General features: G+C 44.5%; 1 protein-coding gene across 1 annotated transcript; it reads right to left on the bottom strand.

Annotated features, from left to right (window-relative positions):
• Positions 1-33,966: 33,966 nt before the first annotated feature.
• On the bottom strand, positions 33,967-106,352 carry LOC144751984 (vomeronasal type-2 receptor 26-like). Its single transcript, XM_078639943.1, has 3 exons — positions 106,305-106,352; positions 83,667-83,790; positions 33,967-34,868 (listed from the first exon to the last, which is right to left on the bottom strand). The coding sequence occupies exons 1-3, from the start codon at positions 106,350-106,352 to the stop codon at positions 33,967-33,969; spliced, it is 1,074 nt and encodes a 357-aa protein (XP_078496069.1).
• Between the last annotated feature and the right edge of the window lie 37,827 nt (positions 106,353-144,179).

Here is a 144,179-nt window from a genome sequence, read left to right as displayed (position 1 = left end):
TATACAGCAAAAATTGGTCACTATAATTAGCAGCATTTAAAAAGTTTAGTGCAAAACATGCCAAATGGAATAGTGCAAATCAGAAAAAGGCCTATGCTGGGCATAAAGTGCAATGGTATGTGCAAATATGCGAGGATATAACTAAAGTGCAATATCTATATAGTCTCTTACGTGTTTTAGCAGCAGTTTATATACAGACAATTTAAAAGGACGTTAGTGCAAGAAGGTTCAAAGCCGGAGGACAATCATTACCAGGATACACAACAAGTATAAAATACAGAATAACCAAAATCATATATAAGAGAAATGCCTGTTGTTTAACAGTAGCTCTCAATTAGTCATAGGATGTCTTTACCAACGGGGGGAAGGACAACGGGGATCATATAATGATAGATTTCCTGTGCCCGATACATTTGAGAACATAGATGGCTACACGGTAACACATATTCTGAGAGGGCAAGTCAAACAACAGTTGCATTGCAGCTCTTATATTGCACGCACTGTATTCTAAAAATAGTTGCTTCAGATAAAACTTTCTAAAACCAGTATAAAAATTGCAAAATAATAAAAAGTGGCAGATGCTCTGTTTAGATTTCCCATTTCACAATTCAGTAACCTGATCCCTGACTTAGCAGCTGACTTGAGTGTCATTTCAAAGGAAAGCTAGTAAGAATAGCATGCAGATATGTCACACTAATAAAACAGTCTTTTCAAAGTCATCATTAAACTGAACTAGCAATTAATTCATAGTATTGAATATTATTTTTTAAATGTATAAGCAAAACATTTTGAAAGTGTTACTATAAACAGCTTCGTCCAGTTTCCAATTCTGTCAAAAACGTATAGAAATACTATTTCAAATTCCAAAGCACTGTAAACATTGCATTGGACACAGAGACTGCTTACCGCTCCAGTCCTGAAGGGGCTTTTAAGAGCAGGTAGCAAGTAATGTTTTATGCATAAGAACAGCTACCACTGCTGGAAGATTGTGTCAGTGCATTAAAAGAAATGTCAAACTGGTTGACACATACAATTCTCAGGCCCAGATTTTTTAATATGTCTCACACTGCAGCACTGCACTCAAAGTTACTGTGCTCCATTGCTTAAGATGGACAGAGTAGGACAGCATCATATCTGCAAAGATATTCCACTGTCCTGCTCCTTCTAGCACTGGCGCACAATGAGTCTTCTGAACGCCTCATGCACACCTTTACACCGTAGTACAACCCTGTCTACGCCATGCCTAGTGTAGGGTTTGTGCTGGAAGGGTACGCTTCCAGTTCAAAACAATATTGCATGACCAACTTAAAAACTTTTTACACTTTGGTAGTGTGCTGGACAGTGCAGCTCATGTGCAAAGTAAAAAACATTTGGATAAATAAAGGGATTTATATCTTTAATGTCCCTCTCAAAGAGGCTTTATTTTTGGGTGCAAAACTCTGTCTACTATTGTTAATAGATAAGGTTTGCATAAAAAAATATGGGTGGTTGAATGGGATTAGGAACGCTTGTGTACCACCCATGGAATGCCCCCTTCACGCAAAGAAATACAAAGCAGCAGATTATTCTGCTTTGTGCTATTTTAAGGCAACTTTCCAGAACTGAAAAAACACGGGTAAGCAGTTGCTTTTGAGAGGGAGGAGGAGAGAAGGGTGGGGGTTTGCCTCTTTAGGAGCAAGGGCTCCCACACACCCCAAGGGGTGTCATGCTTCATCATCAGGCAGCTCCTTGTTGGGCCGGCGCTGCGGTGCCCAACGGGCCCCGCCGGGGGGTGGGGGGGCTCTTAGCCAGAGGTCTTTTCTTTTGGCTGGGCGAGATAGATGAGTTTCGGGTGTGTGGTTCAAGGAAGTATGAATAGAAGTGGAGGAAATGTGTGTGCAAGATAAAAATAAACACAGGAATCCTAAAAGGTTCTTTTTTAGCTGGGTTCCATGCTGTAGTTAAAAGACTGAATAGTCAAGGCAAGAGCTGGTGATGATGGACGTCTCAAGCTCTAATTAGTGTATGTGAAGTAAGAACATGTTTGGAGCCTTTCATAGTCCAAAGAATCTTGGCATTTCATCAGGACCAGGAGAACCTTGTCTACTCATGGAGGGACGGTGAAGGTGTGTGTCTATGTGATGCCCTAAGATACTAGATTCGTAGTGTTGTAACATATAGTGTACCTTCTGGATGGCCCTGGAGGGGTAAACAGACCACAGCACAGTTAGAATGTCATGGCTCATTGAGTATTGCATCCAGGATGCACAACAAACAACCAGCCTCTAGTCAGAGGGTGAGGGACATGACAGCTGCAGATTACAAGTACAATTAAAGATTAGAAATGAAGAATTAAAAAACACAGAGACACGCCAGACCAGCGCCCATTCAATTGTTGTGATAGGCATGGATTTGATAGTGATGATGCCAGAGCTTTAGTATTTCTGGGGAGGCAGGTGTACCTGCGAGGGTGGTGATGGAGTACTCTGGCAGGAGTACCCCAGCAGGGTACCCCAGCACATGCTCTCCTGACATCACGCTGCCTTAGTAGCCAGAAAAATACCCTGTTCTTCTAGTGATGCCTTACCTAATGGGGTGGGCTAATCACCCCTGTTGCTATAGCTAAATCAGCTTCACACTGGTGACCCAAGAAGCCTGCAAAAGTGAAACATATCGTCAGCCAAAATATGAGTGAGCGGTCGGTGATCACAGGTGATACAGTCAGGGAACATACTCAAGTATTGCAGCGGGATGGAGTGCCAGTCAGTAGGCTGTGACTACTGATTCTGAGCTATACTTTCTGAAAATAATGCAGTAACTGAGAGGAATCTGGAGTGTTCACCCCTCCCTGCAGACCCACAGAAGCAGGTGCTCTGCTCTATGGTGTGCCAGAAAAGCTTGTTTCAGACCTATGCTAAACTCTACAGAAAATAAAAGTACATATCAACACTTGATGGGACAAAATGTTCTCCTGTTGTATTCTGCAATCCCAAATGCAACTTTAAATTGAGCGTAGCCTGTGTTTACACTGTTGTGCATATGGGAGCATCTCGTTCATTAAGAAACAGGCCAGGTAGAATATAGGAGAAAGATCAGAGGAAGGAAAGGAATGCAAGGGCTTGGTAGAATATATGAGAAAGTTGAAAGATCAGAGGAAGACAATTAATTGAAGGGTTAACATGGAATATAAGAGAAGGGAGAAAGATCAGACGAAGGAAGGGAATGCAAGGGCTCTGGTAGAATATAGGAGAAAGGAGAATGTTCACAGGAAGGAAAGAATGGAGGGCTCCGGTGGAGTATAGGTAAAGGGGGAAAGGTCAGAGGAAGTAAAGGAATGGAAGGGCTAGGGTGAAAAATAGGAAAAAGGGGGCTAATTAGTGAAGCTCCTATTTTTATTGCACCTGTCTGCACACAATTAGGATGAACACTGATGTGGAATAGCACTACACAGTGTATCAATAGGGATCCATTAGAAGTCCATATTGCATCGATGCCAATGAATTTTAGCTGATCTGTACCAAGTCTGACTATGCTTTTGCATAAAAGAAATACACACAGGACTAAAAATGGTTTTCATAAGGCAGGGCTAATTTATGATTTATATTAAACCCATCTAAAGGTGTGTTCAGAATATTTGTAACTTTGTCACACAGTGAAATGTTTCAATTGACTTGCTTTTGTCACACAGTTGTCATGCCATTTCTAAAACATTGAAATTAGATACATAGGGCTCAAATCCAAGTACCCCAGATAATTCATATATATGCAGTAACTTCTTTTTTAGACAAATTAGAATTATGAAGTTTGCTGTATACACAGCACCCCCACAATTTTCCCTGCATACATTTTGGGATTTCAACCCTGTCATACATACTGGGGCAAACATTTCCAGCAATTACCGAGCAATGTGAAATGTGTTGCATTAAGGCTTTCTTCATCATCCTTCAGCATTTTTCAAACCTGCCAGTCAACCAGAGAAGGGATGTTTCCTTTATTACCTATGACACCACCTTTAGCATCACCAAAGTACACTACAATATTGGCCACTAAAATTGTATGGCATAAGTGCATCACAATATGTGGCAGGATTGACTTAATTATGCAGCAAGAAAAGCTTAATTAGGTGGCATAATGCTTCATATTTTATGATAGGATTGCAAAATTATTTTACCACAGGCTTAATCTAATTAGTACAAGTTTAACTCACAAATATAGTAATGCCTACTGAGAGATAACCAGTCAGCCTCTGTGAAGATCCTTTCATTGGGCAGCAACATTTGTCTCTGCTTTTTATATCAGTTTAAAGTGGAAAAGACTTTTGTTAAAATCTTTTTGTAAGTTATGCAGAAGATAATGGATTATGTTACAAATACAGCAAATGCATAATTATGTAGAAATGGTTGTGGCCACAGAGGCGCATAGTTGCAGAGTATAGTGCGGCACTAATCTCTTTCACTGCCTACCTATTAAGGTGTGAAGTACAAGGGTTAAGTACATTTTGGCTATGGGTATATTGCCATATGGCTTGTTGTTAATAGGAGAAATTGTCTCTGTGTAGTAACCATAATTAGGTGAGCTATTCAGCATTGCCTGTGCCTTACTGGTTGGCCTGCCACATTGGCAAAACATGGGTTACTAAAAAAACCACCGAGCAACGGGCACTAAGTGACCTTACCCTGCAATGGGTTATCAAACACGTGTTTATACAAAAAGAACAATTGATGGACAGAATGAAGAACAATGTCATATATTCACCCCAGTACAGAGATCTGGGCCTAAATCCATAATTGTGTTGCTCACCATGCCATTCCAGTTTGAACCCAGCCATATCAAAATCAGCCTTGACCCTGTGCGCAGTGAGAACAGTCCAGCCCGAACTGCCAAGCCAGGTCCCCCCTGGAATGGAATCAAGCATCCTAGGACCGGTTTCATGCTTTCAGCCCTCATCAGCCAGGATAGCTTGACTCCAGTGGCATGGAGAGCATGGGACTCACGTCTGAGCATACCCGTCCCACTCGGGGTGACAAATGCAAAAAGAACTATTGATGAACAGAATGCAGAACATTGTTATACATTCACTCCAGTACAGAGATATGGCCTAAATCCAACGTTTTTTTGCTCACCATGCTATTTTATTTTGAACGCAGCCATATGCAAATTAGGCTTGACCCTGTGCCCAACAGGACGAGTTCAGCCCGAACTGCCAGGCCAGGTCCTCCCTGGACTGGAAACAAACATCCTAGGGACAGTTTCAGAGTTTCACCCCTCATCAGCCAGTATAGCTTGACTCCAGTGGCATAGAGAGCAAGAGATAGCACAATTATAGATCCATTGGGTTCTGGTCTGAACCTGAACACATGCCAAGGGACTTTCATATATTGCGGGGGGAGGAGTTTGACTTTAACGCTGTGTCGATTCACTAGCAATCTTGTATGCGGATTGTTGGAGACTGATTCACCTGATCTCTTGCACTTCCATCACAGTCCATGTGGCTCCCCTCTAACCACTCATCTGTTAAACTATAATCTGTTGCTTATTATCGATTTGTCTGGGGAAGCCACTGACAGACAAGTCTCATTTACAGGCAGAGATCCTTGAAGTCTAATGGGTTTTATGGCTGTGCCAATGGTGATAGGAGAGAAAATTGTAAATGATGCTATTTTATCTTGTAACAAGAACAAACACATTCTTAAAACTGGGATTAACACCTAGTGCACCTGTGCGATCCTAGTGCAGCCTACTCTTAAAATCAGGGACTCAGATGTAAGTGGGTGGAGCTAGATACTAAGGGAGCTTCTGAGACATTTGCCAGGGAGCTGTGATTGTAAAATAGAAATCTCTTTGCATTGCAATGCCACTCCCTCGAATGTTAAGCCTACTCAGGATTATGTAGGTGACTCTCTGAGTTGCTAACAGTTACTGCACCTCACAGCCCCAACAAAAGGCTATCAATTTGTTTGATAGCCCCTGTATGAGAGCACATAAACAACTTAAGAAAGCTCTTAAAGTGTCTCCAAGGGGCCTAGAGACGATATTCTTGTATAGACATACTTGCAAGGTTATGCTTAAGACTAGAAAGCAAAATTAAGGAAGGAAGCATTTGTAGAGGGGTTCTGTGGAAAAAGACTTACACTCATTTCGGAAAGTTGTTAATTCCCCAAACTTTTCATGTGGCCACAAAAGCAGCACAGATATACACATTCAATCTTCAATCGGTTTGACACATTTTCCCCAGGTATTTCATGAAACCTGTTATCCAAATCAAGATCAATTGACAGCTAATTTAATTTTGGATTGAGGGACAGTCCCTTATCACTTGGACATCACATTAGATGAAGTCATCTTAGCAATAACTAGATGCCCAAATAATAAAGCACCTTTGCCCGATAGGGTGCCAATTCATTTTTTAAAGAATATAACTGAGCTGTAGGCACCTTTACTGGTCAACATCGTAAAAAGTGCAATCAGTCTTGGGCTGCCCAGGACCTGGTCAAATGCCATTATAGTATCTATTTTCAAAAAGGGTGATAGTGGGGACCCCCAAACACTACAGCCCAATCTCGCGCATTGATAGTACAGCAAAAGGGCTGGGTAGGTTAATATTGGAGCACCTGGAGACTTGGGCAATTGATAACGATATCTTAACTCCTGCCCAGTATGGTTTTAGGAGGAGTTTAGGTATGATTGACCAATATCTAAATCTTTCTCTCATTCACCGTAAGTATGTGCGGGACAAGAAAGGACAACTATAGCTCACCTTCATGGACCTAGGTTCAGCATTTGATAATGTCAAAAGAGTTAAACTCTAGATCAAATTGCTTCACTTGGTAGTGGGCACACAATCACAATCTGTGCTGAAAGGGGCCTGCAGTACAGATGCATGACCAGCAGAGAGGAAAGATCAGCATTAAGTTCATAAATCGGAAGACTGGTCCTGTCTAGCATGCATGATAAATCAGCAAATTATGAGCGCCTGACTCAGGACAAATCAAATATCACCATGCGGTACTCACCTACGAATTTGCTCCTCAAGTACGCTGATAGACTACACTTTTGTATCACTATCATTCTTCAGCAGGATCACAGGCTTCTGGATAGGGGCCCAAGATCAAAGCGATCTTCTCCCACAAGAAATTTCTACAAGAATATTTAGGCCAACACTAGATGAGCAAGTCGAGAAACCTGAGTCCATTCATACGGATAACTTCAGGCAGATTAAAAACTACAACTAATCAGCCAGTTGAACTACTAGCCTCAGCTAAGTCATTATGGGAGCAACAGGAAGAGAATGGTGTGAATGTGATAGCACATTGGGAACACCTAACTAAATCACTAAGAGCAGCAAATACAGTAAATGCTCGCCCAGCCTCTATGACAACCTGTTCATTAGAACATCGGAAGAATCATATCTCCAATTTCAAAGCTCCAAACCTCTGCATGCTCAAGAAAGCAATAAATAAAACAATAGAAATCTTCGCCACCAAGGGCAGGATCCTAATTTACAAAGGGAGCTATTACAACTAAAATCAAAAAAGCAAAAAGAAATCTGGCAGGCAAAAAGGGAATCAGACGAACACATGTGGGCAAAGCTATTGCACGACTCAAAGTCAAACAACAGCGCAAGATTTTGGAACACAATAAATAGCCTAGCCAACCAGAATATTCAAAGAATAAATTCCCACCTGGCAGAGGAAGCCTGGGCCTCGCATCTGCACCAACACTTTAATGCATCACAGAGGCAGACCTCCCGAAAGATACCTGAGGCAACCCCTCTCTATTTAAATGTCTGATCAGGAAAGGCCCATCTTTCATTTACAACTCCTCAGATTAAGAACAGGATTGCCAAAGGCAAGAGGGAGGGCACCTTGGGCCCCGACGGGATCCCACCAAATCTATTCAAAATGGACCTGGAGTATTGGGCTTTTATACCATTACCACTGTAATGCCAAAGAACAATCAATTATACCGATCAACCAAACAGGGCCCAACTAACAAAGCGACCTCTATTCATGTGTTTAATTGACTACTCATCAGCCTTTGATAAAATTGACAGGAGCTAGCTCTGTCACAAACTTAAGGAAAAGAAAATAGCATTGGCTCTCCTAAACCAGTTAACATTGCTTCATACCAACACATGGGTCCAAGTCAAGCTAGGAGATGAAAAGTGCCTGTCCAGGAAAATCCCAACAATCATGGGGCTTAACAGGGGTGCATCCTGGCACCTACGCTCTTCAACCTGTTTATGTCTGACCTTTCATCATGCAGACAACCATGTATTGGTCAATCGGACCCCTATCGGCCTCCAACACTTACTAGATACATCTAGTCGAAATTCAGCATTCAAAGGATTAACCATCAATAAATATAAAACAAAGGTTATGAGGATACATCCATTGAAGGGGACCTCCAAATACCGCTGGCACATGGCAGACTCATCAATTGAAGAAGTTGACCAATACAAGTACTTAGGTGTGATGGTGGATAATAAAGGGACTTTCAACTCACAAAAAGAGGCAATTTGTCAGAACTGGGTGCCAAAATCCAAACCTTCCACAGGAGCTGAACGGCTGAAGACCCTCGATTAATATTTCCCAACTCCCCAATGCCTCTAAACCAGAATCTCTCCGACATCAGAAACAGGGGGGACAGGGGAATGGGATAGAATGAGAGACTGCCACACTGGTATCTTCACTGGACTTCTTCCTAGTGGGCACCTGTCTGCACCTCTAAAAGCAAGCACAATTACCACAGACTTGAAAACTCTAAATTCCTCAGTAATTAAGTTATATGTAATCTAGTATCTCTTTTAAGCATTGTACCTGGGCATGTGTGTAAATGTGCCTCTCTCTTATAATGTTCTTGATTGCTTAAATGAAAAGATTTTTAACTTAATAGTCAACCTTGCATTCAGGAATACATTATTAAAAAATGTCTTTCTTCTTTTCTTCAGAAATGAAATTTCAAATGATGCTGTAATAGATTCAGGGAATGAAGTTAAGTACAAATATATATATATATATTCAATCAAATAAACATGTGTTTGAATTACTAAGGTGAGCGTGATGTGCTTCTGTGCTAATGTCCATGAGGAAGGGGCGTTCTTGGCCCCGAAAAGCGTCGGACTTTAATAAAAAAAAAATATATTTTTTGGAGAAAGGCTTTACAGTTGCTCAGGAGCCATATCCAGCCGGAGGGCTTTGGAGTGCCGTGGTGAGCCCTTCTGTCAGCGCAGGGGCGCTTTGGTGATTCATTGTTTGCACGGTTGACCCGAACCGTGCAAAGGAGCTCCACTTCACAAGGCGTTGAGGATGCAGCGTTAGGATCACTGTCTCCTGCCTGTCAGCGCGACACTCCTATGAAAATTACAACTTTGAAGCCTGCCCCCATTACCTACTGAAGGTTTTAAAAATGACTAAAGCGCACAGAGGCACCAATACCTACTGAAGCAAAACAATAACTCACCTGTGGGACTACATTCACCAGAATCCCAGGCGATATCATCCTGAGAGCCACACCCACTTAGGGTGGACAAATTCAATCAAATAAACATGTGTTTGAATTACTATGGTGAGCGTGATGTGCTTCTGTGCTAATGTCCATGAGGAAGGGGCGTTCTTGGCCCCGAAACGCGTCGGACTTTACTAAAAATGTTTGGAGAAAGGCCTTACAGTTGCTCCGGAGCCATATACAGCCGGAGGGCTTTGGAGTGCCGTGGTGAGCCCTTCTGTCAGCGCAGGGGCGCTTTGGTGATTCATATATATATATATATATATATATATATATATATATATATTACCTACTGGCGGTCGCCAGTAGGTATATATAGTTAGGATTTTTTCTCTATGGGTTTTTTGAAAATTCTATGTCTAATAACTTTGGCGTTTGTGGACGGAATTGGCTGAAATTTTCAGGAAAATGGCACATTTTGTTTCTGAGCAGCCCTTGAAAATTTGGGGGGGGTTCGTCCAGTGGGGGCCGAGAAAAAAGGGGGGTCCCAAAACGTGTTTTTAACATTGAGTTTTCCATAGGGCGGTTGGCCTCACTTTTAGCCCGAACGGCTGAATGGATTTGCACGAAACTTGGCAAAATTGTAGGGACTGGTAGCCCGATGTGCCTTTTGTAGGTCTCAATATATGTGCTCCAGTGGATTTTGAGAAATTAACGTTTAAAAAAAGATATATATCTGTAAGCGCGGACCAGGCAGCGCTCTGGTTCGCGGACTTTTCGCGCAACGGAGCTTTGTGAAGCGAAGCTGATTGGTTCTCCGGCGTCTGTCAACATTCCAAACAGTCCGTAGCGGCCGCCATCTTGTCTCTCGGTAGGATCGAGAGACAAGAGGAGGTCAAAACAAAGGGGGAAATAACTATAAGGGGGAATAGTAGATCCTCGCTGACCCCCTAGGTTTGATGTGGAGGTTTTAAAAGGGCCCCGCGGGGCAAAAAAAAATAATAAAAATAATAATTGAACGGCTGAATGGATTTGCACGAAACTTGGCAAAATATTAGGGACTGGTAGCCCGATGTGCCTTTGCTAGGTCTCAATATATGTGCTCCAGTGGATTTTGAGAAATTAACGTTCAAAAAAAGATATATATCTGTAACAGCGCTCCGCTTCGCGTACTTTTCGCGTTACGGAGCTTTGCGAAGCTGATTGGTTCTCCGGCGTCTGTCAACATTCCAAACAGTCCGTAGCGGCCGCCATCTTGTCTCTCGGTAGGATTGAGAGACAAGAGGAGGCCAAAGCGAAGGGGGAAATGACCATAAGGGGGCATAGTAGATCCTTCCTGACCTCTTAGGTTTGATGTACCATTTTGCCAAGTTTGGTGTAATTCCGTTCAGCCATTCAGGCTGTAGACGTATGTAAATGTCCTATGGAAAATTGCATGGGGAAAACACATTTGAAAGTGTTGAAATTTAGAACCAATTAAAATGTTACTTTGGTTTTGTATTTGTGTGTGATGAAAGTTAATTGGTTATGTATATATGTCAAATGAGAGGAAACCACAGCCATTTTGTGATACTACTGTCTGAGGTACATTTGTGAGGAATTTTTGGTGGTGAATTTCTGGTGTTTGATTTACACAGTACTAACACTTCTGCTACTTTTAAAAAGGTGAGTTGTTAATTTGTAAGGGGAACTATGTTGTACACTTGAAGATAATTTGAAAAATGTTTTCTGTTATTTATTTGCAGTCCTTCTGTTATACTAAATACTTGATGAAGTTAGTTTTATATTATGTATTACTAAAAACGATAAATGAAAGTGATTATTTTTTTCTGCAATTTACAGCAAGCAATTTCAAAATAAAATGGCTCACAATGAAGAGACCGTGGCAATTTCTTTTGAATTGTCCACTACATTGATTGAAATTGAGAGCACCAATAATGAAATATTGTCACAAGGAGGACATGACTTGTATGATTCCATTAGATTGATTGAAATGGACAGCACCAAGAATGAAATATTGTCACAAGGAGATGACTTGAATGATTCCACTACATTGATTGAAATTGAGAGCACCAATAATGAAATATTGTCACAAGGAGGAGATGGCTTGTATGATTCCATTAGATTGATTGAAATGGACAGGACCAATAATGAAATATTGTCACAAGGAGGAGATGACTTGAATGATTCCACTACATTGATTGAAATTGAGAGCACCAATAATGAAATATTGTCACGAGGAGATGACTTGAATGATTCCACTACATTGATTGAAATGGACAGCACCAATAATGAAATATTGTCAGAAGGAGGAGATGACTTGAATGATTTTTTTGATCAATCTCTTGATGGCGAATTTATCGAGTGTTTGGAGACCATAGAGTTACAAGAATCATCATTGCAGACTTTTAATGAGGAGATTCCAGATGAGATGATTGAAGAGGAAATTACTGATGAGGACATGTTACTAGTTGTTTCAAATTTAGAAAATTCTGAAGAATAAATTTATATTTAGAAATCAAAAATTGTTTGAGACATTATTTATTTTTATTTTTAATTTATGAGGTTGTAGCGAAGTGATTGTAGTATAAAATGAGACTTATAGTATAGAGTGCAACATTTTTATGTTACATGGTAAGTTTACTCATATTTACTTCCCTTCTGCCACTATATTATCTCCAATGTGTATTTGACATGTCTTCTTCATCTCCGGCCTCCTTTCTCTCACTGTGTGTCTCCGATGCATCTTATCGCTGGTATTTTGTGTAATTACAGAAGAGAGTAAAATAAAATAGTTCGGAACGTGAAAAGGGGGCAAAGTAGAGTACTCCTCACCCCCTAGGCCTTTTTAGGCGGTCCCAAAAGGATCAGTTTCTGCTTTCCTGAGAGATTATGGTATGAGTTCCATATACCACAATAACTTGCATTACAACATGCAAGATATCTATCTCCTATTACCAACTTTTGGAGATATTCGCGCTAAGCGCGAATATCTCCAAAAAGTAACACCTGCCCTGAGCAGTTCTTAGCCATGTTATCCAATGGGAGGTGGATAACATGGCTAAGAGTATTAGCTCGGTAATGCATGAATATCGCTGAGTTTTTAGCGATATTCATGCATTGCGGCCGTTTATTATCGCATTTGCGATAAACCTTGATAATAGTAAGGTTTATCTTCGATAATTTCTGACGATGCTTAGTGGTAAAAAATTGGTTGGTAAGCATCGTTAGCGATAAATATCGCTTAACTTTGGTAATATGCCCCAACGTCTGTTAACGTTCGATTCGAAGGAAATGAGGAAGTGTTGAAAAACATTGTCTGCGCCATCTTGCCTTTTTTGAAATGCCACACTTTTGTCGTGCACGGCAGCCATTTTAGATGTCTTGACCAGACCCACTCTCTGCACGCTGTCGATTCGTAGCATGGCTCCTCACCCTCGTAAGCATCTCCCCCAGGCACTGGTCACCACCGCTCTCTGTCTTATGCATGGGCAATAAACCTCCCCCCATCTGCGCTGCTCTTCCCTGAGAATCACACTGTGCCCGCCCGACACCTCCCTTTCGCCCTATTCACTACCGCACCCTGTGACACTCCTCTTCCTCTGTGTCCGATTGTCCAGGCTATCAGCTAGCCCTGCAGATGTAGTTTATGGCCCCAGCTGTAAAGAATCACCCCTCTTCAAAGGAGTTATAGTAGATCAAGGCCCACACCCGATGAGATCCGTCACACCACACGTGTTCCTACTATCTGAAAACTATCCTGTATTGTGATTGGGGAGGGGACCGAGCCTGAAGCGGAAGATTCCAGGAATGACTCTTTGTACATCAAAGTTTTTACAATTATGTGTCACATAAAAAATATATAGCACTCCAACAAAGTAGTAGGAATATAAAACTTTAATAACATATAAATATATACAACAAAACAAAAACAGTAAAAACATTTAAACAACGAAGAGACCGTGGCAATTTCTTTTGAATTATCCAATAGATTTATTGAAATTGACAGCACCAATAATCAAATATTCTTGTCAGTAGCGGTCTGTTGTGCGAATAGTTCCAAGGCAGCAGAACGCGCTGAAATCTGGATGTCACGAAGGTGATGTCTAGCAAGTTGCCGCCCAGCAAATAACGGCGTGGGGCGCCGCGGGGGTGAGTGAGTCCAGTAGGCACCACAGCTATTCTTACCGGCATTGCAGAATTACTGCTGGGGACAATGCCTGTGCTGGAGCAGGGTCACAGCAGAAACAAAAAGGATTCTGTTGAAGATGTTGTTGGTTTTCAATTTGAAAACAGTTCTGGTGTCAACTGCTATGCTAATGTAGTGGTTAATGTTTTGTTTTCTCTAGAAAATGTAAAAGAGGGGGAGGCAGTCCAAAGTTCCGTTAAAAGGGCAAAGGAAAGGATCGGTGGTTTGAACTATCAGTCAAAAAGGGGAGGGGGTGCAACAATTTTTCCTACCGGGTCACACTGTGCTTTCACCGGAAGTGAGGTCTGCAGGATTCTAGTAATTCAAAGTGAGGCTGGCGCCGACGTCCCGCGGATACAGTTTCGTCACTCCACGGGTGATCATGGCAGTCATTCCCCATCGGGGGTGGGAGACTCCCGCGGCTCCTCTAGAATCTTCAAGGTCGTGGAGGACTACGGTGGTGGAGTCAACCAGTGACCGGGCCATTTCTTTATGCTGGGCCCGCTCTTGCCAGGTCGACCGCCATTTTGAGAGTTCGGTAGCTACTGGCGATCGCGGGGTCAAATGAGCGGACGGGCTCCACCCTGCCGGGCGAGACGTTGCAGCATGGCCACAGTGGAAGAACTCTTTTCCGGGCGCCTGGACCGCTGAGGGTGCAGCTGGGAAGCCTCCACTGGGGAGGCGGGAGAGGCCTGTTCGCACCGTCTCTCCCTCCCAGTGCACCGCACGGCGTCTCGCTTGAGATTTGTTATGGTCGGACCAGGCGATGAGGACGAGGGGGGGGTCGGAGGCATGTGCAAGACATCCCCCCCCAGTGTTGTCGCAGCCATTATAAAAGAAAGAAGTGTCCCGTCCGTCTTCGGGCCGGGCTTCCGGTGGATGTCGGCCGGACGCCCCTGGCTCTGGCTCCATGAACGGGTTTCTTGGTTTATCGGCTGCAGCCGGATTCCGTCGGCCTCGGCCCCCCGACCGTTGGTGGCCGGACCGGAAGAGCATGTGGCGGGACTACCTGCAACTCTCAAGGGCCACCGCGGCCGGACTGGGAGAGAGAGGGGAGGGTCGAGGAGACATTCCCCCCCCCTGCAACTGTTCAGCGTTGTAAAGGCAATCCCCTGGCCGGGTCCCGCTGGTCTCGGCCTCTCCTCCGGCTACACCCTACGTTAGGATCTCCTGGCCGAGGCGTGGCAGCAGGACCTGCCTTATATGGGCTGCTCCCGGCTGGGCGTAGCCGGAACCCTGCCCCACCTTGGAAGTTTCCAGAGTGGGGGCGGATGTTCTACTGACTTGCATTTTCCCTAGTCTATCGATTTTTTTGGCGTGGCAGGCGGTGGGACAGCGAGGGGTGATTTGGTTTCTGTTACTGTTTTTCTGGTCTCTCACCACTGGCATATTTTAACGTTTTCTTGTTTCTAGGACATTAATAGGTTTTATCATTACGTTATGTTATCGTTTCTTTGTTCGTTGTTTAATAAAAGTTCATGTTCATCAGTGGCCTACTGATTTTCGTTTTCCTATTCTTTTCTTTCCAGGTTGTTTCATGCTAAAGTTTCTGTTAACAGGATACAGTGATCACTTCGTTATTATTGCATATGTCCTTTTCACTAGGGGTGCTCTCTGGTCGGGCCAGATGACGTATGTCTAGTAAATGGTCCGGGTGAAACAGGTGCATCAATCAGTGGGGAGTAGATAGGCATGACAGATTACAACGGGGGAGAAAGGTCCGCATTACGTACCCTTTCACTACTTGCAAAGATTTTCCTACGTTTATTTGCAAACAGGGAATACCTCCAAAAAGAACTAATTCCCAAACAGTCAATGTTCGGACAATCAATCAATCAATGAGGAATGAAATAGGTACGACGTGTTAAAGGCTTGCGTTACCTACCCTTCACTATCTGCAAAGGGAGAGAGAATATTCCTATTCTTCCTCGTTTGCAGGCAGAGAAGATCCTTAAGAGAATTAACATCGAACAATTCAATGCTCGATTGAAACAATCAACAAGGGGTACTGTGAACACAAATGAACGCCGCTTATGTACATACGCATTGCTATTTTCAACAGGTTGTTCCTAATGTTTCTATTTTAGCGAGGTCAAAAAGAGATCCCATTAGTGGCCTACTGATTTTGCTCGATTCCTTTTGTTTTTTTACACGATTTTTCGCTATCTGCAAAGACTAAACAGAGTATTGCGACTCTGTGCTTGTTTGTAAATAGAGAATGAACCAAAGAGAACAATCAATCAAATGGAGAGAGAAGCAGGCACGACGGATTACAAAGGGGGAAAGGGCTGCGTTAACTACCCTTCACTATCTGCAAAGAGAGAGTACTCCTAATAGAAATGAGGGGTGGGGGGCAGCAATCAAAGCAGATCAGTGTGCATAAACACGAAAAAAAAAATTCTTACCACGTACTTGACATTCGACAGCTTATGATATTTGCTATTAAAAAACCATTGAAATTCACTGAAAAAACCATAGGTTATAGACCATATATAGTTAGGAATTAGCATTTACAAAACCTTGAAAATTCACTGAAAAAACCATAGGTTATAGACCATATATAGTTAGGAATTAGCATTTAAAAAACCTTATTTTACTCACACAAAACCATTGAAATTCCATATATAGTTAGTTGCACTAACTATATATTGCGCACCCGCAATCCACTGCTGATGATGTCACATATTACATCATTCATGACATGGTCAGTGACATCACTGATGACATCACTGATGACATCTCAAATGACATCACTGATGACATCTCATTTGACATCAATGACCACATCACTGATGATATCATTCATGTGACAATACAATGCATCTCCTCACATTTTAATATAACCTCTGTTTCACCCAGTGTTAAAAACAGAGTATAATTTTTGAAACCATTGACACACCAATACTAGTTACTACATACGTACTCACTGATTCCTACGTCTACACACACATTCACTCATTCACCCATACAATCATTCATACATACAATCACTCATGTTTACAACACAATCATATGCACTCATACACCTATACAGACACTCACACTCTGCCACTCATCCATGGAGTTACTCACACACCTAGTCAGTCCTGTAAAGAATCAATCACACTTCCATTTTCTACTCTATACAGTTAAACATAGAGCACCTTACGTTTTCAACCATATACTAACACATACTTACTCTCTTATACAATCATTGATACAAGTACACATTGATCTGTACAGAGTCACACACCTCCCATCCAGCCACACACACACTCAGTCTCCCATGCAAATACTTGGGCAATCAATCAATAACCCATATAGTTACTCATATAGCTACTGATCAACACATGCAGCAGTTTACAGAACAACAGACATAATGATGCACAAATTAAGACAGTTTAGTCACTAACCCATGCACTCAGTGAGACACATTTAATCACTCACTCATACATTCAGTCATGCACCTACTAAATCCTTCGTCCAGACACTTATACATCCACTCATTCTTCAATATGTAAGACATATTTTAACTTGACAGAAACATAGTCACTGGATGTTGTCATCAGTGATGTCACTGACCATGTCATGAATGATGTAATATGTGACATCATCAGCAGTGGATTGCGGGTGCGCAATATATAGTTAGTGCAACTAACTATATATGGAATTTCAATGGTTTTGTGTGAGTAAAATAAGGTTTTTTAAATGCTAATTCCTAACTATATATGGTCTATAACCTATGGTTTTTTCAGTGAATATATATATATGTATATATATCTGCTTACTTGTTGACCATAGAAGAATGTAATATGTACCCAAGAACTAAGTTGTACAAGAAACGATAATATTCTGAGTACTTTCAAAAAATGCCTCAGAGAAATGAATATTGTTTGAAAGTTTCTTTCTATCCTTAGAGCAAGGGTAGTTCAATAGTTCAAAAAACAAACAAATAGTCTTTAGGAAAATCCAATGCCTAAACACAATGCATGACTCTAAGAGTTCATAAAAAATAGCACAGATAAGATAAAAAACAATTGTTTTAGAAGTGAACTTGCCAATTCACTTTGGGCTGCAAAACGAATGCGCAATTACACACTGGATACGTAGTCGCGCTGAGGCTCTCTGACAGACTGCTCTCTCAGAGAAATACCAAACACTTCACCGAGAAGATGGAGCAGAAATATTGCGAACGAACTCTTCGCTGTGACGGGGAAAATAGGTCTCTGATGCCAAATGTGCTGACTTCACAGGATACAAGCGGGAAAATATTTCTCTTTCGCTGTCAACCTGCGAGAAACTTCAGTTGAAGTGCTCCATTAATCAGGAGCTGTCAAATAGGGGAAAAGAACTAGAGCGCTAACAAACCAGGAAACAGCCATGTTGGATGAGGGAAAGAATGAGAAGCATGCACTAACTGTGAGTCAGCATTGCCTGCACCACAAATTGACTCCACTTAATGGGAGAATGTAACAAAGTGTAACCCTGATTCAATTTGAAAGTGGGACCCCAACTCTTAAACTGGTGGGGCATTTGACCAATCCTGGCTCGATTAAAAGAAGAGGTAACTCCATTGCGGTAGCTATTAAATTGATCAAACATAATACTGCTGGCCTCAGCCTTATCCCACTGCTGCAAGTTTGACAAGCAGAACTTATCCCGGCAATCACTTACGGAAGTGAGTGCCTGAGGGGAAGAGACGCATTTACTTTAGACAGTACTGCCTCAAGAGCAGCCAGGGTGATATTTCACTTACCAAAGTTTGTGTTGTCAGCTCAAATAAGGTTAGAATTTAGTCTGCAAAGCCAAGAAATAGTCCGCAAAGGAGCCTATGCCAATTGGAGTCACAAGCTAATAAAACTGTCAGTGTCTGCTTCTCTTAGCTAAGAATGCTGCGGCAGAGTCTCCCGCTGCTGCTTAATGATGCTAGACCTCTCGTAGTGAGGCGCATTATACTGAGCAGACTGGATTATTGCAACTCCCTATATTTGGGAGCACCACAATTCATACTGCAGGGGTTGCAAAGAGTCCGGTCTATAGCAGCTACTCTGGCGTTAAACAGGCAGCGTAGATCCTCCACGACACGGGCTCTGACAGATCTTCATTGGCGGCCCATCAAGGAAAGAGTCTGTTTTAAGTCTCTATGTATTGTGTATAGAGCAGTACATGACATGGGCCCAATACCCTTGCAGGAGAAATGTAATTGGTACAAGCCCGTGAGACATCTCCGCTCCCCTGGTACAAATCTGGTAATGAATACCAGTTTCAAGGAATCCAGGATGTGCGATAGGTCATTCGTGATTGCGGCCTCACGTCTATGGAATGAGTTGCCCCAGAGCATTAGACAAGCTAACTCCCTGTTATGCTTCAGAAAAAGCCGGAAAATCTGGCTGTTTCCAAGGGGTGAGCATAATCCTTTCCACTGATAATGAGGTCTATTGTGTTTCATGTCATCTGTTTAAGTCACAGCGCCAGGATACCCGTAGGGGGACAGTCTGCGCTATATAAGATTATATATAATACTATATAATACAAGAGTTGGTACAGGATAAAAAAAGCTGAAGCAGGTACACTGAACTCCCATTTATGGATCGAAATACATCTAAAGAGGGAGTGCCCAGCTAGGAGCTACTTGACAACAGCATTAGATCATTTGGGACTTGAGGAACTCTGGGCGGCCTTAGGGACCTCCCAATGTTTTAAATAAACTGTAAACAAGACAGTGAAAAGACTATCTCTAGTAGAAGATAAGGCGACACTCACAAAAAGAGCCCAAGGATGGTTTGTTGTCCACAACTATGATAAGTGCTCTCCACAAGTATACGTAGCCACTTTTTACATGGAAATCGTAAAGGTTTTAATTAACTTAACAATAAACTATTACCTTGTCTTACCTACCGTACTCTGAGGTGGAGGTTTGGTTGGTGCACCTCCTAAGCAACCTGCATGAGAATGTTGTGGGATGTGTCAGGTATGGCCCTAATGGAGAATGTACGCCTTCAATCAACATCCGGAAGGGAGTGCATCAGGGCTGTGTCCTTGCTCTGTTTCTGTTTAGCATTTACATCAATAACCTGAAGAAACATCTACGAGAGATTGTGTCCGAACCACTAAGGGCAGGGTCAACAACTATTCCCGTACTAATGTCCACAGATGACTGCGTCCTTATGTCGAGAACAGGCGTGGGTCTCCAGAGACTGCTAGAGGGGTTTGTGGTGTTTATGGGATCCCTAGGGCTGAAAACCAATAAAAAAAAGTTCTTTACTATGATCTGTGGCTGCACAAGGAGAAGAAGATGGGACCATTGTTATCAAAGGCTGTGAACACGTTTACATATTTGGGGTTACTCTTTGATAGAGATGCAACTGGAAACATCTTGGCCAAGTTAGGTAACTTTAATATCAAAAAAACGTGGCCCCTATTCACAAGTTTGGGTGCACTGCTTAATATGTATAAGGCTAGAAGTGTTTCAGAAGCTACCTATGAAGCAGGGATCTGGGTAACACAGGAGCCAACACATTTGAAAGTTGATGAAAACAAATTTGCACGCAAGCGGTTGCAATTACCAAGGCCTGGACTAGCATCCATTTGTCATGAAGAATTGGGTCTAAGCCTTGTGAGAGACACTGTCCTGTTAGTCCCACTTATGCTATGGGTCTCAATCTGGAATCGTCTGGAAGCAGCAGTGACCAAGGCAGTAATTAATTAATGATTGTTTGAAGCTAGGTAAGGCAGGTAATATCAAGTAGTTGGAATATGTTGGAACCCAATTCAACTGATAGGTAGACAAGACGTTTTTAATAACCTCACGAGTATCACAAAGCACACAAAAGCCATGGTTAAAAAAGGGATGGATTGATTGCACAATGAGAAATAGTGAGGAGGGGGAGCTGGGCAAAGGATCAGTCAGATTATACGGTATGCTGGCAATAACCAGACATATTGAACCATATTTGCTCAATATCCTTAGTTCAGACTGGTATTACTTAGTGTGATTTCATCTCAAAATGAAAAACTTTCTGGTCGCTTATCCCTGAACAGCCAGCTGTGATCAGGACCTCATAGCGTGCCCATGCAATTCGCTTTCTGTCAAGTCACAGTTGCATTTTTTATTTTTCTATGGCTCATATGATAGCAATAGGAAGGCTTTACTTGCTCCCCTGCTCAGGAGTCTAAACATCAAACAATGCAGACCTGTTACATGTACAATTACTGTAAACAGATATGTTCTGCCACATAGTCAAAAGGTATGTTGCTTCTTTCTATAAGTTATGGAATATAAGGGTAAATAACTATTCTTATGTTTATAAGGCTGTATGTTGCCTCACAATCGTGTATTCTGACTTGCACATGCACTTTCAAGCAGACATTTCATAAACACCAGTTGCATAGGTCCAAAACTAGCATTACAAATGAGATGTGGAGGAATAACTAGAATATAGGCACAATGCAGTGTCTCTTTATGCCCAGTACATACGTTGGGATTTGTTAGCATAATATAGTTTTACATGAATGGAATATTGATTTTATTTTATAATCCTATTAAAACTCGTTAACTCGTGAGGCACCATTATTGCATATTCAATTTATTAGATCATGTTTTGTATTTACACATTTGAATGAATTATAAAACATAATTTTACTAGACTTCGGGATGGAGGCGGGGTTGGTGCAGGTCCTAATCAAACAGCGACCCTTGTCCCCGGTTCAGTGTAGACCGCTCCCCACACTGCTCGCTACCCCTCGTACTGGTGCCACTGTTGCCACTGCCTTTTTCTCTCCCCTGCCTAATTGCTGTGTTTTGACTTGCATGACTGTTTCTTCTTCCCCCGCTGTTTACCACTGCTCATATTGTGCCCTTCTCTCTCCCCTGTTTAACTGCTGTATTTTGACTTGCTTAACTGTTTCTTTTTCCCCCACTGTTTACTACTGCTCACTTGTTTGTTGATTATTACTGCCTTCTCTCCCCTGCTAATTGTTGTACCGTTGCTCTGATTTGTTCCATTTTACCCCTTGCCCCGCTGTGTCTCTGCCGTGCCCACTCCCGCCACTTCTTTTCCCACCGATGTCTCCCCTGTGGCCACGCCTCCTCAGTGCCCATTTGCCGCCCCGCTCCCCCCTTCCAGATTCTCATCCCTCCCTACTGCCCTGATATGGAGGCCGCGCAGCGGATGGGCGCAGTGGGTGCGCCGCTGGCGTGCCAAAGGCGCCCCAAAGGCGCGCCTAAGGCACGCCCGTCTGTGCCTGGACCACACCCAGCGCCATGACCCCTGGCCCCTGCGAATGCCAGGATGCCTGCCTCTGCTACAACTCCAGAACCCTCCTCGCACTCAACACCAGAGTATCACGCACCTGCTGCCTGGCCACCCCGAAGTGCACCCAAGAACCCTTCTCCTGCCGAAACTGCAGCTTCACCAGTATCCGGCCCACCAACCCACCTACCGAAGAACCCAACTCCCTCAGATGCGTCCTGCTCAACACCCATTCCACCCACAAACACACCATCAAACTCTGGGACCTACTCAACACCATCGCCCCAGACGTCGCCTTAGTGACGGAGACCTGGTTGAATCCCTCCTTGGCACCCGACATAGCCATAGCCATCCCGGAAGGCTACAAGATCACCCGTAAGAACCGCACCAATGGAGTAGGAGGAGGAATCGCCATCGTCCACAGAATCATTCTCAAAATCTCGACAGACACTGACGACACCCTCAGCACCACCGAACACCTGCATTTCCAGATCCACACCAACACCACCCTGAGACGTACCCTCATCTACAGACCCCCCCGACCCCTATTGCAGTTCAGTGACTCCATAGCCGACTTCATCAGCACACACGCCCTCCCCTCCATGGACTACATCCTCCTCGGGGACCTGAACTTCCACCTCAAGACCACAACGATACCAACTCGTCCACCCTGATCGACAACCTCGCCAATCTCGGACTCAGACAACTCATCATAACATCCACCCACTCCACCAGCCACACGCTTGACCCCATCTTCTCAGCTAGCCCCCACGTCTTCTTCAACTGCACCACCGAGCTCCACTGGACCAACCACCAGTGCATCCACTTCACCTTTCGGAAACCCACCACTCACCACCGCACCCAGCAGATGCCTCAATGCCGCTGGAGCAAAGTCACCGAGGACCAGCTAATGACCGCCCTGGCCCAGAGCCTACCCGCAGACCCAACCGACCCCAACGCCGCAGCCCATAGCCTCAGACAGTGGATCGACGACTGCACCAACACCCTCGCCTCACTCAAGAGGCCCTCCAACACCCACACCAGCAAGAGAGCCAGCTTGTTCACCAAAGACCTCCAGGCCTTCAAGCAACCTGCAGAAAACTCGAAAAAAACTGGATCCATGAACGAACACCGGAAAGCTACACAGCCCACAAGAACACCACAAGAACCCCACCCGCAGACACCACCACCTCATCAGAACCGCCAAAAGGACCTCCTTCAAAGACAGACTAGGCAACAACGCACACAACAGCAAAGAGCTCTTCAACATCGTGAAGGAACTCTAGTTCAAGTTCAAGTTCAGAGATTTATATAGCGCACTACTCACCCAGAGGGTCTCAAGGCGCTTGGGGGAGGGGGGTGCATTTACTTATCGAATATCCAAGTTTTTAGTTGTTTTCTGAAGGAGAGGTGGTTTTGAGTAAGGCGGAGGTGGGTGGGGAGAGAATTCCAGGTCTTGGCCGCTAGGTAGGTGAAGGATCTGCCTCCCATGGTGGATTTACGGATGCGTGGGATAGCGGCGAGGGCTTGATTGGATGATCATAGTTGGCGGGTGGGGGTGTAGAAGGTTAGTCGTGTGTTGAGGCATTCGGGTCCAAGGTCGTAGAGGGCTTTGTGTGCGTGGGTGAGGAGATGAAACGTTATTCTCTTGTTGACGGGGAGCCAGTGGAGGTCTTTCAGGTGACCGGAAATGTGAGCCTGACGAGGAATGTCCAGTATGAGTCTGGCTGAGGCATTTTGGATGCGTTGGAGTTTTTTCTGTAGTTTGGCTGTAGTTCCGGCGTAAAGGGTGTTTCCGTAATCTAGACGGCTGGTGACCAGGGCGTGGGTGACCGTCTTTCTTGTTTCGGTGGGGATCCATCGGAAGACTTTTTTGAGCATGCGTAGGATGTTGAAGCAGGATGATGAAACAGCGTTGACTTGTCTGGACATCGAGAGAGAGGAGTCTAGGATGAAGCCCAGGTTGCGTGCGTGATCCGTAGGTGTGGGTGCGGTTCCCAGGGCAGGTGGCCACCAAGAGTTGTCCCAGGCAGAGGGGGATGAACCTAAGATGAGGACTTCCGTTTTGTCCGAGTTTAGTTTTAAACAGCTGTTCTTCATCCACTCGGCTACATCTTTCATTCCTTCATGTAGGTTGGTTTTGGCGGTGTTTGGGTCTTTGGTGAGGGAGAGGATTAGCTGGGTGTCGTCTGCGTAGGAGATGATGTTGAGGTTGTGTTGGCATGCGATGGATGCGAGGGGGCTCATGTATACATTGAAGAGGGTGGGGCTGAGTGATGATCCTTGTGGTACGCCGCAGATGACTTCGGTGGCCTCTGATCTGAAAGGGGGAAGGCGGACTCTCTGGGTTCTTCCAGCGAGGAACGAGATGATCCATTCCAGTGCTTTTCCTTGTATTACGACATTGATGAGACGTTGTATGAGGGTGCTGTGACAGACTGTGCCGAAGGCTACGGAGAGGTCAAGTAGGATGAGGGCAACCGTTTCTCCGTTGTCCAGTAGTGTTCTAATGTCGTCTGTTGCTGCGATGAGGGCTGTTTCGGTGCTGTGTTTGGCTCGGAAGCCGGATTGTGAGGGGTCAAGGGATTTGTTGGATTCAAGGAAGGCGGCGAGTTGACTGTTGACGGCTTTCTCTATGACTTTGGCGGGCAATGGGAGGAGCAAGATGGGGCGGTAGTTCTTAAGTTCAGTGGGGTCTGCTGTGGGTTTCTTTAGAAGGGCGCTGAGTTCGGCGTGTTTCCAGCTTTCCGGGAAGGTAGCGGAGTTGAGGGAGCAGTTGATGACATCGCGGAGATGGGGTGCTATGATAGAGTCTGTTTTGTTGAAAATGTGGTGGGGGCAAGGGTCGGTTGGCGATCCTGAGTGGATGGAGTTCATCAGGCGGATGGTGTCTTCGGTGGTGATTGTGTTCCAGGCGTAGAGGTTGTTAGAGTGAGGTTTTGGTTCGGGGGTGGGTGAAGTGGGTTGGTCTTTGGATTGGTTTTTGAAGCTGTTATGTATGTCGGCGATTTTATTGTAGAAAAATGAGGATAGAGAGTCGCAGAGGTCTTGGGAGGTGGTGATGTCGTTGGAGCCGGCGTTGGGGTTGGTAAATTCTTTGACGATGTTGAATAGTTCCTTGCTGTTTTGGGCGTTGTTGTCAAGTCGATCCTTGAATGCTGATTTCTTGGTGGATCGGATGAGTTGGTGGTGTTTGCGGGTGGCGTTCTTGAAGGAGGCCAGGTTGTCGATGGTTGGGTTTTTTCTCCAGGCTTTCTCGAGGGTACGACAGAGCTTCTTGGATTTCTTAAGGTCGTCGTTGAACCACGGTGCTTTTTTATTGCCTTGCTTGATTTGATGGTTTTTCAGGGGTGCTAGTTCGTCAGCGCTGTGGGTGATCCATTGTGTGAGGTTGGTGGCTGCTTGGTTTGGGTCCGATGATTTGGCAGGGGGGTTTTGGTGAAGCGATATGAGGAGTTGGTCGGTGGTAATTTTGTTCCAGTTTCTTCGGGGAATAGGTTGTGGGGGGTTGTGGGTCAAGGTCTTTTTGTAGTTGAAGTGAACGCAGCTATGGTCCGTCCAATGGAGAGTAGTGGTGTGATCGAAGGAGATGTGCTTGCTGGAGGTGAAGATTGGGTCGAGCGTGTGTCCGGCAAGGTGGGTGGGGGTGTCAACAAGTTGTTTGAGTCCGAGATTGGCCAGGTTATCTAGAAGGTTGGTGGTATTGCTGTCGTTCTTCTTTTCCAGGTGGAAGTTCAGGTCTCCCAGTAGGATGTAGTTTTTGGAGGGGAGGGCATGTGGGCTGATAAAGTCAGTGATATCTTCGCTAAATTGTGTGCGTGGTCCTGGTGGTCTGTAGATGAGGGTGCCTCTGAGTGTGGTCTTGGGGTCGGTGTGGATCTGGAAGTGAAGGTGTTCGGTGGCTGCGAGGTGATCGTCGGAACTGGTCGTGATGCGGAGGGTGTTTTTATGGACGATGGCGATGCCTCCTCCTGTTTGGTTGGTGCGGTCCTTCCGGATGATCTTGTAGCTGTCCGGGATGGCTATGGCGATGTCGGGGGCTGAAGAGGCGTTCATCCATGTTTCTGTGAGGAAGGCGACGTCCGGAGATGTGGTGTCAAGGAGATTCCAGAGTTCAATGGAGTGTTTGTGGATCGAGCGGGTGTTGAGGAGGATGCACTTCAGGTAGTTGTTGTCGGGGCACTGTTTGGAGATAGTGGGTTTGGTGTGGGTCCTGATGCAGTCGAATTTGCAGGAGTGGCAGGTGAAGGGTCCATGGGTGTGTCCCGGGGCAGCCTGGTAGCATTGTGGTGAGCGGCCGGGGTTCGGAGCTGAGAGGGTTGCTGCGTCGTATGTAATGCTAGCGGGGTGGGTCTTGCGGGGTCCAGGGTGTCTGGCGCTGGGCACGGTCCAGGCGCGGACGGGCGTAGACGGGATTACCTTTGGCGCACCTTCGGCACGCATGGGGCGCTTCCGCTGTGCGTGAACGCTGCGCGTAAAAGCATCTGTCATAAGTGGAGGGGGAGGGGCGAGGGAGGATCAGCTGGGAGGCGGGGGTGGGGTGTAGAGGGCGGACTCCGAGTCACAACAACAACAAAATGGCAGCAAAAGTGAAACTACAAACAGGCTGGGGCTCAAAGACTAATTAAAGAACTTAAAAAATCTGTGATGAAAGCGCTACAAATATCGATGCACACAACAAGCAATGCAATTTCCAGTTAAAGCAACACAGCGAGCGCTACAACTGGGACAGCGCAAATGAATAAAACAGTGTTTAAGTCAGCTAAAGCGCTATAATTATTTCTAATTCTCGACAATGCTTATCGCACTACAGCGCTATGATAGACAGCAGGCAGCAGTTTTTAAATGTGCAGATCAGAGCAAATAGCGCAGCCCAACGATACCAAAGGAGAGCAGGGAGCGTGGGGGAGCGACCGCTACTGAGAGCGTCAGGACGGTCAACTCTGCAACCCCAGCTCCAACACCAATGACATCCCACCATCACAAGACCTGTGCTAGCCACCTTCTTCCATTGCAAGATCGCAGACATCCACAACAGCTTCATCGGTGTCACCATCTCGGCAACCGATGAGACCCCCGCTCCCACTACCACTACCCACACCAACCGCCTGCTTGCCTGGACCAAGATCAATGATGACAACACCATCAAATTCATGAACACCATCCACTCCGGATCCCCAGAAGACCCCCGCCCACATCACATCTTCAACAAAGCCAGCAGCTCCATCGCACCCCATTTCCAGAAAATCATCAACATCTCCTTCCAGAGAGCGTCCTTCCCAGACAGCTGGAAGCAAGCAGAGATCAATGCCTTACTCACAAAACCCAAGGCAGACCCCAAGGACCTCAAGAACTTCCGACCCATCTCCCTGCTCCCGTTCCCGGTGAAGGCCATCGAAAAGGCCGTCAACCAACAGCTGACCAGCTTCCTCGAGGGGAACAGCATCCTGGACCCGTCCCAGTCCGGGTTCAACAGCAACCACAGCACTAAAACTACCCTCATCGCGGCCACTGACAACATCAAGACCCTGCTTGACAACGGAGAAACCACAGCACCCATCCTCCTGGACTTGTCAGCCTCTTTTGACACGGTCTGCCACCGCGTACTTTGAACATGCCTCCACAACGCCAGAATCCAAGAGGAGACCCTGGACTGGACCACCTCCTTCCTCTCCGGCAGAACACAGAGCATCCGCCTCCCCCCCATTCTACTCTGAAGCCACCAAGATCATCTGCGGCGTACCCCAAGGCTCATCCCTCAGCCTAACGTTGTTCAACATCTACATGGCACCGCTCACCCACGTCGCATGGCGGTATGACTTCAACATCATCTCCTACGCTGACAACATCCAGCTGATTCTCTCCCTCACCAAAGACCCCCACACCGCCAAAACGAACCTCCACGAAGGAATGAAGGCCGTCGCCGACTGGATGAGGAACATCTGACTGAAGCTGAACTTGGACAAGATGGAGGTCCTCATCCTCAGATCCATCCCCGAGGCCTGGGATGACTTCTGTCGGCCGACAGCAATAGGAGCACCCTACACACCCACCGACCATGCACGCAACCTTGGGGTCATCATCGACTCCACCCTGTCCATGACAAAGCAGGTCAACACTGCTTCCTCCTCCTGCTTTAACACCCTCCGCATGCCTCGCAGGATCTTCAAGTGGATCCCCACCAAAACTAGAAGGATGTTCACGCAGGCGCTCATCAGCAGCAGACTGGACTACGGAAATGCACTCTACGCAGGAGCACCGGCCAAACTCCTGAAACGGCTCCATATCATCCAGAACAACACCGCACACCTGATCCTTGACATCCCTCTCCACAGCCACATCACACCCCACGTGAGAGACCTGCACTGGCTCCCCATCAACAAGAGGATAACCTTCAAACTCCTCACCCACAAGGTACTCCACAGCACCGGACCAGCATACCTTAACAGCCGACTCAGCCTCTACACACCCACCCACCCGCCAGCTCCGCTCCGTGGATTGCGCATTCGCTACCATCCTCCGCATCCGAAGAGTGACCGCCAGCCGCAGATCATTCTCCCACCTCACCGCCAAGACATGGAACACCCTCCCCATCCGCCTGAGGCAGACCGAGGACCTCGTAACCTTCAGAGGACTTCTCAAGACCTGGCTCTTTAAACAGTAGCAGACTCCCCCCCCCTAGTGCCTTGAGACCCTCACAGGGATGTAGTGCGCTTTATAAATGCTATGATTGGTTGATTGATTATGGTTTTAAATATGATTTCATGGCAAACATTATTGTTTAGAACAGTGTGCCAATTTTAACATATAGGGGTGCTGAGCTGTACATTCAACCTATTGACATCAGATGGATATAAATTGGGTGATTTTATATTTTGCATTTTTCTAACCTAATAAACAATACAACCTACCTAAATATGATGGAAACCTATAGGAAACTCACAATGAGGTGAATGCCCATCCATTATTAGACTGGATACTGCATTATCAGATGTTAGTTCTAAGGTCGTCTGAAATGAGGGTATTAGTTTTCCGAGTCAAATGTGCACTGCCATCCAAAGAGTCTAAAACACAATCTGAAACACACACTATTACATTATAGAGATAAGTAAAGGCATCTCTTGATTCACCTGACTGGTAAAGATTCAAACTTTGTTTAGTGCTTCTACACCTGCAAAAACAGATTTTATCCTGCACGGCAGTTACCCTGTCTAGCTATCCCATCTCCCAATTACCCTGCAGAGTGTAAGCCCTTACACATGCAAACCCTTGAAATTATCAGTGTAGTTGACATAGCCTATGAATACTTCATTGCACAGTAGTTGGAACCAGCAGAAAACAAAACAATACAGTGACAAATGGTTGTGGCTGAAACAGTTAATCAAATTTCAATGGACATATCCGCTAATTGCAACACCTGGCCTCTTCAGTGTGTCAATCAAAACTAAGATGCAGATAATCTGAGCCCCACGAAAAGGCACCAATTTATACTTTCACTAGAATTTCTTTGTTTTACTTTGATAGTCTACCTGGCACCAAAGACTCAGTCCATGTACCAAACCGAGTCATAAAACCAGTTGGATTGCAACCAATACACAACCCTCATGTTGTAATTTGGCAGCGATTAGGTTAGAATTAGCGGAAGCCATCTTGCATTTAGAGACTATCTTGTCTGTTTCATGGAATGCATTTTGTATTTCTGTCAGCCATTTTGTTTGCCATGTGCTACCATGTGCTCGCCATGTGCTGTGTCCTACCTTTCTGTTAACTGCTCTTAAAATCTGCCTAGAAACTGACTATATTTAGTATCTTCTAACTTCGCACATGCTTGAGCTTGCAGCTGTCCTTGCAGCTGTCCCCAGTCTGTAACTGTCAGGATGTGTTCACCAGAATTAGCAACTGTTAGCTCCTCCTGCTTGTTGACTGTGCATTTTCTGTATGACATTATATGTACCTAAAACCAGCATTTTGTACTTCTACCGCCTTCATTTGAGCCCCTGTGTGGGTATAAAAGGACCAAGATCCTTGCATTCAGTGTGCTACTTCATACATTACCGAAGGGTGTTGTGTGAATGTAGTTCCACCTCATGAGGTTTAATAAACTCTGTATTTTTTATTCCAGTTTCTGTGCCAACTTCTTCCTATTGGTCTGAGGACTCTGTGCAGAGCAGGGCGAATCCCTTGCACTGGTAGGCCTTGCTGAGGCTCACCACCACACTCAGAGCAATGTTTGCATAATACATATTTCAGGGAAAAATGAGCATGAGACATAATAGGGGCAGTTAGTGGAACACAAATCCTCTATTATAAATAAATAACACACTCAAGGCCCACTAGAAAATAGATTATCCTTTTTTAAATATTTATTTTAAAATCCTAATTTAGTGCACATTCTATTCTATTCTTCAGGTCTTCTAAGGTGCTTAGCAAAACAGAGGCCTCCAAGCGCTAGAACAAGACCTCACAAAGCCAGCTACCAACCAGGCTGAGAAGAGACAAGCCAGGTTTCCGGCTTTACGAAAGGAGAACTCATTGTACAGCTGGGGGCACCTCTGGGGAAGGGAAATCCAGAGTTTGGGGTCCTGATAGTAAACAGAGCAGCCTCCCCTTTGACCTCTTCTCAATTTGGGAACCTGAAGCTACTGGGCAGAGGTCGATCTAAGTGACCTTCCAGGAATGTATGGGTAAGTTAGCGATCCTAGCAGGGAAGGACCTCTCCTATGACAAGCACTATGCAGGGAGCCAGTGAAGAACTGTCAATGCTTTCCTAGCAGATCGGTGCCTAGGAATATTCATAAGAAGCCGAGCAGCGTCGTTCTGTGCAATCTGAAGCCTTTTCGTCACATAGCAAGCGGAGCCAAGATAAGGAACATTTCCATAGTCCAAACGAGAGACAATGAGTCTTCTGGCCAAGAAGGGTTGCAGATATAAGACCTTTGTAAAAAGTCTAAGAACTCCAGAGCATCTTGCTGCCAATCTGTTTGCAGGTGCTCCTTAGAGACCAGAATCCATCCACACACCAAGACTCGTATCGCTTCTTTAGGAGCAGCAGCCAGGCAGGGGAGCTGGAACATTCCAACTAAGATTTTCACCCATGATATGAATAGTAAGTACAAATAAGACCAACATAAAGGCAGCAAACACGTTCACATATATTGTGTAAACAGCAAATAGTTTTCTAAACTGTGCTATGTACCTTTAACAGATAAAACTCCCTTTCTGAGTTTCAAAGGTGGCTCAAAATTGAATCAACTGAATCACAACAATAATGAAATCCTGCTATTAAGGCCCAGAGGAGCTGCTATGTGTTAAGAACACCGACTATCCAGACAGACAACCAGCAAAGACTGATTGCCTCCCAGCGGTCTTCAGCTAGAATTGATGCTGTGAATGTGTCTGTCTTGTTCCCCCAGCTGTGAAGGTCTACACAAATCATTAGCTCTTTGTGCACAGTTTCCATGAAATATTTCAGAACCTGTATCAAAGAATTTCATAATGAACAAAGGAAAGAGACCGGGGAAAGGCCCATTCAGCTATTTTTATTCAATTAGACACACAACCATAAAAATGTGATCTTTCATAATAATGATTTTAAAACTGAATGTTTATCTCTAATAAAACACCACTAACACACTTACACAAGCGTATTACAGTTGTAGAAAAGGGCAAGAAGAAAAAAGTGTGCACGTGTTATATTCATTGTCACTTGATTGCAATTGAGTAGCACATGTTGTTCGCACAAAGAAAAGCTGCTTAAAATTGCAATATATCATAGTTAAGGCACTGTGATTTGGCTCTGATGGCTACTTTCAAAATTGTTAAATTTCCTGTGCTTCCTTATTTGTTTAACCAATCTTTAATAATCTACATAAACCCATCAAACTACATAAATTCATGTATATAAGGGACACATTTAAATGTTCTCATTATCTTATACAAAGTACTTTCTTTTGTGAAACATTACCTCATATTTCTTCAGATAGCTCTGAAATAAAATATTATTTACACAGCATGTAACATAGCAGGTGAATTTGTAAATGTCACCTCACACATAAGGGCATCTTGGAGCTGAATATCAGATAATTATTGTCACCCAACTCATTTTACCAACTTTAGAATGATGACATTCCTGAGTAAAGTTGGCATTTGTTACCATGAGGGTGAACACCATTTCATTCAGTGAATGCATTTGTTAGAAATTGTTGTTTGACTGGAGTATGAGTCCTGGTCAAGCAGCAACCACAGTCCTAGTCAAGGTAAGGCTCAAGCAATCCCCAAAACAACCTGTGCTCCCCTCTCGCTCTTGACACAGAGCAGTCAGGTTTAACCTGAAGGCAAGGTGCAAAGCACTAGTGAAGCAATTCGAACCGTAAAAACAGTGAAGGCTCCACACAGAGATCACTCACCAGGTTTAGGAAAATACAATAAATTTGATTTTAATAAATAAAACAAGAACAAAATGACAAAAATCAAATAAGGAGAAATGGAAATATTGAATTTAAATGTTTAGGTAACAGTAACAAGGGATATCTAGACACTCGGGACCAGGACAAAGTCACAATTTCAGATCATCCTCAATAGAGCTGCCACTTGGGACTAGGTTAGGCCTGCTGAACAAAGTACCTTAAATCATAGTTGTGGAGAGTTGAGTGGGACTGAGGCAGGAAGCATTGCGTAGTCAAAGTGATGTGTCAGTTCTGAGATGTGGCGATGCAGAGATGCCCTATCCTGTTAGCACTGGCTCCAAACTAATTACAGGAGATAGGCAGCCCTTTGTAAGGGAAGAGGATATAGCTTATTCATGTGTAAGCGAAGCTAGGCCCAGCTCCTTCCTCCCATCCTGTTATGATAGCGATCTCAGGCACACCTAAGGTCCAATTGTGGGGGGCTGTCTAGGTGGAATTCACAAAGCCCAGCTGCCAACTAAACACAGTCATGTAATGAGAGACAGGCTACAGGTATCAAATGGCTAAGTCACAAACGAGCTAAATATCTAAAAGTAACATTTTCAGAATTGTAATTAAAATCCAACATCACCATAAGTTAGGATTTTGAATTAGGATTACAGAGGCAACAAACAGGAACAAGATAAATACCCTCACTTGGAAATTTAACTCATAACATGTAATAAGGTCATCCCAATGTTATCCCAAGTGAAACATAGTGAAATACTAATATACAAGTTTTTCACTACCAGGATATGTAGAATTTAAAAGTGCATGTACCTTTGTCTAAATACATTGGACCCTGCACTCTGGGCTTTCAGGGACCAGCCGTAGGGGTGACTTATAAGTATCAAAAAGGAAGGTTTGGATTGCAAGAGTTTTAACTTTGCAAACACCTGCTTGCTGTGCCTCTGGATTCAAGTTAGCCTGGCTGATGAGTGCTGTCACCCCAAAACCACTACCAGGAAGCTTGTTTCCGGTCCAGAAAACTTGGCTTGGCAGTTCAGGTTGGACTGTTCCCACGAGGCACAGGGTCAAGACTGATTTACAAATGGTTGGGTCTGAACTGGGGTGGTGAAGTGAGCTAAAGAACAATAATGAATTCAACTCAGATCTAGTAGTGACTGGGGGTGAGTTCCTGAAAAGTTTCAGTGCTCCCTCCATCATCAAATTGTGTTTTCTTAGAGATTTTACTTGCCAGGTCTACATGATAGTTTACAACTGCACACTCAGGGTCTGCAGTGGCAGGCCTGAGACATGTTTAAAGGGTACTTAATTGTGGGGCACAAGCAGTGCTGTACGCCCACTAGTAACATTTAATTTAAAGGATGTGGGCACAGGCAGTGCCTATTACTAGGGACTTATAGGTAAAATAAATATTCCATATGTGGGTATGCCAATTTTACCAAGTAAGGAGACAGCACAAGCAATGTAGCACTGTTTAGAAGAAAAGTAAAGTGCAGAGTCCTAAAACGAACAAATATGAATTCAACAAAAAGGGGAAGAAGAAGGCACAACGTTTGCAGGCGACCCTGCAGAAAAGCCATGCCCAACAGTCTTAGTCCACTGAGCCACCAGACTAAACTGCCATGTTGATCTTATCTGCTGCAGACATGCCAACAAGAGAGGTTGTACGAATAGAATATTTTATACATCAATTGAAGATTTATTTTTGTCATTTGGTAATATGCCTTTGCATTAGGTACTGTTTTGTATTCATATCCGGCTTCCAAATGATGATGTAACATTTAGTAATGAAGATACAACCTAATAGTCCTGCACTTGAAGACAAGATGGCGAAGATCTCCACGGCCACCAAATACTTTCCCTGCGTGCTGAGATATGCTGGTATGAAACAGATCCAGACGGCCAAAAACACAAGCATACTGAAGGTGAGGAACTTGGCCTCATTGAAACTCTGAGGCAAATTACGGGCATAAAATGCAACCACAAAGCTGACAGTGGCCAACAAGCCTAGATATCCCAACATCAGATAGAAGAAGAGAACAGAGCCCTCGTCACACTGGATGATGGTGGTGTCCTGTATCTGTATCTTCACTGGGAACGGAGGGTCAATGAGTAGCCAGACTGTGCATATCAGGACTGGAGCAAATGAACACAGAAGGACGACTCCACTGGGCAGTCTAGTCCCAAGCCACCTTGAAGAGCGGCTGGTGGGATCGCGAGCATTGAACGCTATAATCACAGTGATGGTCTTGGCCAGAATGGTGGAAATGCTGATGGAAAAGATAATTCCAAATGAGTTTTGGCGGATCATGCAGGTGGCCCTCATGGGATGGCCAATGAAGGTTAAGGGAGAGAGGAAGCAGAGCATGAGGGCAATGAGAAGCACGTAGCTGAGCTCTCGATTGTTTGCTTTGACAATTGGCGTGTCCTGGTACTTCTTGAAGATACGGAGAACAAGAAGAGTGAGTAGGAAGAGGAGGCTGGTGACGCATAAAAGTGTGATTCCCAAAGGCTCCTCAAGGGAGAGGAACTCAACAGTTGTTAGATCACATCGGGTTCTCTCCTCATTGGGCCAGTGGTCTTCAGGACAAGGCCAGCAGTCACGGGAATCTGAAAAAAAAGAAGGGAGTTGGTTAATGATTACAATCTCTGTACTTTGGAATTCTCAAATGGATTTTAGCAGCCTTTGTGACACAGAAAATCGCCCCTTAGTTGCCTTTGCTGTGTCCTCTTGGGGGTCAAAGAAAGCCTGGAGAGTCACAGCCCTACAAGACATGCTATTAGGGTGATTTCTATGTATAACGGTTGCTGGCCAAAACTGAGTCATTGACTACAACAATATGTTATGTTATGTTATGTTATGTTATTTAATCTTTTGTATAGCGCACGGCGACTCAAAAAGAGTATCCCGGCGCTTTTGGTAAAGGAATGCTGCATCATAATAACATAACACGTTTAAAAGAGGGGGACAGAGCAGTGAAGACCTAAAAAGCAGACAAAATAACGTCTACTGAGTGAACAGCCACGTCTTAAGATCCTTTCTAAAAGCCAGTAAGCTGGTTGCTCCCCGCAGCGAAAGCGGCAGGGAGTTCCACAGCTGTGGTGCAAGTAAACCGAAGGAGCGGCCACCCAAGCGGGCTTTCTTCACTCGCGGGACAACCGCCAGGAGCAGAGACTCAGACCTCAAGGAGCGAGTTGGATAATAAAAAGTCATTCTCTTTTGAAGATATTTTGCTCCCACCGCATGAAGGGCCTTATAAGCCAAGGTCAGAGCCTTAAAGGCAATCCGTTTCCGAACTGGAAGCCAGTGCAATGTCTTCAACAGCCCCGTTGCACTAGCCCGCCTATTTAAGCCAAAAATAGCTCTTGCGGCCGCGTTCTGCACCACTTGGAGCCGCTGCAACAAGTATTCTGGTAGGCCCAAGTAGAGAATGTTAGAGTAATCCAACCTGGACCCAATCAGAGCCTGTACCGTCAGCCTCCTGTGCTCCTCAGACAACAGGGGGAGAAACCTCCGCAGCATCCTGAGGAGGCCGAAACAGGTGCCTGACACCCCCAAAATCTGAGATTTTAAAGAAAGCCCATTGTCCATCTTGACCCCCAAGTTCTTGGCCGTCTTGGAGGAGCAAGTCGGAGGAAACATGTCAATGGGCCACCAGTCCTGCCAATTGGGCTCGGTATCACACCCAAAGAAGAGTACCTCAGATTTCTCGGAATTGCACTTGAGGCTGTTCAGTTGGAACCAATGAAAAACAGCCCCAAGGCAATCCCGGATACTCTCCCCGTCAAAGTCTCCTCCTCTCTTACATGAGAAGAGGAGCTGGGTGTCGTCCGCGTAGGATACGATCCGAGCCCCAAACGACTCCGCCAACGCCGCCAAAGGGGTCATAAAGATATTAAATAGGGTCGGGCTCAAAATCGAGCCCTGAGGGACCCCGACTCCCAGAGGCGGCATCACGGCGGAATCTGGCGAGGCCCAGACCGTTTGCCGGCGGCCAGCTAGAAAGGAGGAAAACCAGCTGAACACCGTCCCCCGCACACCTATCTCATAAAGTCTCTCGAGAAGGCGATCATGGGGGACGGTGTCGAAAGCCGCCGACAAGTCCAACATCACCAGCATGGCTTGACAATATATACCCACAAATCAATGAAATATGTTAACTCTATAATATTTTTTTAACAGTAAAGAGCACAGTAATAATGAAAGTGTTAGTATGAACATGCATTAGTAAGGTGAAAAAGATTCCTAATCTGTAAAAACTTACCCCACCTAATGAAAATGCCCTTTGATGCTCTGCTGTGATGAATGGATGTACCCAGGTTCCCCTTACACATTTCCCTGAACACCTTCTCTGGGCTAAACAAAGCCTGTTACTTTGAAGCCTGTCCAGATCTATGGGTATTGCTTGCTTGCCTTCAGAATGCTTTCTGACACAGTGACTCACACCTCCTGTTTGCTTTCAGGAAGCCATTTTCTTACTTTAGGTTTGAGCCTATCAGACAATGCTAGCTATCTAGTTGCGAAACATACATTGTGAACTTAACAAGAACAGACTTGGGTTTACAGCCCAAACAGTCCTTGCCATTAATTTGCTTTTCTATCAAACTCTTTTGACTTCTTCTTATTTGTGTTCCTATTTCTCAATCTTGCAGTTGTTCCTTCCATGGAGACTAGCCTTATTACCGCTCTTTAATTGGGTCACTTTCGTGGGAGCGCATGGCGTGGCGATTCAAGATGGCCGCCTCTTGAGGAGCTCTGCTCGGACGAGCTGTGCTGGCACTTGAAGGGATAGCTACCTGGCAGCTTTTTCAAAGGAAAGTGAAGGATTTGGCTGTCGGAAATGGCCGGGCATCATCGGGCAAGTTTCTGACCTGAAATACAGACTCATGAGCACTTTTTTTGCCAATTTTGCTTTCTCTCACGAGCGGCCACAATTTAGTTTTTTTCTTTCATGCAGTGTTTTTTCCCCTCTTCTCTCTTGCTGCAAATTGGTGCCCTGTTGTGCCTGCTTACCTAACTCACTGCTCTAGAGATTTGGATTACTTTTGCCTGCCATCCTGGATTGGTGACTCCTTCTACTTATCTCTGTTATGGCATTTTCAGCTTATCTCAGCACTGTTTTTATCACAATGATTATTTAAACCAATTCCGCAACAAAACAAAAAGGAGTGTAAGTGCATTTTCTACACAGCGCTCTCTGTCTGCGTAAGCCAATTGTTTTAACAGTTAGCTTCATTGGTATTTGGCTGTGCTTTTAATCTGCTCCTCCGATGCTCCACATTTCAACGCCTTTGTTGCTGCATGGTGCAGATTGCCTTTTGTTCTCTGGTGGTCAAACAGGGTGCTGTCTTGCTTTGAACAGTTTCTTCACTCCTCCTCTTCAAAATCATCCATTACTTTTGCCTCCTGCTGCATATTTTCAATATGAAGGCTTTTCATTCATCCAAGTCCCATGACACCTCTTCTGGCGGACGCAAATTACCTACTACATCTTCTGGTAAATGCATCAAGAAGGATCCATCTTCTCCGTCAACATCATCGCTTCCCCTCAAACTAGAGGACGTCGTGAAGGAATTGTGCCTCGTTCGACCTTTTATGACTGATACAGTCACTACTCTTCAGAGGTTGGACGATAAATGGTCCAGCCTCAATATGAGACTTACTGATGTGGAACAAAAGGTTATTGATGCTCAGGATGTTATCGCTAAAGTTGATAGCCTTACCAAGGAAGTCAGCCAGCTCAAAAAGACCACAGAAGGCTTGGAAAAACACATTAGGTGCAATATCATGTGCAAATATGGTATTCCAGAAGATTCGGAAGGGTCTGACATAATTATTTTCTTCAAAACTCAAGTTCTTCAAATTGTTGGACTCCCAAAGCACACAGATGTCAATATTCAAAGAGCTCATCCTCTGGGTCCAAAGAATGCTTCTTCTACTTCTAAACCTAGAGGCATTATTGCTTATTTCCTCCTATATTCAGACCTTATGATGATTCTTAATGCAGCTAAACAACATAAGCAGATGCTCTGGTCTGGTCATAAAGTTTTCTTCACCCAAGACGGTTCTTAACCTGCTGCGGCTCGACGGAAAGAATTCCTATATCTTTTTCCTGCATTGAAAACAATGAATGCACGCTACGGCCTGATCCATCCTTGTTTTTTTAAAGTAACTTATAAAGAAAGAACTTAGGGGCATAATATCAAGAACGGTGTTAAAATTTATTGCTAGTTTAGCTGCAGAAAACTGCTGCTAAAGCGGCGATAATGGGCTTGATAATATGAAATTGAGAATTCGAATAGAAGTCCATGTTCTGGTGTGAACATAGGCTTCTATTGGAATTCTCCAGGACATATTATCAAGCCCATTATCGCCGCCTTAGCGGCAGTTGTTTGCCTGTAAACCAGGGCTAATTTTAACACCGCCCTTGATAATATGCCCCTTATAGCATTGAAGATCCTGCTGACCTACGACCGTTCATTCATACTCACAAAGGAGAACTTGAGCAAGCCCTAATAGTTTGATAAATGACTCAATGTGTTTTTCTGTTAGTCTTATTTTAGTAAGCAATCCATGAGTTATAATGTTTTCCTTGTTTACCCTCTCCCATGTCTCACAGGTCTCTCTGTTGCAGCTTCAATGTGCATTGCTTTCCTCTATGTTGTTCTGTCATCTATAATGTGTGATCCAATACTGCTGCTGTTTTCCTTAAATCTTCTTTGGTGACTTGTTTTTCATGGCTAAAGCCATCTGGGCTTTTTGTCATCTTCTTTGCGATGTATTTTTTGGGGGTATTATATTCCCCCTCCTCATTATTATTCTTTCTTCTCTCTCACTTTTTCTTCCTTCTCCCCCTCTTTTCTCCTCTTATTTTTATTGCTTTCTTCTTTCCTGTCCCTTTCCCTTCCCTCTCTTTGGTACCATTACTATTATTTCCTTTGTTCTTTATCTTCCTTTTCTTCATAGCAGTATATGATTTTCCACGGCTCTCTTAACTTGCTCTGGTAATGCTCTTATGATGTTCATATGGTTCAATATTTTCCCTTTTCGTTTCTCATTACTCTTTATAGCTTTATACCGTCTGTCTTTCCTTACTTTTGCTCCTTTCTATGTTACCTTTTTTTCTTTTCTCTTTATGGCAACATGTTTCTTACTTATTCCTTTCTACATTCGCTTTTTTTATCTCAGCCTATTAGTTTTTCTAGTTCTCTCTATCTGCTCTGGTTTCTTGTTCTGTGGTGGTCATATGAATCAGTTTATTTTCCTTATACTCTTCTTTGTCTTCAACTTTCTTTTAACAATTTTTCAACCTTTTTCTCTTTTATCCTATTCTTTTCTGAATGCTTTACTTTTTCTTGCCTATCCTTATCTACCTTCCAAGAATGAGTGGACTTCGCATTCTCTCTTGAAATGTTAAAGGTATTCACAATCCTATTAAAAAGCAACGTGTCTTATCTTATTTCGCGAGACGGAAATGTCAAGTTGCTCTCTTGCAAGAAACGCACCTTACTTTACAAGATCTGTCTTCATTGCGTAAACAATGGGTAGGAGAATCTTTCTGCTCTCCAGCAATTAACAACAAAAATGGTGTTATAATTTTGTTTCATAAATCGCTGACTGTTGAGTTACAAAATTAATTTCATGACACTAATGGTAGATGGTTGTTTTTAGATACTATTGTTAATAATGTACAACTTTCCTTTTCTAATGTTTACGACCCTAATGGCACTGACTTAACCTTTTGGAATGATTTTTCCACACTCCTTTCCTCACATGCAACGGATGATTTAATTGTGGGTGGCGATTGCAACCAACTCATGGATCCCTTTTTAGGCCGGAAATCACAAACAAGATATGTTCCCAATAAGATGCAAAAATCCTTTTACAAAACCATCTCTTCCAGAATCCTCATTGATTCCTGGAGAATATCCCATCCTGACTCTATAGAATTCTCTAGTACATGCATCACACTCTTGTATTGATTATATTTTCCTCATTCAACATGCTTTCCAATTCATGACTAACTCAGAAATTGGTTCCATTTTTATATCAGACTTTGCCACCGTTATTTTAGACATGGAGTACCCCTCACCCATTCCCACCACTCGGCACTGGCGTTTTAACAACTCTCTCCTCTTAGACTACCAGTTCATTGATCACTTTGAGCTTTTCATGGAAGAATTCTACCATGATAATCTTAACTCTACCTCAGACTTAGACTTTATTTGGGATGCCTTCAAGGCCGCCACTAGAGGTTGTATTAATGACTTTGTATCCCGAAAGAAGAAAGAAGCCCTCACATATTAATCTCATATCCTTAAACAAATTAAAGAACTTGAACATCTTTACTTTAGAACTAACTCTGCTGACATGCTCTCCTCTCTTATCAAAGCGAAAATTCAATACAACAAACATTCCTGGGACTCTGCTTCCAATAACCTTCTCAAATGTAATGCTAAAATGTACAGAGAGCATAACAATGCAGGCAAATCTCTTACAAATTAATTTAAAATTAAAAAACAAAAATCTAAGATTATAGCTGTCACTGATTTTCACAGAGTTTGTCAGTTCCCTGATGACAAAATCATTGACTGTTTTGTCCAATACTGCTCTTCCCTCTACACTCCAGAATCCACTCCTTCCTCTTCACAAATTGTGTCCTTCTTTCAATCTATGCCCAAACCCCTTGACATTCTTATCTCATAAAAGGAAATAGTCAATGTGATTACTCTTCTGCCCAAGGATAAAACACCCAGTCCAAATGGCTTTACTGTCGTTTTGATCTTCACTTTAAGAATGTTTTAATACCACAGTTACTTTCCCCCATCAACCACTTTCTAGCTAAAGGAGAATCTAAGGGTTCCTTCACACAAGCAATGCTTTGCCTAATTCCTAAAAAAGATAAAGATCACTCCTTTGCAAAAATTATTGGCCCATTTCCTTAATAAACACGGACTGTAAAATGTATGCCAAATCTTAGCCACCCGTTTTAATAAAGTCATCCCTGATCCAGTTAATATCTATCAGTCAGGATTTGTCAAGGGTAGATCTGTCACCGATAATTCAAGAACTCTCCTTACTATCATTCACCTCGCTTCTAAGATGGTCTTCCCTGTCGCAGCCATCACCTTAGGTGCTGAAAAATCCTTTGATAGGGTCAGCTGGTTTTTTATGTTTGGAGCACTGAAATGGCATGGTGTTAGCCCCACCATTATATGGTATATACAACTGTTGTATTCTGAGCCTTCTACTTTTATTTGGGTCAATGACTCTCAATCTCTATTTTCCCCTTCATAGAGGTACCAGACAAGGATGTCCCCTCTCTCCTCTTCTTTTTACCCTCACGTTAGAACCTTTCCTGGAAAAAATACGCTGTTCAAGATCCTATACTGGCTTTACATATAAGAATGTTGACATCTAGTTTACTGCTTATGCAGATGATATTTTGCTCTACACCTGTAACCCAGCAACCTTCTTACATGAACTATTCTCTTTACTACATGATTACTCCTCAGTCTCTAGATACAAATTGAATGTAGATAACTCTGAAGTCCTACCTCAAAACAAATTCTGTCTCTCTCATATGTTCCAAGGATCTGACTATTAAAATTATGCTTCTTCCCATTGTTAATTTTTTCCCCCATTGCTTCCTACTTCTCTCCCGCATTTCTTCTTCAAAACCATAAACAGTCTTCTATCCAAATTCCTATAATAATAAGCGCAAAGCTAGGATTTCTCTCGCTCGTCTCCAACAACCCAAAGAATTAGGTGGGGTTAATGTCCCCAACATTGCTAGTTTTCACTCAGCCTTTCCTAAAAGATTTGTCTTCCTCTTCCCTAAGGGTGATGCTATACATTACCTAGTTTTATTGTTTATGTATGTGCAAAATACAATTGGAAATTAAGTTTAAATGGTGATTATATGATATTTATGTCACTCCAGTTGGATCCACTGTATGAAGTTACTTATTGCCTTCTTGGAATCTGTCACAGTTGCTATGCAACGTTGTTAATGGATATTGAAATCAGTGAGCTTGTTTCCTTCGGAATATCCCTCTGGTGGCTTTCTAGTGTGACGTAACGAAGTCAGGAGACAGCTGGGTTTAGTTGACTTTTATTCAATCTTCAGCTGAACACCCAAGCAGAGACACAGATACCACCCCAGTGAGATCTCTCAATAACTGTCGCTCGTGGAACATTCATGAGCCAGCTAGTCCCATAGAACACCAGGGATCTAGAACTCTAAATAGACGCTTAACAAAGCAGAGGCAAATACAACTGAGAATACTACATAGGTTTTCCTTTTTGAAAGAAAAAGAACAAAACGAAAGGGAAAAGACAAGAAGGAAAAGAGAATATAGAAGAGAAGGGGACAAGCTATAAGAAAAAAGAAAGAAGGAAAAATTAGGGAGAATGGAAAAGGCTACAGGAAAAAACAATAAACTCTAAATCAACATTAGACTCTATATCCATAAGGAATTTGTTTTACACGTGAACTACGCCTTAGGACCAATTCTCCCGTACAATCTTCACTACCTTCACCTACTGAGCTGTTGGATGAGTTGTCAGACAAAGAACTTTTCACTAAGCGATTCTTATTCCACCAATGACCATTAATGAATTTTACAGCATTTTCTCTAACCTCACTTGCTTCAACTGGAGAACTGAATTTAGAAAGAGCTTTTTTTAACATGAAAAGGTTTCTTGATAGAAACAAAATCTCCAGGACGTATATCAACAACTTTAACATTTTTGCTTTTGTCAAAATATGTTTTTTGTTTTCTCTGCACAGATTCTACTTGAGATCTAACATCTTTATCATTCCACTTTTTCCCTTTTATCCATTTACTCATCCACCCAGGACAAGAAAGAGTGGAAGCTCTTCGGCCACGCAACAATTCAAAAGGTGAAACACACGTGGTAGAATGGGGTGTAGTCCGATAGAACCAAAGCATGCTCCTAACAGAACTGCTAACTACACATTTATTCTTGAGAGCCCATTGAATACATTCCCCCAAGACCCTGTTCATCGGCTCAACAAGACCATTTGTTTGCGGATGATACAAAGAACTTTTCAAATGTTTAATACTGCATTTATTCAAATAATCCTCAAGCTCAGAGGAAACAAATTGTGTCCCATTGTCCGTGACCAAAAACTCAGGGAACCCTTCCTTTAAGAACACATCACACAGGAAATCAACCACAGTTTTTGAACTAACCTCTCTTACAAATTTTATTTCTGGCCATTTAGAATAATAATCCACAAGGACCAGGGAAAATCTAGAGGCAGAATCAAGTGCATAAAAGGGCCCAACAATGTCCAACCCTATCTTAACCCAAGGAGCAGAAGGCAATTCAATGGGTGACAAAGGTGGAGTACGCACCTTGACAATTTTATCACAACTTGAGCAAATAACACAATTCTTAACAAAATCATCAATCTCTTTGTCCATATTGGGCCACCAAAATGTGAGGCGCACCCTTTTTTTTGTTAAAGTGGCACCTAAATGTCCTTCATGTGCACATTTTACTAACCTCTCTCTTAACGCAAGCGGAGGGACCAACTTATCACTTCTTAACACCAACCCACTCATTTGTGTGAGCCTGACGCCGCCGTGTGTAAGCCTGACGCCGCCGTGAGGGAAACGGCTCCAGGCGATTGCTTCAGCCCACCTGCTCACCGTCCAGCGCCCGTAGCGGTCCCGGACAGCGGACCACCACTACCAGCAGCCCTAGTGAGGGCGTGTCGCTTGACCACGCGCCCGGAGGCGCCATAAGTACATCGAGCGCCGAGCGCTCCTGGGGGTCATTTGTGTGAGCCTGACGCCGCCGTGAGGGAAACGGCTCCAGGCGATTGCTTCTGCCCACCTGCTCACCGTCCAGCGCCCGTAGCGGTCCCGGACAGCGGACCACCACTACCAGCAGCCCTAGTGAGGGCGTGTCGCTTGACCACGTGCCCGGAGGCGCCATAAGTACATCGAGCGCCGAGCGCTCCTGGGGGTCATTTGTGTGAGCCTGACGCCGCCGTGAGGGAAACGGCTCCAGGCGATTGCTTCTGCCCACCTGCTCACTGTCCAGCACCCGTAGCGGTCCCGGACAGCGGACCATCACTACCAGCAGCCCTAGTGAGGGCGTGTCACTTGACCACGCGCCCTGAGGCGCCATAAGTACATCAAGCGCCGAGCGCTCCTGTGGGTCATTTGTGTGAGCCTGACGCCGCCGTGAGGGAAACGGCTCCAGGCGATTGCTTCTGCCCACCTGCTCACCGTCCAGCGCCCGTAGCGGTCCCGGACAGTGGACCACTACTACCAGCTTGACCACGCGCCCGGAGGCGCCATAAGTACATCGTACGCCTCCGGCCCCGCGGGACGCGCGCGGGCTAAGCCTGGGCAAAGGGCGGGCCCTCTGAGGCCCTCAGAGGACTGAGGAGGACGGGACGGGCCACCCCCTTTGGCTCAAAAATCGAAGGTAAACCCCTTGTTTGGAAATTCCCCAACCAAGCCATGTCTAAGCCCCAAACAGAGGTTACGTTCAATATAACCCCTGTGTATACAACTAGCCAACTGTTTCCCTTGTTTAGAGATGTGGGTAAAAATGCACCTTGCCATTCTACGATTAGTTCACCCTGTGAAGATCCAATCCAACATCTACCATCGAGTTTCTCATGGTTGGAAGAATTAAATAGCCTGTGTAAGGCAAACTATGCTTCAGCAGAGTCTTCCCCCACGTTAAAAAGCAGTAACCTACCACTTTGTCCAAGGGAGCTGGAACCCTTCCCTGAAACATATAAAGTTAACACCCATAGCGCTACACCTCACAGGGCTACCCCTGTCAAAAGGAAACACGATGGGGATGATCAAAATGGGAGCTTAGCCAAAACTCAAACATTAGATAAACCATCATTAAGTCCCACAGCAGTCGTAAACAAGTCTCCTTTTACCCCAGCAATTGTCGAAAATTTGGACGACTTATTACCATCATCCCGGCAGGCCCTACTGCCCATGATCGAACATCTGATCAAATCCCTACTACATCCTTTGATTGACAAAATTACCATGTTGGGGGATAGGCTGACGGGGTTGGAGAATTCAATCAAATCTCACCTGAAATCTTCCACACATGCTGTAATACCTCACTGCCCTCCGATAACTGCTTCCTCAAATCCGCCCAAACTGTTTACATCTCATGAAGCGGTGCTTACCCAATTATCAGTCCCCACCTCCATGCCTCCAATCATTCCTAAAGTCCCTCCCAACCCAACGACAGCGCGTCACATTCCTCCCAAACTTGAGCGCACCACTCACATACATTTACCACCAGAGGCAGCCCCTTTTGTAACTGTTCTCTCTGGAGTCCCTGAACTAACACAAGGTAAAGCTGAGAGACAATATGAGCTGATGAATAAGGTCAAGTTCTGGTTAGCTAAAAACAGACCTCTGCCCCATCACTTTGATGGTAGAATAATAAGCGTCCGGAGGGTGGGCTGGCCTTGGTCCCCTCAAAAAAGACATCTCGGGCGAACTGATCCTGATACGATTTAGGAGCAGACACATCGTGCCATATTTGCAAACTTGGTTACCTCAAAAAGGTGATGGACTTATTTGCACCTGGAACCTACATGACTTCTACCCAAATACGTCCTACATGCTTTCCCCCAGACCCCAGGCTATGGATTACAACTTAGTGGGTAGAGGAAGTCATGTAATTAACGGCGGTAGTTTTCCTGTGGTTTTTACCCGCCTTAAACCGTCATCCAACAGTTTTATGTACCGTAACTATTACATTTTTTGTTATGCTCAAAGGGAGGGCTATAGTCTTTTTAACCTTTTAACTGTGTAACTTAAAATCAATTTGTGGTTCATGTATGCACGTTTCCTTTTATAATGCAATGTTTTTTTTCATCTGTATGCTTTTATGATTTTAACTTAAAATCGAATAAAGCTTTCTTGATTTGATTTGATTTGATTTGATAAAAGAAATAACTTTCTGCAAGGACGCATCGACAAGTAAAGCTTGCTGCCACTCATTTTCAGACACAGCACACAACTGGGGAAGATCTACGGCGGCTACAAGATATTCATCCTTATCTTCTTCATCCACATCAGTACACTTATCAATCACGTCCGAAGAACGAGAAAGAAAGTCAGCACACCCATTTTTGCTGCCTGGAATGTATTCAGCAACAAAATCAAATTGTAGCAACTTGGAAGATAATCGTGCAATTCTGGGCATAAACCCCCTCACATTCTTCCCACTAAGGATAAATAACAACGGCTTGTGATCAGTTTTAAGACAAAATTTCCTTCCCCAAAGAAAATTCCTAAATTTCATTATAGCCCACCAGCAAGCCAGCAATTCCTTTTCGATGACTGAATATTTCATCTCAGTAGATGACAACACTCTTGAGGCAAATCCTATTGTGTTTAACTGTCCATCATTATTTTGGGAGAGAACAGCTCCCAACCCAACATTACTTGCGTCTACTGTAAGAGTGCACATTAGTGTAGGATCAAAATGTTTTAAAACAGGAGAACTAAGTTGCAGTTTCACCCACTCAAAGACGTCTTGACACTCCTTGTTCCATTCAAATGCAATACCTCTTATCAACATTCGTGTCAGTGGTCTGAGTCTGGTTGCAAAGTCTAAACCTCGAGTAGAATTCACATAATCCTAAAAAAAGATTTCAAACTACTCTTATCTGAAGGAGCTTTGACAATAGATTCTACCAAACTTGTTTTAGGAAGAATCCCTTTTTGGTTGACTAAGTGACCTAAATAGTCAACTTCATTCGTTGCAAATACACACTTGTCTCTGCGTAACACAACCCCCATGTTTTGGAACCTAGATAGAACTTCTTTAAGAATTATATCATGAGAGCTTCTGTCAGGGGCATGTATAAGTACATCGTCTTGAAAAATAGACAGACCATCGATGCCCTTCAACATGTTCGTCATCACTCGTTGGAAAACGGATGCCGCCCCAGTCAGATCTCTAAATAACTGTTGCTTGTGGAACATTCATGAGCCAGCTAGTCCCAGAGAACACCAGGGATCTAGAACTCTAAATAGACGCTTAACAAAGCAGAGGCAAATACAACTGAGAATACTACATAGTGGTCTTGGGATGTAGGTCTTTTACGACCTTGTCAGTAGTGAGTTTAACACACGGTGACTTGCAGATCGTGTTGTATGATTAATATTCACGTTATTAGTCATCTATGACCATAAACATGTTTTTCCCTCATGTGATAACGCATTTGTGATGTGAGAAATTGAAAAAAAAGCTTGCATGGAAGTCACTTAATGATCATCCTTTTGAGAACTTGGGTGATTGGTGAAGGCGACTTCATTTTGGTAGAATTGTGAAAAATAGTGATATGTATTCTTTTATATCTATCTAGAGCCTTGAGGAAGTCAGAGAGGCAGAGGCATCGCTAAACTGACGAAACACGTGTTGGCTAGGAAGTATCAGAAGAGAGTAACATGTATTGACGCTGAAGATTTTATAACTCTGCAAAAATAAAATCTACGTGAAAAGAAGAGTTACATGAGGAGTGGTGCTCAGGACAATACCCCCTTTTTTGTGTATACGATCAGATTTCTGGTCCATATTGTAGGGACAAGAGTGGCTGTCCTTGTCCTTTGGAGCACACTATACTGTTTGTTTTGACTGAATTTGGGATTACTATAGTTTTACTGTGCGCAGAAAAGCCTTGCCACTTGTCTGTGTTTTTTCTCCCTTAACTGCCTGGAGCTCGATAGAACTTGAGCAACTCTCTCCTTTTTCTTTCCTTACTGCTACTCGCCTATCTCAACCTCCGAAGAGATTTTTTTCTCCCATATTTAAACACTCTAAAGCATTAGCTCTTTCACTGTTTAATTCCTTTTTTTCACAAGTTCACCCTCACTTATTAACTCTAATTTGGTATAATAAATCTCTAAAGATTAATAAAAGAGTGATTTTTTGGCAAGGATGGATTAACAAAGGCATTGTTACATATGATCATTTACTTATTGATAACTCCGTAAGAACTTTCCCAGATATCTGTGATAACTTTCATTTCTCTAACACATAATGTTCCTAATACCCCTTGCTTACCAATGCCCTAACCTCTATCATCTCTCAGAATAGATCCCTGACCACCACCGTCCCAACTCTCAGCAGATGTTTCTATTCCTCTTAGGGCGGCCGCCATTTATAAATTACTTTCCTTTACCACTACTGAGAGGCTAAATCTCCTTTTTGAGTTTTTATGGGAAAGAGACCTTGTTGAAGAATGTTCCCTCCAGGTTTGGGATACTTTATTGTCTAAAATACATACTGCCAGCACCACACTGACGTTATACTTTTTTTACAACAGACTTTTTTGCACTCCTTCTGATCTACACAAAATCAAGTTACTTGACTCCAAAAAATGTTGTTCCTGTTCCTCTGCACATAGTGATGTGTTTTTTACACATGTTTTTTCATTGCCCCGTGGTTAAAAGCCTTTGGTCTCATATCTGGTCAAAATTGAATGACATTTTAGCTACAGACTATCCTTTTGAGATTGTACATATTTTCGTGGGCGGTTCTTCTCCTATATGGAATATTCAAAGTAATGTATGTACATTTAAAGATCTATATATAACTATCGCTTTTGAAATGGATTGGAATTTGTTATGTCATCACCATCGGCTTGACCGTGCGTTTGCCACCACTATACCTTTATTAATCAAAAAAGACTTGTCATGGTTGCCTTTAACTGATTTCCTCTCTAGACATGTTACTTAATTTTTACCTGCTATTTCTCTACTTTTTCACTGATGTTTTTTATGTGCACCTCACTTTCACTTTCTTATATCATTTTAAGGTATTGAATTTATTTATTAGTTGTCCTCCTTTTCTTCCCATCTTTTCCTCTCTCTCTCTTTCCTTTCTCTTTCTTTTTCCTTCCCACAATATAAAATGCCTTTAAAAGCTTTGTTCCTTAGGATAGTTCTATAGACCTCTTGGGGATTGTTTTGCATACTGTTATATTGTATTATTCCTCTATCTCTTTTCAATGCCACTTGTTTTTGTAATGATTAGGTCACTTTCACTTTTTTTAATTTTTTAATTTAAAAAAAATTCTACAATTAACAACAAAAATGGTGTTATAATTTTGTTTCATAAATCGCTGACTGTTGAGTTACAAAATTAATTTCATGACACTAATGGTAGATGGTTGTTTTTAGATACTATTGTTAATAATGTACAACTTTCCTTTTCTAATGTTTATGACCCTAATGGCACTGACTTAACCTTTTGGAATGATTTTTCCACACTCCTTTCCTCACATGCAACGGATGATTTAATTGTGGGTGGCGATTGCAACCAACTCATGGATCCCTTTTTAGGCCGGAAATCACAAACAAGATATGTTCCCAATAAGATGCAAAAATCCTTTTACAAAACCATCTCTTCCAGAATCCTCATTGATTCCTGGAGAATATCCCATCCTGACTCTATAGAATTCTCTAGTACATGCATCACACTCTTGTATTGATTATATTTTCCTCATTCAACATGCTTTCCAATTCATGACTAACTCAGAAATTGGTTCCATTTTTATATCAGACTTTGCCACCGTTATTTTAGACATGGAGTACCCCTCACCCATTCCCACCACTCGGCACTGGCGTTTTAACAACTCTCTCCTCTTAGACTACCAGTTCATTGATCACTTTGAGCTTTTCATGGAAGAATTCTACCATGATAATCTTAACTCTACCTCAGACTTAGACTTTATTTGGGATGCCTTCAAGGCCGCCACTAGAGGTTGTATTAATGACTTTGTATCCCGAAAGAAGAAAGAAGCCCTCACATATTAATCTCATATCCTTAAACAAATTAAAGAACTTGAACATCTTTACTTTAGAACTAACTCTGCTGACATGCTCTCCTCTCTTATCAAAGCGAAAATTCAATACAACAAACATTCCTGGGACTCTGCTTCCAATAACCTTCTCAAATGTAATGCTAAAATGTACAGAGGGCATAACAATGCAGGCAAATCTCTTACAAATTATCTTAAAATTAAAAAACAAAAATCTAAGATTATAGCTGTCACTGATTTTCACAGAGTTTGTCAGTTCCCTGATGACAAAATCATTGACTGTTTTGTCCAATACTGCTCTTCCCTCTACACTCCAGAATCCACTCCTTCCTCTTCACAAATTGTGTCCTTCTTTCAATCTATGCCCAAACCCCTTGACATTCTTATCTCATAAAAGGAAATAGTCAATGTGATTACTCTTCTGCCCAAGGATAAAACACCCAGTCCAAATGGCTTTACTGTCGTTTTGATCTTCACTTTAAGAATGTTTTAATACCACAGTTACTTTCCCCCATCAACCACTTTCTAGCTAAAGGAGAATCTAAGGGTTCCTTCACACAAGCAATGCTTTGCCTAATTCCTAAAAAAGATAAAGATCACTCCTTTGCAAAAATTATTGGCCCATTTCCTTAATAAACACGGACTGTAAAATGTATGCCAAATCTTAGCCACCCGTTTTAATAAAGTCATCCCTGATCCAGTTAATATCTATCAGTCAGGATTTGTCAAGGGTAGATCTGTCACCGATAATTCGAGAACTCTCCTTACTATCATTCACCTCGCTTCTAAGATGGTCTTCCCTGTCGCAGCCATCACCTTAGGTGCTGAAAAATCCTTTGATAGGGTCAGCTGGTTTTTTATGTTTGGAGCACTGAAATGGCATGGTGTTAGCCCCACCATTATATGGTATATACAACTGTTGTATTCTGAGCCTTCTACTTTTATTTGGGTCAATGACTCTCAATCTCTATTTTCCCCTTCATAGAGGTACCAGACAAGGATGTCCCCTCTCTCCTCTTCTTTTTACCCTCACGTTAGAACCTTTCCTGGAAAAAATACGCTGTTCAAGATCCTATACTGGCTTTACATATAAGAATGTTGACATCTAGTTTACTGCTTATGCAGATGATATTTTGCTCTACACCTGTAACCCAGCAACCTTCTTACATGAACTATTCTCTTTACTACATGATTACTCCTCAGTCTCTAGATACAAATTGAATGTAGATAACTCTGAAGTCCTACCTCAAAACAAATTCTGTCTCTCTCATATGTTCCAAGGATCTGACTATTAAAATTATGCTTCTTCCCATTGTTAATTTTTTCCCCCATTGCTTCCTACTTCTCTCCCGCATTTCTTCTTCAAAACCATAAACAGTCTTCTATCCAAATTCCTATAATAATAAGCGCAAAGCTAGGATTTCTCTCGCTCGTCTCCAACAACCCAAAGAATTAGGTGGGGTTAATGTCCCCAACATTGCTAGTTTTCACTCAGCCTTTCCTAAAAGATTTGTCTTCCTCTTCCCTAAGGGTGATGCTATACATTACCTAGTTTTATTGTTTATGTATGTGCAAAATACAATTGGAAATTAAGTTTAAATGGTGATTATATGATATTTATGTCACTCCAGTTGGATCCACTGTATGAAGTTACTTATTGCCTTCTTGGAATCTGTCACAGTTGCTATGCAACGTTGTTAATGGATATTGAAATCAGTGAGCTTGTTTCCTTCGGAATATCCCTCTGGTGGCTTTCTAGTGTGACGTAACGAAGTCAGGAGACAGCTGGGTTTAGTTGACTTTTATTCAATCTTCAGCTGAACACCCAAGCAGAGACACAGATACCACCCCAGTGAGATCTCTCAATAACTGTCGCTCGTGGAACATTCATGAGCCAGCTAGTCCCATAGAACACCAGGGATCTAGAACTCTAAATAGACGCTTAACAAAGCAGAGGCAAATACAACTGAGAATACTACATAGGTTTTCCTTTTTGAAAGAAAAAGAACAAAACGAATGGGAAAAGACAAGAAGGAAAAGAGAATATAGAAGAGAAGGGGACAAGCTATAAGAAAAAAGAAAGAAGGAAAAATTAGGGAGAATGGAAAAGGCTACAGGAAAAAACAATAAACTCTAAATCAACATTAGACTCTATATCCATAAGGAATTTGTTTTACACGTGAACTACGCCTTAGGACCAATTCTCCCGTACAATCTTCACTACCTTCACCTACTGAGCTGTTGGATGAGTTGTCAGACAAAGAACTTTTCACTAAGCGATTCTTATTCCACCAATGACCATTAATGAATTTTACAGCATTTTCTCTAACCTCACTTGCTTCAACTGGAGAACTGAATTTAGAAAGAGCTTTTTTTAACATGAAAAGGTTTCTTGATAGAAACAAAATCTCCAGGACGTATATCAACAACTTTAACATTTTTGCTTTTGTCAAAATATGTTTTTTGTTTTCTCTGCACAGATTCTACTTGAGATCTAACATCTTTATCATTCCACTTTTTCCCTTTTATCCATTTACTCATCCACCCAGGACAAGAAAGAGTGGAAGCTCTTCGGCCACGCAACAATTCAAAAGGTGAAACACACGTGGTAGAATGGGGTGTAGTCCGATAGAACCAAAGCATGCTCCTAACAGAACTGCTAACTACACATTTATTCTTGAGAGCCCATTGAATACATTCCCCCAAGACCCTGTTCATCGGCTCAACAAGACCATTTGTTTGCGGATGATACAAAGAACTTTTCAAATGTTTAATACTGCATTTATTCAAATAATCCTCAAGCTCAGAGGAAACAAATTGTGTCCCATTGTCCGTGACCAAAAACTCAGGGAACCCTTCCTTTAAGAACACATCACACAGGAAATCAACCACAGTTTTTGAACTAACCTCTCTTACAAATTTTATTTCTGGCCATTTAGAATAATAATCCACAAGGACCAGGGAAAATCTAGAGGCAGAATCAAGTGCATAAAAGGGCCCAACAATGTCCAACCCTATCTTAACCCAAGGAGCAGAAGGCAATTCAATGGGTGACAAAGGTGGAGTACGCACCTTGACAATTGTATCACAACTTGAGCAAATAACACAATTCTTAACAAAATCATCAATCTCTTTGTCCATATTGGGCCACCAAAATGTGAGGCGCACCCTTTTTTTTGTTAAAGTGGCACCTAAATGTCCTTCATGTGCACATTTTACTAACCTCTCTCTTAACGCAAGCGGAGGGACCAACTTATCACTTCTTAACACCAACCCACTCATTTGTGTGAGCCTGACGCCGCCGTGTGTAAGCCTGACGCCGCCGTGAGGGAAACGGCTCCAGGCGATTGCTTCAGCCCACCTGCTCACCGTCCAGCGCCCGTAGCGGTCCCGGACAGCGGACCACCACTACCAGCAGCCCTAGTGAGGGCGTGTCGCTTGACCACGCGCCCGGAGGCGCCATAAGTACATCGAGCGCCGAGCGCTCCTGGGGGTCATTTGTGTGAGCCTGACGCCGCCGTGAGGGAAACGGCTCCAGGCGATTGCTTCTGCCCACCTGCTCACCGTCCAGCGCCCGTAGCGGTCCCGGACAGCGGACCACCACCACCAGCAGCCCTAGTGAGGGCGTGTCGCTTGACCACGCGCCCGGAGGCGCCATAAGTACATCGAGCGCCGAGCGCTCCTGGGGGTCATTTGTGTGAGCCTGACGCCGCCGTGAGGGAAACGGCTCCAGGCGATTGCTTCTGCCCACCTGCTCACTGTCCAGCACCCGTAGCGGTCCCGGACAGCGGACCACCACTACCAGCAGCCCTAGTGAGGGCGTGTCACTTGACCACGCGCCCTGAGGCGCCATAAGTACATCAAGCGCCGAGCGCTCCTGTGGGTCATTTGTGTGAGCCTGACGCCGCCGTGAGGGAAACGGCTCCAGGCGATTGCTTCTGCCCACCTGCTCACCGTCCAGCGCCCGTAGCGGTCCCGGACAGTGGACCACTACTACCAGCTTGACCACGCGCCCGGAGGCGCCATAAGTACATCGTACGCCTCCGGCCCCGCGGGACGCGCGCGGGCTAAGCCTGGGCAAAGGGCGGGCCCTCTGAGGCCCTCAGAGGACTGAGGAGGACGGGACGGGCCACCCCCTTTGGCTCAAAAATCGAAGGTAAACCCCTTGTTTGGAAATTCCCCAACCAAGCCATGTCTAAGCCCCAAACAGAGGTTACGTTCAATATAACCCCTGTGTATACAACTAGCCAACTGTTTCCCTTGTTTAGAGATGTGGGTAAAAATGCACCTTGCCATTCTACGATTAGTTCACCCTGTGAAGATCCAATCCAACATCTACCATCGAGTTTCTCATGGTTGGAAGAATTAAATAGCCTGTGTAAGGCAAACTATGCTTCAGCAGAGTCTTCCCCCACGTTAAAAAGCAGTAACCTACCACTTTGTCCAAGGGAGCTGGAACCCTTCCCTGAAACATATAAAGTTAACACCCATAGCGCTACACCTCACAGGGCTACCCCTGTCAAAAGGAAACACGATGGGGATGATCAAAATGGGAGCTTAGCCAAAACTCAAACATTAGATAAACCATCATTAAGTCCCACAGCAGTCGTAAACAAGTCTCCTTTTACCCCAGCAATTGTCGAAAATTTGGACGACTTATTACCATCATCCCGGCAGGCCCTACTGCCCATGATCGAACATCTGATCAAATCCCTACTACATCCTTTGATTGACAAAATTACCATGTTGGGGGATAGGCTGACGGGGTTGGAGAATTCAATCAAATCTCACCTGAAATCTTCCACACATGCTGTAATACCTCACTGCCCTCCGATAACTGCTTCCTCAAATCCGCCCAAACTGATTACATCTCATGAAGCGGTGCTTACCCAATTATCAGTCCCCACCTCCATGCCTCCAATCATTCCTAAAGTCCCTCCCAACCCAACGACAGCGCGTCACATTCCTCCCAAACTTGAGCGCACCACTCACATACATTTACCACCAGAGGCAGCCCCTTTTGTAACTGTTCTCTCTGGAGTCCCTGAACTAACACAAGGTAAAGCTGAGAGACAATATGAGCTGATGAATAAGGTCAAGTTCTGGTTAGCTAAAAACAGACCTCTGCCCCATCACTTTGATGGTAGAATAATAAGCGTCCGGAGGGTGGGCTGGCCTTGGTCCCCTCAAAAAAGACATCTCGGGCGAACTGATCCTGATACGATTTAGGAGCAGACACATCGTGCCATATTTGCAAACTTGGTTACCTCAAAAAGGTGATGGACTTATTTGCACCTGGAACCTACATGACTTCTACCCAAATACGTCCTACATGCTTTCCCCCAGACCCCAGGCTATGGATTACAACTTAGTGGGTAGAGGAAGTCATGTAATTAACGGCGGTAGTTTTCCTGTGGTTTTTACCCGCCTTAAACCGTCATCCAACAGTTTTATGTACCGTAACTATTACATTTTTTGTTATGCTCAAAGGGAGGGCTATAGTCTTTTTAACCTTTTAACTGTGTAACTTAAAATCAATTTGTGGTTCATGTATGCACGTTTCCTTTTATAATGCAATGTTTTTTTTCATCTGTATGCTTTTATGATTTTAACTTAAAATCGAATAAAGCTTTCTTGATTTGATTTGATTTGATTTGATAAAAGAAATAACTTTCTGCAAGGACGCATCGACAAGTAAAGCTTGCTGCCACTCATTTTCAGACACAGCACACAACTGGGGAAGATCTACGGCGGCTACAAGATATTCATCCTTATCTTCTTCATCCACATCAGTACACTTATCAATCACGTCCGAAGAACGAGAAAGAAAGTCAGCACACCCATTTTTGCTGCCTGGAATGTATTCAGCAACAAAATCAAATTGTAGCAACTTGGAAGATAATCGTGCAATTCTGGGCATAAACCCCCTCACATTCTTCCCACTAAGGATAAATAACAACGGCTTGTGATCAGTTTTAAGACAAAATTTCCTTCCCCAAAGAAAATTCCTAAATTTCATTATAGCCCACCAGCAAGCCAGCAATTCCTTTTCGATGACTGAATATTTCATCTCAGTAGATGACAACACTCTTGAGGCAAATCCTATTGTGTTTAACTGTCCATCATTATTTTGGGAGAGAACAGCTCCCAACCCAACATTACTTGCGTCTACTGTAAGAGTGCACATTAGTGTAGGATCAAAATGTTTTAAAACAGGAGAACTAAGTTGCAGTTTCACCCACTCAAAGACGTCTTGACACTCCTTGTTCCATTCAAATGCAATACCTCTTATCAACATTCGTGTCAGTGGTCTGAGTCTGGTTGCAAAGTCTAAACCTCGAGTAGAATTCACATAATCCTAAAAAAAGATTTCAAACTACTCTTATCTGAAGGAGCTTTGACAATAGATTCTACCAAACTTGTTTTAGGAAGAATCCCTTTTTGGTTGACTAAGTGACCTAAATAGTCAACTTCATTCGTTGCAAATACACACTTGTCTCTGCGTAACACAACCCCCATGTTTTGGAACCTAGATAGAACTTCTTTAAGAATTATATCATGAGAGCTTCTGTCAGGGGCATGTATAAGTACATCGTCTTGAAAAATAGACAGACCATCGATGCCCTTCAACATGTTCGTCATCACTCGTTGGAAAACGGATGCCGCCCCAGTCAGATCTCTAAATAACTGTTGCTTGTGGAACATTCATGAGCCAGCTAGTCCCAGAGAACACCAGGGATCTAGAACTCTAAATAGACGCTTAACAAAGCAGAGGCAAATACAACTGAGAATACTACATATTGGTCTTGGGATGTAGGTCTTTTACGACCTTGTCAGTAGTGAGTTTAACACACGGTGACTTGCAGATCGTGTTGTATGATTAATATTCACGTTATTAGTCATCTATGACCATAAACATGTTTTTCCCTCATGTGATAACGCATTTGTGATGTGAGAAATTGAAAAAAAAGCTTGCATGGAAGTCACTTAATGATCATCCTTTTGAGAACTTGGGTGATTGGTGAAGGCGACTTCATTTTGGTAGAATTGTGAAAAATAGTGATATGTATTCTTTTATATCTATCTAGAGCCTTGAGGAAGTCAGAGAGGCAGAGGCATCGCTAAACTGACGAAACACGTGTTGGCTAGGAAGTATCAGAAGAGAGTAACATGTATTGACGCTGAAGATTTTATAACTCTGCAAAAATAAAATCTACGTGAAAAGAAGAGTTACATGAGGAGTGGTGCTCAGGACAATACCCCCTTTTTTGTGTATACGATCAGATTTCTGGTCCATATTGTAGGGACAAGAGTGGCTGTCCTTGTCCTTTGGAGCACACTATACTGTTTGTTTTGACTGAATTTGGGATTACTATAGTTTTACTGTGCGCAGAAAAGCCTTGCCACTTGTCTGTGTTTTTTCTCCCTTAACTGCCTGGAGCTCGATAGAACTTGAGCAACTCTCTCCTTTTTCTTTCCTTACTGCTACTCGCCTATCTCAACCTCCGAAGAGATTTTTTTCTCCCATATTTAAACACTCTAAAGCATTAGCTCTTTCACTGTTTAATTCCTTTTTTTCACAAGTTCACCCTCACTTATTAACTCTAATTTGGTATAATAAATCTCTAAAGATTAATAAAAGAGTGATTTTTTGGCAAGGATGGATTAACAAAGGCATTGTTACATATGATCATTTACTTATTGATAACTCCGTAAGAACTTTCCCAGATATCTGTGATAACTTTCATTTCTCTAACACATAATGTTCCTAATACCCCTTGCTTACCAATGCCCTAACCTCTATCATCTCTCAGAATAGATCCCTGACCACCACCGTCCCAACTCTCAGCAGATGTTTCTATTCCTCTTAGGGCGGCCGCCATTTATAAATTACTTTCCTTTACCACTACTGAGAGGCTAAATCTCCTTTTTGAGTTTTTATGGGAAAGAGACCTTGTTGAAGAATGTTCCCTCCAGGTTTGGGATACTTTATTGTCTAAAATACATACTGCCAGCACCACACTGACGTTATACTTTTTTTACAACAGACTTTTTTGCACTCCTTCTGATCTACACAAAATCAAGTTACTTGACTCCAAAAAATGTTGTTCCTGTTCCTCTGCACATAGTGATGTGTTTTTTACACATGTTTTTTCATTGCCCCGTGGTTAAAAGCCTTTGGTCTCATATCTGGTCAAAATTGAATGACATTTTAGCTACAGACTATCCTTTTGAGATTGTACATATTTTCGTGGGCGGTTCTTCTCCTATATGGAATATTCAAAGTAATGTATGTACATTTAAAGATCTATATATAACTATCGCTTTTGAAATGGATTGGAATTTGTTATGTCATCACCATCGGCTTGACCGTGCCTTTGCCACCACTATACCTTTATTAATCAAAAAAGACTTGTCATGGTTGCCTTTAACTGATTTCCTCTCTAGACATGTTACTTAATTTTTACCTGCTATTTCTCTACTTTTTCACTGATGTTTTTTATGTGCACCTCACTTTCACTTTCTTATATCATTTTAAGGTATTGAATTTATTTATTAGTTGTCCTCCTTTTCTTCCCATCTTTTCCTCTCTCTCTCTTTCCTTTCTCTTTCTTTTTCCTTCCCACAATATAAAATGCCTTTAAAAGCTTTGTTCCTTAGGATAGTTCTATAGACCTCTTGGGGATTGTTTTGCATACTGTTATATTGTATTATTCCTCTATCTCTTTTCAATGCCACTTGTTTTTGTAATGATTAGGTCACTTTCACTCCTTGAGTTTAGGAGACTACTTTTTTCCATTTTGGTTTAGGACTAATTGAAAGTCCATGTGTTTTCCAGATATCTCCCATGCCTGCTTTTCTCCTGCACCTCCATGGTATTTTTGCTCACCAATGGGTTTCTCTCCCCCACAAGAACGTCTCATGTGACCCTTGACAGTCATTATGACCTCTGTGGTCCATGCATCTGTCTTTCTTTTTTGTCTATTCTCCTCCCTCCCAAATTTTACTTGTCTCCCAACCCACTTCCACAACCTGGCCATCATTTTTACTTATTTACGAATAGCCAAAACATTTTTGGCTGAACCACTTGTCCTACAAGGTGAGCCCTATTGGCTTTGGCAATGCTTTTTCATTTTGGCACATGGCAGGTTTTCCTGGGGGTAAATGGTTAAGAGTGAAAAGGGAAAGTGAGTATTATGACCTGTGTCTTACTGAACATGTGGCAAGGCAAAGCTTCCACTGTTTGATTTGACAAGGACAGGACTTCAGGTGAAGACTTGACAGTTGTCTGTGAGTAGAGGTAGAGCCTGTTGCTCCTGGTAGTAACGCCAAACTCAGGTGATCTCCAAGAGTGTAACAACGTTTTGAAAGGGATGGAAGGGTAGGATGGTATTTTGTAAAACAAATATACTTGTCAGGTACTATTTAGGCCATAATATTCTGAAATGTTGGCTAGGTTAAAGGGTCTGGAGCAAGCACACAGACAATGGAGGGTGAGAAGGATGAGTTGGAGGCAAGCATTTGGACAGCAGAGGGTGGTTGGGAGTGGCTGGGTCCAGCTCCCTTACAACATAGAGGAGGCTATGGGGGCTGGGTCAAGCACACGGGCAAAAGAGGTTGGGAGTGTGTTATACTTGTCCCTGCTGCCCTGCTTAGAATGTGTGATGCAAGAGCCTGCTAGAATGTTCTGTGTGGATGTCTGGCAGTTGAATGTGGGCTGAATGGCAGGAGGCCACTCCTGGTGGGGTTTCCCCTTTATATATCTTACCTAACATCATACCTGAATAAAGGAGGATCAAGAAAGTATATGGACTACGCAGCTTTCATTTATAACATTTTGGCGACGTTTGGAGAACTTGGAGCGTGCAAGAAACTACCTACAAGCAAACTAAGGTACCAACAAGGAGTAAAGAATCTCAACCTTGTGAGAAATAATTTAACGAACCTACAGCGAGCGTAAAGGGGATTTAAGGAAGAAAACTGAATCAAGGTAAATGACTTTATGAATTGTAAACATATGTTTAAGCTAACTGGCACTACAAAACCCCACCAGTGACCCAGAAATCGGTCGCCCTAAGCTGAGAAGAGTGCCAGAATAAGCTTTCATGTTCAGGATCGATAGACAGTGTTAAAACCACCGAGTGAAGTAATTTACCACTGACGTTACGTGATGAAAGAATTTTATTTTAACATTTAAGTGAATTTTGGACGGTAATTACGTGAAACTCATCATAATCCGTTATTTGGGGAAAGCTTTCATCGCTATCCGTCACTGTGAAGAGTAGCCCTGTGCCTGGATTTACATTTTTCAGCTGTCCACCCACTGTAACTGGGTTCTGTGTCATTGTCAAGGTATTACAAGCAAGAAGTGTTTGTTTTGTGGGAACTGGCTGGAACTTAATTTCTACTGTTTGGCGCTTCTGAGGTGATTTTATATTTATAGACTTTAACATTTCACCTCTGTGCCTATTGGAACTGTTAAAAACGTTTACTTACCGGCTCAACCGCCGATTCCAGTGATGTCAGCGCGAGCCTTGTCTTCGGCAGCTGGTGGTATGTGTTGTAGATTGCTGTGCAGCATAGACGTGCGTGGAGCCACCCGGCTCTACGTCATGCTGCGTGCCGCCATTTCGAGTTTATCTTCATCTACGTTTCCAGATTTCAGCCGTTCCAGCTCTTCCTTCATCACTGTCAGCGGAATTTCCTGATGTGCTGTTTTCAAAGGATTTTCACACGTCGTGGTTGTATTCGGAGTAGGGAGTAGTCCTATATTGCCATCTAGTGGTTATTATTGCTCCTTGACAAGAACAACAGAGGCTTACTCGCAAATGTCTTGCTTTGTGGAGTTTGCATGATCTGCTGAAAAGTGACTGTGATGGACGTGTTGACTTCAAGGAGAAGGAAATTTAAAGGAGACAAGTGAAATTTGTTCCGAATTCATCTTGGGAGGGAAAGGAAGTCATAGCACTCTCAGTGAGCAGTGTCAGCAGATGTGGAGTGAGAACTTTTAAGCGTAAAATGCATCGTAATACACTACAGCAAAAGGTACTGAAAATGAGATTACCAATGGAGGGTGTGTATATCAGCAGGCTTGTCGGAAAATTCTTTGGAATTCTGTGGATTTATACCAATACTAGCAGGCTACGGACGGAGATTGAAGACCTCGGGTGAGAGATCGCTCATCAGACCACGAGACTGTTTATAACATTGTTTTTGCTGGTCATTGTAATGTTATTTTATGTGTGGGTTTAAGTTTAAATTGGAGTGTAAGGTCTGGACTCTTGTATGTTACGTTGAGTGCTCATCCTTGGGGAGGTCACATTGTTGGTGTATTTTGTCCTGTGGTGAGAGTTAATTCATGGTTTGGTTGGAGTTTCACTTTTAAATATTTTCATGGAGTTTGAGGGAGCTTGGAGTTCCACTTTTAAATATTTTCATGTTGTTTGAGGGAGCTTGGAGTTCCACTTTTAGATATTTACATGGAGTTTTAGGGAGCTTGGAGTTCCACTTTTAAGTATTTACATGGAGTTTGAGGGAGCTTGGAGTTCCACTTCTGGATGTTTTCACTTATACGTGGAATATGTGGGAGCTTGGAGCTCCATTTTTGTGTTATACTGTTACGCCGTGAGTTGGGACCTTTTTGCCTCTTACTGACCTGGCCAGTCGGTTTGTTTGGTTTCTGGGTTGAGTATGTGATGCGTGGGCGTGATAGTGTGTTGGTTATTTCATTATGCGAGTAATGTTTGTTTAAGGAAGAGAGAAGGTGGTGTGAATGTTATTTATTAGTTTGCGTGATTGGTTTGTGAAGATGTTAAATTGCTAATATTATCTTGTTTTACATATATGTGGAAATTGCGTGATGTGACTTGCTATCTCATTTACTCTCCGCAATTTCTATTCATCTCTCATTCATCAAATCAAAGAAGGGAGATGTGTTATACTTGTCCCTGCTGCCCTGCTTAGAATGTGTGATGCAAGAGCCTGCTAGAATGTTCTGTGTGGATGTCTGGCAGTTGAATGTGGGCTGAGTGGCAGGAGGCCACTCCTGGTGGGGTTTCCCCTTTATATATCTTACCTAACATCATACCTGAATAAAGGAGGATCAAGAAAGTATATGGACTACGCAGCTTTCATTTATAACAGAGTTGCATGAGGCAAGCACATAGACAAGGGAGCTTTAGGCAGGGAGTTGGGGCAAGCACATGGACAATGGACGTAGGGTAGTCATAAGGAGCAGGGAGGAGGTAAACAGAGGGGGTGAAGCATACATAGGAGGTAGCTGAAAAACTCAAACACTTATGTAAAGTCTGTTAACAAAAGATACAAGTAGCTCCTGCAAAATGAGTAGCTGAATAACACAAGAAACGCGTCCATTTTCTAGGGAAAGGACAAACATACGAAGAGGAAGGAAGCCTACAGACGCTGATGAATAAGAGTAACATTGTATCTAACCAATGGTAATTGAAGGGTTTCCTCTATGCACCCCAAGTAAGGAAATAAACGATTTAGTAAGAGGCAGTAAATGCTCTGTTTAGAAAATGCCTAAAAAAGAACAGATTAGAACAACCGTTCATATGGCTCTAATAACTGAATTCCACTTAAGCAAAGTAGCACCAGCCAGTTTACTAGTCAAAACTTCATACAATACAACAGTCATCTGTAATAAATAAAAAGTATTGGAACTTGCAATAGGTTTGACTTTAACATGTTAGTGCAAGCAAACACAGGTGTTCACAAACACAACACAGCCATTTATGGAAAAAAACATGTCAAATGACTATGTCTTATAATTGCAATAGACAAACAATGTGGCTAACCACGGTTAAGCACTTCAGTTTCTTGAATGGGTTTGTCAGTGTTGGGTTTGTGCACAGAACATCCGGAGCTAGCCACACGGAGGCTCCACTGTTGCGACAGATTACCAAATTGTTGAAGTTAAGGATGGCGCACCAAAATTAGACGTCCAAAGATTTGCCGTATTGTGAAAAATAAATCCTTTATTAGTTCAATCTTTAAAAAGCCTCAGCCAAAGCATTTCATTCCTTGTGGAACTTCATCAGGGCTGAAAAAGCACAAATAAAAAACAACACTATGTACACAGACATACAGCACATAAATATACATATATACAATAATAACAAGATGATACAAAAAATCTTAAAAACGGGGCCGTATCTCCCCCAACAGAAATTGTTATTCAAAATGATCTCAATCATGGAGATGATCATCTCATTATAATCATACAATCCCGCAACATCTAAGTCAAGGAAGGACCGTACGGCTCTGATACCGTGGTCCTTGTCGATGCAGGTGTAGAGACTCTCTACATCTAGAGTCACGAACATCAAATCTTCAGACCAATCAAAATCTCTCAGTTTGGTTAAGATGTTCTTGCTGTCCCTTAAATAAGATGGTAAGTTAGGGACATAGTTCTAGAGTTTGAAGTCTACAGGAAAACAGATGGAATGTGAATTGTACATACTATAATGTAACTACTGCTTTGTAAATATGGTATATCTGTCTGGATAAAAACTACATTTCCTTCTAATCAGTGACCAAGCACAATGTGCCACGATATAATTGAAACAATATTTTTGCTTCTTTGAGACCAAGTCCTGTTTATGTATATATATCCTTTTATATAACAGTTTCCGCTTGCCCTTTATATCCTTCTCTCATTTTTCTTCCCTCCTTGCCACTCCTTGGCTAGTCTTTTTGGAATCATTTATTACTCATGTTTTAGTTTTCCACCTTTTGGTAGACTGTTGGGGGAGATACGGCCCCGTTTTCAAGATTTTTTGTTTCATGATGTACTGTCTCATCTTTTGAATGTTCTTATTGTATATATGTATATGTATGTGCTGTATGTCTGTGTACTTAGTGCTGTTTTTTATTTGTGCTTTTTTAGCCCTGATGAAGTTCCGCAAGGAACGAAACGCGTTGGCTGAGGCCTTTTAAAGATTGAACTAATAAAGGATTTATTTTTCACAATACTGCAAATCTTTGGACTTCTAATTTTGGTGCACCATCCTTATCTTCAACAATGACTATGTCTTATACACTTACAACAGAGAGGAGGCTATGGAGGCGGGACCAAGCATACAGGAAACCGAGGGTGGGAGTTGCTGAAGGCAAGCACACAACCAATGGAGGTAGGGTAGGCATAATGAGCAGGGAGGAAGTAAACAGAGGGGGTGAGACATACATGGGAGGCAGCTGAAAAGCACATTCACGTATGTAGAGTGCATTAACAAAAGATACAAGTAACACCTTAAAAATGAGCAGTGGAAGGACACAAGTAATACGTCCATGTTCCAGAGAAGGGAAAAACACACAGAGTAGTGCCATTGGCAGCTGGTTTGACTTTAACATGCTAACGCAAGAAAACACAGGTATGCACAAACACAATACAGCCATTAATGAAAGACCACATCAAATGACCATATCGTGCATGGCTGGACAGTCTTACATATAGAACAATCTGTGTATTTCTGAAATGCAGATATCAAAAAGATATTGAAGGTATACAAACCATTACTGACAAACAGACCCATTTAAGTTCCTTCATAGTCAACGTAAAAGAAACCTTGACAGATATTTAGACCCCTATTGTCTTTTCTGGGTGGTCAGGGAGTAAAACTTACACTCTTGTACCTCCTTCTCATGATTCTCTTGTTGGTTTTCTCTGATTAACTCCACCAGGGCTGTATTTTATAAAACATAATTTTAGCAGATGATACTTATGCCACAATATTTTGAAACCACTTCTCTACATCACACGTATCGTCTATTTGGTTGATTTAGTGCCGGCATGGCACTGGGTGATTGAATCTGTGCATGTCACATTTTCTGTGTCCAATCTCACACTTGCCAAGTGTGTCCCCTCAATGCCACTTCATGCATGTGGGTGATATTGTGAAGGAGACACCTCACAGAAGTAGAAGTGGGAAGTCCAGAAACTTTCACCAGCCTATGTGGTTTCTTATTTTTGATGATTGACATTTATAAGTGATCTGGCGTTTTTTGTCATAAGTCATTATCACACTTGTACCTTATCTTCCATACAAATGGGTGACTGCAATGAGAATTTGGAAAGTGATCACTTTGCAGTGGCTAAAACTAACACAAAACAAGCATTGTCATAGTCAATAAGTCTCACCTTTGGGACATTGTGTTTAGCCAGACCTTTAGGCAATGTGGCTGCTGTGCATCATGTTGAAAAGTTATAATAAAAAGTTTTAATCAGTTTTATTGAGTAGTGTAATTATGTGGTGTGTAATTATGTGGTACTGAGTGGTATTATTTGCAGTGTATGTTGCATTGAGTGCAGTGTAAATATGTAGCATATCATTATGTGGCACTAAGTGGTTATATGCGGAGTGCATTTACGTGGCATTGAGTAGAGTATAATTATGTGGCATGTAATTATGTGGCACTGAGTGGTATTATGTGGAGTGTATTTATGTTGCATTGAGTACAGTGTAATTATGTGGTGTGTATTCATGTTGCACTGAGTGGTATGTGGGGTGTATTTATGTTGCATTGAGTACATTGTAATTATGTGGCTTGTACCTATGTCTCACTGAATGGTATTTTGTGAGTGTAATTATGTGGCGTGTAATTATGTGGCGCTGATTAGTATTATGTGGAGTGTATGTAGCATACAGTAGAGCAGTGTTCTTCAATCTGTGGGTCGCGCCCCCGCAGGGGGGCGCGCCACAATTCCAGGGGGGGCGTGCACTCCACCTGAAAATGTTACCTTTGTTGACTTGTTTTTCCTCTGTCCCACGTCACAAGTTATCACCCATTTCAAATGGGGATTTTTGATTGACTGCTGCACCCGCTTCCTACAGTCAGCACGCAATGAGGGTGACATCAGCTGGGATTGCAAGAAGTGCCGTGAAATTTGCGGGTATAAAGCTCCTGCATTCTGCTTTTGCTGCCTTTTCTTCCTGGTTTCCTGGCAAGGCTTTCCTACGTTTTCCCGACGCCTTGCTGTAAAATACTGCTGAAATCTGCACAGCTAAGAAGGCTTTCTCTTAGTCACAGTGGGGTCTTTTGTGGGGCTGATGTTCGTCGGTAACTGAGGTGTTGTTCAAAATGCGAGCCTAGTAAAGCCTCCTCGCCCACAGCGCTTTATCTGCGCATAATGGCCGACCGCACGATTTTGACACTGTGCAATCAATATATGTGACAAATATCAGCCCGCAGTGGCGGCCCAACCCGCCCCGCCTTAGTGTTGATGCCTCACAGTGCAGTCTAGTAAAGAAACAATGGTCCTAAGCAAATTTAAAGATACTTATTAATGATATATAGACCACAATAGGCTGCTATATATTTGTCCATGTCCAGCCGGACAAGGAATTTATTTTTAAGTGGAATCAAAGTTTTAAGTCTGAATACAAAGACAACAAATTTTTGAAGTAAGGCACAGTCCTGTACCATACTAAGGAAGGAAACACGGTGGGAGAGAAAGGAGTAATACAGTAAGAAAAACACTTTTTCAGGCAAAGAAAATGAGCATTCTGAACACTTTTTAGATCACTGTTGAGTGTTTGCCAGAGTAGTACATACAAATATTAATACACATTGTTTGAATGTATGTCTACTTAGGAGAGTCGATGTTTCGATCCCGCACTCAAATTACAAGGGGATCATCATCAGGACTTAGCAGGGTTATTTGCCTGGTTTAAACAATAAGACGCCTCGGCTGTGAGGGCTCTTTATTGCAAGTTCTAGATAGGGCACATGGCGTTTGTGATAATTACGCATTAGGCTCTTTTGGGCATTTGTAGTTTGTGGCGTTTCCTTGGGAGAAAAAGTAATGGCTACGCGGGTTTGGTAATCCTATGTGTTGCGGTGCGGTCTTTCAGTTTAAGGATCCGCGAGGATTCGCTGCTGGTCTGGTGCTGCAATAGGAGCCTCTCCACGCTCCGGCCCATCTGCAACACTCTGACACCCTGACTTTGTTCAGCGCCTCCCTCCATTCCTTCGACTAGCAGTGAAGGTTTAAAGTAGAGAGATGCACAGTAAATTACCTGGCTGCACAGTTCGTATTACAGGAGGCTGAAAACTTAATGGTAGACTGACAGGATATGAAGAAAAGCAAAGGGCAGTGTTGGGGGAGGGGGTGCAGTGGGTTATCGTATGGTCGCTGAGGGACACAATGATGGACAAAATAGTGTAGCTAAGTCGTGAAGGTGGCTCTCCTGAGGCTTGCCCGGTGCTCCTGCAGGCTGGGCAGCACTCTGAATCGACGTGTCAGCCGATTGTAGTGACACAGGAATTATAATATTTTATTAGCAGGAAGCTGAGATCATCCGCGCTGGGGCCTCAATCTTCCTATTTGGTACAGTCAGGTCCAAAAGTGCCCTTTTATTTGCAGCAATTTTAAGATCTTCTTAGAGTTTCTGATTGCTCAAATGAGTATAATATCTAATATTTATGTGTTCCTCTTCATTGCTTGATTTTGCTCTTGAGAAAGTGTCACTCCTAGTCATTGAATGTCACTCATAATTTCACTTAAATGTTCAAAATGCCACACATAAGCAATCTGAAACCTTGGCAGCTATGTGCATTGCTGCACTGCCAGTAACCAATTTAGCCTGTCTGCAGGTGACCTCGTTGGTATTTATACATAATAGAGATGCAATCTCACCAAATGCAAACAACACCCACCTGTGCAAGGTTTTCAACATGCCTTCATTAGTGGCACTTCCTGTTGCATTGCCATGATATGTTACACTTTCTCTTCCCGGACAAGCAAGAGAGTGACGCTTAAGTAATTGACCGGGAGATCGCTCACAGAAAAATGGACTACTTGGTAGAGAAAATTAGGAGATTATGGAGGATATTTACATGGCAAAACAGATCGGGTTATAGTTCTCCCTCCAAATGTAAGTGCCTCAAGACGTGGCTCCGCAGGGCAGGTGGAGGTGGACAGGAGTTGGCACTTATGTCCTGGATGCCACAGGGCCGTCCTGCAAAGTGGTTATCATTCACCCACTCTGGGACCCATCTGTGCTGTCAGGTTTCAGTGCAGGGCTGCACTGTTTCAGTTGTACATCAATCACTATTGCACGGTTTGCATAGGGACGGTGTGGAGCTGGCAATGATGTTCGTTTGCCTTTCTTGTGTGAAACTTGAGCCCGATAGCTTATCTTGCTTGAACTGACATCCATCACTAAAAATAGTGCAAATTACACAGTGGCAAATTTTGGATAATCCCGCTCACAGCTTTTACATTTCACAAATTTTGCAGGTTGCAATAAAATGTCACACAGAGTAAGGAAAAGATCATTAGACCAGGTACCCAAAACAGGTCTATGGGAAAAATAAAGTACTTTTTCAGCATATACTTCACAAAGGGGCTTGTGAAAATATATGGTGGGAAAACACGCATCTGTGAAAGTCATTAAATGCAGGCTGTTCAAGAATGAAACAAAAATTTGAAGTGATTTTTATTGTTTTATTTGGTAAGATTTTAGGACCACATCTAAGTCTCAATGAAACATGTACCAAGTGCTATACTAAATCATGAAGTATTAAGTGTTGTCACACACTTTAGTTCAGTGACTTCTTAAAAGTTTCTTGTTGCTCAACTGGAAGGGATTTCTGATATTTGTTTCCCTAATCTTCTTTGCTTGATTTTGCTTGCGAGAAAGTGTCTCTGATAGTCATTGAAATGTCACTCATAAGACACTAATATTATGAAAATGTCACACATAGCAATCTGAAACCTTGGCAGCTTTGCACTTCTCAGGAAACCTGTTGAGTTTAAGAGTCCCACACATGGAAAACCAAAATATTTGGGGGCAAGGATGCGACGTGTACAAGGTGGAATGAGGTGTTAGGGTAAACTTAAGTCTGAGTTTTTCAATCAAGGGGGGGGTCCGCCACCATCCTCAGCAGTATCGTCTTACCCACAGCCGTGAGAGGACCGTTTGAAGAACTTTTGGCGTACATCCATGTCAGTGGTAGTTTTAGGACCTGGCTTTTTTTCGAGTTGCGCTAACGTAGATCTTTTTCGAGTATGCTCTGATCCTCAGTGCATGTTATTATTCCCAGTACAGGTGACCTGCTGTCTTTCACAGTCTTCTACCGTGCCTTTGTTTTTAAAGAGTACACAGCACAGCGTTGTTTTGCATTATATCGGCAGTTCCTGCTATTTGCATGGCTCCTGAGGAAGGGACGCGAGGTCCCGAAATGCATTGGGCCGAATGTCATCAATCGCCACTCTCTGTGTTTAGATCATCATTGATTATCATGAAGCAATGCTTATTGTATCTCTGTATCTATGGAACAATGTTCACATTTTTGCCTTATTTGAAAACAAATGAAAATTAATGGTGATATCAACATGAGACTATTGTTTTTATTATATTATCCATAAAACTGTGCTAACATTTGCTAACAAGCCGGTATAACAAGTGAAAACTTTCCCTCAGCTGTGCACACGTTTTTTTCTAGACTATCGTCTTGAATCACTACACACGTTAATGTTACATGAGGGATCGGCAGCCCTCTGACACCATGTAGCACGCTTTAGTTTGATTCTTTTTTTCAAACAATTCATTTACGTTTAGGATTATTGACTTGTACTTTTGGTGTGTAAGTGACTACCTTCCATTTGTTATCAAGTCATGTGTAAAACAAAGCATCTTAGTAAAAACAATTTTATCTTGGAAAATTTTGTTTTGAGCTGTGTAATAAGCCTCTGTCATTTAACCACACCCACTCACAAACCTACAGTTAACTAAACGCTTATTTTGTTGAACATTATTTGCCGGATATGGCCCGGGATATGCAGATGGCGGTCATTTATATAGTGTACCAGATTCCAGAAATTTCTGTCAGGTGGTGAGGGGGGGCTCAACATTTTAAAAAAATCAGGCGGGGGGTCTCAACCTACAAAAGATTGAAGACCTCTGCAGTAGAGTGTAATTATGTGGCGTGTAATTAAGTGGCACTGAGTGATATTATTTGGAGTGCATGTTGCATAGAGTAGAGTATAATTATGTCGTATGTAAGCATGTGGCACTGAGTAGTATAGAGTAATTGTAATGTGTGATTATGTGGTACTGAGTGGTATTATGTGGAGTGTATGTTGCATTCAGTAGAGTGTAATTATGCGGTGTGTAACTATGTGGCACTGAATAGTATTATGTGGAGTGTATTTATACTGAATTGAATAGAGTAATTGTAAGGTGTGATTATGTGGTACTGAGTGGTATTATAATATATTATGTTATGTTATGTTAGCGTATATTTATAGAGCGTGGGGCTACTCCCTGGAGTGTCTCAGCGCTAAAAACATCCAAACATCACGTAACATAAAGCAAAACCAAACCACTGCCAATGACTCACAACTGGAAGACCCACGTTTTAGGACTTTTCCTTAAGGAAGAAGATCCGGACTCTGTCTGATCGCAAAAGGAAGGCAGTTCCACAGCCGTGAGGCAGCTGCATGAAAATATCTACCCCCTATCCGGGCCCTTAGTACCCTAGGAGTAATCAAAAGTTCAGAAGAAGATCTCAGGGTGTGCTGAGGGAGATAAAGCTTAAATCTGTCCCTAAGATAAGGGGCTCTGATCTAATGGAAGACTTTAAAAACTAGAACCAGGGCTTTAAACTGAATTATTTTCCATACCGGAAGCCAATGAAGTGAAGACAGGAGCTGGGTGGTATTGGTTCTAGAACCTGTCAGGAAAATGCCTCTGGCTGCTGAGTTCTTCATCACATGTAGTCGGCTTAAAAGATATACAGGAAGGCCGAGATACAAGGAATTAACATAGTCCAATCTGGACATTATCAACGCCTGGACCACTCTCTTCCTGTATGGAATAGAGAGCAATGGGAAGACATTTTGCAGCATTCTCAACAACCCAAAGCCCACCCCGGCTACCGAGTGTACTTGGGCCTTCATAGAAAGAGTGGAATCCAGCTTGACTCACAGATTCTTCACTGTGGAAACAGCTAACACAGGAGGAGACATATCCTGGGGCCACCATTCATGACAGATATCTGGTGGCTGAGGCCCAAAGATAATCTCAGACTTCTCAGAGTAGCATTTTAAATGAGTAGACTAGAGTGAAATTACGTGGTGTGTAATTATGGGGTACTGAGTGGTATAATGTGGAGTGTATTTATGTTGCATTGAGTAGAGTGTAATTATGTGGTTTGTAATTATGTGGCACTGAGTAGTCTTATGTGGAGTGCATGTTGCATACAGTTGAGTGTAATTATGTGGCGTTTAATTATGTGGCACTGAGTGATATTATTTGGAGTGTATGTTGCATTAAGTGCAGTGTAATTATGTAGCATATAATTATGTGGCACTGGGTGGTATTATGTAGAGTGCATTTATGTTGCATTGAATAGTGTAATTATGTGGCTGTGGAAACAGCTCCATGGAGTGTCCAGGTGCTAGAAGAAAGAAAATGGGACGTTGGGAATTGCATATACAAATTGGCTCCCTCAAGCTTTGAGCCGACGGGCTCCTGGACGACGCACCTGCGTGCCGGTTCTGGCATCGAGGCCTTTGACGGTTGTTTGGCGGCCTTCTCTTCCACCCCTATTTATTTTCTCTACTGATGAGGGCAGTTATCCCGAAACCCGAGCCATGTCTCGGGCGATATCCAAAAACCCGGGACATGTATCGGGTCTAGAGATCATCAGTTCTACAAGTACTTACTTGCACCCACTGGGGTGAACCACTCAAGAACTCCATGTACCAGATTCCCGAGGGGCGATCCGGAGGAGAGGCTAGCGGTTCGCGCTCCATTGCGATTGCTTATACAAATTGGCTCCCTTGAGCTTTGAGCCGACGGGCTCCTGGACGACGCACCTGCGTGCCGGTTCTGGCATCGAGGCCTTTGACGGTTGTTTGGCGGCCTTCTCTTCCACCCCTAACTATTTTCTCTACTGATGAGGGAAGTTATCCCGAAACCCGAGCCATGTCTCGGGCGATATCCAAAAACCCGGGACATGTATCGGGTCTAGAGATCATCAGTTCTACAAGTACTTACTTGCACCCACTGGGGTGAACCACTCAAGAACTCCATGTACCAGATTCCCGAGGGGCGATCCGGAGGAGGGGCTAGCGGTGTGCGCTCCATTGCGATTGCCTATACAAATTGGCTCCCTTGAGCTTTGAGCCGACGGGCTCCTGGACGACGCACCTGCGTGCCGGTTCTGGCATCGAGGCCTTTGACGGTTGTTTGGCGGCCTTCTCTTCCACCCCTAACTATTTTCTCTACTGATGAGGGAAGTTATCCCGAAACCCGAGCCATGTCTCGGGCGATATCCAAAAACCCGGGACATGTATCGGGTCTAGAGATCATCAGTTCTACAAGTACTTACTTGCACCTACTGGGGTGAACCACTCAAGAACTCCATGTACCAGATTCCCGAGGGGCGATCCAGAGGAGGGGCTAGCGGTGTGCGCTCCATTGCGATTGCCTATACAAATTGGCTCCCTTGAGCTTTGAGCCGACGGGCTCCTGGACGACACACCTGCGTGCCGGTTCTGGCATCGAGGCCTTTGACGGTTGTTTGGCGGCCTTCTCTTCTACACCTAACTATTTTCTCTAGTGATGAGGGAAGTTATCCCGAAACCCGAGCCATTTCTCGGGCGATATCCAAAAACCCGGGACATGTATCAGGTCTAGAGATCATCAGTTCTACAAGTACTTACTTGCACCCACTGGGGTGAACCACTCAAGAACTCCATGTACCAGATTCCCGAGGGGCGATCGGTAGGAGGGGCTAGCGGTATGTGCTCCATTGCGATTGCTTATACAAATTGGCTCCCTTGAGCTTTGAGCCGACGGGCTCCTGGACGACGCACCTGCGTGCCGGTTCTGGCATCGAGGCCTTTGACGGTTGTTTGGCGGCCTTCTCTTCCACCCCTAACTATTTTCTCTACTGATGAGGGAAGTTATCCCGAAACCCGAGCCATGTCTCGGGCGATATCCAAAAACCCGGGACATGTATCGGGTCTAGAGATCATCAGTTCTACAAGTACTTACTTGCACCTACTGGGGTGAACCACTCAAGAACTCCATGTACCAGATTCCCGAGGGGCGATCCAGAGGAGGGGCTAGCGGTGTGCGCTCCATTGCGATTGCCTATACAAATTGGCTCCCTTGAGCTTTGAGCCGACGGGCTCCTGGACGACGCACCTGCGTGCCGGTTCTGGCATCGAGGCCTTTGACGGTTGTTTGGCGGCCTTCTCTTCTACACCTAACTATTTTCTCTAGTGATGAGGGAAGTTATCCCGAAACCCGAGCCATTTCTCGGGCGATATCCAAAAACCCGGGACATGTATCAGGTCTAGAGATCATCAGTTCTACAAGTACTTACTTGCACCCACTGGGGTGAACCACTCAAGAACTCCATGTACCAGATTCCCGAGGGGCGATCGGTAGGAGGGGCTAGCGGTATGTGCTCCATTGGGATTGCTTATACAAATTGGCTCCCTTGAGCTTTGAGCCGGCGGGCTCCTGGACGACGCACCTGCCTGCCGGTTCTGGCATTAAGGCCTTTGACGGTTTTTTGGCGGCCTTCTCTTCCACCCCTAACTATTTTCTCTGATGAGGGAAGTTATCCCGAAACCCGAGCCATGTCTCGGGCGATATCCAAAAACCCGGGACATGTATCGGGTCTAGAGATCATCAGTTCTACAAGTACTTACTTGCACCCACTGGGGTGAACCACTCAAGAACTCCATGTACCAGATTCCCGAGGGGCGATCCGGAGGAGGGGCTAGCGGTGTGCGCTCCATTGCGAGCTTGTTTGGCGGCCTTCTCTTCCACCCCTAACTATTTTCTCTACTGATGAGGGAAGTTATCCCGAAACCCGAGCCACGTCTCGGGCGATATCCAAAAACCCGGGACATGTATCGGGTCTAGAGATCATCAGTTCTACAAGTACTTACTTGCACCCACTGGGGTGAACCACTCAAGAACTCCATGTACCAGATTCCCGAGTGGCGATCCGGAGGAGGGGCTAGCGGTGTGCTCTCTATTGCGATTGCTTATACAAATTGGCTCCCTTGAGCTTTGAGCCGACTTGCTCCTGGACGACGCACCTGCGTGCCGGTTCTGGCATCGAGGCCTTTGACGGTTTTTTGGCGGCCTTCTCTTCCAACCCTAACTATTTTCTCTACTGATGAGGGAAGTTATCCCGAAACCCGAGCCATGTTTCGGGCGATATCCAAAAACCCGGGACATGTATCGGGTCTAGAGATCATCAGTTCTACAAGTACTTACTTGCACCCACTGGGGTGAACCACTCAAGAACTCCATGTACCAGATTCCCGAGGGGCGATCCGGAAGAGGGGCTAGCGGTGTGCGCTCCATTGCGATTGCTTATACAAATTGGCTCCCTTGAGCTTTGAGCCGGCTGGCTCCTGGACGACGCACCTGCATGCCGGTTCTGGCATTAAGGCCTTTGACGGTTTTTTGGCGGCCTTCTCTTCCACCCCTAACTATTTTCTCTACTGATGAGGGAAGTTATCCCGAAACCCGAGCCATATCTCGGGCGATATCAAAAAACCCGGGACATGTATTGGGTCTAGAGATCATCAGTTCTACAAGTACTTACTTGCACCCACTGGAGTGAACCACTCAAGAACTCCATGTACCATATTCCCGAGGGGCGATCCAGAGGAGGGGCTAGCGGTGTGTGCTCCATTGCGATTGCTTATACAAATTGGCTCCCTTGAGCTTTGAGCCGACGGGCTCCTGGACGACGCACCTGCGTGCCGGTTCTGGCATCGAGGCCTTTGACGGTTTTTTGGCGGCCTTCTCTTCCCCCCTAACTATTTTCTCTACTGATGAGGGAAGTTATCCCGAAACCCAAGCCATGTCTCGGGCGATATCCAAAAACCCGGGACATGTATCGGGTCTAGAGATCATCAGTTCTACAAGTACTTACTTGCACCCACTGGGGTGAACCACTCAAGAACTCCATGTACCAGATTCCCGAGGGGCGATCCGTAGGAGGGGCTAGCTGTATGTGCTCCATTGCGATTGCTTATACAAATTGGCTCCCTTGAGCTTTGAGCCGACGGGCTCCTGGACGACGCACCTGCGTGCCGGTTCTGGCATTAAGGCCTTTGACGGTTTTTTGGCGGCCTTCTCTTCCACCCCTAACTATTTTCTCTACTGATGAGGGAAGTTAATCCGAAACCCGAGCCATGTCTCGGGCGATATCCAAAAACCCGGGACATGTATCGGGTCTAGAGATCATCAGTTCTACAAGTACTTACTTGCACCCACTGGGGTGAACCACTCAAGAACTCCATGTACCAGATTCCCGAGTGGCGATCCGGAGGAGGGGCTAGCGGTGTGCTCTCTATTGCGATTGCTTATACAAATTGGCTCCCTTGAGCTTTGAGCCGACTTGCTCCTGGACGACGCACCTGCGTGCCGGTTCTGGCATCGAGGCCTTTGACGGTTTTTTGGCGGCCTTCTCTTCCAACCCTAACTATTTTCTCTACTGATGAGGGAAGTTATCCCGAAACCCGAGCCATGTTTCGGGCGATATCCAAAAACCCGGGACATGTATCGGGTCTAGAGATCATCAGTTCTACAAGTACTTACTTGCACCCACTGGGGTGAACCACTCAAGAACTCCATGTACCAGATTCCCGAGGGGCGATCCGGAAGAGGGGCTAGCGGTGTGCGCTCCATTGCGATTGCTTATACAAATTGGCTCCCTTGAGCTTTGAGCCGGCTGGCTCCTGGACGACGCACCTGCATGCCGGTTCTGGCATTAAGGCCTTTGACGGTTTTTTGGCGGCCTTCTCTTCCACCCCTAACTATTTTCTCTACTGATGAGGGAAGTTATCCCGAAACCCGAGCCATATCTCGGGCGATATCAAAAAACCCGGGACATGTATTGGGTCTAGAGATCATCAGTTCTACAAGTACTTACTTGCACCCACTGGAGTGAACCACTCAAGAACTCCATGTACCATATTCCCGAGGGGAGATCCAGAGGAGGGGCTAGCGGTGTGTGCTCCATTGCGATTGCTTATACAAATTGGCTCCCTTGAGCTTTGAGCCGACGGGCTCCTGGACGACGCACCTGCGTGCCGGTTCTGGCATCGAGGCCTTTGACGGTTTTTTGGCGGCCTTCTCTTCCCCCCTAACTATTTTCTCTACTGATGAGGGAAGTTATCCCGAAACCCAAGCCATGTCTCGGGCGATATCCAAAAACCCGGGACATGTATCGGGTCTAGAGATCATCAGTTCTACAAGTACTTACTTGCACCCACTGGGGTGAACCACTCAAGAACTCCATGTACCAGATTCCCGAGGGGCGATCCGTAGGAGGGGCTAGCTGTATGTGCTCCATTGCGATTGCTTATACAAATTGGCTCCCTTGAGCTTTGAGCCGACGGGCTCCTGGACGACGCACCTGCGTGCCGGTTCTGGCATTAAGGCCTTTGACGGTTTTTTGGCGGCCTTCTCTTCCACCCCTAACTATTTTCTCTACTGATGAGGGAAGTTAATCCGAAACCCGAGCCATGTCTCGGGCGATATCCAAAAACCCGGGACATGTATCGGGTCTAGAGATCATCAGTTCTACAAGTACTTACTTGCACCCACTGGGGTGAACAACTCATGAACTCCATGTACCAGATTCCCGAGGGGCGATCCGGAGGAGGGGCTAGCGGTGTGCGCTCCATTGCGATTGCTTATACATAACCTACTGTTGTTGTCATCATTTCTGACTTTAATAAAAAATAAATTGCAATCAAATGTTGCCTGTGTTCATATGACATAATCAAAAAGCCCTACTACTTTATTGTCTGGTAATACTGTTCCAGAGTGGAAATGCAAGGGACTAATTCTTAACTTACAATTACCAAGACTGGCAGAGGACACCAGTGTTACACCTGTGTGAGAATAAAAAGGAATGACCTACAATATGGATAATAAGCGCTTATCATAATTGCACATGTGAAATCCAACTAAAAGAAAAGGTCCACATGGAGCATCAGTTGAACCACAGCAAGATCTGCATATTAAACATGTAATCTTCAGCTCCTGTTAAGACTCAGTATTTGTTGCCACAGCAGTGTTGATGTGCTCTCAACTCAGGTTGAGGCTGCCACCACGGACAATGAAGGACCCTAATGGATTCTGAGAGGGGCGAGCGAGGCTCAGGACTGGAAAGCCTCTCCTGTTTCTTGTTTACAGCCACAATGCACTCAGATCAATGTCAGCTAATGTGAACAAGGTGCATGAGGGATAGGGTGGGTGGCAAGGACAGTAGGGGGTGAGAAAATGAAGGTGAAATGCCACTCAGAAAAAAAAGGCGAACAGAGGAAGATTAGGAAAGTGAAAGAGAATGGTAAAATAAGACTGGGAAGAGAAGTGGAATAGGCCAAGGTTATGAGGAAAATGGGTAAACCTAACAGAAGTATAGAGAGGAGAAGTGAGGAAAAATAGAGGGAAATTGATGGTGTGGAATTGAGGAACGGTGGATGAAGAGAGGCACGAATTAGCACAGGATAAATAAAGAACAAACAGAGACAGTGGAGCGAGAGTTGAACCTAGAGCAGAAAATGTGATAAAGTGGAATGAGGGGAAACGTCAGGAAATTAGTAGTAGACAAGAGGTAGAAAGGGCAAAAGAAGATAAAAGAAAAAGGGATTAGTGGAGAATGAATGGAGCAGAAAGAAGGGAGTGAACAACATTTGGAAAATATTGGGGAAGGAAAATAGGCAAAAGGAGGCTTACAGATGACAGAAAACATGTGACAAAGGGTGTGTGATGGGAGTACTGAGAAGGGGACAACGGTCGGGAAATAGAGGAGAGAGGCGTGAAACTTACATTTGCCAGTGCAAGTAAAGTTACTTCAGAGAGTGAAGATAAGCGAGAGAAGGGGTGAATGAGGTGTGGGTCCTGTTTCTGAGGTATTTACGTAAAGTAGGCATGGGGCCCTCTTGGTGACTCTGGGGAGGGAGGCGTCAGTAAGTGCTGCATATAGCTGCCCTGTTCTATGCAGAGTTTCTCCAAGGACAATTGCCGGTTAGTGGTCGGCCCAGCAGCAGAAACCACTTTAGCTCACTGCTTGGTCTCTGCCCCTTTGGCATTCTCTAGGCCCGGGCAGCTTTCTCGACAAGAATGTAGTTTTATGCTTTCGAAGCATGCTGAGGTAATTTACGCTATTATGTTTTGTTCAAGCTAGACGTGTCTCTGCTCTCCCTGTGAATGTAAATCTCAGTGCACTGCCCCAAAAATGAGCCCTAGAATATTAATGCGCTGCAAATTGTCAACTCTATAACGGAGCATAAGCCGGTAATGTAAGAGTTAGAAAGAGGGACGAAAAACGGGGCAATTTATGCATCTTTGGTCCGATACTTTGACTTCTAAGGAACTGTTAGAACGTGTAGTTGTAACACATTTGCGTCTTTTCATTTTAGTGGAACTGTTAGATCAAGGCGCCCGGCACTATGGATCAATGGGATAACCCGTAAGGAGCTTTACATTCACGCTCTAAGATAAAAACAGACTTGATTTATAGTGAGGTCGAAAGTGTAACCTACTGCTTCTGTCTGCTGTTTACAGTGAGAATCTCCAATCTAAACACAGGCTGACTCCCTCTCCTGGCACCGGCTCACACACAAGTGTCTGCGTGCATGTGTGAACCGAGAAGAGCGTCTGTAGCCAAGGACGGCCAAAACACGCTTGGAGGGGCCAGAGACAAAGATAAACTACAGTGATGCAAAGTTCCAGAGACTTGCAAGAGAATCTGCAAAAATAGTCTTCATTTTAGAGTGAGAGCTTTGACACCAGACAAATGGGGTCCCTTTGAGTAATGCCGCGTCTGCGAAACTGAAAGTGATGAAAAACAAGCTTTGAAATGTGACCCGAAACAGATGGCACACTGCACGCCTCTGCAAGTAACTGCAAGGTCTAGGCTAGAGGTGTCAACAGTCTAAGAAAATGTCGGACAAAAAGCTGCCTTTGGACAATTGCATGCGAAAGCCACATGCAAAGGCCAATCAAATGTCACTATTTCGAGTATGAGCTTGCTCGAAACCCAGAGTGATTCCAAGAGGTCGATTTCTATTGCAGTGCATGCGCTGCTCCAGGCTCGACCTAAAAGAAACCCCAAAGTTTGTTTTCCTTACTTTTACCTGTGTGCTTGCCTAAGGCAACACAGAGGCAGGGAGGGTGGGAAAAGGGACTCAGGTTGGGGGAGATGACAGACACAAAGGGTTGGGAGACTGCAAGGTCAGCAGAGGGTGGTCAGGCGGAGCTGGGGAAAGCAGATGGATAATGGAGGATAGGTGGGTTGTGGAATCATGTTTTTCAGTCATGCATGGGATCCATTTTGTCTTGCTGGGTTCTGTGATATTCAATCATGGTAAGGCCTGTAGAATGTTGATAGCTTATATTTTGAACATTGGTGAACTGATGTACTCTGCTCAAGTAAATAGCTTCTACTGCAAGGTTTGCTCAGGGACTTCTCAGGTGACTTAATATAATATATATATATATAAATACAGTACTATACCAATCTGGACACGTGGGAAGGATGTGAACACCACCTCTACCTTGCAACATGGAGGTATTACCAATATTTAGTTCTTATGATTGGCTCTGTATCTAATAATAGCTTAACCTGAACTGTCTGTATCTTGGACACATGATGTATTAGTCCATGGCTGCTGATAAACTCTTTTGTTCTTGTGACATATAATGAAACGCCACTTGTGGTTTGGGGCTAAAAAAGATTGTGTTCAACTTCCACATTTCGGACATTTGGCTTTTCTATGCCATATGTTCCCTCTACTTTGGAAATTCACCTGTGTCTGTGGCCATTTGATTTAGCTTCCACAGCGAGTCCTGTGGGGAGTTACACAGGCATCAGAGTGTAGGCGAGATGGGTGTTGGCAACCACATGGAGAGACTGCGTCAAACAGACAGACACCAGAAGGTGATTGGTGGCAAGTTCACCCAGAGTAGTGGGTGGGCTGCAGGGGTTTGTGCAACCAGACAGATAACAGACTGTGGTGGGAGGTGCTGGAGGCAAGTACACATACAACTGAGGGTACGCATAAGAGAGACACCTGAAAACTGTAGAATGAATACACAAAAAAGTAGAGTCTGAAGAAAGAGCAAAGGAAGGATACATGAACCAACGTTCTCAGATCATAAATCCTCGAATTGGTTCAGTATGAGATAGCACCACTTTAAGTTGTTGTTTTGCTTATTGGCTATGCAAAAATGTATATAAAAACCATGGTTTAGGGGTAGAGCCAGGAGACCTTCCGAGATCAGATGCTCTGTTAGTTTGAATTGTATCTACTTTCTGCGACCTTATCCATTTACAAGACTTTGCGGGCTTCCTTTATGGTGCACCAGACTTTCCTATTCATGCTTAGGAGTATTAAAGGGCTGTCAAGTTTGCTTCAGAGATAGTTTGGGGATTAGTTACATTCTGTTGTTTTTATTGTGGATTGCCTTCATAACAATTCACAGCTACAACCAATACTATAAAACAGTTCCTGTTATGAGTATTCCAGAGGGGTATCATTGCCCTCTTGATTAACTATCCCCCTTATCCATCTGATATACTGTGTTCCGATGTTTATTAACTTCCAGAATTTTTTTTCTAGGTATCTTCCTTGCAACTTCCACGGATGCTCTGGTGAACTCTTAAGTTACTCTTGTTTTTGCTATTTTGTTGTTCTCTTATTTTGACACTCTCTACTATCTAATATAATTACTCTTTATCCCCTCTTTTCACCTCACATTGTATCTCCCCTCTCCGTAAGCTATTCCCTATACAGTATTCACCCCCTCGTATATCTTCTTTACGTGTTCCTCCCTGCTTTACCCCCTGCCCCAACTAGCGTCCGAGTATGTCCAGGTTACACAATTTTGATGTTCTCTCTTTGTAATTTCTCCTAATTGTGTTTACTTTAACAAATCCACCTCTCTTCCCCCCTTACACAGACTCTCCTCTCTCTCTTACTATTTTCCACCCGGTTTCTCTCTCCCCTTCTCCTTATGTCCTTACTTTCTCTCCCTCTTCTCTCTCTTCCCCCCAGTCTTCATCTAAAGACCCAACATGTGCCCCCAATCCCTTCCTCATACCTCCGGAACCTGCCCTCCGTGCGCATAACATTTAATCTGAGCCTGTTCAAAACCTAAAAGTACATGTCCAAGCTTTCAATTACACAGCACCCTGCCCTATGGGCTTTCTAGGACCTACATTGGGGCAACATTATGTAATAAAAGAGGAGTTTTGAGGCTTACCAAGGGATATTAAATGCTAGATGGCATGGCAGTGCAATGGCAAGCCTGTAACATGTTTTGAATTACCACTTCTGTGGGTGGCACAATAAGTGCTTCAGGCTCCCTGGTAGCATTTACATTACAGGCCCTGGGTATAACTGAGGACTTATGTTACGTTAATAATATTTATTAAGCGCACGTACACCAAATTGTTTCATGGCGCTGAGCCTTAGGCAATATGTGGCCAAAAAGTGCTCCAAGAACCAGGAGGAAACAAGATCAACATGTTCGCCTATCCACCTGATGTACCTTACTGCTATGTTATTCTCCCTAAGATCAAATCCAGTTTAGGAATCCTTCACCAAAGGGCTTTCAAATCTTATGGAACTGTCTTCAGCTGCAGCCCCCCTCTAATTCACCCCACTGGAGATTTTTGACTTCCATTTTGACAACTAAGTCCTAAGGTAAAAACCTGCAGATGTGCTTCACGGCCATCCAACAGTGACACTCCCTCCTCAGACACTCCTGCAGCTTTGCCCCGCTGAACCTCTTCCTTCTCAGACATTATTCTAAGTTTGAAGGTAAGCGCTGCCCAGCCCAGCCCAATCCACTTCTTGTATCAGAACCATGCTCCAGCGCGCTTGTCCTTAACTTTTGACTTTCACTAAGTCTTTTGGAAATAGATGTCTGAGGTTGTAGAGGCTAAATATCACTCAGAAGTTAAAAAATGCATGAATCCAGCTCTACTGATTGGATTTTTGTCATGTTGATATCAAAAAAAGGTATAACAACTTTCGCCATTGTTCTAAAGTTATTTGGGGTGTTTCTTGTGTTGTGTTTTCAGGTTATTACTGTTTGTGTACTGCATAAATACGTTACACAGTGCCTCTATGTTAAGCCTGACTCTTTTTTGTGAATGTTGCTTGACCGGAGTTCACACCCCATTCAACCTACAACTCAATTAATCGCAATTTGCATATGTTAGCAGTGGACATGTCATCTAATCTGTAAATCTCATATGAGAATTTGTGTATGACTCATGTTGCAGACAACCAGGACGAAACCTTAAAGAATATCAGTGAAGAGGTGCTCATGTCAAGACTTGGCTATAGAAGTGCTCTACTCACAGGTACTCACTAGTTACACATGGCTCTGAGAAGAACAAGAAGACCGATTACAGGAGTGAAACACTTCGCTCACATGAACCCATGGCGTCCTACTGAAGTGAGATGCATATTTAAAATGTCCTGCATCACACACAAAGACCGGCTCCTTGTGGCCTATAATCCAATGCACAGAAATGAACCAGGTCAGGAGGTGGTCACCCTCTTTAAAACTCTGAATCAATTTTCTTGGGGCCACCATGATAACCACGTAGAGCCAACTCTCACTCATTTTTGGGTTATCCCCCTCACAATGACACTCATGGACCTCCTTATACTGTATGACTCATGAGGAACAACACACAAGGGCATAAGAATGAAGGGAGTTGCATCGCTCTTGCACCCGCAATGTGGTGCAAGAGTGACATAATCCAAAATGAGATATCAAATGCCACATGAGGCCACCTTGAGTAGCCTTGAGTGGCTTCATAAATTTTGAGAAAGGCAACACAGCGCACATCTCTGCTTTGTGTTATTCTGACCCTGGGAGGCATTCCATGGGTGTTCAGTGGTTGTGCCAACACAACATCCAAGTCATTTGATGCAATCCAAGATTTACTGGAAGTGGCAGTGGTATACCTGGGGTTGCCCTCAAATCCTGCTCATCCCCAGATGAGGCATAACAAGGAGAATGTTTTTATTTCTCCTTGTTTTTTGCTCTTTTTGCTCTTTCTATATGTGTTCCAATCTGCAATCCTGCATGCAACAAACTCACTTACACCATGGTGCAAGGGTGCCAGCGTTTGAGCTAGGCAGTCCATTGTGAAGCAGCACTGGGAAAAGGTCAGGGGGGCACCATGTTTGGATACATACGGTGCATTATTGCCCTTTCTCTGGGATAAAAGGTGTCAAAGAAACTATGGCCAACAATGGTTAATCATTCAATGTTGTCTACCGACTCCAAAGAGGCTGTAGTGATCTCTGCATGTCTTTGTTAAACAGACAATCACAACAAGGGACCATTTTGAAAATGTTCTTTAAGGGTTCTGGCCAATACTTCCATAGATACAATATCTTGATCAATATTAATGTTACCTCCATTAACCTGCAAAGTCTTGAAATCAATAGATATGCAGTCCATGGTCTTGCGACGTATGCACTTCAGACTCAAAGGATACTCACCGGTCTCATTTGAAATCTCACCAGCAGAGCAGGGGACACAGTCAAAGCAGCAGACAGGCCACCCTTTCCTCGTGGACTGTCTGAACCCAGGGAGGCAGCTCTCGCTGCAGAAGGAACTGGGAGCCTGGGGAAAGGAACAGGTACAGAGTGAGAAACTAAAACCATAAATCACTTCATGAAAGTAAATGAGATAGAGGGACACATGGCTTGGTGCTACATAAGGATACTTTAGGGTACTGAACCATGCCAGAGCATTCAGTACTATTCCATACCACACCATAGCAATCCAAACCATGCCGTACCCGATTATAACCAAAGGTTAGATAAAAGGGAGGAGAAAGAGAAATGTTCTGCACATAGACGCTGCCTCCAGAGTTTAATTTACACATACTAATGTATCACACTTTCCTGGGTTAAAAGGGCTTACACTCAGAGTGAAAGTGATCGCATGGAAGAGAACACACAGGGATCCACTAATGGTTGTTTGTATGGACCTTCGCCTACTACATTAGTTGTGTGGTCGCATTCTGGTCCCTATAAACCAGGGTGGACACAATCATATTTCAGAGAACATTTTTTCCACTGGTGTCTTCTAAGTGGTAAACATTCCTTTGATGCCCCCGGTGTCCCTCTGATGAAAGGAGTCGAGTTAAAACAGTGATTGGGTGTCAGTGGGATGTAGTGACTCTACAGCCTACCTATTGTAGACATGTTTATGCTTATTTCCACAAGCTTCCTAAGGTCCCAACAGGACTTACATTTGTGGCCTGAGACAATCTGCATTCCTTTCCCTGCTATGCCTGGACATATAAAACACAGCATGAAACATGTTCAGGGTGCACTTGGCGTCTTTTTCCAGGATATCTGTTAATTACTGCAAGTTATATCATGTTATTCTCAGTCACTTTTCATTTCATTTGTCACAATACAGCATTCTAGCAGTCACTTGAATATATTGCTGCATCCACCAAGGATTGTACAAACATCAGAATGCTATAATATAGACAGACATACATTGATGTCACTGTCTGTTATTTTACTGATAAAAGCATAATGGTTAGTGTTCATTAAGATTTGTTATTGGTATATATCTCTACAACATAAGAGGTGTGACACAAACCGTAGTTTCAAAACGAAACCATGGAACAGCGACAGTTAGATGTTTGATCGTCTTGATCTAGAGGAAGACTACGGGAACACCCTCTAGGCGGGAACCACTGCCAAACTACAGAAAAGATTCCAGCGCATACAGAACGCCTCCGCACGACTCATCCTGGAAATCCCTCGTCACAGCCACATCTCTGCCCACCTGAGAGACCTGCACTGGCTCCCCGTCAACAAGAGGATCACATTCAGACGCCTCACCCACGCACAGAAGGCTCTCCACGACATAGGCCCGAAGTACCTCAACAGCCACCTCACTTTCTATACACCCACCCGCAAGCTAAGATCGGCCAGACTCGCCCTTGCCGCCGTTCCACGCATTCGCAGAGCCACCGCTGGATGAAGATCCTTCACCTACCTGGTGGCCAAGACTTGGAACTCCCTCCCCATCCACCTCCGTCTGACCCTGGATCACCTCTCCTTCAGGAAACAACTCAAGACCTGGCTTTTCGAGCAGTAACGGACCCCTCCCCCTAGCGCCTTGAGGCCCTACTGGGTGAGTAGCGCGCTATACAAATTGCTGATTGATTGATTGATTGAGGAAGTCCCCTCCCTCTGACCACTTTGTAAGAAAGAAATTATTAAAATGACTCCTAATAATTATAATGGTTTCTGACACAATGTGAAGCATCGGCCGGATTTACAAAGGTTTTATGTTTCCCGTGCATCAATCAAGGTGACGCAAGGCAGCCAAAGCTCTTTAGTCAGAACTACTAAGACATGAAAAGCCACCTTGCATGGCCCTGTGTGGCACAACACATCCGGAGGCAGCTCAAATCGCTGCTTTACATTAGCCTGTGGTCCATGGGTAGTTGCATGAACTCATGCATTGTGATGCAATCCAAGATTTGCAAAGGCCTGTGAACCTGGGATTGCATCAAAGTGGTCCCCCTTCCAAACTGAGATGTACCGAGGAGAAATATCTTTATTTATCCTTGTTATTTCCTCTTTCAATGTGTGGTGCATTCAGTAGAAACAGGAACATGTGTTTATGCTGTAAGTTGTCCCTTCTCATCCCTCCCCCCCAAGGCATGGAATGACCTTCCTGGCTGCACCAGAGCCTTCTCCTTCCTTCTCAAGTTCTACAAGAAGCTGAGGGCCTCACCAGGAGACAAATGCTCGCCACTTTCACAGCATGTTAATTATCAATGAATTCAAATGGGCTTTCTCACAACGAATAGTCTTTCTCCCAACATGTTTAGCTGCCCAAAATGTCACTTCTGGGACACTGGAAGGGCTCCTAGGGACAGTGTACAGTACGCAACATCACATATGTGATGCAACTACAAACAAAGCCAAGCAAACATGGAGGGGAAGACACAGGAAGAAAAAATTGTTCAAGTTTACTGAACTATCCTTTTCAGACATTGCATAAATTTTTAGGATTCTTTGTGAGGTTGCAATCAGTTTGAGAGCAATTTCTGAATCACTAAACATATGTACCTGAGGTCCTAAGAAACAATGACCTCTCCCTACTAGGGGTTACTGTAGTGGGGGCAATGAGGAGAAATGTTTTCATTTCTACTCGTGCTCTCCTTTTTCTATGTGCGTAGCTTTCTGCAGTATGCATAGAAAAAGGAAATAACCTGAATTAATTGATTTTGTGCAGGAAGGCATCCCTCCCTGCACAAAACCAATCAGCCCTGCAACGCTGGAACAGGGGAAAATGACAGTAATGCACTGTGTCACATAGATATTGTGCATTTCTGCCCCACTTATTTTGATGAATGGCATCTCAGCAATATTCCTTTTGCCACTGCTCTACGTCAAAACTTCATAAATGAGGCCGCAAGTATTAATCCCTTGCATGCTCATGATGGAACCATGCCGCCATGAGCACACCGCTCCTCCCACGCTGAAATAATTCCCCGCATGTGCGGGCGAATTAATGAGCAGACGGGGCCATGATGGAACCACGTGTTTATGAGCACAGGCCTCCCATGACTCCTGACGGCATAGTTCTGTCACGAGCACAGCAGCGCCGTGCTCCCCCCCAGCCCCGCGCCGTGGTAAATTCATGCTGCGGCGAAGGGGTTAATACTGGGCCTGTATGGTGAGTGCCTGAAAGAGGTGATCAGATGAGAATTAAAGCTGTTGTGTATTGTGTCTGGAAACACATCATACACATTGGTGAAGCAGCCCTAGGCATCACATCCTGCTTGTTGACTGAGTGACGGCTGTGGACCGCGCCCAGCGCCAGGACCCCTGCCTCTCAACGTCGCCAGCCCATCCGACGGTCTTACGACGCCGCCACCCTCCACGGACTCAACACCGACCAAAAGTCCGCCTGGCACCGCGCCACCCCGAAGCGGACCCACGGACCCTTCACCTGCCTAGCCTGCAAATACACCTGCCTCCGAACCGTCACCGCACCCACCAAGCCGAGCACCAGCAACAACCACCTCAAGTGCATCCTGCTCAACACCCGCTCCGTCCTCAGGCACGCCGTCGAACTCTGGAACCTCCTCGACACAACATCACCAGAGGTCGCCTTCCTCACAGAAACCTGGATGAACGCCTCCTTAGCCCCCGACATCGCCATAGCCATCCCGGATGGCTACAAGATCACCCGGAGGGACCTCGTCAACCAAACCGGAGGAGGCATCGCCATCACCCACAGAAACACCATCCGCATTACGACCAACCCAGACAACACCCTCACCGACACCGAGCATCTTCACTTCCAGATACACATCGACCCCAAGACCACCCTCAGGGGCACTCTCATCTACAGGCCCCCGGGACAACGCACTCAATTCAGCGAAGCCATCACAGACCTGGTCAGTCAGCACGCCCTCACCTCCACAGACTACTAAGCATGGGCGTAAAATCCGCTCCGCTCGCGGATTTTTCGGATTTTCGGCAAATCCGCAATCCGCGAACGCTCGCGAATTTGTCGAAAATCCGTGAATCCGCTCGCGGCGGATTTTTTGCTTGGTTGCGGCGCGCGGCGTGGTGCACGGCGTTCACTTTCCGTCATTTTAGCGTTTGCCGAGTTGTTTTTCTTTGCGAGTGACGCGCCATTTTAGATCTTGCTGCGTGTTCCCGCGGGAGTTTGTCGCCCGCGAATACGTACTCGCGGCTTGCCACCTTGCACAGCACACCTCGCGAGAGTTCGCAATTGCGAACATGTAGTTGCGGCGGAAAGGAACAATCTCGCACTTGCGAAATAGAGATTTTGCAATTTCGCACAAGAAAATCACCAGCAAACAGGATAAACCTTCAGAAAATTATGATTTTTATCAGAATCACTCCTCAGGTTGACATTTGCAAGGCCTTTTTTTTTGCAAGGAGTCCATTTTGGGGGGGGGGGGAGGAAGGAAGTGCCCCACAGTCTCCAACTTCCTGTTCCTGTCCAGCAGGCTCCTCCCAGTGCTTTGTCCATCTCCTGGTCACTTTCATTTGGATCTGGAGCTGGAAGGATTACTTTTTGTGGGTGCTGCTGGATATTTGGATTTGAGGCCTTTTTGACTGTCTTTGGATCACTTTTGGATTAGAAATCAACTTTCACAAGTAAGTTTGTTTGGGGCATTACAGTTGCTTCAAGTACAATTTTGGAACTTTTTCAGAAAATTAAATAAATTATATTGTGGGTAGCCACAGTATCCAGTAGGACCAGGGTTGGTTATGGGTGCATGATACAACTGTTTTGTTGAATTTAAACACCATTGAGGCCATGGATGGGCTGGGATTGTGCAGATTTTATTGTTTTTTGTCGTTTTTTTGGGCCTGCTGGTGTGGCCCTTTGCCCAGGGGTGGTGAGTGTTGCATGGGCCTAGTCTTTCTGTGGGGTGTCTTCTTGAATTTAAACATAATTGAGGCCATGGATGGGCTGGGATTGTGCTTATTTTATTGTTTTTTGTCGTTTTTGGGGGGCTGCTGGTGTGGCCTTTTGCTTGCCCAGGGGTGGTGGTGGTGCATGGACTGAGTGTGCCTGTGGTGTTGTCTCACTCTCTTTGATGTAAACATCATGGATGGCATTGGATTGTGGTGATTTCTGGCTGTTTTTCTGTTTTTTGGGGGTGTACTGTTGATGTGGTCTGGCCATGTGGGTGGTGGTGGTGGCCATCTTGAGTGCTGGCTGGTACAGGCAACATGTGCTTGGGGTGTAAGGGGGCCATTTTGAGGAGAGGCAGTGTCTGAGGCCTGCACTTATTTTGCCTACTTTTCATCCCTTATGCCCAGGGGTAGTGAGTGTTGCATGGGCCTAGTGTTTCTGAGGGGTGTCTTCTTGAATTTAAACACCATTGAGGCCATGGATGGGCTGGGATTGTGCAGATTTTATTGTTTTTTGTCGTTTTTTTGGGCCTGCTGGTGTGGCCCTTTGCCCAGGGGTGGTGAGTGTTGCATGGGCCTAGTCTTTCTGTGGGGTGTCTTCTTGAATTTAAACACCATTGAGGCCATGGATGGGCTGGGATTGTGCAGATTGTATTGTTTTTTGTCGTTTTTTTGGGCCTGCTGGTGTGGCCCTTTGCCCAGGGGTGGTGAGTGTTGCATGGGCCTAGTCTTTCTGTGGGGTGTCTTCTTGAATTTAAACATAATTGAGGCCATGGATGGGCTGGGATTGTGCTTATTTTATTGTTTTTTGTCGTTTTTGGGGGGCTGCTGGTGTGGCCTTTTGCTTGCCCAGGGGTGGTGGTGGTGCATGGACTGAGTGTGCCTGTGGTGTTGTCTCACTCTCTTTGATGTAAACATCATGGATGGCATTGGATTGTGGTGATTTCTGGCTGTTTTTCTGTTTTTTGGGGGTGTACTGTTGATGTGGTCTGGCCATGTGGGTGGTGGTGGTGGCCATCTTGAGTGCTGGCTGGTACAGGCAACATGTGCTTGGGGTGTAAGGGGGCCATTTTGAGGAGAGGCAGTGTCTGAGGCCTGCACTTATTTTGCCTACTTTTCATCCCTTATGCCCAGGGGTAGTGAGTGTTGCATGGGCCTAGTGTTTCTGAGGGGTGTCTTCTTGAATTTAAACACCATTGAGGCCATGGATGGGCTGGGATTGTGCAGATTTTATTGTTTTTTGTCGTTTTTTTGGGCCTGCTGGTGTGGCCCTTTGCCCAGGGGTGGTGAGTGTTGCATGGGCCTAGTCTTTCTGTGGGGTGTCTTCTTGAATTTAAACACCATTGAGGCCATGGATGGGCTGGGATTGTGCAGATTTTATTGTTTTTTGTCGTTTTTTTGGGCCTGCTGGTGTGGCCCTTTGCCCAGGGGTGGTGAGTGTTGCATGGGCCTAGTCTTTCTGTGGGGTGTCTTCTTGAATTTAAACATAATTGAGGCCATGGATGGGCTGGGATTGTGCTTATTTTATTGTTTTTTGTCGTTTTTGGGGGGCTGCTGGTGTGGCCTTTTGCTTGCCCAGGGGTGGTGGTGGTGCATGGACTGAGTGTGCCTGTGGTGTTTTCTCACTCTTTTTGATGTAAACATCATGGATGGCATTGGATTGTGGTGATTTCTGGCAGTTTTTCTGTTTTTTGGGGGTGTACTGTTGATGTGGACTGGCCATGTGGGTGGTGGTGGTGGCCATCTTGAGTGCTGGCTGGTACAGGCAACATGTGCTTGGGGTGTAAGGGGGCCATTTTGAGGAGAGGCAGTGTCTGAGGCCTGCACTTATTTTGCCTACTTTTCATCCCTTATGCCCAGGGGTAGTGAGTGTTGCATGGGCCTAGTGTTTCTGAGGGGTGTCTTCTTGAATTTAAACACCATTGAGGTCATGGATGGACTGGGAATGTGCAGATTTTATTGGTTTTTGTCGTTTTTTTGGGCCTGCTGGTGTGGCCCTTTGCCCAGGGGTGGTGAGTGTTGCATGGGCCTAGTCTTTCTGTGGGGTGTCTTCTTGAATTTAAACACCATTGAGGCCATGGATGGGCTGGGATTGTGCAGATTTTATTGTTTTTTGTCGTTTTTTTGGGCCTGCTGGTGTGGCCCTTTGCCCAGGGGTGGTGAGTGTTGCATGGGCCTAGTCTTTCTGTGGGGTGTCTTCTTGAATTTAAACATAATTGAGGCCATGGATGGGCTGGGATTGTGCTTATTTTATTGTTTTTTGTCGTTTTTGGGGGGCTGCTGGTGTGGCCTTTTGCTTGCCCAGGGGTGGTGGTGGTGCATGGACTGAGTGTGCCTGTGGTGTTGTCTCACTCTCTTTGATGTAAACATCATGGATGGCATTGGATTGTGGTGATTTCTGGCTGTTTTTCTGTTTTTTGGGGGTGTACTGTTGATGTGGACTGGCCATGTGGGTGGTGGTGGTGGCCATCTTGAGTGCTGGCTGGTACAGGCAACATGTGCTTGGGGTGTAAGGGGGCCATTTTGAGGAGAGGCAGTGTCTGAGGCCTGCACTTATTTTGCCTACTTTTCATCCCTTATGCCCAGGGGTAGTGAGTGTTGCATACTTGCATGTCCCTAGTCTTTCTGTGGGGTGTCTTCAATGTAAACATCATGGATGGCATGGGATTGTGCTCATTTTTCTGTGTTTTGTCGATTTTTTGGGGTGTATAACTGAACTGATGTTCCTCTGTCTTCCATTGCTTTTAGGTGCACAAGAAGACTCAATAGAACCACCAGTGCCAGGAAGAAGTCCTGCAGCGGTGTGTGCAGCATAACGTCACGCGACGTCACGTCTGGACACAGAACCCTCTGCAACTCGTGCAACTGCTGCCTGCTGACCTGCTCTGAAGAAGATGGCCCCAAAAAAAGTAACCCGTAGCTCCTCTAGCAAGAAAGGTGCCAGTAAGGAGCAGAAGAAGCAAGTTACCAAGGACACTGGTGTGCCGCCCGCCCCTTTTTTTGTGAGTAAAAAAAAAAGTATGCCTGCAGCAGCTGCAGCGGGATCTGCTGGGGACCAAGCTGGCAGCAGCACCCCCGCTCCATTGGGCTCAGTGCCACCACCACCACCACGCCAACTTAAGTCCAAGCCCTTGAGTGCTGCAGAGGCAGCCAGTATACTTCTTCAATCACCATCGACCAGTGATGTTGGCTCATCGCAAGAAAGCAGCAGCAATGTCCCTCAATCAACACAGGTTGTTGTAGCTCATCTGACGAGTGTTGAACAACCACAGCGGCAACAACAATCACATGTGCAAGTACAAGCCCAAGTACATGTGGAAGGAGAGGCAGCGCAAGGAGATGCGCATGCAGAGGTGCATGGAGGGTCACAACAAGTGCCCACAATAGTTGTTCCTCCCGAAGTAGGGGCACATCAGGAAATCGACAATCAAGGCGAGGTATCATTTGAGGAAGCCACTCCTCCTGATGATCCTTCATTGTCTTCCACAACCATAGCAAGGAAGAGATCAAGGGTGGTGTCTACATCCTCTTCAAGCACACCTCCTTCTGATGATACGGATCAAACTTGGGAACCAGCACCACAGCCGTCTGAGAGTGAGGCACACCATGATCCAACAAAGGTACTTAAGCGTAAAAGGAAGCTCGTCCAAAGTCTCAGACTTATGGAGTGTGATGAGGCTCAACAAGAAGTGGCGGATACTGCTGCTGATGAAGACTCTGCCAACGACGACCCAGTCATCATAAAGGTCACTGCAGCCCCAGCGGGCATGCAGCAAACAGACATTTTGACCCTAGCCCGAAGAGCTGCTGCGCGTGATGATGATGATGATGATGTTGTCGATGAGGAGGCAGTGGAAACACCACAATCATTGGAGTTAAGTAGTACACCAACTCGTCCCGCTTCCATATTTCTTTCTGGCAAGAAGAGACCTGCGTCAACCTCGACCTTAATTAGTGGCGGTGAAAGTGGAAAACGTACAAAAGTTGGCCAATCCAGATCCTCCACTTCATCTGGCATTAGCTTCATGACCACCACCACCACCAGTATCGCCGCCTCCTCCAGGTCCCACAGACACTTCAAGTCCCCAGTTTGGGACTTCTTTACTGTTTGTCCCAAAAATCCAAGGTTTGCCATTTGTACCCTTTGTAAGCTTGCAGTTAGTCGTGGTAAGCCAGGTAGCAACTATGGTACCGGCGGCCAGAGTGGTCATCTTGACAGAAAGCACGCTGTCCAATGGTTTGCGCACCTAGCTGCGATCAAGAAAGGCCAAAATCAAGGAAACGTTGATGTTTCATCTGATGTTGACGAGCAGGAAGAAGACGTGTCAAACACTTCCCTTACACCCAGTACCCCTCTCAGCAGCACACCCAATGTGAGGCACACTAAGAGTGTTGGAGCGAGTGAGACACCAACGCACAAAAGTTCACCAGCGAGCAAAATTGGGTCAACGAAGTCATTATCAGCCCGTAAATGCTTGGTCCAGGCCAACATTAGAACAATGCTTACTTCAGACGTGCCATATGAACGCAACCACCCACTGACGCGTCTGTATAACACTAAGCTGGCTAAAATGCTAGCTGTGGACCTTCTACCTTTTTCTTTTGTAGAAGCGGTAGGTTTTCTTGAATTAGTTGCAACGCTCTGCCCTAAATGGAAGGTTCCGAGCCGGTTCTATTTTGCCAGAGTTGCGGTTCCAGCACTACATGAAGATGTGCTGCAGGCGATTGGGGCAGCTTTGCAGAAGAGTGCTGTTCACACAATACATCTGACAACAGACATGTGGACCAGTGGCCCAGGCGATGATTACATGTGCATCACTGCACACTGGGTCTCTTTTTCAGGTGTTATAGCAAAGCTAAACGCAGGTGTTGACCCGGACCAAGTTTTCAAAGCTGCTCGGAAACATGCAACACTAGCCATGTTTGCCTTGGAGAAAAGTCACACAGCAGAAAACCTTTTGGAAGAGTTTGACAAAAAGGTGTTGTCAATGCTATCCCCCCTAAAATGCAAGATTGGTTATGTTTCCACGGATAATGGCGCCAATGTAGTTAAGGCCATGTCACAGGGTCACCATGTTAGAGTGCCGTGTTTGGCGCACTGTATCAACCTGGTAGTTCAAAAATTCTTGAGTGATAAAGAGAGTCCAGCGTTCGAGGTAATGGCCACCTGCCGCAAAATGTGCAACCATTTCAGCCATTCTTTTAAGGCCCGGAAGCATCTGCGGAGACTGCTACTTCAACGTGGAATGCCAGTGAAAGCACTCATCCAGGAGGTGGCAACACGTTGGAACTCAACCTTCTACATGCTTGAGCGTCTGCATGAGCAGTATACGGTACTCGATCACTATTTCTTGACAGAGGCTACATCTCAGAAGGAGGACCTGCGGATGAGTAAGGCGCAATGGGCCATAGTTAAAAGCCTGACAGACATGCTTCGTCCTTTTGAGTTCTTCACGCGTGCAGTCAGCCAGGAGGACTGTAATTTGGGAAAAGCTATCCCATTGTTGTGCATACTGGAGCACCAACTGATGGCGGTTTCTTCTGAGTTTGAAAAAGATGAAAAAAAAAAAAACCATTTCATTTTGTCTGAGAAATTATTACATCGCCTACGTGGTGATGAACGTCTTAAAAACATCAACTCAGATCAGCATTACATTTGTGCTACTATTCTGGATCCACGCTACAAAAAGGCGCTGGCAGACAACGCATTCTTTCCTTTCGCTGATGCAGATGTTCAAAAGTACAAACATTGGTTAGCCTGGTCAGCCAAGAGGTTTGAAAAAGAACGGCAGGTTATTGAAGGAGAAGCCAGTACATCAGCATCAGCATCAGCAGGCCATCCGCAGTCACAAGAATCCACTTCTGCACCTGTGGCTGGGGCACAAGTGACCTCTCAGCCGTTAAAGACACCGGCAACTGGATCATCTGCACCACACACAATGACAACACTAACAGTGGCTGGGGAGGAGGATTGGCTAAGTTTGATGGGGTATGGTTCTCTAAAAAATGTCACAGGCACAGCAAAAAGTAAGCAAAGTGGAGGAACAGTTGATGACCTTGAGTCGATGGTGCAGGACTATCTGAATGACTCAACAGTGGTCTTTCTTAATGAGGAGCCATTGCAGTATTGGCATGGCAAAAAACAATTGTGGCCACAGCTCTACAACCTGGCTATAAACTATTTGTCTTGCCCACTCGCAAGTGTGTCTTCTGAACGTGTTTTCAGTGCTGCTGGTGGCATTGTAACTGCCAAACGGAGCCGCCTATCGCCCAAAAATGTGGAGCGGCTGACAATGATCAAGATGAATCAGCACCTCATACCACCAGATTACAAAGTGCGAGAAAGCACGCCACATGAAGACGATGAGGACAGCAACGTAGATGAGGGGATTTTTTCTCTGTTCGGTGCCACTGACCTCATCCAGCCTGAATTCGCAGAGTATGATGACGAAATCTTGTTCTTATTCCCTGACACCGAGCCCTGAAAATGAGACAATCAATCAAGAACTTTCTTTTTCGTCCTTATTCACTTTTATTCCTGTGTGCTTTGTGTCTCTCTTTCTTTGTTTTGCACAGTTAATTTAATTCAAACTTTAATCACCTAATCCCAAAAACAAGACCATCATCAGAACTGTCTTCACTTGTTTGCTTATTGATTTGAAGGTGCCGCAGTCTACATTCCTCAGGTTCACAAGTTCTGAAGAACATGCTCCTCTATCCTCCTCCTCCAGACTGCGATTTCCCTCCAAGCAGAGTGCTGGATTACGCACAATGAAGAAAGACTCAGCACTTGTGGGGGTGTTGTACTTCTTTGCGGGTGAGTTGACGGTTTTGGGCCCATTGCTGTGAAGCTCTAATAATGGACAAAAGTGTTTTGGACCAAATATGAGGTGGAAATTTCTTGCCGTTTTTGCTGACTTGCTTGCCTTTGAGGTGCTCTTTGGCGGGGTTCCGGGGGTTTGTGTGTAATTTTTGGTGTCTGTCGAAGCACTGCTGCGACAGTCTAATCTTGATTGCATTTGCTTTTCAGGAAATCCGTGGTGGAAAACAGGAGTTATGATGATTGATGATGACCTAGCTGCACAGCGCGTTACTTTGGACCGAAGGCCGAGAGATATTGTAAGTATGAGATTTAGCTTTTTCGCTGTTTGGGGGTGTTGTCGGGTGTTTTTTTGCGGGTGGGTTGGCGCCGGCGGGTCTTGCCTGGGGCATTCCTGGGAAGGTCTAATACCGGATACAAGTGTTTTGGACAAAATCCATAAGGAACAGCCTTTTTTTTGCCATTTCTTCAGACATCTTGCTCAATGTAGCGTTTTGGGGGGCTTCCTGCTGTTCGTGGGTGGGTTGCGGCCGGGGTCTCTGTCGAAGCACTGCTGCGACAGTCTAATCTTGATTGCATTTGCTTTTCAGGAAATCCGTGGTGGAAAACAGGAGTTATGATGATTGATGATGACCTAGCTGCACAGCGCGTTACTTTGGACCGAAGGCCGAGAGATATTGTAAGTATGAGATTTAGCTTTTTCGCTGTTTGGGGGTGTTGTCGGGTGTTTTTTTGCGGGTGGGTTGGCGCCGGCGGGTCTTGCCTGGGGCATTCCTGGGAAGGTCTAATACCGGATACAAGTGTTTTGGACAAAATCCATAAGGAACGGCCTTTTTTTTGCCATTTCTTCAGACATCTTGCTCAATGTAGCGTTTTGGGGGGCTTCCTGCTGTTCGTGGGTGGGTTGCGGCCGGGGTCTCTGTCGAAGCACTGCTGCGACAGTCTAATCTTGATTGCATTTGCTTTTCAGGAAATCCGTGGTGGAAAACAGGAGTTATGATGATTGATGATGACCTAGCTGCACAGCGCGTTACTTTGGACCGAAGGCCGAGAGATATTGTAAGTATGAGATTTAGCTTTTTCGCTGTTTGGGGGTGTTGTCGGGTGTTTTTTTGCGGGTGGGTTGGCGCCGGCGGGTCTTGCCTGGGGCATTCCTGGGAAGGTCTAATACCGGATACAAGTGTTTTGGACAAAATCCATAAGGAACAGCCTTTTTTTTGCCATTTCTTCAGACATCTTGCTCAATGTAGCGTTTTGGGGGGCTTCCTGCTGTTCGTGGGTGGGTTGCGGCCGGGGTCTCTGTCGAAGCACTGCTGCGACAGTCTAATCTTGATTGCATTTGCTTTTCAGGAAATCCGTGGTGGAAAACAGGAGTTATGATGATTGATGATGATGACGACCTAGCTGCACAGCGCCGCGTTTGGACCGAAGGCCGAGAGACATTGTAAGTATGAGATTTAGCTTTTTCGCTCTTTGGTGGTGTTGTGTCGCGTGTTTTTTTGCGGGTGGGTTGGCGGGTCTTGCCTGGGGCATTCCTGGGAAGGTCTAATACCGGCTAGAAGTTTGTTGGACAAAATCCATAAGGAAACACCAGTTTTTGCACTTTTTGTAAGTTAGGGTTCGTTAGGGTTAGCCCTAGCAGCAGGATTGCATGTGTTTAGGGGGGTTCTATTGCAACGCGGTTCTGTTGTTGTAGAGCACTGTTGGAGCGATGCTGGCTATGGATACTTTTGCTTGCAGGCAAGTGGTTTGAATACAATCCACGGTCTGTATTTGGGTCTACTGTTACTTTCAAAGTACGTTTTGTAACCATTTTTCTGCTAGGCATCGTTTTTGGAGATATGATTGGGTTCTTCTACATTTTTGCGACTGGCTTTAGTAAGGGTCTTGGTGGGAGCATTGCTGGGAAGGTCAAATTTTGTTCTAAAACACAGTAGTACACCCACCTTGAGGGGAAAGATCCGCTATAATATTTTGGCCATACTTATTGATCCTTAAAAAGGTGACTCAGACAGAGCACGCAATTTCAAAAATATTGTACTGTCTATTAGGGAAATCAAAGTGTGACTTTTTGAACCACACAGCGTACATACCTTTTATTTATTTATCAGTGGTATTGTAATAGCACTTCCTGTTTTCCGTTCAATAATTACAGGCCGGGTTTCAGTCAACATCCGCCAGGCAGGCAGTGGACAGGGTGTCTCTTCTGTCAGTGGTCACCACCACATTGATGGACGAAGCGTCAGCTGGAATGGAGGAGTGCCGCCAATAAGAGGAATTGTTTGCTGCATGCAACTTACTTACCAATTTCAACAGGACAACTCCAACAACATACGCAATACAGATACAGTATCCATTGTTGTCTTTTATTCTATGAGTGTGACTGCATGTGCTTACCTTTACTTTGTAACCAAAGATTGTCTGTAAACTCTGTATCTTCAATTATTGTTTGTCCATGCTCTGCTTTTTTTTTCTTCTCTCAACAAAACCTACCCAAAAAGAAACCCCCATTCCCATCCATTTTACAAACCCTAACCCTCTTCCCCCGGGCTGTGTTGTTTTGCTTGATGTCTGACTAAAATGACATCAATAATTCCACACACTTGCTGGGGAGGATAAGGTGATAGCAGCAACAGGCTGGTGAAGGAATACGAGGATATCTTCTAGACTTACTCAGCTTCAGTACTATATCTTCTAGTAGTAGTAGCCAATGTCAAATAAATTCAACGCAAGTACTAGTTATACTTGCAATACTTTACCATTTGTTAGGCTACATTATGGCACTGTTCTAGTGTACTGTCACCTGCTATTTTCTCGATCGTACCGTAACCGTTGTAATGCTACAGTAAGGAGTACAAACAAGGTTTCGTTTTCTTTTTTTCCATAGGCATGCAACTGCCACTGTGTCACACCACTAGTAACACCGCAATGAGGAAATGTCACCCGCCCAGGAATGACAACGTTAATCCCCATTTCACCTGGAGCCAGCCCTGGGCCTAGCCCTAATTTCTAACACAAATTACAGGTAAGATAAGCGTTTGGTGGGAGGTAGTATAATGGAGTATTATTTCGGAGTAGACAAGAGATTGACGGTTGTACTACTAAAGTCCTACGACTGTTCAGGAAAACAAAGTTACTGTTACACCCCCGCCCCCCACCCACCAGACTGAAAAGCAGTAAAAAACAGGTATGGTCAGATAAAGTAGTTGAAAAATATATTTATTTATCCCTAACAAAATAATCTCCCTCACCCACCCTAACCCCAACGATTGTCTCTGAAACGTCCCAAAACGATCCCAACTCCCAAATCCCACCCCCCAAAAGTCTATAAAAAAAGGGCAAGGGACACTCCACTACTGGAGGGTGCTGGTGCTGGTGCATGATGCGGCATGGGCATCATACTCCTTGCGGAGGGTGGCAAGCTCGGAGCGGAGGCCCTTAACCAAGGTCTTATACCTCAGGACCTCCTGCTCCAGGTTGGACATGCGGACTCGTAGGCGGTGTTGGCGTTCCTTGCAGCTCCTGTGGGGGGCAGCTGGTATTTCGGGTGCTTGGAGGTGGCGGTCGGCTTTCTTAGCCCGGCTCGGTCCCGCTGGTTTAGTCACGGAGGAGGATGCAGTGGTCACAGTCGAAGATGTTGCCCCGCTCGACTGCGTGTCCTCCTCCTCCTCCAGGGCCACCAGCCGCCGATACTCGGCGACTGTGGCCTCCAGCCTCCGTTGCCGGGCCAATCTAGCCTGCTCCCTCCTTGTTGTTGATTTGGAAGGAGCAACTATATGAAGAAAGAAAGACATAGTCTGTAACCAATGCTCCTTATTAATAACACAAAGTGATTGAGCCGAAAGTTGGGTCACAGAGTACAAGTAGCAAATTGAAAGCACAGTACATAACTATTGAGGACAGTATCTATGTAACCTCCCACTTCTGCATCCTTGCTCTAACAGTAGTGGTAGTTTAATGAACTAATTCTACGACCACTATGGACTTCCATTACAGTCGACTATGACAGTACACCAGTCTTATTCTTCTTCTTCTCTCTTGTTTAGGGAAATGGGTACGTTATCTTATGCAAGCCGGCAGAATGACATGGACACAGCACAGTGAAGTTGCACCCGAGAAAAAAAGTTGCACACCATGATGATGGAGACAGACTTGCGTTACTGTACCGGTCCAGTACATGCAGGTGGTGAAGCTATTACTTTTCTATTACGGGTGGCACTGAGAATACTCTGTTACAAGGGCTACTGCTTAATTAATTTACCTTTCACCCTACAGTGCAAATGAGTACTAGAAAAGGAAACTGAAGAAGCTAACTAATTTGATTATCTATCACTTCACATGGGACGTATTTAATGACAGATGAGATGACTTTAGGTGCTTTGCTTAATATTGAGTGAACACAGTGATACACCCACACATGAATGACGTACTACAAGTAAACTAAAGTTATTAAGAGAGGTACGGAGTGTCCACCGTAATAACCAGATATATGCTGTGAATGCAAACGCAATACAAAGTACTGCTACTATTCATGGTAGTATTGGACACATTTACAATTTCTTTTCCTTGCCTTCCCTGCACTGGGACGGACGTGCGGGTGCGGTGGTACATGCTCTTCAAGGTAACACTTACTTCACCTGGCGACCATCTACTCTCTCTAGATACACATTTGCTATGTAAGAGTCAGAGAATACCATGCTCCAGGCATCCATTCATTCAAAGTATACGCACACATACAGTTTCTGTTTCACCCACCCAGGCTGCTGTCCTTCCACCCATCCTTGCTTCATCATTGACCCAGCCATGCACCATACCATATTCTTTCCTTCCCAGCCACCTCTGGGTCCAAGCAAACACATATCGTTCTTCTTTGCCAGCCATCATACAAGTTCGCGTCCCACTTACTTACACCCTTCTTTCGCTTTTCGTTCATCCCATCCATCACGTTCGTCTAAGAACTTATTGGGATTCTTCTCACCAAAAACTTCACAGCTAAGTCGAAGTACATTTCGAGGAGGCTACTACCTGGTTGATTTGTAATTGTAATACACCCGTGCAGAAAGCACACTATGCAGTCTTCAATCTCAATAAGTAAGGAATATATAGCTTACCTGTTTCCGCCACCACCGTTTGATCCCCCACAGGAACGGCCACCAGCTCTTCTACCGCCGCATCCTCCCCAGAGGCCTCCGAGTCCAAGTCCAACACATCAGCCACCTCCGCGCTGGCCCCGTCACCAGATGTTACACCTACAAAGTACATTTAAGAAAGTTAGAATACACCACTCACTACTATATATTATTTGGTCTAGGAGAAATGTTAAAAAAACAGAATACAATGTAATAATTTGTGACTGTCTACTCCATAGTAAAAATGTCCCATTTTCCAGGGAAGGCTGTTGTCTTGCTGCACTTTTATGCACAACTGATGAATGCTTGCTTTTGATTTTTAACACGCACCACTTTTTCTCCTAACAGACAGAAGCTTGACTCCTGAGTCCTAAGAACACGACCAGGATCAAGTTCAAAGTAGGTGAGAGTTCGGCTCGACCACAAGAAATGTGTCCAATTAATCGTCAGCACTAACCACTTTTCCGTTTACAGTTAAATAGTTTTATGACAAAGTAGATTTCAATAAATGTGTTTACTTTTAATAAAGCTTTTAAACTTAAATAGACTCTGTGGTTTTTGTTCCTCCAGACTAGAGTGGATGAGCTAAAGGTTTTGGAATTTTTGCAAGCATGAGTGCCTCTGACACTTCTTGACTGTGCTGTGACTCCGTACTACTCTCTTGTCCTGCGTACGATAATCTAGAGATCATTGGGGATCTATAATCGGTGACTTCGGGAGCTGAATGACTCTGCCACACTATCTAGTCAGTAAGGAGACAGTGCATAGAGGTATTGCTGAATATAATGGGAGTCCAATGGAATTGCCAAATGTCCAATCTTAGTTAGCTACACAGACAGACTAATAAGAATAGTCTAGTAATACCACAGGGAGTCATATTCGAGGCAGGATAAGAATTTATATCCAGTCTACAAGAAGATCAAAGACGATTTAGAAAAAATCGAATGAGGAACGCTAGGAAAAAATAGGTACTGTTTAGTAAAATGTAAACTTACTGGGGCCAGCAAAGGAGCCCTCGCCTGCCCGATCCTGGCCTGCATCCTCAGCACCCTCCTCCTGTGTCCTCTTGCCCTTGGGGGGAGCTGATGTACAACATGAAAGAAAGAAAAACCATAAAACATGGATGAGATTTTTCAACCAAATCAAACATTTCAAAAGAACAATAACAACATATTTTGGAAAAATAGCAAATAGATAGACAACTATTCCACGGGATCTATCTCATGTGGTATACTACGTTATTCGTATTGCCTGATTTGCGGAACGTTGACTTAGAAAGTTCCTATGTAACTCAATAAACAGACTACTAAAGAGGTTTGCCTAGGCCTGGCACTGCAGGCAGTAGTGCGCAACACGTGACAGACAAAGTCCATCCTGCTTGCAGATCAGTGAATACTCAAACTATCAATCCACCCGCCACCACCGCCACTATTTCTTCTGATAGCCATGTGACTGTCTAAAGGAAGGACACTGGACTTCAGTCTGTTGGGGCTGATTTATAAGTCCCTTGCGGAAGTTGCGGCTGATTTTCCTCCATTGTTGCGTGCCTTTTCTGACGCAGCGGCAGAACAAAAGACTCGCCATGGTGTTGGTGCGGCGTATATATTAAAAAAAAAACCACATATGGGCATATGGGCGATGCATCACGTTGTAAAGCCCTGCGCCATCAGGGGGCGTTCCGGCGCAAGGGAGGGCGTACCTGCGCAGGAACGAATCCTAAAAGTGGCTGAGGGAAATCTACAAGATGTCAATCAGTCATTTTTATGACAATGATGCATGACTCAAACCCTGCGCGCTTGAAGCCGACGTACGGCTTGATGCAGCATTGGGGAGATAGGGTACCCCAGAGCATTGCTGGAGCTGCGCCATCGTTGGCACGCAACTCCAGCAATGCGCTGCCTTTACGGCACAGATGCGTAAGGCTTCTGTGACGTTTTGGGCCAATGGGTGGTGGTGGCATGGCACACAATTACTGCCGCATCCCTGCTACTTTGCAGGGATGCGCCGGTAATTGAAAATATGACCCTTACTGTCTAGCATTACGCAGTTCTTTTCTTTACAGTACACTGATACATAATTTCTCAGGCCAATGAAATGCTTCTGAACACAACATACAAAACAAAGAAGCATAGTAGCAAGCAAGGCTACTGAGAAGGAGAGCAGTGCACCTGAAAATGAAATGCATAGAAGATTTTGAAATATAATTTACCTCAATGTAATCGGCAGCATTATTGCTCTTGGTAAAGAACAAAGATTTGCAAATAACAGAGCAGGATAAAACAGAGTAGTAAATGGACTACTACTACTACTCACCAAGCCCGGGGACCTCTACGCCGAGCGCGTCCAGCAAGTCCCGCTCCCGGTCCATGACATCGGTCCAGCGGTGGGTGGCCTGGTTATATGTGCGCCGGACCCCAGAGATCTTGTACATGGCCCGGCACACCTTCTCCCACCGCTGGCGGCGCTCCCGGATGCCATAGCCGGTCGCGATCTTGCCGCCTCCCAGGATCGTCTTGGGGAGGCGGCGCTGGACATGGAAGATCAGTGCCGCCACTTCCTCCGCGCTGAAGATCTCCCTCGGGACCACTTGCTCCCCCCTTAAACGCCCGCACGGGAGCCGGGCACGGGGTGCGGGACCCTTCCCCTTCTCAGGGTGCTTCCCGGCTCCCTTTACCATGGTCTGGGCAGAAATAAACTTAAATGATAAAGAAGAAATAGAATAGTGAAGAAGAAAAGAAAAGAGTTTAAAAAAGTAGTTTAAAAGTAACTAAAAGCTGCAGAAAACACAAAAATATAGAGCTAGAAAAATAGAGGGTTAGATAATAAGTAAAATTAGATCAAAAAAACTTCAAACAAGCAAAGGATGGCAGAGATTGAGAGAGGATAGAGAAAGCATGCCCAGAACCATAGCAATGAATGAGAAACAAGATGGCCGCGCCCGTTCACGACCGCGTGGGTAAGTTCGCGCGAGATTTTCCTTGCGAGTACGCGCGAACTTGTACTCGCGAGCAGCACACTTTGCGAGATTACACATAGCGGGCGGAAACGGAATTACGTCACGCCAACAAGATGGCCGCGCCCGTGTACGACCGATAGGGTAACTTGGCAAACGAATAGCTAGAAGCGCCTCGCGAACACGCGCAAGATCACGCGAATATACACGTCGCAACAAAAACAATTTTGTATTCGCACGTATTCGCGGCTTCCGAAATCGATCTCGCACGGATTCGCGCCCCAAATAACGCGCGAAATTGCAAAAAAAACGATTTTAGCTAAAATGAAAGCAATGAGCAGGTGCAAAAGTTCAAACTTAACATTAGTAACATTCAAGGTAGTGCTTCCTGATGGGCCCCTCCAGAGTTTGCAACAATTCTATGACCCTGCTATGACCCAAACAGCAGGCTCATAGAATAGCACCATAAAGGTCCTGTAAAAAAAAAATTTCACTGCAACAAAAACCAAATTACAGATAAGGAAGGAAGCAGGTGCCAGCCAGACTGGAACTTTCAAAATTACTGACACATTAATGAAACACAAATTAATTGATGGCAGTTGAAGAAGGGCAGGTGTGCTAGCTTTTTTCAACCACCATAATCTACAGTAATAAATAAACCTAATAGGTGCCTGTGAGGATGTACTAGAGGGTGGCATGGGTGTCCCAGAGGGTGGCAGTGGTGAAACAGAGGGTGCTGTGAACCTGTGATGATAAACCAGAAGTAGAAACAACATAGTCGCGGCCGTTGCAAGCCGAAAAGTAAGTTCGCAATTGCGAACTTGTCCCAAAATCGGCGCGAACACGCGCCAACACAAAAAACGGAAAAATCCGCAAATCCGCTAGAGTTCGCGGATCTTCGCGGATTTCGAATCCGTAAATACGCAAGTTCGCGGATTGCCAATCCGCAAAATCCGCCCATGCTTACAGACTACATCCTCCTAGGGGACCTCAACTTCCACCTGGAGAACAACAAGGACTGCAACACCGCCGCCCTGCTGGACAACCTTGCCAACCTCGGACTCAAGCAACTGGTGAACACCCCAACCCACTACGCCGGCCACACGCTAGACCCGGTCTTCTCCTCCAGCAAGCACATCGCCTTCAGCCACTCCACCGGACTACACTGGACTAACCACAGCTGCGCAACTTCGACTTCAGGAGAATCACTACCCACCAGCACCTGCAGCAGGCACCCCGCAGAAACTGGAGCAAGATCACCGCCGACCAGCTCCCCACCACCCTCAGCCAGAATCTGCCCACCAACACACCGGACCCCGACGAAGGAGCCCGCAACCTCACTCAGTGGCTCACCGATTGCGCCGATGAACTCCCACCTCAGAAGAGGCCTCCCAGCAGACCAGGCAGCCAGAAAGCCTCTTGGTTTACCAACGACCTCAAGAACTCCAAGACAACCTGCTGCACCCTCGAGAAAGCCTAGCGCCACAACCAGACAACAGAAAACATGGAAGCCCTCAAGAACACCACCCGCAAACGCCACCAGCTGAGCCGCACCACCAAGAAGACAGCTTTCAAAGAACGACTGGACAACAACACCCACAACAGCAAGGAACTCTTCAACATCGTCAAAGAGCTCTCCAACCACAGCGCCAGCAGCAACGACATCACACCCTCGCAAGACCTCTGCGACTCTCTCACCTCATTCTTCCACCGCAAGATCACCAACATACACAACAGCTTCAGCACTCTGACCACAACGACCACGCATCCCACCACCGAACCGAAACCCGCCACCACCACCCTCTGCACCTGACCCCTGTCAACACCGAAGACACCACCGGCCTGATGAACACCATCCACTCCGGCTCACCCACCGACCCCTGCCCACACCACGTCTACAACAAAGCCGCCTCCATCATCGCACCCCAACTCCGACTCGTCATCAAAAGTTCCTTCGACTCCGCCACCTTCCCGAAGAGCTGGAAACAGGCCGAACTGAGCGCCCTCCTGAAGAAACCCACCGCGGACCCCACGGACCTCAAGAACTTCAGCCCCATCTCGCTACTCCCCTTTCCAGCCAAAGTCATCGAAAAGACCGTCAACAGACAACTCTCCGCCTTCCTCAAAACCAACGGGTCCCTCGACCCCTCACAGTCCGGCTTCCGAGCAAACCATAGCACCGAGACCGCCCTCATCGCAGCCAGCGACAACATCAGGTCCCTGCTCGACAACGGGGAATCCGTGGCCCTCATCCTCCTGGACCTCTCAGCGGCCTTCGACACCGTCTGGCACCGCACCCTGATACAGCGCCTCAGCAACACCGGAATCCAAGGAGCAGCCCTGAAATGGATCATCTCGTTCCTCACCGGAAGAACCCAGAGAGTCCGCCTCCCCCCGTTCCAAACTGCAACCTCCGAAGTCATCTGCGGCGTCCCGCAAGGATCCTCGCTCATCCCCACCCTCTTCAACGTCTACATGAGCCCTCTCGCAGCCATCGCCCGCCAACACAACCTCAACATCATCTCCTACGCCAACGACACCCAGCTGATCCTCTCCCTCACCAACGACCCCGCCACCGCCAAAGCCAACCTCCAGGAAGGAATGAAAGACGTTGAAGAATGAATGAAGGCCAGCCGCCTGAAGCTGAACTCGGATAAAACAGAGGTCCTCATCCTAGGACCATCTCCCTTGTCCTGGGACAACTCCTGGTGGCCCCCTGCCCTGGGCACCGCACCCAAACCTACGGACCACGCACGCAACCTGGCATTCATCCTGGACTCCTCCCTCACTATTACCAAGCAAGTTAACGCCATCTCGACTTCCTGCTTCAACATCCTGCGCATGCTTCGCAAGATCTTCCGGTGGATCCCCACCGACACCAGAAAGAAGGTCACCCATGCCCTCGTCACCAGCCGTCTGGACTACAGGAACACCCTCTATGCTGGAACCATGGCCAAACTCCAGAAAAGACTCCAGCGCATCCAGAACGCCTCAGCACGACTCATCCTGAACATCCCTACCCGCAGCCACATCTCCGGACACCTGAGAGACCTGCACTGGATCACCGTCAACACGAGGATCACGTTTTGACTCCTCACCCACGTACACAAGGCTCTCCACGACACAGGCCCGAAGTACCTCAACAGCCGCCTCACTTTCTACACACCCACCCGCCAGCTCCGATCCGCCAGCCTCGCCCTCGCATCTGTCCCTCGAGCTCGGAAACCCACCATAGGAGGAAGATCCTTCTCCTACCTGGCTGCCAAGACATGGAACTCCCTCCCCACCCACCTTCGGTTGAACCAGGACCATCTCTCCTTCAGGAAACAACTCAAGACCAGGCGGTTCGAGCAGTAGCGTCCCCCCCCCACCCCCCTCCTCAGCGCCTTGAGACCCTCACAGGTGAGTAGCGCGCTTTACAAATTTTGTGATTGATTGATTGTCTGTTCCAGAAAAGGTGTGCTGTGTGGTGAGGTGGCTGAAATGCCACATGAGTGCAATCAATAGCGCCTGGTAGACGTGAGAAGTTGCAAATTGACTATAATTCCTTAGGGACCATTTGCCTTCCCGCCAGCAATAGTGCCATGCCTGTAAAGAATTATAGCAAGCAAAGGATGGATGGAATGCTGACAATGCAAACTTTCTCCCCCTGACAATAGATCTGGGTTAAATCCATTGTTCTTTTGCCGCTTTACGCTACTTCAGTTTGTACCCAGCCACATGCAAATCAGTCTCGACCCTGCGCCCAATGGGAACAGTCCAGAGCGAACTGCCAGGCGCATTTTTCAATTGGTACACCTCAGGAACTAATGCAAGCATTGGTACTAGCTTGGGTGTGAGATGCCTAAAATGTTGCTGGACACCCTGTGAAAATGTTCAGTGGTAAGAAAATGTTGGGTGGATTCTGGAAAATACATCTTGGCTTCGCATCTAAAGTTATTATTAATATAGTAATCATTTGCCTAACAGTCCTCTCTGCTCTCCTCCTCCTCCATCTCCAGAAGACAGGTAAAATCTCAGAAAACTTTGTTTATGCTTTGCCGTTGTGGTGCATTCAGCGTTGCTGTGACTGGCTGTAACGGGATTCTAGTGGAATTTGAAAAAAGTTATAAATTAATTACCAGTGTCTGTTTAAAACAATGTTCTATACATTAGTTTAGAAATTGGGATTTAACTTATTACTTACATTCACATTTGAACAGATTGACAAAACAAAATACAGGTAAGTTAACTAAATATTATTGTTAAAATGCTGGTACAATGGATGTAGAAACTAAAAAATAACAAATAGATAAATGTATCATCTATCAACACTTCTTACCACAAATCAAAGAGGTTAAAAAAATGTGTAAATTAAGATAAAAAGAATCCCTTATATAAGGTTTTTGGGTTACCGCCAAACCACCATGTCCGGGTCTTGACTTCATGTATGTTGCGGCTTTTAACTTGTACTAAGTGTAAACATTTACTCTGAAAATAACCCCTCCAAGTCCTTTCCCGAACAACTCCTTAATTCTCTCAATATCACTCTCATTTAATCTAAAGATTAGGTATTTTTTTGCTCAAGTCCTGTGTCCCTCATTTATTGACCACTACAATGGCAGTTGTGGAGTCGAATGGCACACATAAAAATATAATACCGGCAGAGGTTTAAGACTCAGTGCGTAGTTTGTGAATAGCACTTTCTGCAACTTTTTTTAATAATACAAAATATATTGAAAATGTTTCTGAATCAGCGTCAATGTGCAGAGTCTCACAGCTCCGCCTGTCCTGTCTGTTTCTGGGTGAAGTCCTGTGCTCGATAGCAGACTGACTGAAGAGTAGAGCCTCCCTCCTAGAGGGGTGACTCCGCCATGACTGCCTAGTCTCCACAGTTGGTAAGTTGCAAACATTGTTTGTGAACACCAAGAAGCCATCCTTACACGAAAGTGTGCTTTTACCTTTGTAAATGAGGCCCTGTGTGTCCTGGAGTGCACCATTCTGTAGGATAAAAGGAAACAGACGCACCTGACATCCTCAAGATTAAGGTTAATTATTGTAGATTACCTCAGATTCTACTTTCTCTTGTCTGCTCTCTGTTTTTCTTATTGATGGAGAAGAGGTACAATGATTGTTGTAGAGATTACAGTTGCTAGGGGCATTTGGGAGCTAGATTGCAGGGGCTGTGATGGGAAGGGGGCCGCACGCGTATTTAATTAGCGCTGCGGCGGCAGTAATCACAAGACACGGCTTGTGTGCTTAACTGCGTGGTTCCGACTGCCTGAGCGGGCCACGGTCCTTCATTTGTAGCTAGCGCGTGATGACATGTGCCAGCACTAACGTGAAGCCGTCGGAACGGGTAGACTGCACAGCTACCATGCTGGAGGACACTACATTCCTTCCAACCTTTATTATACAACAAACAAAACATTGAATACTTTGATCTGTTACCAGTCACTAGGATTCCAGTCCTTGGTTCATCACACCATGAAACCTGCCAGGTGGGAGGAGGGAGCTGGATTGCTTCTCAGGCCATATCTGGAGTGTTCTCCCCATGAGGATACAATGACGGGCAATTTTGTGCGAGACTTCACGCTCAGGAGATCTCGCAGGGGAACTTGGTGGTGCTCCGTCTGGTGTTCCAAACAGTAAAGGTGCCCCACATCTTCAGTGGGGATTGTTCCTTGGTCACCATCTGTTCCTTCCTCCCCTGGCTGTTGACGTGATCTGGTGTTCAGGTTGTCCGAAAGCAGCTGGTCCAGAGTTCCAGCGAGTACCTTTTTGAAGAAAGAGATGTTGAGTGTGATTTCCTCGGTTCCTCTTCTGGCTGTTATCATAGTGCCGGTTCAGCGGATAACTGTCCATGGCTGATGTTCAAACGGAAGCCAGAACTTGCTCCTGGGGCACCTGTCCTTGACATAGACTCTGTCCCTTACTTGAATGACCGACAGTCGTGCTCGTCGGTCGGCACTAGCTTGGTCATTGGAGGTGGTCCAGTTGGCTAGGACCTTTTTGGTGTCAATCTGAGATGGGGTCAAGCTTGGATGATGTGGGATGGTGTCTCGCAATACTCGGCCCATGCTTGCTGGCCCCGGAGCTGCCTCGGTCGTGAGAAGGGGCATTAAACGGTATTCTCTCGGGAAACTATATATGGCCCTCTGGAGTGGTGATCCATCTACATGCACGATAAGTATTACTTTGTTGAGAGTGCGCATGAACCTATCTACTTCCCAATTTGCTAGGGGCCAGTGCGGGGTTACTTTCCGGTGCTGAATTCCCCAGGCCTTAAGATAGTCTGCCAATTCTTGCCCATGTAAGGGTGGGCCGTTGGCTGGCATCTGTACACTCCCTTAAGAAAATTACATAAAGCTCTCATCAAATCAACAGCTTCTTTTTCGTTTGTCCAACAATACATGTATACCAAATTGTTTACCTGACGTGTGCACAGTTATTGTTTGTAAGGGTGGTCCGTTGTCTGACTTCACCACTCCAAATATTCTATTGATTGCAATGGTTTTCTTGAGTTTTTTAATCACTTCCGTGGCTCTCTGACTTCCTACAATCCCGACTTTGGGGTACTTAGTGTAGTCATCGATGATCACCAGGGCATAGCTTCCATCTGGGAGGTGTCCGAAGTCAACACTCAAGCACTCCCATGGCCGTTGGGGGTTTTCTTCAGTGATGACGGGGTGAGGGCGATCCGGTTGGCCTGATGCCTGGCACCAAGAGCATGTTCTGACTGTTCAACCAGTGGGTCCATCCCTGGGAACCACACCTTGTCCCTCAGCCAACTCTTTGTTTACCATGCCTTGATGTCCCCTGTGTACGAGGTCCATGGCTTGTTGAGCCAGGCTTGATGGGATCACTAGTCGCGGGCCTCTGAGTAGACATTCGCTGCTGTCGACCGAAAGTTGATCCTTGACCCTCACAATTGACTCCAGGACGGTCTTGGCTTGTGGCGTCTGTCTGGTAATAGTGGACTGAATGGGGCGCCAACCGTTCGATTGGACCGCTGTTATGGTCAGTTGCAGGCATTTATCAATCCTCTTCTTCTGCTTTGGTGGCGGCCGTTGGATGTCTTAAAAGGGAGTCCGCTGGTTTGGATGAGCCTAGTTTGTATTCTACTTGATAGTTATACCCCTGCAGCTGAAGGATCCATTTTTTAAATCCTCGGGGGAGGCTTGGATGTTGACCCTCGAAACAGGGAAATGAGGGGTCTGTAGTCGGCGAACACTGTAAATGGATGGCCGTACACATCCACGTTGAAGTGCCAACAGTCCCAGTGGATGGCGATCGCTTCTCGTTCTATCTGCAAGTATCTCTGTTCTGTGTCTGTCAGCGAGCGGCTCACATATGCTATCGGGGCCCGCTCTTCATTTCCTTGCCACTGCTTGAGCAGGGATCCTAGCCCGTATGGGCTGGCGTCCACAGCGTCATTGGTGGAAGGGCCGGGTCGAAGTATGACAGTTTTGTGTCTGCCGACAGGGCTGCTTTAGTATACTTGAAGGCTTGTTCCTGTTTGGGACCTCACTGCCATGTGGTGGTGGATTTTATCAGTTCCCTGAGGGGCTTTGTGAGGTTGGACAAGTCCACAACCAACCACCCGCATAAGTTCACCATCCCTAGGAAACTCCTTATTTCTGGGATGTTGGAGGGTGCTGGGGCTTCCTGGACATCTTGCACCTTGTCGGGATCCGGGGCCACTCCTTTGTCAGAGAATGTATAGCCAAAGAAGCTGATCTTGTTCTTTAAGAACTGGCACTTTTCTTTGTGTCGGTCTGGATTATTTGATCCTCTGGAGAACCCTGCGAAGTCTACGGTGGTGATCTTCAATCGACGATGCGTATATTAGTAGGTCGTCGCTTACGTTCAAGACCCCGGGGAGCCCGCTGAGGACTTCATGGAAAGTGTTTTGGAACACCTCCACGGCACTCGAGATCCCAAAATTGAGGCGTCAGTGTCTCCTGAGGACGACGTGCGTAGAGAATGTGGTGATGTATTGAGAGTCCGGGTGTAGTGGCAGTTGGTGATAGCCGGACCACAGGTCCATCTTCAAAAACCACTTTGCGCCATTCAGTTCTCCGAAGATGTCATCAATGGTGGGGGTTAGGTGACGTTCTCTTTATAATAAAGACCAGCGCTGGCTGTTTCGGTTTCCGTGCCACTACGATCGGAAACAACCATGGGGTGGGTCCACTGACCTTCTCTATAATCCATTGCTTTTCCATTGCTTCTAGCTCCTCTTCGACCTTCTTTCGCAAGTGGAATGCGATGCGCCTGTGCCTCAGCGCCACCGGTTGGATTGACGGGTCAATGTGGAGAGAGACTTCTTTCCCTTTCAGGCATCCAATGCCTTTGAAGTCATCTTCGATCTCCTCCATGATGGCCTTCAGTTCCTCCTCTTGTACCATCATGGCGAATGATATTAGCTTCGGCTCTTCTGCTGATTGTCCGCTAATGAACATTCCGCTTCCTTCCTTGGTCACGTACACTGTGGTGGGAATATTGAGGTCCTGGTGTCTCAGCTCAGTCTTGAAACATCCTAGGAGTGGGATGAGTGTCTTCTGTCTGTATGCAAATACCCTGATCCTTGCTCCACATAATGGTGGGCGTGGACTTAGTTCATTATACACATTGGCAGCCATTAGTTCGATCGAGGCCCCAGTGTCTATGGTGGCTCTCACATCCTAGTGGTGGATCTTGATTCTGCTCCTTGGAAGTCGCTGTCTCTTCAGTCGTGGCTGGTCTACTGCAAATACTTAGTGGACCAGGTAGTCTTCGCATCATCGTCCATGTCCTCACTGTCGTGCGCTTCAGCCACTGTCTGTGCAGCTTCTTTCTGTAATTTTGCAGACTAGAAAACCGCCTCTAAGTGGTTCATTCACCCGCAAGCACTACACGTCTTCCCTCTCGCTGGGCATGCAATGGGTTGTGCCTCCGCAGTAGTCACAGTCCCTTTTCTTGTCTTGCTGTTATGGCGCGCTTTGGGCCTCACCATGTTCGCCTTTTCCACCACGTTGACTTGTTCCATTTTGATGGGTCGGTAGAGGGCCTCCTCCATGTGGGATGCTCTGGCTTGCGACAGTTCTTTGGACCAACCCAAGGTGAAGATGTCCGCTAGAGACTTTCCATCTTCCTGAAGGATAATCACTCTGAGTTTGGATGCATAGGTATTATCTGACCTCGGATTTCTTCCTGTTCATCTCGAAATCCACACGTGCTGGCCAGTTCTTTTAAACAACTCATTTGCTTCTTGTTTGGCCTGGAGAAAGATGCCTGTTCGCCATCAGCTTGAAGTGCGCATTTAGGGGGTTGAGGAGCATCACATACGTTTTGGGTGTGGCCTCCACCAGGGTTTTGTAAATGCGGTGGAGGTCTTTGCCTCCTAGGTGGAGGAGTGGGGCTCTGCGTTTGTCCTGGGCTATGCCCGCCCCTTCAAAGTAAATTTGGAGATGTTCAGTCTAGTCCCTCCAACGTGGGGTGAGGAATGAGGGGGCGCTGTCTACCACAAAGGGCTCAATGGCCGGGATTGATGCCATCTTAGTGCCGTCGCAGTCACTCCTTGTGGCATGTGCACTGCCTACTTCACGGGCGTGGTAGTAGCCGCCTGGTCGAGTGTGAGGAATGCACAGTCGGGTATTCTCCTCTGTGGCCTGTGGGTGCTAGGCCTCGCTGTGGTGTCCTCCTCTTCCAGGGCGCTGGGGGCATACACGCGCGCTGGCTCTGACAGGATGTGCAGAGATGGCCCATTTTCTGTCCCCTGGTTAACCACCGTGCAGAGTGAAGACCCCGCGCAGTGACTGGGCGACCTTGGCATACTTTAGTGCAGTTTTGAACCTGGGATATTTGTTACTCTGACAAAGCGATGTGAGAGGATGTTCCACACAGGCGTATTTTGCCACTTAGAATAATTTTTCCTTCCTGTGAGATCTCACAAGGGTTCTGCCTGATTGGATCTACATTAGTTCTTTCATCACCCTGTCCTGAGGAGGCTAGAGTTGTTGGAAGGCCGAAACGTGACCGCGTCGACACTTTCCATAAAGAAGAGTCTGATCTAACCTTCAAATCAAAGTGGAACTATACCTTTTGACATATTCTTTACATTTAGGTTCTATATCTTCCTTTTTGAATCAATTGTGTCTGACTACCTTGGAGTGTACTTCCTAGAATTAATAGGAGGACTTTTAGCTTTTGCTTTAATAATTTGTTCTTGGTGAAAAAGGAATTGTTTGCGATTACGTGCTTCTTGTGCAAATTTAGTGTATTTTGTCTTTTGTTGTTGTATATATCTGTGTACATATGTATGTATATCTGTGCATAACGTACATTTGAAATTTACAGAAATTACTGGATAATGATTCTGTGTGATTACGATAAATAAAATATGCAATCACGTCTTCAAATAGTCGTGATGGTATCTTTATCTATAAAATAGCATGTTAGTGGACAAGTGTCAGTAGTATAGGATAATTAACAGTCCCCTATTATTTAATTATTCAGATATCTATTCCTCCTTTTCCATTTTTCCAGTTTGCTTCCCTTTTCTGTTCAGGTGCTCTCAGGGGCTGCAGGGACCTCACTGGATGCAGGAGACTAGCCAGGGGCACACAGTAGGCCTGCTCAGGGCAGTTGGCTCCCACGTGGTTTCCCCGGCCTAGATCAAAGGCTCTCAACCACTCTGGGGATTAAAGCCCACTAATTGCTTTAATTGGGCTTGTTTCTGCCTCATCCCCAGTGTGATGGGAGGAGGGAGCCGCGCGCGTATTTAATTAGCGCTGCGGCTGCAATAATCACAGGACTCGACTTGTGTGCTTAACTGCGTGGTCCCAACTGCCTGAGCCAGGTCATGCCCCTTTATTTGTAGCTAGTGGGTGATGACACGCGCCAGCGCTAACGTAAATTCTCTGACGCGGGTAGACTGCACCACTACGCCGCTGGAGGACACTACAGGGGCCTTGCCGGATCATCTGCAGAGAGCATCTGCTGGTGAAAAACACAACATAAATAAGTGCATAAAACACAGCATCCGGTCCCCTTAAGCAATTTTACTTGTAGGGAAATGTGTGTAGGCTGTACCAATAAAAAGGCTGGTAGCTATTTGTGCATACCATTACCTAATGCCAGTGCCGACATGTTTCACTGCCACAAGCCTTTAGGCAGTTTCATCAGGGCTGCACTATATGCTGCCACTCCACTCATGGACACTTGTTCTGTGTTAACCAGAGCCGACCATGTTGATCATACCGGCCGCCCCGGGGTTGGGAGAGATGCAAGAGTACTCCAATCGTGAGGTCTTGCCTTCACTAAGCTTTGCCTTTAGCATTCGTGGTAGCTCAGAGTGAGCGCTTCGTCTCCTTCACGAATAGCTACCGGATGCTGTGTTTTATGCACTTATTTATGTTGTGTTTTTCACCAGCAGATGCTCTCTGCTTTCCACTGTTCGCTACACGTTTTTGTTTTTTTGTTTTGGACACTGTCTTTCTTCTTTTTGAGAATCAAGTGACTACCGATGATGAGACAGGGGCTTGTCTGGAAATTACATACCAGTCACCCCGTTGGTGGTGTTTCCGTGAGGGGTCACTTGTTTCTCGCACATTTTTCCTAAGTAGGACTTGGTCCAACACTGTGGGTGTGGATCCCTGTCATTGACCTAGATGGTTTAGACAACTTGTTGTTTTTTGTTGCTGTCAAGGAAGATGGGCTTTTTTAACGTGAATCTGGGCGCAGTGCAGTGAATTGTCCTCACATAACTGTAGGGGCTTGGAGTAGTTAGCAGTACACACAGACTGTTCTATTTCCGTAGTTACTGACACCAATAGACGTCCATTGGACAGGGTCTTTTGTTGTTGTTTTAGGTTTGAGTGGAGGGTGACCCTGCCCTATTTTCCCCCTGAGCTCCCATTGTGAGTTTGGCCTTGCCGGATCATGACAGGCAGAGCACACAGTGACCCCAGTGACCCTAGGGGTAGTTCCTCCTCCTTTGCACCTTGTTGCCCATCTCATATTTCTAATAAGTTTTACTTCAATGATCACTGAAGCCTAACAGGTCTCCAGTGAATTATCCCCAATCCTCACCAGTCGCCCGCTCATCCATTCACTCAGTCCTAACACTCAGACTTCAAGACGTGCAAATTACACATCACTACACAAAATCGAGGACCCCTGCCAAGCACGTATTTCAATATCATCTGCCTTCAAGTTTCTTTCTCCTTTACTTGATGTCTTTTTTTGAAAGTTTATCAAAAGGCAAAACAAGACATGCAGAGAGAAAGCTCAAGTGCACATCAAGCAAAGCATTTCAAGACAGTATGAAGCCCCATCATTAGGACACATAACAGCATGGAGGAGCAACAAGCAAGACAACCCAAGTGGGAGGCTTTTGAATGAGACATGCCAAGAATGAACAAAACAACATATGAACAAAGGTCAGTCACATCCAGTCAATACAAACCGTCAGAATCCCTCAGACCCAGAGCTGCACAGTCAGGTGTATGAACGAAACCCTCACGCACAAGAGGGATGTCTGAGGCACAGCCCAAGAACTCAGCATGGCTCTGAGGAGAGGAGTGTTTGATCAGAAATCTGCAGTGTTTGAAACTCTGAGAGTGTAGGGCAGGCAACTAAGATATGTGAGTAAGGGGTGCCAACCACTTAAGCACATGACAGCACTGTGGTCCGGATAGTATGACTGAGGCATTGGATCCATAGGGTGACCGGGATACAAGAATTTCTTTCAAATCAGTGCAATGAGCCGTCGGGCACCATTATTGTATGAATAATCAGTCACCAGTCTGCATGTGTCATGACTTTAAGGATCCGGGTATGAACGCCCAATATTAAGGTGGTATGAGTACAAGTGATGTAATATACCACTACTCCATTAATGTCCTGCCACTATGTAGCTATAATAGAACAGGATATCAAAATGTGACAGAACTCTCCTCTCCGTTCCACTTCTCCAACAAAGGGTAGGCATCGCACAATATATAGTGTGGAGTCAGGACAACGTTTAGTACCACTGAACCATCAGTTTGGAGACTGCCTCCCACTGGGAAAAACTTCTGTATGTTTTGGGGGCTAGCTCGCCACACTGTCTCTAGCACGACACAGTGTCTCTAGCATGCCACACTGCTTCCCACTGTTTTCCTGTGATGCCCTCTGAGATGTTATTTTGATAGGTAGCTTGGTGGACGTGTGCACAAAGGGTTGTAGCATGCTGTAGAACATTTTAGGTGTTCAGACTGCTAGACCCATTACATGTACTACGAAGCTTTTCAGCAAGCGTAGTTCCAAATGTCCCCTTGGTGATTGGAAGGGTGCAGTGCCCAGTTGCACACTTGGTAGAACTGCGTCCATTACAATTAGGGGAGATTTAATTCCACCCTCTAGTGCTCTTGATGGCTCAGGATTACCAGCTCAATATACCATACTCACCTGGGTCCATGCACATTCACACTTTGAACCGGTAATCCAACTATCCTTCCTGCCTATCAGAATTGTATTCATCTTTAGGACTTATACCTGTACATCATGACTTACCAAATCCTCGTCACTTGAGCTCTAAGTCCTAAATCCAAGGATCAAGGGAGTTAGGATAATACGTAGAGAATAACATTTACCTTTATGAAATAACCACAGAGTCGGTTAAGTATTAAACACTTTATCTATTTATCTATGCAATATTTTCTGAGTCGAGTTCTAAACAAGAGCGGTCAAAGACTTTTCAAGTAGGAAAAAAATTAACAAAGCAAACATCTTCAGAAATTTTAAGGGATTACTTTTAGACATTGGTACATGGGAAGGGTGAAAGAAGGAAACGGAAAACGGACATACCACCCCATGTATTGTATTCCACCCAGCAATATTAGTTTCAATTCATATACAATGTATTAATGACAGTGAGTATTTATTCCTCGAGTAAATTGGGAGTAAGTCAGGACTTGGCGGTGATTCAATGCCAATGCTTCAATGTTCTTTCTGACCATCTGTGCAGACGCAGCCTTTTCAAAACGGAGTTTGCAACACTTCAGGCCCAAATACGAGCTAACAATAAAGTCCAAGAAAGATATGTTAAAATACGGAATAAATGAACACACTGTATACCACTTATTTCTGCTATAACCCCATTACTTTATTTTAACTATAGCATTAATAGTTAAGCAGGACTTACAGAGTTTAGTTTGAGCAGGAGCATGTGCATTAGTATGAAACGAGTGAAGTTGCCATTATTAATACTAGTGCGCAGCTGCAAGAATTCCCACCAAAAGCATGTATCCGTCACACCACGTTAATGTCGCAGACGCATACGCAGAAAGACTCCCACTTTTTTGGCATCCATTTTAAGACACTCTGGTGACTGTTAGTAAAAGCTCATTGTCAAGCTTCCCCTAGATACTAGAAATGATGTGTAATGCAATTGTTAATAATACAAAACATGTTGGTTAATTAATAAGTTACATGTTATTTCAAGAGGGCTGAATCTGAGCACGTTTTTCCACATAGGAAACCTTGCTCCATCAACCCCCTCCTTGATGGTATTCTATACCATCACTAATTACAGAACGGGATGACAACTTTAGCAGTTTCTGCGGTATTTGTACCAACTCATTATCACTAAGATCAGTAGGGCTATTCCTATTATTGGCATCAGTATTTGACCTACAATACTTTTTCCTACATCAGAAAACCAACTACCTACAGAGGAAAGACCATCAGTTAGTCTCTTCCACGCACTATCAACCTCCAGTGGTTTAGATTCTTCTTCCAAATGTGTAATATTTCTGCCATACCTTCTAATTTTGACACGTTTGTCAGGCATGTAAGTGCAACAATGTTGCGCTTTCAACATTCTACAGACTCCGCCCTCTTTTGCTAATAATATATCAAGAGCAAATCGATTTTGTAAAACCATTGATCTTATCGCAACTAATTCAGTATTGATCAGTAAGAATCCTCCAGCAGTCTTGCCAACGACCCACCACTGTAGGATATTCACAAATTCTTTGTGTATTTAGAATTACTCTCACTGAAGGTATCAATGCACTAAATATATCACCTTCAATTGCTGAAAAATTTGCTCTTTTATTTCGTGTTAGTCCATTATTTTCTTCATTGCTTCCAGTGATTTTTTTTACATATATATTTGGGAATACTATTCCGAAATAACAAATACCATACCAATGATCAGGCAGCTTAAAATAAGCTTTGATCCCACAAATATAATATATTCCAGGAAATACAGGATCAATTCCCCTTTTTAGTCCCCAACACCCAATTATCAGGAAATTGTGTTCACATTCACAGGAACCGATGAAGACGCTGTTATACTCTGTTTTTAACCTATGGAGACAGATTTTCTCCTTCTTTTCAAAGTCCAGGGACATAGCAGCATAAGTCTTGCCAGTTGCAAATAATTCTTCCCTCTCAGCCCATTTGGGTATCTGAGGTTTTGGTTCAGTAGCCCTTCTATGTTAATCCTACCTCCTTTTCTCTACTAAATTCCCAAATATTTTCTCTTCTTTTGTAACCTACATGTTAAATTATCCTTATGTGCTTCTGTTATATCTGTTGTTTTCATTGTTATAACAAATTCACCCATAAACTGTGAGTCTTTGGGCCAGATGTATCAAAGGTGTTTACCCATTCTGTGCCTATGAGAAAATGTGTTCGTACATATGGCCCTTTACTACTAAGGACAGGGTTTATGTTTCTATGTATAGTGATTTCAGAAAAAAATCACAACTGTGTTAGCATAATAATATTGTAACTTTTCAGTTCTCTAAAATAAACTTTAGAACACTACATGAAACACCATATGTCAATGGTAATGATGATATAATACTCCTTCTGCTGCGGATATGCAAACATAGCAGTCACTAACTTCCATTGTTTCTACACAATGTACTAACGGATTAGCAAACACATTTAAATCCGTCTCATTACTATTTATACTGTAGTGTATTGCTGTCTCATATGGGGCTTCTAATTTTATTCTGCCTGCTTAAGGTTAGCTCCCTTTCCATGTGCAATAGGGTAATGGTGTCTACTCTCATTCATTAGGTAAGGTATGGTTATTGTCAGTCCTAACCATTCTGTGAATATTATCCATCTACTACAGATGCATATTCTACAACATGTCTTTGTTCAATTTATTTTCGGTTTTCCAGAAGCTCTAATATCAGCCATTTCTGACTAAGGAGACTTAGCCCCTCTTTGTAACCTTTACACAGAATATAACCTGTGAAGTTATGTTCAAGTTGGTCTCACTTATTCGTCAATCTGATCAGCAATTAATTATTCATCACTTTCTTCATTGATTTTCAAATTCTCAAAATCCTTGAGGATTACATAGGTTCACTCAGGACCATTGAATTTATTATTCACCCTTTTCGATCGTGGACTTCTCCTTCTGGCCATTTCTGTGGATGGTCCATACTGATTTGTTATTTCATCTACTAGGTCTGATTTTACCCTTAATGTTTTAAGGCGATATTTCGGTCTCTTGATAATGCTAGGTTAAACAATTACCTTTTCTGAGTCTTTTTGCTGACACTGTACTTTTATTTTCTTCAAGTGTCCTTTTGGTTTCATTAAGTTGTAGCACACTTTGATTTTTCTCGGCTTCAGATTTTCTCTCTATCTGACTTTGTCAAGGGCTTATTTCCTTTGAAGTTTCTGCCTGGATCGGTTCTTCTACACTAATCTGGCCTTGTTCAGGTTTTTGTTGAGTTTGGCTTTGACTTTGGCTTTGTTCTCTTTCTTCTTCCTGAACTCATTTTTCTATACCTGTCTGATCCTGTTCAGGTCTTTCTTTTTCTTTATTGTCTTCTGCCTGAACGTTCTCTCTAGTACATATCTATCCCTCATCAGACTTGTGAGTGCTTGTTATATGTTCTTCTGTCTGAGTACATTGCTCTTTCCTTATCTGGTTCTCCTCAGATTTGAAACTGACTTTGTTTTCTGTAATCCGAGTGTGGTCGTCTATTCCTGACTTGTCCTCACTATCACTCTGTCTGTCTAAATATGTTTGACTTATTGTGCGTACTGTTATTTCAGGTATGTCGACTATGGGAATCCACGCATCCTGACTGGTGCTATGGCATGCCTCATCACCTACTTCAGGATCGACTTCTTGGGATCCTCCAGTTGTACAACCTCCAGCCTCTGTTTCATCAGGTTCTATCACTCTTTTGTTATTCCTTTAAATTTCACCGCTGTGGTGGTACCCAGTATTACTTGCTGTGGTTTTCCCCACCTTGGTGCTAGGCACGACTCTCAGGTCTGATCTTTTATTTCTACCCAATCACCAGGATTCAGGTCATGTGCTGGAGTCTATTTTCTGGTCACAGCTCCTTCCCTAACCTGATGAGAGATAGAATGCATTTGGCCAGCCAACTCTGTGCAGTACTCTAATACCGTCAGATATATATAACGGTGTGTGTCCTGGTACACATGCTAGCCTCATTGCCCTTCCCATGAGTATCTCATGGGCACTCAAGCCTATTTTTTTGTCTGGAATGATTCTGAGTCCCATCAAGACAATAGGCAATGCACCAGGCCACTCCAATGGGGTGGATTCACAAACTTTTCCCAATCTTGATTTGATTGTGCCAATAAGTTGTTCCACAGCTCCAGAAGCCTCTGGGCGGTATGCACATAGCAGATTTTGCTCAATGTTGAATGTTTCACAAATTAACCTAATTATTTCATTATTAAAATGAGACCCTCAGTCTGATTCAATCGTTACTGGAAAACCGAACCTAGGAATTAGTTCCCTCAAATGGAGTTTGGCTACAGTTATGCTATCATTCCTTCTGGTCGGGTAAGCTTCCACCCATTTGGAAAATAGGCAAACAATGACAAGGAGGTATTTTAATCCTGTACAAGCAAGTAACTGAATGAAATCATTTTGGAGTCTTATAAATGGACCTCCTGCCTTTCCAATTTTCCCAGGGCTAACTATGGTTTTCCTGCCTGGATTAATTTGTTGACAGCAAAGACTCCCTGCTACGCTCCTGAACCTTGCATTAAACCAATCCTGTCTGATCAGACTTATCATTGCATCACCAATATTCAGAACAGGACTCTGCTCTGCTGCAAAGAGGACTGCTACTCTGCTGCCCTACTACTCTTGCCTAGGTGAGAAAGAAGGACTGGATGCTCATCTGGAATACAATATCACCAGAGTGGCTCCAAGGGCTAGTTGGATGTCGTCCTGATAAGAGCCTCAGTTATTTTATATTATGTTACTGAAACTTAATATAGCACGCCAAGTCACCCATGAAGGGGTATCTCAGTGTTGGAGCAGAGACCCAGTAGAAGAAGGAAGAAAGGTAGAAAGGAGCAGTTAGAAAACCTATGTATTGAGAAGTGCTTTGAAGTGAACACTATCAGAGCACACATGAATGTCTAAAGGAAGTGTGTTCCAAATATGTAGACCATGATGGGAATAGGATAGGCCACCATGTTTGGCTGATTGGACATGGTGTGGGTAGAGGAAGAGTTTATCCTTGGAGTGCAGATTTCTGGAGGGAAGAAAGAGAAGGAGTTTATTTTGGAAATACTCATGGCCTTTACCTGATGGGGATCTGTGTACCATAATTTTAAAATGGCTTGTTTCCGGATGGATCGCCAATGCAGTGATCTTAGACTAGGTTCAGGAGATGTACAGAAAATACTATTTTCGTTTTAATATTAGTCATTCAATATCTACTACCAATAGGGCATTTTCACAGCCCATGTGTTTCAGTGAGAGAAAAGGCTCTAACCACCTGGAACTGTGCACCTAGTCTCTGCCTGCTGTGTGTGTTACCCCCCAGTATTGCCACCTCCATCCTGGGCACTTGGAAGTGGGCCTAAAGGTGCTCTGCCTGCCCATAAGTAGACCCAGCAGAACCGATGCAGTGTGATGCAATGCCTCACTAGGTCTGTCGGTGTGCTGCACAACGCATCCTCAATGCAAGATTTCTGATGGATACATCTGCCAGTGGATTCCTCATCTTGTGAATATCCCCCTGCGTCAGCAATGTTTGAAAAATTCTTTGCAGCTCGCCAGCGTGGGCGACGTCACAGGAATGCACAACGTCACCTACTCGATAATAGGCCAGTTCCCTTTTTTCCGCGTCGTCGATGCTAACGGTTTCCGGGAACCTCTGTAGCTTTGGTAACTTTGTTACTGTTTTTCTCTGTTTGGCTTCTTGCTTCTTTGTTTTTCGCTGAGGATGTTGTCTAAGAAGACCGGGTTAAAGCCTTGTGGGGAGTGCGGCAAGATTATGTTGATTACGGACCCGCATGAGGATTGTATCTGAGTGCCTGAGTTCCTCACCACGATGTCAAGGGATTTTCTTCATGTAAGAAGATGAACCCGAAGGCTCTTCGAGAGAGGGAAGTGAAACTTCTGGTGGCGAAGTTGAAAGATAGAAAAGAGAAGAAGACTTCGAGATCGAGTTCGAGAAGGTCGAGGTCGAGGTCCCGCACGGTGTGGCCTTCGAAGTCGTCTTCTGGTCATGCTTCGAGGTCAGCAAAGAAAAAGCATAGGAATTGAAGGCATGGATCTCATCATCACTCCGGTAAGGATTCGGAGTCGAGGCCGAAGTCGCCTAAGAGGAGGCATAGGAAAGATGAAGTGTCTCCTTCGCTTGGTGTTCCAGAAGGTGATTCTTCGCCCTTGGAGTCGCCAGTGCATTCTCCGGCTCCGGTGTTGGATCCCTCTACGGCACCGTCCCCTACTCGAGAGGAAGAAGAGGCTCCTCTACATGTGGGCAGGATGCACTCTGAGAGGGCATCCTGTGGGTTCTTACCCTTCCTTCCCAACTCCAGGTCAGGACCCTACTTCGTTTTTAAATGCGATGTATGTAGTCTTCTCGAGAGCTTTGTACCCCTCTGGTGCACCTTCGGGTCCCATGGGTCCTTTGGCACATAATTTAGGAGTTCCCCACTCCAGCTCCGCTCCAGCTCCTTTTATGTCATTTATGCCGGCGCCGTCTCCACCTTGGCATCTCTCGGCACCGCCGACTCCATCGTCGCCGACTCCGACTGACCTCTTGAGCAGCAGCTTGGGCTTACGGATCCGATCTCGACGCCGGCTCCGTTGGAGTCGGTCACGGATCCGACGGCGAGGCATGTGAAGGAAAGATCGAGGAGGAAGGCTCAGCGTCTTATAGAGGAGCAGAGATATAGAGAGGCTGAGGCTAAGATGGAAGAAGGTGAGCTTCAGGAGGACTATTTTGATGACTTGAGGGAAGCTAGTGGCTTAGAGCTTTCCCCTAAATGGGAGCTGTCCTTTGTTTCTGATGTCCCTTCAAAGGACGTTGCACCATACCATGTGGTCATTAAAAAGGCTGCGGCTCTTTTAACCCCTTCCATGCTCATGAAGATCTCAGCTCGTCATGCAGTACAGTGCTCCTGTGCTCATGACGAGCTGAGCTCCTCATGACCACACCCAGTAGTATTGGTCCTCAGCACAGGAGGAAAATATGCCTAGCAGCAATGTGGTTAAATTTGACTTTGCCTACAGGTGAATTAAAGGCTAATATATTTACTGAGGTTCTTCATTCTCCATCTTCGGTTGTAGAACCATTGCTTCCCTTTAATGAGGCTTTGACTGAGCCTATATTGGAGGTTTGGAACAGGCCTCTTACAGCTCCTGCAGTGGCTAAGGGTGTTGCAAGGAGGTACAGGGTAGCTCCTGGTGATCCTGAGTTTCTATCCTCGCATCCTTTGCCTGAAGGTTTGGCTATACAGGCAGCCTGTTCGAAGAAGTCTGTTGGTGATTTCCCTCAAGTACATGGGGATAAGGAGTCCAAGATACAGGATCAGACTGCGAAGAAGATTTTCTCTTCTGCGAGTATGGCTTTAAAGTCAACCAATGCCACATGTCTCTTGGGGAGATATATACATGCCCTGATGGACTCTGAACGGCAGTTGGCTCCTAAGATTCCTGAAGACAGCAGGAAGGATTTTGATGAGGTGTTGGCTGATACTCAGGCGGCTGCACGTCAAGTGATTCAAAGTGGACTTGACACTGTTGATTCAGTTGCTCGCATTATGGGAACTTCTGTTGCCTCTAGAAGGGCTGCTTGGCTGAAGTAATCTGACTTTTCTGCGAACGTTCAGGCAGCTTTGTTGGATTTGCCATTTGATGGTACCGGACTATTTGGCGAAAAAGCTGATACAGCTTTAGAAAGATTTCAGGACAGTAGGGCTACTGCCAGATCTTTGGGGCTGCAGTCCAGAAGCTCTTCGGCTAAGAGGTTTAGAAGTTTTGGACATTCGTCCTTTCGACCCTACCGTCAACTTCAACAACAGCAGCAACAGCAAAAATCCATTATATAAATCCTACAGGGGCAGGCAACGAGCTCGTCCACGAGTACGTCAAGCCTCCTCCTCCTCTTCCGCTCCCCAAACCCCTCCACCTTCAGCAAAGCAGCCCTAGATCCGCCATGCCGGATCATGTGGGTCTTGTGGGGGGTCGGCTTACCCATTTTCTACGGGATTGGGAATCGGTTACATCAGATCTTTGGGTTCTAAATGTCGTAGAGAATGTGTATGCTTTTCCCTTTCGGGAATTTCCACCTGATTAATCTCCTTGCCAAGAATTTTGTTCGGAGGACCACCTTCTTCTCCTGCAGGAGGAAGTCCTGACACTGTTACAAAAGGGTGAGATAGAGGTGGTTCCGGAGTAGGGAAAGGGTCAGGGATGCTACTCCCGGTATTTCCTGATTCCCAAAAAGGATGGCAGACTTCGTCCAATCTTGGATCTCAGGATCTTGAATCTTTACCTGAAACAGGATAGGTTCAAGATGCTCACCCTTGCACAGGTTCTTCAGGCGCTGCTGGAAGAAGACTGAATGGTGTCGATGCGTATTTCCACATCCCCATCCTGAAGTCGCGCAGGAAGTATCTCCGTTTCACGGTGGGATCGCAACACTACCAGTTTGCGGTCCTTCCGTTTGGTCTTGCTACTGCACCTCGAGTTTTCACCAAGGTGATGGCTGTGGTAGCAGCACATCTCAGAAGGTCAGAGATACCTGTATTCCCCTATCTGGACGATTGGTTGATCAAAGCAGAATCTCCAGAGACAGTGCTCCATCATCTGCAAGTCACAACTCAGTTGTTGTACAGGTTGGGTTTTTCAATAAATGTACCAAAATCTCACCTGGTGCCCTCCCAGCGCAACCTTTTCATAGGTGCGGAACTGGACACAACTGTATGTCGGGCATTCCCTCCACCTCAAAGGATTCTCGACATACAGGGTATGATTACTTTATTTCACAATGGAGCGATTGTTCCAGTCCTGAAGGTCCTTCGCCTGCTCGGTCTGATGGCTTCCTGCATTCTGTTGGTCAACCATGCACGCTGGCACATGAGGGTACTCCAGTGGTGTTTCTGCAGGCAGTGGTATCAACACACCGGAGATCTCAGGGAGGCTGAGGATCTCCAGAGAAGCTGCAGTGGATGTTTCTTGGTGGGGTGTGGAAGGCAATCTGTCTGTGGTATATCAACAAACAGGGAGGAGTGGGGTCGCAGTGTCTCTGCAGAGAGGTTCTGCGTCTCTGGTTCAGATTTGTCTGATGGCAAATTATCTGGCCAGAGTTCTGAACGTGCGTGCAGGCAGTCTCAGTCGGCAGTTCTCGGCCGACCACGAGTGGAGGCTCCACCCAGAGGTAGTTCGTCACGTCTTTCAGACATGGGGAACTCCTCACGTGGACCTATTTGCCACTCGCGAGAATGCTCACTGCCTGTCATTCTGCAGTCTCCAGTATCTGATGCAGGGAGCATTGGGGAAAGTGTTTCACTTGAGTTGGGGCTCACAACTCCTTTAAGCATTTCCTCCCATGCCTTGGATTCCTCGGGTTCTGAGGAAGATTCGCCAAGACCGGGCCCAAGTCATTTTGATCACCCCGGATTGGCCAAGAAGGGTGTGGTACACAGATCTTCACCACGTCTCCTCGTGCCCGCCGCTCCGTCTCCCTCACAGGGCAGATCTCCTCTCTCAGATGGAGGGGCAGGTTCTAAACCCCCACCTCCAGACCTTACACCTTCATGCCTGGAGATTGAACGGGGCAACGTGAATTCCTTTTCTCTCCCACATGATGTGGTAGATGTCATTTTATCGGCCAGGCGTGACTCCACCAAGTCAAACTATTCTTAGAGATGGTCTAAATTTGTTACTTGGTGTGGGGAGAAATCTATTGACCCTTTGAAAGCTCTTTCTTTAGCGCAGCAATGGTTTCCTGTGGCTACAGTCAAGGGTTATCTTTTAGCTTTGTCGGCATTTCTCTGCCTGCCGAATCTGTCGTCCTTATTTAAATCTCCTATTGTTTTAAGATTTCTGAAGGGCCTTACAAATACATTTCCTCCTACTCCCTTTATTGTACGTCAATGGGACTTGAATCTGGTGCTTACTTTTCTGATAGGTTCTCCTTTCGAACCTTTGCAAAAGTGTCCCTTGAGACTTTTGTCTTTTAAGACAATCTTCCTGGTTGCTATTACCTCGGCAAGAAGGGTAAGTGAGCTTCAAGCTCTTAATTCAAAGCCCCCATTCTTGACCATTCATGCTGAACGAATTGTTCTCAGGACCAGGGCTGCTTTTCTGCCTACGGTGATAACTCCCTTCCATCTAGGACAGTCTATTACCCTCCCTACCTTCTATCCTCCCCCTCACCCTTCCAAGGAGGAGGAGCGGCTTCACCGTCTGGACCCTAAGAGGGCGGTGAGCTTTTATCTTGATAGGACAAAGGACTATCGAGTGGATAACCAGCTGTTTGTTGGATTTGCTGGCTGCAGAAAAGGAAGAGCTGTGCGCAAGCTCACATTTTTTAGATGAATTACACTATGCATCAAGATCTGCTACGCACTGGCTGGTAAGGAACCTCCAGAGGGTATAAGAGACCACTCTACTAGAGCAAAGTCATCAACATCTGCTTTGTCTAGGGGTGTTCCTGTTGAGGATATTTGTAGAGTGGCAACTTGGGCCTCCCTCCACACTTTCGCGAAGCATTACTGCTTCGATACCAAGGTGAGGAGGCACGGCCACTTTGAGCATTCTGTCCTTCAGGACTTCCTGGTATAGAGGAGTGAACACCCTCCTCCGGGAGTGTGGACTGCTGTGGGAATTTATTCACAAGGTGAGGAATCCACTGGCAGATGTATCCATCAGTAGAACAAGTTACTTACCTTCGGTAACGCTTTTTCTGGTGGATACAGTATCTGCCTGTGGATTCCTCACATGCCCACCCGCCTCCCCGTTGTCCACTCTTCTATACCTGAATTTCTGGTACTGTTTTTTAATGTGTACATGTTATCCTCAAAGGGCATGTGTTCTTGGACATGTTTACTATGTTATATTCACACTATGTGTGTTACCTTGACTAGTTCGTACTGTGAATACTGTGTATATATCTATTGTTGTTGGTCTGTCCGTGTTCCTCGAAGGCACCGAAAAAAGGGCTGGAACTGACGTCATCACGCCAGCTTAGGCCTATTATGGAGTCGGTGACGTCACCGGGAGCCGCTTGCGATGTCGTGCGTTCCTGTGACGTCGCCCACGCCGGCGAGCTGTAAAGAATTTTCTGAACGTTGCTGACGCAGGGGGATAGTCACAAGGTGAGGAATCCACAGGCAGATACTGTATCCACCAGAAAAACCGTTACTGAAGGTAAGTAACTTGTTTATTTCATCAAAGACCCACTGCTCATCAGGAACACCGCTGAGTAATGCTTTTAAGATGCAGGGCCTCACATCGCAGTGCACAGCTCCTCAGAACCATCGCTGTTTGGTGCATTTCCACTCTCCACGCATGACCTCACATTGTTGCTACGGCCCCTCAGACTCACCGTTGCAAAATACATTTCATTGCAGGACTTCATATAGCCACCCACTGTCCGATGCAAGGCCTTGTATCATCTCTGCGCCAAGCACATCCTCAACAAGGGACTTCATATTGTGATGCAAACAGGATTTAAGGCATTTAGTTAATTGGGTATAACGTGATCCCCGTATCTGGCATGCGCTCCATCATAGCTGGCATGAACTTGTGATTTTATCCCAGTCCATTGCAATCAGAAAACCAGAGTTGGAGCTAGTCAAGTCAAGTCAAGTCATAAATTTGTATAGCGCGCTATTCACCCAGAGGGTCTCAAGGCGCTTAAGGGAAGAGGGGTTCGCTACTGATCGAACAGCCAGGTCTTGAGTTATTTTCTGAAGGAGAGGTGGTTCTGTGTAAGACGGAGGTGGGTGGGGAGGGAGTTCCAGGTCTTGGCATCCAAGTAGGAGAAGGATCTTCCTCCCATGGTGGCTCTTCGGATGCATGGAATCGTGGCGAGGGCTTGGTTGGACGATCGTAGTTGACGGGTGGGGGTGTAAAAGGTCAGGCGAGTGTTGAGGTATCTGGGTCCAAGGTCGTGAAGGGCCTTGTGTGCGTGCGTGAGGAGTCGGAACGTGATTCTCTTGTTAACGGGGAGCCAGTGCAGGTCTCTCAGGTGACCAGATATGTGGTTGTGGCGAGGTATGTCTAGGAGGAGTCTGGCGGAAGCGTTCTGAATGCTTTGAAGTCTATTCTGTAATTTGGCTGTGGTTCCGGCGTAGAGGGTGTTTCCGTAGTCCAGACGGCTTGTGACAAGTGCTTGGGTGACCGTCTTCCTTGTTTCGTTGGGGATCCAACGGAAGATCTTTCGGAGCATGTGTAGGATGTTGAAACATGATAATGATACGGCGTTGACTTGTCTGGTCATCGAGAGGGAGGAGTCTAGGATGAATCCCAAGTTGCGAGCATGGTCCGTTGGTTTGGGTGCACTGCCTAGGGCCGAGGGCCACCAAGAGTCGTCCCATGCAGAGGAGGATGATCCTAGGATAAGCACTTCCGTCTTGTCTGAGTTCAGTTTTAGGCGGCTGTTCTTCATCCACTCGGCTACGTCTTTCATCCCTTCGTGTAGGTTTGTTTTGGCGGTGGTTGGGTCGTTGGTGAGGGAGAGGATCAGCTGGGTGTCGTCTGCATAGGAGATGATCTTGAGATTGTGTTGGCGTGCGATGGATGCGAGGGGACTCATGTAGACGTTGAAGAGGGTGGGGCTGAGTGAAGATCCTTGTGGTACACCGCATATGACTTCGGTGGCGTCTGATCTGAAAGGGGGGAGGCGGACTCTCTGGGTTCTTCCGGCTAGGAATGAGATGATCCAGTCCAAGGCCTTATCTTGTATTCCGACGTTCCTGAGGCGTTGTACAAGGGTGCGGTGGCAGACTGTGCCGAACGCTGCGGTTAGGTCCAGGAGGATGAGGGCCACTGTTTCCCCGTTGTCGAGCAGTGTCCGGATGTCATCTGTGGCTGCAATGAGGGCGGTCTCGGTACTGTGGTTGGCTCGGAATCCGGATTGTGAGGGGTCTAGGGCATTGTTAGATTCAAGGAAGGCGGCGAGCTGACTGTTGACGGTCTTCGCAATGGCTTTGGCGGGGAAAGGGAGGAGCGAGATGGGACGGTAGTTCTTAAGCTCGATGGGGTCCGCTGTAGGTTTCTTCAGGAGGGCAGTAAGTTCGGCATGTTTCCAGCTTTCCGGGAAGGTGGCGGTATTGAAGGAGCAGTTGATGATGTCCCGGAGTTGGGGGGCGATGATGGAGTCGGCCTTGTTGATGATGTGATGGGGGCATGGGTCGGGTGGCGATCCGGTGTGGATGGAGTTCATCGTGCGGATGGTGTCTTCGGTGCTGATCGGGGTCCAGGCGCGGAGGGTGGTGGTGGGGGGCTTCTGTTCTGTGGTTGGGGGAGTGGTCAGGTCGCCGAAGCTGTTATGTATGTCAGCGATCTTGCTGTGGAAGAATGAGGCAAGAGAATCGCAGAGGTCTTGAGAGGGAGTGATGTCGTTGTTGCCGGCGTTGGGGTTGATGAGCTCCTTGACAATGCTGATGAGTTGTTTGCTGTTGTGGGCTTTGTTGTCTTGTCGCTCCTTGAATGCTGATTTTTTGGTGGTGCGGAACAGCTGGTGGTGTTTGCGGATGGCGTTCTTGAGGGCGGTCATGTTATTTGTGGTTGGGTTTCTTCGCCATGCTTTCTCGAGGGTGCTGCAGTTCTTTTTGGAGTTCTTGAGGTCGTCGTTGAACCAAGGGGATTTTTTGCTTCCTGGCTTGTTGGGAGGGTTTTTGAAGAGTGCTAGTTCATCAGTGCATTGGGTGATCCATTGTGTGAGATTGATGGCTGCTTGGTTTGGGTCCGTTGATCTGGCGGGAGGGTTTTGGTTTAGAGATGTGGTGAGCTGGTCGGTGGTAATTTTGTTCCAGTATCTTCGGGGAACTTGTTGCGGGTGGTGGTGGGTCGTGGTCATTCTGAAGCTGAAGTGGATGCAGCTGTGGTCAGTCCAGTGGAGTCCAGTGGCGTGATTGAAGGAGATGTGCTTACCGGAGGTGAAGATTGGGTCGAGTGTGTGTCCGGCGTAGTGGGTGGGGGTCTTCACCAATTGTTTGAGTCCGAGATTGGTGAGGTTGTCCAGCAGGGTGGTGGTGTTGCTGTCGTTGTTATTCTCCAGATGGAAGTTGAGGTCTCCTAGGAGAATATGGTCCTCGGAGGGGAGGGCGTGCGGGCTGACGAAGTCAGCGATGTCTCCGCTGAATTGTGTGCGGGGCCCTGGGGGTCTGTAGATGAGGGTGCCTCTGAGTGTGGTTTTGGGGTTGGTTTGTATTTGGAAGTGGAGGTGTTCAGTGGCTAAGAAGGTGTAGTCGGTGCTTGTCGTGATGCGGATGGTGTTTTTGTGAATGATGGCGATACCTCCTCCAGTTTTGTTGATGCGGTCTTTTCGGATGATCGTGTATCCGTCCGGGATGGCTATGGCGATGTCAGGCGCTGATGAGGCGTTCATCCATGTTTCCGTGAGAAAGGCGACGTCCGGAGTTGTGGTATCGGGTAGGTTCCATAGTTCAATGGTGTGTCTGTGGCCGAGCGGGTGTTGAGCAGGATGCACTTCAGGTGGTTGTTGTTGGAGCTCTGCTTGGCGTTTGTGGATGCAGTGTGGGTTCTGATGCAGCAGAACTTGCAGGTTAGGCAGGTGAAGGGTCCGTGGGTGCGTCCTGGGGCGGCTTGGTGGCAGTCGGGGAGTCGGCCGGTGTTGAGTGCAGTGAGGGACGCGGCGTCGTACGTAAGGCGGGTGGAGTGGTTTTTGAGGGGGCCAGGGGGTATGGCTCTGGGCGTGGTCCAGGCGTGGACGGGCATAGACTGGCTTATCTTTGGCGTGCCTTCGGCGCGCATGGGGCGCGTCCGCTGCGCGTAAGTGCAGCTGTCATAAGTGGAGAGTGGAGGGGCGGAGCGAGGGAGGAGCAGCTGGGAGGCGGGAGCGGGGTGGCGATGTCCAGGGAAGCTCGAGGGAACGGGGGTGGGGCTGCGAGGGAGCAGCAGCAGGGAGCTAGGACCAAATGGCACAGTACAAAATGCAGTGGGGGGGATCGAGGGCACAACCAGGCGCAAGCAAGGCACAACAGTTGAAAAGCAACAATAATACAATACCATATACAGCAATACGATCACAGGCGAGATCGGGGGCACAATCAGAGGTTAAGCAGCAGAGCTGAGGGCAATATCAGTCTCCAGATGATACCAGGCGAGATCGGGGGCACAATCAGGCGCAAGTGGGTCCAGGGAGCGAGTGGAGCGTCCGTAGCTGACTGGGTCAGGACGGTCACAGGAGCTGCATGCTTTCTCACACTATTTTCAACTAAATTCTTTGAACTTGCAAATTTCTGGTTCTACTGATTGAGTTTTTGTTGTTTTATTACATTTGACTCATATTTTTAAGTTGATGTTGGACTTTCCTTGTGTAGTTTTTTACTCTATTACTATTTTAAGTGCTGCATAAATACCAATCCAATCCAATCCCAAAAAAGCTTTATTCAACATCATGTGTCGTACAAGCAGGTGTACAGTAGAATAGAGTATTTTTCAGCCTTATAACAAAGCAATAATAAAAGGTATAAAAACATTTGTTATTATATATGAACAATCATGATCAAGAACTGATTCATACTGGTCATCTTAAAAAAGACAAATACATAGAATAGAATTTGATAAAACAATAACAAGAAGGAATAATAACAGGTACTATGTAAATATAAAAGTATTTCACATGTTTAAAATGTTTAAAATAGTTAAAATGGCCCAAGAGTCAAAACTAGAATATCAAAGACTCAATCACAGATACAATTAAGGGTTCACCAGGTCGCTGGGAATGTACAAGATCTGATAACCCACATCCAGCTCAAGAACTTGGCTGCATAAATACTTTACACATTGCCTCCAAGTTAAGCTTGACTGCTTCCGAGCAAAGCTACCGGAGGGTGTTAAACCCAGGTTAATTTGAGGTTTTGCCTGTGACTTCACCCTGGCAAGAATTTGGATTGCTGCTTGAGTAGGGTTTTCACTCCCTCAACCCTCAACCAGTATCCAATTTCTTACATTGGTATTTTTCTGATATGAGCACATATTGTCTGATGAGCTGCCTTCTAGCACATAAAATCTTCTGTGAGCGAGAGAGTGTCTTTAGAAACAACATTCTGGACCTGTAGTGCGGACCTCCACTGACAGGATGTTGGTAGCGGTCGGCCCAACAGCCGTGATAGTTTCCAGACCGCTGCAATACTCTGCAGGGAGTCGGACTGCAGCAGCTAAAGGAACAGATCTTTGCCTTCAACAGGTACTATGAGCCCCTTGGGGCATTGAATATACTGTAAACCCTACAATGGGGGTGGTGCCTGCGCAGGCCCAGTCCGCAAGCCTTTTCATGGCATTCCCAATTCCATGGAAAGTCTGTCGGAAAGGGGCTTTGGGGGCTCCAAGCAGGACCCCTTTACCATGTAGGCCTTTGCGAGTGACCTGGGGGGCACGTGTAGTTTACCTCAAAAATCCATGTAGTGTGTCAGGCACCCCATGGTGACTGGCACAAAGCGCATGGATGTTTAAAAACCATCCCATTTTTTATTTTGGCTTTTGATGTAGCTCTTTTGCAGGCTGTGTCACAAGTCAAAGTGGAAAAGGGGATATTTAAATACTCGATTCCTCATTTTGGGTTGTGATGTTTACTTAATCTTATATGTTCTTGTTACCCTGGAGTGACAGATGGATTGTCTCCTGCTAATTTTAGAGCGTAAGACATTTTAACATTTTAAGGAACATCCCCTTAAGAAGTACATTTGAAAAAGTAAAGCAATAAATGCATGTTATTGCTCTCCATTGATTTATTGCAATAATTTGCTTTTTTCTGTTTAAATTCAAATTCAAAAAAAGCTTTTACTCTGTACATTATACATGACCATAAAAGCATTCTAATAACAAATATAAAAAAGACATATTATGATTAAGAAAAAAGCTATTAATTCGTATACATCTTCAAAGTTGTGTGCATAGATACAGTCCATTTTTGGATTAATAATCCAAATAATTGAGCCAATAAAAAGCACATTAACATCAGTTAAAAGTAATTAATTTATAAAAATTCTCAAGAGTGCATACAGTACATTCTTCGAGATAGCTACATACTTTTAATATGGACGGCATTATAACTCCAACTTCAATCATCATAGTGTTCATAAGTTAAGGCCTCTAGATAGGAGTTAACCATTCTTCTCTTAATGGACATTTGTATACAGTTACTAGCAGTAATCATAATCTGCCATTCTCCAAACTACAGATAAAAATAAAAGCTTGCTTATAAGGATAAAATATATTAGCTAAAAAAAGAGGTTTCAAAACAAGTTTGCGAATGTCCCTGTAAAAATTACAGAATAATTGGAAATGCAGAGCGGACTGGGGTGATTTTCCGTCACAAGGGTCAGTTTGGTAATATATGATACCTTTTTCTGGACTTCAGAAATGCAACTAAATAATGTAGGATGCTAAGCCTTAGTCTTGTTAAAAAGAACCTATGTTGGGTATTTCTTACTTTAATCAGATAGGGTTGCAATGGCAATAAAAAGTAGACGCTCATGGTAGGAAATGATACTTTGTTTCGAGCTTGATTCAGCATCCCTTACCAAACTCATTGAGGCATAAAACCTTATTTTCAACTCTTTTTCACTATATCCTTGTATGAACATAGGCTCTTTAAACTCTAGGGTTAATTTACAGCTTTTTAATAGAGATGGAATATATTCAAGCCAAGGTATTTTTCTACTATTGTCCAGAGCCAAACAGTACAGTATTATATCCTTAGTAAATCTTGTTTCCTCTTTCGCCCATATTTCATGCCATAGAGTAAGTCCAGCTGTTCTTATAAAGTCACTAATATAAGGGAAAGATAGCTCTCTATGGACTAGACAATTTGGTGTGGAACTTGGAACTGCTAACAAACGTTTTAAAAACGTATTCTCTTGTAGTTGGAGGGTTGCAATGTCAGACCTTCCACACAAAGCTGTGCCATAACATGCAGTTGTATAGATTTACTTCTCTATAATGTAAGCATTTCCCTTATTGGTTTATTTGCTATTTTTGTTGAAAATCTAAATATACCCTTGATTGTTTGCGTAAATGTTATGTTGGATAAGTTAATATGCGTACCCCATGTGCCATACTCATTGAACAATAAGCCCAAGTACATAAAAGTTGAGACTCTGTCAATTACGGTGCCAACCACATGGTGCTTTTTAATCCTTGTTTTATTCTTGCCACAAATCATGGTGAAAGTTTTAGACAAGTTAAGCTTTAAATCCTTTTCATTCATGAAGGGAGCACATTTGTTATCAGACATTGCAGACCATTTGCCATCATTGAAATAAGGTTGTCATCATCCGCATAAAGGAGTACTTGGGTGGGACAAGCACCTACATTTGGGGCATCAGCCTTGAGATTCTGCAGAAGAGAGTCAACATTACTTACAACTTCTATCTGTTCCCTGAATCTGGTGTTACTACCTGGCACTTTAAAAGAAGGAATCACCAAAGATCCTCACCTGGTTGTCCTCTGTGTTCCACATCATGGCATCCTCCTCTAGCCTGATCTGCTTCCCTTCAGGGGAGTTGAAGTCATACGTTGCCACCTTCACCAGTCTCAAGGTGCCCTCAGAGTTGATTTGGATGTTTACCAAATCAAAAACCGCTGGCACTTCACCATTTTCATCAAAGAAGATTTCTTCTCCGGAGTTAGTGTTAAAGCGCACACGCCTCACATAGTGCAGCATCTGAAATTAGAAACAGGACCCTTGTGGAACAAAATAAACTCACTCAATTATTTTTCTTTTTGGTCGGGATGATTCTTGTATGTAGCATGGCTGTTGGGTAATATAAGTAAAAAAAACAATAGCCCATGAAATCCAGAAAAATCCAGAACACTTGTTCATGCACCTGGAAGTGAGACAACCTCTTATCCACTCAAAAGAAGTGTTACCCTGACATGCTCCTAACACAGACAGGAATGAAAATGTTCCGGCTCCCCTGCCTAGTTATTAATATTTGTTAACAATGATGAGCCAATGCACAGAGCATCTCATCATCCAACTTCAACTGAGTTCCATTCACCCCATTCTGACAGATCAGAGGTTTAATCCTAGTCTGACTTCGTAGGGGCAGAAACGCCTGCTAGACACCACCATGCATCAATGTGACTTGCGACCATTACAATACTACAAAACATTTCTCCAAGCAGCCTTCCAGCCCTCTTGTGCCTGCCTCAATTCTATTTCTTCTCTTTAGTCTATTAGTCAGATATCTACAACCAGATGATGTCTCTTTACACTGCAGATTCTTACAATGTGTATGCCACCTTTATATCAACATGCAAGGCTGATAGATTCCTTCCATAGATAGCACCCCTCAGTGAGATCTTCAGCTGCAATTCAGAAGGTAGTATGTTTTCAACCATCTTTGTGGCTGATACAAAAAAACAGAGGCCATCGCAAGGTTTTCTGCAGAGCTTTTCTAAAATTACAAGATCAATAGCAAAAAGGTCAAATAAATGGTCCTATAGAGATGGTGTCAATGAAATGAGACAGTCTGTTGAGGAGCACCTTGTGGCTGATAGTGATGAAATGGGACTCAGCGGTATTAAGTTTTTCCTCATTGATGCTTCAAGTAATTGAACTGAGAGGGGTCACCAGGCCAATGAGACCCACTGAACGTCCTGTATGAGGCCGTTGGCTTCCAACTGTGAAGGCTGTTGACAGGTAACTGTTTCAAGCGTCTTTGAAACTGGTGATAAGTCTGGGAAAGGTTTTAAAGATTTCCTAAGTCTGAAGAGGGTTATTTTCATTTAGTGGTTAAGATAAGGATTCAGAGGTATTGGTTTGTGGATGAAATGTAATAGAGAACCAGGCTAACTGCTTAAGCATTACTGGCATTTGATGGCCTGGGATGACTTTTTGAAGGACATAAAGATCACTCTAACATCATCATCAGTGAATGGTAAGAACACAAAGAGGGGTAGCACAGGCAGGTACTATTGGGCAAAGGCCATCAGCCAATGGAAAGTGAACAGGATATAATCATTGGTTGTAAGATAAGACAAGAGGTTCTCACACAGCTCATTTGAGGGTTAAGGTACCAGCAAGCTTGTCACTAGACTATGAGTGACCATCCCCATATAGGCCTATTTATTCGAATTATCTGCACCATTTATCTGGGCATGTAAGTCAAATTTTTTAGCTGTTGTGTCCCATCGAGTGGTACGTTGAAATAACAGCTTTGAATTAGCTCAATGTCCTTCCAAAGGTCTGTCTAGATGTCTCAATTTGTGATGGTTATATGAGACCCTTTTATTCAACTTCATCGGCTTAGACTTGCAAGTATGTAATGCACAAGAATTCCAAGATGTTCTCAGATTTGCTAGTTACTTAAGAGGGGCACACACTGGGCCTGCACCACAAAGGTAAAGTGAAACAAAAGTCTGACTTTACAAATTTTGGTATTCACCAAGAACATTTACTACTCGTAAACGCCCTTTGTGAATACTGAAAGCCATAAAGTTCAACTTTTGGTACTCACAAAGGGCATGTAGGAGTAGTAAATACCCTTTGTACCAAATATTGTAAAATTAGACGTTCGCCTAAAACTTTTAAGAGGTGGAAAAATGTGACTAGGACTGCTATTAGCTCAGTGAAAAGTACATCAACAGATCACTGTTTTAAGTGTTGTTTTTAATGTAGTTTTAAAAATATTGTTTTTTTAATTATTGTATGTAATATCATATTTGTGGATTCATTCTGAATTGTTTAAGGACTATTTCATTATTGTTGTATGGTAATTATTTAATATTCATTTCTAATGTTTTTTGTAACTTAAAACATTTTAAATAAGATTTAAATATAATTTTTCTTTTTTCAAATAATATATATGTTATTATTTTATAGGTAACATCATAATTGCTGGGGTGACATTCCACCCCAAACCAATAGCACAGCCTTGTTGTGATTTCTTCAAATATTATACCGTCTTTTTAACCCATTTTACTCCAATTAATCTGTTGTTTCACTCTGTTTTTCACTTTTATCTAATATATTACACACACAGGAAAATGCTATTTTCAAAAGTTTCTCATATTCAAGATGTGCCCATCCGGACCTCTTCTTCAAGAATACGTACAAGCGCGTTGTTCATCCAAAGCAGTTTTTATTAAAAACCCAATGCATTTCGGGCTGCTGGTGCCCTTCGTCAGGGGTAACTGCTAAAAACCAACCATCATGTACCCTATTCCACAAAAGGATTTCAAATCATTGGGTTTTTAATGCGTTAAATGGGTTAGAAAGACGGTATATTATTTGAAGAAATCACAACAAGGCTGTGCCATTGGTTTGGGGTGGAATGTCACCCCAGCAATTAGGATGTAATCTAGAATCCAAGTGCTGTTTGGGCAAGGCACTTTATCAGTGAGCACGCACGAGCGGTTTACGAAACAAACAGGAACGGAACATTTGAAGAGGGTGTGCATCCCCCATTTCTATGATATACACAATATTTAATAGAAGCAGGATCTTGGCTTTATAAGGGAAAAGGATGAGGAGACTAATAAAATGTGTGAATAATTAATGATTTGTTCATACATATATGTTTTTTGTATTCTTTTACACATTATTTAAATACTATTTAAAAAAAAAGAAAGGTTTATAGTAAAATATGTTTCATGTATTTTTGAAAAGTTATTGTTTGTTTGAAATTTATTACAATTATACAATTTAATTAATTGATGTTATGAGTTTTTGCATACAATGTTAATATTTAAGAAATGTCTTTAATGTTGTACCTAATAATAATGTGTTTGTAGATATGTAATTAAAAGTTTATGCCTGTATGCTTCTAAGAGTTATTATAAAATATTATGTATTTTATTTGGTAATGCAATTTTTTAAAAGATGTGTGTAACATAATAATTAGTATAATAAATGTATGCATTACTTATAGCATAAATAATAATTTAAAAATGTAAGCTTCACAGTTACAAAGCCCTGGCATTATGACTTGCCCTGAATGGGCAAAACTAGTATCCAGGGTGACAGAACAGGTTATAAATAGTCTTAACAAGATTGCAATCTGTAAAGATTTGAGTGCCTCAATATTGGGAAACGTTAAAGAACTGGAGGCTAAGATGGATTATGGATGATTCCTATGCTAACATATAAAATAATGAATAATTTGAAAGTCAGTGACAAGCAAATGATTATTGTAAGGACAGCTAAGCCGGAACATGTATACCCGCAGCTCCCTCCAGAATGCCCTTCCTACCTTTTAGTCTTGATGGCTGTACGGCTGTAGTTATCCTCTTTACAGAAGGAAGATCATCATGCCCCTAAAAATAATACAGTGTTCTGTCTTCGAAAGAACCCAGACAGGGACCATGATTTATTGGCAGAATATTCTTGAGCTGCCTGAGTGAGAAATTGAGAAAGGATTTCCAATGTGAGTGTAGAATCAGAAAATACAGAAGGCACTTTGTTGTAGATGCCGTCCTTCATCACTTGCAAACCAGGTCTTTTTGTCACCTGGATCTATTAAAATTTTGCCTCTTGGTATTTTTGCATACCAAATTTCAAGGTCTCTGCTCTACCTTTGGTGCCAAAGGATGAGCAGGGGGGTTCTAAACAGCACGTGGATGGCTTTGAGACTAATAATATATAAGAAGTACTGTTGTCACTTGAGTAACTTGATTGGCTGCTAATGCTTCACCTCTAAGTCATTCTCTATTCCCAGAGGTTAGTTTTGATGTATCTATCTTGACCTCTATTCTAACATAGGCTACTCATTCAATTTACGTAAATGTTTTTTTTTTCTTGTGTTTCCAAGCTATACTTTAGAAGGCATCTAGGACACAGGGAGAGTTGACTATCATGACATCTGTAAACTCAACTACATTCGTCATTATGGTTCCCCTCCTCATTTTCCAATGTGAATCTGTATCATCCCTGCAACATTTGATATGCTGCAGGTCAATTTTTATCATAATATATTTGATGATAGTGTGACCAATGTGATTGAAAATTTAGAAGGATTTGTCTTGTCTCAAGACAAGCATAAAAAAGAGCTTTCATTAGTATGGTTTGTGGATTTTGAATACTTCTCTCTGTAGCCCTGATGTGTATACAACTTGTGGTCTTTAGATGTTTGAGGGAAAAATGTTAAACAATAATATAATGGGCAAGGTTCTAGCTGTTGGTAGTGATTACAGATTTTATGTGTCTTTTCTCCCACTTTTAAGGGTTATTCTAGTTGTAGGTATGCAGACCATACTCTCTTGTTTTTGATTTAGCACATTTAGTAGTGAAATGTGTTGGTTTAGCAGATTGTAGCCAACACAATCCACTCATAGCTATTTTAACATTAATTTGAGGGTTGGGAAGATTCAGGGGGATGGTCACGAGAATAGCAAATTTACAGAATAAAGGAGTTACGGTTAATTGAGAGAAAGTAAATAAAGAGCAAGCTCTGCATGAGTTTGTTAGGGAGAATCAGACTCTCATCACTGTCATGATGAAACATGAATGTTTGTGTAGGGTCCTAGTTGTCCTTTAATCACCCTGTATGTATATATGTCTCAAAGAGGATAAGTTGGAGTATGCAGACAATGTTAATAAGATTAGACCCCTGCTAGGATGATTATTCATGGGTGTCTGCCCCAAGATAAAGCGGCCGCTATACCTTGGCTGGCATATGTCAAGAAAGCATTTAGTTTGAGGCTGTTAAGCTTTTTGTTAAGCCCAAAAATGTTTCAAGCAAGTCCAAGTTCCTAGTTAAAACTGCTTTTTTTAATTTCAAAAAGAGGCTCCATTATGGCTCTCAAAACATTACTCTTTCCCTGAGCCATCCATCCCACTCCTGACTATCCTCCACTGGTGGTAACAGGTTCAGCGCTGGGATACCCCTGGAGGTGACTACGCGCTTTAGAAATCTATAAATAACATATACTGAAGCTAGGATGTCATTATTGGTAAACTAAAGAGCCGCCTGCTTTACAATTGTTTTACCTGCTTCCCCAAACCCTCACATGAGATTTTAAATGACTCCCTTCTGTTTCAATACATTATTTTTAGTGGCTTTTCAAATACAAATACAAGGTGCATGTTTTGCTGATTTTCAATACACGTAGTGCAATTGTTGATAATTTGTTTCCCCGAGATAATTTTAGATTGTGGTCAAAGAAATCAAATATTTAAAAAAAACAATCATCCATGTTGTGTTTCTTTATTTCATGTGCATCAGCACCTCCCAGGGGCAAGGCGACTAGTACCATTGAGACTCCGGTGGAAGAAGGTGGACAGTCACAGCAGTCCCTTGCAGGCTCTTCTGCTGGCCTCGGTAAGTTGTCCTATTGTTATATTAATACTTATACTTCCCTAACTTTTACAGCTCCTATTCATTACAAACTGTTTCCTAATAATTCTATTTTTTACAAAATATTCTTTGATCTTCTTCTAATCTAGATTACTTTCTACATTCTTATCCTGCCCCTACCATCACTCTCTGTGCTACTACTATTCACGATTATGAGTCGGTCTGTGTAGGTAGCTAAGCTTGCCCAGTCGGCAAACGGTGTGAAACAGAACTCTGATACAGCAATGCTCTAGGCACTAAGTGCAGTCATCTGGGTTGCCCTTGCTGTCTATTCCAGTCTTCTTAATGTAAGTGCTTTGACAATTTCCAACAACAAAATGTCATTGTTTACACCAAGTAAAAGGTAGCAGTTGCCTTTTTGATTTGCTAGGAGCACATACCATACTGCTAGTGTTTCATGGACTATTCTGCACATACAGAAGTATGGACAAGAGAAACAGGACATTATTGATGATAGGTGCAGTTCGACTTTGAACATACCTCAGTCCGAACAGAAGTTGAACCCCCAATCCCCTGACCGACTATCTAGTGTGTCTGACCAATGATTTTACGACCCATAAGAACAGAAGACGACTACATCCGAGTCCCGGCCTATCTGAGTCACAGAAACATGACTGCCAAGTGCAGTAGTTCAAACCCTTCCGCTCACTCACTCGTGAACAAAAACCACACAGTGTTTGTTAGTTTTAAAGTTTTATTTTCAATTAAGAAATGAAAAATAAAGTCTTTATTTTTAATAGCGTAGTATTCGGAGCGAGCACTGCTGATAGATGATGCTAAAGTTTAAACAACATTTCCATGAATCAAATTACTTTAACGTAACAGTTAACAGGCACATGAAATTCTTAGAAAAACTGTGCGGATGCCACCACCTTCTTTAAAGTACTTAAAGTACTGCTGGTGATGACTTACTAGTAGTTGGTGAATTGTCCTGTTGGGAGAAGGGCAATGTAATCTTCTTTCTGTAATTAGAAAAATGGTACACCTTAAGCAAGATTTAATCAGTTGTCCTAAGAAGTGTAGCATTTAATGGAATAAGCATATAAAAAGTTAACATCCTCCCCTAAACGTTACTATTTTTCAATCCCAGTAATAAAAAATGTGTTATGTAACATTTCCTTCCATTACGAGACGAAATACGGGGTTGTGTATGGCATCTGAAAATATGACATGTTTTTTGTAGACGTCACAACATCTGATGCGGCACAGCTAACTACCAGTGCCGGGGCCAGCACTGCGGAGGGCTCCACTCTAGGGGCGGATGCGGCGGTGCCACCAGGAGGAGATGGGGGGGAGGCTCAGCGGCGGCGGACGGTGGTAAGTTATTATACTCCTTACTTATTGACATTTTTGAGTAGGCTCGCAAAGGAGTGTATGACGTACTGTACAGTACACTAGTACAAGTACACTGTACTGTTAAGAACAGTTACTAATTTAGAACTACTTTTTTGGTTATAACGGAGAATACAGTCAACCTTGACTTGAAATAGCATTAGCGGCGGTACTTCTCGGGTAAGCAATAGCCCCCTCTATTTGACTTCAACTCAGCTGGCAGACTTTTATCGTGAAACCAAGTCAAATCAGATGTACTTTAGGGATATGAAGAACGAAAAGTGAAAGAAGGTGAAACGAGGGACGAGCAAGTCTTAACATTTATGACTGTAAAGAATGGTGTTTTTGAATGCAAGTCAAGAGAAGAAGACGGTGGTTTCCAAAATATAATGAAAAGGGTGTTAGTTGGTTGTTGAGAAAAAGAAAACTTGGGACATTTGAGACATTAAGAAGAATGATAGACATACTTTGGAAGCCTGGATGTTATCTTCTTTTTCCTCATCGATAGCAGAGGTGTATGATGTAGTAGAGCAGACGCTGAGTGGATGAAGATTGTTACTTTGAACAGCATGTCCGTGCCAGAGTAGCAAAGCTGAGGAAATTGATTAATCACAAATACTCCCTGCCTTGACTAACAGTACAGTACTTTACTTTGCAAGCGCAGCATCTATTGTGTATGGATTGTATAGTTGACAACATTATATCAAGTCAAGTTCCTTCCTCCGTCAATTATGGGTTCCACACTCACTCCCTATGTAATAATTTTATTTCAGCTGTGTCATGAGTGGAATATCACTGTAGTTCACTCAATCTATCAAAACAAAGCACCTAAAGGCATCCATCATATAACCAAAGATCATGTAATAATAATAATAAGAATATCTTTATTCGATTGTTTGCATATAACAATCATAAAAGTACATTTCATAAACATTTATCCATACAATAAAGATAGAAATAGGAAGAGTGATATTGCAGCAGACAGTCACAAGCATAAAAACAGTAATATGGTTAAAAAAGATAAAAATACAGTGGGAATGAAAGTACATTCAGCAGCAAAATTGGTTACCCTTCCATGCTTTTTCTATGTTTAACTGCGAGTTTTAAAAAACTACATACAAACATAGTACATTCACTGTTTAGCATTTGGAGGTGGCAGAGTGCAGGTCTGTATTGTATAAAGTTCAACTGTTTGAGTAAAGGTTTTAAAAACAGATTACGGGGGAGTGTATAAAACTGACAAAAAAATAAAAAGTGTGCCAGGTCTTGCGGAGACTTATTGTCGCAGCCGCAAGCTGGCAACACTTAGAACATACTGTCTCACACTACTTTTCTTGTACTCATTTCCCTCCCGCGCCATGCACCTGGACAACATAAAAGTGTTCCTAACAAAGGTTACATCAGTTTTAGTTATTGTCTCAGGGGATAGAAATAGATCTGGTCGGCCTAGTTCAAAGAGCCACCTTCTTACATATTTTAACCATGGGATCTTGAGTCTGCCGTCCCACTCTAGTGCCTCTTGAAGGATATTTCTAGTAAGGGGTATGGCTGTGTTTAGCCAGCTATTTAGCCAGCAT

This window comes from Lissotriton helveticus, chromosome 4_2, assembly GCF_964261635.1.
Source record: "Lissotriton helveticus chromosome 4_2, aLisHel1.1, whole genome shotgun sequence".
In the NCBI taxonomy this organism is placed as follows: domain Eukaryota; kingdom Metazoa; phylum Chordata; class Amphibia; order Caudata; family Salamandridae; genus Lissotriton; species Lissotriton helveticus.
The sequence above is the reverse complement of the archived record's forward strand: the minus strand, read 5'-3'. Positions and strand labels throughout refer to the sequence as shown.

What these genes read in the sequence shown, in the direction of transcription:
- LOC144751984 (XM_078639943.1), bottom strand. Translation starts at nt 106,352, where the DNA reads ATGCGCAGGATGTTGAAGCAGGAAGTCGAGATGGCGTTAACTTGCTTG. An exon ending in AGATGGCGTTAACTTGCTTG is followed by an intron (nt 83,791 to 106,304) that starts GTAATAGTGAGG and finishes TCCTTTCCCCAG; the next exon opens with GCTCCCAGTTCCTTCTGCAG. An exon ending in TGAGATTTCAAATGAGACCG is followed by an intron (nt 34,869 to 83,666) that starts GTGAGTATCCTT and finishes CTTTTTTTTCAG; the next exon opens with ATTCCCGTGACTGCTGGCCT.